The sequence below is a fragment of the Dermacentor andersoni genome, chromosome 1 (assembly GCF_023375885.2).
Source record: "Dermacentor andersoni chromosome 1, qqDerAnde1_hic_scaffold, whole genome shotgun sequence".
Taxonomy (NCBI): domain Eukaryota; kingdom Metazoa; phylum Arthropoda; class Arachnida; order Ixodida; family Ixodidae; genus Dermacentor; species Dermacentor andersoni.
The window spans coordinates 278,936,276-279,080,454 of NC_092814.1; the positions used below are offsets into that span (position 1 = coordinate 278,936,276).

The 144,179-nt window shown below is 47.4% G+C and overlaps 2 protein-coding genes, 1 long non-coding RNA gene and 1 pseudogene across 3 annotated transcripts; 1 reads left to right on the forward strand and 3 right to left on the reverse strand.

Moving 5' to 3' along the window:
• Positions 1-7,080: 7,080 nt before the first annotated feature.
• Positions 7,081-29,425, reverse strand: LOC129380921 (uncharacterized). The gene is made up of 2 exons (XR_008609126.1): positions 28,256-29,425; positions 7,081-7,279 (listed from the first exon to the last, which is right to left on the reverse strand). It is a non-coding gene; the product is annotated as an uncharacterized lncRNA (long non-coding RNA).
• A 1,680-nt stretch (positions 29,426-31,105) lies between these two features.
• LOC126547669 (U3 small nucleolar ribonucleoprotein protein IMP3) lies at positions 31,106-67,815 on the reverse strand. Its single transcript, XM_050195612.2, has 6 exons — positions 67,613-67,815; positions 67,391-67,498; positions 38,629-38,703; positions 33,941-34,020; positions 33,138-33,262; positions 31,106-31,426 (listed from the first exon to the last, which is right to left on the reverse strand). The coding sequence occupies exons 1-6, from the start codon at positions 67,747-67,749 to the stop codon at positions 31,403-31,405; spliced, it is 549 nt and encodes a 182-aa protein (XP_050051569.1). The 5' UTR covers positions 67,750-67,815; the 3' UTR covers positions 31,106-31,402.
• A 28,413-nt stretch (positions 67,816-96,228) lies between these two features.
• Positions 96,229-103,317, forward strand: LOC126548317 (tubulin alpha chain-like; annotated as a pseudogene).
• LOC126547670 (histone H2A-like) lies at positions 97,558-98,597 on the reverse strand. The gene is made up of 2 exons (XM_050195613.2): positions 98,491-98,597; positions 97,558-98,104 (listed from the first exon to the last, which is right to left on the reverse strand). The coding sequence occupies exon 2, from the start codon at positions 98,053-98,055 to the stop codon at positions 97,621-97,623; it is 435 nt and encodes a 144-aa protein (XP_050051570.1). The 5' UTR covers positions 98,056-98,104; positions 98,491-98,597; the 3' UTR covers positions 97,558-97,620.
• Positions 103,318-144,179: the final 40,862 nt, after the last annotated feature.

Sequence of the window (144,179 nt, forward strand, 5' to 3'; positions counted from 1 at the left end):
ACCATGCCAGGCGTCAACTGTACCTGTGAGGCGCGGATTAGCTATAGATAGCGTGTGCGCAGCTGCACCACCTTGCGCGGGTGATAACGGTGAAATGCTTGCATTAGTGCAGCCGCTTTACCACTGCGTTACTTCTCCGGCCGCGATGCCACCTGCGTATGACGCTAAACTGCGCGTTACCGCTTAACGTTACCATTCCCAAAAGGTGTCAGCTAATCCACGTCGCGCATGCGCAGGTGCTATCTGACCAGGGAGGTAACAGTAAGTGCCGAGCGGTAACGACTCTTATTCGACCATGTGTAATGCTATATAGGGTGTCTTTTTTTTTTTTTTTTTTTGCTGCACCAATTTCTTTTAAAATTGCCTATGGCAGATAGCACAATTCTAACCCTTGATCTAAATTACTCGATGAGGCGGTCATTACCTCTACGAGAAATCAAAATGTTCGATTGAATAAATAACGTAATTACGTTAATTACCTTTTAAATAATTACATTACGCCATTTCAATCTGCGAATTTTAGCCGCTGAGTTCGCACGGCGTATCCACTTGGAACGAATTCTCTGGACAGCACCAGTTCCGAGATATTAATTTTCAAACTGTCCGTCGAAATGCATTAACGTTCCAGTTACTTCTTAAAGAAAATGCTGTTTTATGCAGTGAAGCACAAAAGTAACGGCAAGTTATCAACGAAAGGCCTCCGTGCTGGAAGTTATTCGCTCATGTCAGCACCCGCACGCGAGTGCCGTTCTTGGCATTTCACTTTTCTTCCTCAAGAAGCTAAAAATAAAATCAAGACAACCGACAAACACACATACATAATGTGGCCGCAAATAGATAGTGAAGCATTGAGCCGCACCCAGACCACGTGGACCACCGCTTGCGCCCGTGGACATGTAAAAAAAGCGTTGGCAGCAGATTTTCGCACGTTTCAAACAGTGATACTTCGAGGGCCGCCCCTTCCTTTTATGCGCCTTTGGACTCGTCGAAACAGTCGGCAATTCGAAGCTGGCAAATAAGACGACCGGCTCTGCCTTTCCAGCATGTGCAGGGAGCGAAGCGAGTTTTCTAGGCGGTGCCTATTCTACGCCACAGCGCGCCATATGTGATCGAGTAAAAGGCGGAAAGCAAAAAATTCATCGGCCCGCGGTCGCTGCGCGTGAAAATCGAGGGCGAACAAGGGCGTGACCTTCGACCAGAGAGAGGAAGCGCTTCGGCGGCCCGGCGGCTCCAAGCTTTTGTTCTCCCGATCGCGAGAGAATCTCAAACTGCCCCGCGCGCGCTGCGCCAGCTGTAGCGTGACTCACATGGCTGCTAGCCTTGGTCACTCGACTTCCATTACCTGGTGACTAATTCGCAGTGGCAATATAATAGGAGCTATGTGTAGCCCTTTCACTTTCTTTCTGTATTATTTTTTTACGTTTGAGTTGTATACTCGTTGGAATGAGCCCTGGTTGTTTTCCGCGGCTAATGCAATGCGCACAATGGACGAGAACGCAAGCGAAAAGGGAATCGCAGCTGCACGGGCCCGATAGATAGCCGCTCTAAAGCGGTGCGCATGAGACGCACACTTCGCAGAGCATTGCAACAGGCACGCGCGTGCTTATTACGTTGCGACTTGCGCGTACATGCGCGGAGATAGAGATAGGGTGGATTATAGGGTGGTCTGCTGTACCCCGCTTGTTTTGCAATAACAACGACAACAACAACATTTTTTGTCTCAACATTTTCGGTTTTATCTGGAAGAATCAGGGGTGCCCATAAAAAAAAAAAAAAAAAAAAGACATTTAGAGGTTTTGATTACTGGGTTACATTGCCGTATCCATCCATTAAATATATAGCTATACAGGTCTGGCCCGGTCATCTCTACTCTGTGCCGTTACTGTGAGGAAATATAATCTATTGAGCGCCATTTTTAAATCAGTCGACTGATTGCTGTTTAAAGAAAAAAAGGCGCCTTGAAACTCTGCTTCGGAAACTCGGTCTGAATTGAAGTGTTTTAGGTATACAGCTTTCTCTTGAGGTGTCGGCACTAGTTTTTTTTGCGGCAGGGGTGTGGTTGACGCTGTTTGTGAGCTCCTTCAAGCTAAAAGACGTTTGCCGTGTTAATTACAACTTAATTTTTTTATTGTCGCTATTGTATCTTTTTCAGAATATTACCGTTCTCAGGCCCCGTCGGCGAAAGCTCTGCAGGACTATAAATAAAGTTGTTACCAACCGAAGTCGTTCAGTGAATCGTCTTTGTCTTTTAAATGTAATTGTCCATTCATCTGGCATGACTACTCAATTACACTCTGTTCATTTCCCCGTTTTGCCATCCTATCTCTTTGTTTCATCCTTATATAGTTAATTTAGTGATTACTGTTTGTGAACTTCCACAAACCACCCGATTCCTGGCCCATCTGCCATTGTGGGTAAGTGTCATGTTTAAGTATCATGCATCATCATCATCACCATTTGGAGAATTTCCTGTTATTTATTTCGCCACGTCTTATATATTTCTCAAAGTTGTTTTTATGTTCTTGATCCCGATACTACTTGTCCGATTCTTGCCCGATTACCCAGTGTGTGCTGCGCCATTTCTCTGAGGATTAACCGACAACCCTCCGTGGAAATCAGTGGCGAGAAAGTGTGACAATGGAACAGGATTTCAAGGAATCGGGCGCCGAATTCACGAAGCTTTCCGTTTGTAAGAACGGTTTATCATTAACCCCGCTACGACGGCATGACTGCGCCTGCTCTTACGAATCGCACTGTAGCGTACGATCTGCGTAAGCTTGCGAATACGGGCCCCGAAGGTGGATGCGTGGCGGTCCCCAACTTAGTCCGGCTAACACTGCGAGACGGGCGCAACCCAAATGCAAGCACTTTTTCGCAGGTGGTGTATAGCCAGTCTCAGACAGTGAGAAAAAAAAAAAGGCAGCCAGGTGTGTTGTGGAAAGGGGAAAAGTAAAAAAAAAATTATGGAGATCCCACGCACTGTGAGAATCGATGTAAGCAAAGATTTATGTGCTGTTGGCATTCATTGACGATATTTGGCGGTGATGTTGACGGCCTACGAGAGTCGTGATGTGATGTTAAATGTTACCTTGCGTGCACCACGTGTGTTTGTCTACGTAGTACAGAAAACACACACTGAGACAGGTTAGCTCGGGGCGTTGTTGTGCTCCATTGTTCGTAGCCTGCAAGAAAGTCAATACTGCCATTCCCTCACACGGGCGCGTCGCATTGTGGCTGAAATGTTGGTTTGCTGGACAGCCGCTTGCGTGTTGTCTTGACGCTGTGGCGCAATTTAGTGCGGCGTTGCGCTTGCGCGCCCTGCAGTCAGTTGTCCGCATGTACAAACTTGCACGGTGTGTTTATTTTTCAGAAATAGCAGAAGCGTGCCATATAATACCTTGAACTAAAATGTTTACAGTTTGTCCGCAACTGTCGCTATAGTAGTAGCGTTTTTTTCTTTTTTTTTTTGAAGAGACCCCAACCGATGCATGCTTTCGACGGCGCCTTCCCTTTATCCTGCGATCATACATGCATGCATACCATGTATACAAGCTACCACGAGTAAAGAGTGGCTATTATTCACCCGTTTCGCTAGGGCGCTGGCTTTAGGTATTCTCTGTCTGCTCTTTCTACCACATACGTATACGATCTCACGCCTGGGCTGTTGTTGCATGTGAGTACAAAAGTAAGCGCTGCAGCTTCTGCAATGATTTTGTGGGGTGCTAACGCGTAATTCCAGCCGTCCATAGGGCATTGTGTCGATGGCCAGGGAATTCCAGAAGGCATTGTGACAACGACTAGAGAACTCCAGACTCCAGAGGGCATTGTGGCGACGCCCTCGAAGTTATCGCTAGAAACGGCTCACAGACGTCTCTCCCGCGTCCCTACCACGTGTACCCGGCGACAAAATATTGCGGGGCATGAGACCTGAGAAAAAGCTGAATATCTCCGCAACCTCACAACGCAGTCTGGTATTTGCATTTCAGGCCTCTACTAGAATGTGCTAACAACATTGCCGTATACCGTTTTACTGGCTGCTAGGGAATTGAACGTTTTCGGAGATCCCGTGGTCCGTAAAATTTTGCCGCCGGATGTACATTATACAGTTATCAACCACCCTCCGACACGGCGTGCAAGACAGCGACAGCAGCAGCAGCAGCAGCAGTAGTAGAAAAGTATAGGGAAGAGGCAAAGAAAGCGTCGCTTTAAAAAGCTTTGAAAGAAAGACAAGATCAGATGTGCATAATAAGACCGGCGGAGAAAAACAAGCAGTTCCCGTTTTGAAACAGTGGTGGCTCGAAAAGCGCTGTTTCAGACAGCAATAACACAAGTGACGTCTTTATATATAGCTTATGTGCGTCGCACATGTTGCAAAGATGTTCGATGTACATTGTATACGCGTTTGCAACAGCGTCAGCGCGACAGCCTTCAAGCTGCAGGCTCCGAGCGCATTGCAGGCACCTGCTGTTCCCTTCTATGTATTGGAGACCTTTCGAGTCTCGCACGCAGCTGACTTCGCTACGGGCGTCTCAGTGCAGTGCAGGCGCGCGAGCTGCGCTTCTAACGAGGCGGCACCTCAGAGGCGGAAGGCCAAGTGCAACGTCACCGATCTCCAGCCTCGCATGGAAAGGGGGGCGCGTAGTAGCTCCCATCCACCTGCGAGGACTGCACAGCGGCGACAGCGGACGACGTGTTCACCTGCGCGCGCAGAGGCCCATTTCGTTGCAGGTCGTTAGCCTAGCTGAGAAAGCAACGGCGGGGCTGGTCGGCATAAACAACATATGAGCATAAACACCCGTATCGGTAACCTTTAAGCTGAGTGGAACTGAGCGCGGCAGCGTGCTCATTGTATACGAACGACGCAGGACTCAACGCGATATGCACGCGCGTACCCTCGACTGGCATTTATAGTATACACTCTGTGCCAAAAGTACAGAGTCCACTTGGCGTCTGTGAGCAAAACTGTTTTCCAGCCTTGCAGAAGTATTGCAAGTAAGCGGGTTTTGTCACACGTCATTTTATGCCAGGCATCCCTGGTGCGCGGAATTCCTTTCTTTTTTTTTTGGGGGGGGGGGAGGGGGGGGACGTGCCCGCTGTTTCTAACACCGGCCACGCCCTCGGTCATTACACTGTGCATTATGAATCATGGTTGTATTGAAAGCAGAAATGGAGTATTGGGGCAAATAAGCAGTTTCTTCACACATTGAGAACTTTTCGGAACATAGGCGGGCATACATTATATATGACTTTAACAGAGGGGCAGTTAGCATTTGTGTATACCGTCGAGGCTGAATCAGAAAGCGTGTCGTCTGCGGCCGACGGCAGAGCGAAAAAAAAAAAAAAAGTTTTTTTCTTCTCTAATTTGAACGTCCGCGGCCGACGGTACTAATATGCATTGCGACGAAGCGTATTCAGAATTAATCCGAAGGCACAGGTGCAGCGTCCATTAGTAGTACTCAAGCAGTATCTCAGTATCCCTTCTGAATCGTAGTTTACTGTATGGCTCCATGAGTGACGCAGCGCGCTCTCCTGTACGCAACTTCCCGTGGATATTTTGTCCGCAGCGATGAAAGTTGTCGCATTTTTCGCTTAAGTGTTATGTTTGATCATGCACAGATGTATGTCAAAACTATTTAAAAAAATGAATTTGCGAACAGTGACTATAAGGTTGTAGGATCGAATTGAATAGGGCGATATTGGATTCGTTATTCGAAAGTTTCGAATATTTGCACACCCTTATAGCTCTCAGCAATTAAAGGCTGCATATTCAGCTGCGGATGGCACCTGCGAAGGAGATGTTACATAGTTTACTCCCTTATGAGAGTAACTTATACTCCCCTCATGAATGCATGCAGTTCTTAGGGAGTACGAAAGAGGTCAAACGTGGCGATATGGTAACCGCAGACCACACAAGTACCGATAACCACGCTACATAGAACTTATTTTTTACAGTGAAGGAACGCATTGCAGACGGAGGGAGAGAGTAAAAAAGAAAATAAATGGGGGGGAGGCAAATAAATATCGACCACAGCTAAGCAGTAACAATGGCGCTTTGCCAGTTTGGGTGGATGACATTTCACACTATAGTGTACTAGAATAACGTAATTATTCTAGTTCGCTATATTTCACACTATAGCGCATGCCAGCAAGCCCCCGATCACCGCTCGGCATCCCGTGCCGAAGTATGCGCGACAAAAAAACCGGTGGGAGGCGAGACAACGAAACGGGTCAGGGTTGTGCTGCACGGCGAACATGCCGTCGCGGAGTCCTCACCACCTCACCACCGCCGTGCACCCCCCCTCCCCCTTCGGAACTCTTCTTTCGGGCGCGTTCTACGCTGGGCGCCCAGGAGAGCGCATTATAATGGGGGAATAATTTTGGCTCGCTTCCGCAGGAAAGAGGTGAGCGCGCCGGAAGCGGCACCGCGTCGCAGAGGCCGCCGTGTGTCACACACCGGGGGCGGTGCTCCTGCCGGGGAAGCGCGCCAGCGGGCGCAGGATGAGAAGCGTTGCGCGCAACGGGAGGCCCTCGGAACGCGACAAAGCAGCGCGCGCAGTTCACGGTCTCGCGCGACGGTAGCCGAAGGGAGCTGCAGAGCACGAACCGTGTACAGGCTGGCACATGCGAGCGTTTCTAGCCCCTCAAAAGAAAGAAGCAAATCGCGCGACGCGGCGAAAGTGATAACGGCGAAGATTGCATTGTAGCGTGTGAAGTGGGTGTTAGCAGAGCGGCAATCGGGTAGCATGTGATTCTGCACGTCGGTATTTGCAGCGGACACAGTGGCGCCGGCGAGATCTGCCGCAACTCATCGGTCGCAGCTATTTGTACGCCCATTTTATGGTGGTTCTCCCGTATTCTGCTCTGCACAATATTCTATCATTCTGTAAACCAAACGAGTTTCTTAAACATGTACACGCACGTACGTACGTACGCACGTGCACACACACACACACACACACACACACACACACACACACACACACACACACACACACACACACACACACACACACACACACACACACACACACACACACACACACACACACACACACACACACACACGCGCGCGCGCGCACGCACTGATTGATGTGGTTTAATGTATGTAACATCTCAAAATCAACATAGGGGGATATATGATAGACGCCGTGTATAGTCCAGCAGGATCTGTTTTGCCGCAGGAGCGTTACCATCCTAAATGACACTCGATCCATAACTTGACCTCGACCACGCTGATCACTTCCTTGTATTGGTTCCGGGAAGTGAAGATGAGTCAGACCTGCAAGATAAACCAACCAACGCCAGTTACTACTTTGTTGAGGGACTCCAGGACGACTAGAGAGAGGAAAATGTTATTTATTGAGGGGAAAAAGAGAGGAACGGGAAAAAGGAAACTGATACTGACGGCATCGTAGCATCTTCAGGCCGACACTTGCAACCGCGGCCAGCAGTGCGGGAAGGGAACTAGTCTGGACGCGGTGTCCGCACGCAAAAATCGAAATAGCGCTTTTGTGCTCTCGATCACGTGTTTTCGTGCTTTCAACTTTCAACAGGTGCGCCACCTGTTGCATCCCCAGCGGTCCTACCAACTCTCGTCTTTAGTTCACTGCTTCACTTGCTTCACCTTCACTGCTTCGAAGTGTTGCAGGAGGAAAAAGAGAAACGCTTTAGCTCGAATTATATATGCAGATTAAAAAGGCAATTGGGCAAGCGGGGTCGCTATATCACATAGCCATTCCTTTCACTAATTATTAATATTCACCGCTCACGACCAGCCGATCCTGGTGACAACGTAGGCGGAGTGCCGCTCGGACCAATGAAGAGCAGGCGCGGCTCTAAAGCAGTGAGTGAGCGAGCGAGCGAGCGTGCGTGTACGGGAGAGAGAGAGAGATGTAATGCCCTCCTGCGCCCCCGCCAGAACTGGAAAATCATGTCTGCTCCCCAGCAAAAATGATGTGGCGCCACCCCTGCTGAAGAGGCGCGAAAATTAAATAGTTGGAATGGAGTCGTTCCATTATCCCCTGCCTTGATAACCATCCGTAATGGAAACAATCTCTGTTTTGGGAACGCCAATGTATTTCCTCATACATTTACATGTATACTTTGAGACCATAGACCCATAACTTCTGGTAAATGGCCACGTGAACAAGAAGAATAAGGGGATATCCGAGAGGCTCGATTTTATTTTGTTCGTCATAACCATACGAACGAAGTGACAGGCAATGAAGCCAGAGCAAGCATAGGGGAAGTTAATTGTTATGTTTAACTGAAATCTAGAAATAATCGGGCAAAAAGAAATTAAAGTGGACAAAAAGATAGCTTGCCGCAGCAGGAGGATTAAGCTACCGCATCGTCCATCCTCACCGAACTGGACTTGGGAAGCCAGCTGGCGACCCTCGAGCAGGCCCGGCGAGCCGCAGAAGCCAGTGGGGTCCTGGAATAGGGTCACCACCCATATACACCACTCACATTTATGATTAAATAAAGTTGTTGTTCTTCTTCTCCTATCGTCACCCGCCGTGGTTGCTCAGTGGCTATGGTGTTGGGCTGCTGAGCACGAGGTCGCGGGATCGAATCACGGCCACGGCGGCCGCATTTCGATGGGGGCGAAATGCGAGAACACTCGTGTACTTAGATTTAGGTGCACGTTAAAGAACCCCAGGTGGTCGAAATTTCCGGAGTCCTCCACTACGGCGTGCCTCATAATCAGAAAGTGGTTCTGGCACGTACCCCCCCCCCCCCTCCCCCCCCCCCGCTGGGTACGTGCCTGCCACATGTGCTATATAGTGGGAATGATCACGCTTGTAAAGACGTTTAGAGAGTGCCCTGTACAGCTTAAAATATATGTGCCAGTGTTCCTGATTTGTACGCTGTGCCTTCCTGTGAGCACGGTCTTCAAGCTTTAAAGCTGTTTTCTGTTCAACAGAAAACCAGTGGGGAAATTTAAAGCAGTTAAGCACCTTTGGGTGGTATAAATTTCTTCATTTCAAGGTGAAGAATATTCGTGAATGCCATGACTTGGTCATTAACGTCTCTTAGTTTTACTACTGAAATCGAGTCCGCATTATTAAGATAGTGGAAAAGACCACCGTAACCTCCGATTGAGAAATTAAAAGACCGGGGTTGTTGATGTATCCTTTATTATCTTGCTACTGGGTATCGCGAATTGTAATGAAATATCAAACGGGGGATGATATTTATCTTGCTTGACAAGGGGAAAGTCGCCACAGGACACATTCACAGCTTCTGAGTTACTAACGCATAGGTCTAATAAATTGTCACGTGAGTTCAGGATATCGTTCAATTGTCACAGAGATGTAAAAGACATAAAATCAAGTAACGAGTTCGACTTGGCACATAAGTAAAAATAATGGGTTGAAATTTCACCAGTTTGCCAGGAAATTGCAGGAGTATTAAAATCACCAATTATGGGTGTTTTATGGTTAGCATGGGCCGACATAACATTTTCAATAGTGGCTAGAATAGTCATGTACATCTCATGCAATATTCATATCAGGTGCAACAAATAAACTCCCTACTAATAGTCTATTATTCTACCAGCACTAAAAATCTCTGCCCAGACAAATTGCGTTGCACATTCTAAATCAGGGCGCCGAACGGATCCGTATGATTGATTGATCGCAATCAGGACCCCACCGTCCTTTGATTTCGGTGAAGGAGGATCGCGGTCTCGTCAGAAAAATTTATAAGTGGGCGGTAAGTATGAACTAGATAGTATTACAGGGCGCAACTAGGTCTCTATTAAGGCAATGATGGGGAAGCAAGATGCAGTGACGTCGGAGCGAAGTTCGTTCACCTTTGTGCGTAATCCACGAACATTCTGATAGAAAACTCTAACATCACTGATCCTTCTTTTCATCTCACTGAACATTTGTCAGCGAACAACAACAACAACAACAACAACAACAACAACAACAACAACAATTCGCTCAGTATTTCCTCTCCCTAGTCCGTGTCGCCCAGCAACACAGTACTTCAACCTTTGCCTCGAACTCGTGAGCCGCGATGGGCGCTGGACAAGAAACTATGGGACAGCCGACTGATTCGGCTAGCTTGCAGTGTGAAACTAACGCCGGCAAGGCATGGCCACGAGTGCTCATATGCATGTATATCCGAGTGAGCAAGCACGGGCACGTGTTTCCGTTCCTACATTCTTGCGTGTCAACGTATACACTGGTTTCGCAGACGCTGTACTCGCCGCAATATAGACACTATTCCGTGCATGTAGCTGTGCAGTTCCCGGCACTGGCATAGGTAGTCAGTGGGACACTGCCATTAGAGGTTTTTGGGCATTTGGTGCGTGCTTATTCTGTCCTCAGGGAATAGCGGAACGGCTATATCATAGTCGGCTATAATACAGACTGCAGCGCGCGATAACGGGGTTTCATATATATATATATATATATGGTGTCCCAATTATCATGCACCTAGATTTAAAAATATGCAAATGCCACGTACAGAACCAAGGTAACGTTGCTTGCCGTCACTTGGAGATACTCAAGCTGTTGTTTCCATCCCGCCCAATTTCATATTTAGGCTTAATTAATTAACGAACTTCTAAAATATTACAATAAGATGAAAAGTGTATTTTACAAAATTGTAGAGCAACATGAAAAACTCCCGATACAGCTTTCTGGTGCTCAATACGTGCGCTACATAAAGGTGTTTTTCCGAGCGTGACCGAAGCCCGTGTACATACATGCAAAGTGCCTCGAGCGGCCAGTCACACGGCAATTCTGCCTGCATTCGCGGGCTTCATTCACGCTCGAAAAATCACTTTTATGTAACGCACGTATTGAGCAACAGAAAGCTGTATCGGGAGTTTTTCATGTTGCTCTACAATTTTGTAAAATACACTTTTCATCTTATTGTAACATTTCAGAAGTTCGTTAATTAATTAAGCCTAAATATGAAATTTAGGCAGAAATAATCTGAGTATCTCACCTCCAATTAGCGATGGCATATATATAGTGCGCACCCAATCCACTAAGGTCCGACGCGCCGACGCGTTTTTAACTTAACCCGGGGTGCGCGCGCAACAGGCCAAAAAATTATCATTAGTTGAAAAGTGTCCCTTTTCACTCACAGAAACGCACTAAGACTTGTCTCTCTTGCCTACGCACTAAGGAACAATTACACATGCACCTGCGATATAGGAGCGCCAATTCGAAAGCGCACCCTTCAGCAACCTTAAAACTCCCTAGGGGTGCCTTAAGGGTGTCCTCCTGGATGCAACACTCAAACAAGTGCGCACAATAGTGTTTGAGAGGTTTTCAAAGTAATCTTGCAGTAAAGATGACACTTTTGATTTCTTTTTACTTTTCAAGCGCTGGAACATACATGAACGTATTTTTGTTGAGAGTGAAGCATCTTCTCTCCTCGCATGCACGAAACATAAGTGTAAATTCGTTTTAGAATACCTCATATCTTGGAAAGTCTGCTTCAATATATCCCGTAGGAGCTCTTATACGACAACCTCTCCGATTCAATTTCTTATAGGCGCAAATAACATGTATAGTCCAGGTGATTCTTAAAAGTATAATCCCTTGTTTTGTTATTTTTTGCGTGTAAGGGCGTGGTGCATAAACATCTGAAACCATCCCTTCCGGTGTAAATTGTTTCTAAGTTTACTACAACCTTGGTTTCACGGCCGAATTCCCGCGCTTCCGTTGTCGGATTTCGTATATAAGCGCGTTCTTCGTACCAAAAAGTTTCAGTTTTCCGTCGGTGCACATGAATTTCTTTACATTACGCGTGCAGAATAACGGCCGGCCACATACATCCGATATAGTGTCGAGCATTTTCTTGGCTCACCGTCGCGGCGCATGTCATTGTCGTTAGCGCGGTTCCGGCTGGAGAAGAAATAAAGAAAATAAAGAACGCGATTCTGGACAGAAACTTGACTGTATACATACGACAGGCGTCCTCAGAAGGGCGCGTAAGCTTCACGTAGAGCACGTGCAACCATGCGCACTTCCCCGTGCTCAGCGTGTACATGCGCGTCATGCAACAAGTGGGGCGACGCGTGCATGCCAGGACGCGCCACGCGCCAAGTGCATGTAGCGCGATGGCCTCGCACTAACCGCGACGGGAGGCTCACATTGCAATGCTAATGGTTCGCCTGTAGGACCTCCACGACTCGTGGGGACACAGCTACCGCACGGGGCCCCACGTGCACACCGCACGTCCTTGACAGATCTTCGATGCTGGTGCGTGGTTACAAGAAAAAAAGAAGAATTCTACAATTTAAAATAAATACGCGTAATCGTTACGCATTACATGTGTAGCCGACCGACCGACCGACCGACCGACCGACCGACCGACCGACCGAGCGACCGACCGACCGACCGACCGACCAAACAAACAAACAAACAAACAAACAAAAATCCGAGGACACTTCTTATGAGTTGTGAATGCGAAAGCATCAACGTCAAATTGAACGTCACTGAGCGGTCCTTCGAGTTATGAACTCCTTGCGGGCAAGCGAGCGTGTTGAGGCGCTTGTCCAACGCCTCCTGTATAAAGCACAAGGCCGGTGCACTTCTATCCGTGACGTCATGCACGCCCGACTCCCATAGAACCTAATGGGCACGCTCCCGAGTAAGTCGCGGTGATTCTGACGTCACAACTTTTGTCACGCCGGGCTTGGCAATGGTAAGTGCGCAGGCCTATTACCTATAGGAGGCGCTGGGTTTAGCGCAGTGGGTAAGACACTCGGCCTCTGAGTGCGTGGTCGCAAGCTCGAAACTCACTACCGCCAACATTTTTCCTTTAGAATGTATTCCGTTTTATATACATTAATTTATATATAGCGATAACCGAGGCGAAGCTAGCACGCAGGCGAGAGCTTGCGCGGACAAGGAACGCGTGGGTGACACAGGCTCCCGAGAGCGAGAGCGGGGGTGACGTGGATGATGATGAAAAACGTTTATTTGCTCTATTTTGCAGTGATTTTTGCGGCTTCAGATGGAGCCTTTTATCTTCTCTCCAGGGTCGGTCCCCTAGTCCAGGGCTCCGCTGAGGGTAGCTGCCCTGCGTGCACGCCTTACTAGTCCTTGTTGGACTTTCAGGATGTCGCTGGATAGCATCCTCTCCCACTGTTCCGCACTCGGATTTTTTATTATGGCTAGCCCATCTGTTTTCTGGCAAGCCCATGTGGTATGGTATAGGGGTGACGTGGAGTCGCAGCGATGCGCTCTCCCCTCACGAAACACCTGGCGCGCCATCGCGGCAACAGCTGTCCGCTTTCACCTGCTCTGCTCCGTCGAGGCGCGCACGTGACGTGGCGTCGCAGCCAATGGAAATTTACGTGCCGTTTCGCTGCTACGGACGCCAGCTTTTTCGCTCAATGGGCCATGACGCTTTCGAATAAAAAAAGAAAGAAAAGGAGGGAGAGGAACACCATGCGCGTTGATATCGGCGTCCTTGGATGTAAAAGCGAATGATTAGATGTCTCGTCTTCTCGAGGACCTCTGTTTATCCTCGACTTGATAAGCGACAGTTGTTCACATTGAGTGTGTTAAGATGAACGATAACATTATACAGGCCCGCAAATGAAAATTTCTGCCCACCGAGCGAGCTATAGCGTACCAATGCGAGGAGCTACTTGCCAAGGTGAAATATAAAGCACCGCTCAAACTACAACGAAAAGGTAACGGACGGATCCATAAATGTGAGGACATAAGCTTTTTCCAATTTCAGTCATTTCGCTCTCTCTTTCTCTGGGAACGTCCGACAGTGTCTGGACACCATGACATATGGCCAATCATTCGCCATATCTTCGCTTTAAAGTATTGGTCCGTCACACTATACTTCATACCAGACTTGTAACTAACGAACTACATGCAGTCACGTTTTTTTTTTTTTTGTAATTTAACGAATAATTTGTTTACTCGATAACGCTCCTTGTAATTCAATTACTTTTTTCAATGACCGATCACATGTAACCAGTTGCATATATTACGAAACAAAACTCAGACAGGCGATGCAGCGTTAAGGACTTAAATTAAGGTTAAAATGGAGCTGGGCAGGCCAGGTAATGCGTAGGGCAAATAATCGGTGGTCTATTGGAGTTTCAGAATGGGTGCCAAAGAAAGGAAAGCACAGTCGAGTACAGCATAAGTCTAGGTGGCGCGATGGAACTTAAAAATTTCCAGTCAGACCTGGTGTCAGCTGACGCAGGAGAGGTCAGCTGACTGCCGGACAAAGAGGTCTTCGTCCTGCAGTGGAGATAAAATAGGCTGATGATGATCATAGTGCGTTACTTTCATCTCTTTTTGTATGCCCAACTTTTCATTCCCTTCCCAGATGCAGAAGAAAAACCTAAAAGGGCTTATACTGCAAACTACTCGCTCGTCTTATATCTTATACGCGTAGTCTTACTTTTCCGTTTTTCCACTGTCTTGGTCTAAGCCTTTACAGTACCAAAATTTTCACATGACACTGTACAGGGCGACAATTTTCAAGTTTTCCGGAACTTTTAAGATTCGCCTGCCGCAGATAACATCCTTCTAGTCCTTGAGCTGGATTATTCAGAGAGGCGGAAATTACCTGCACATTCAACATATTCAGCTATAGTCGGGTACAAATTCAGAAAAAAGGGGAGGTCCCGCCGTGATGACCGAAGTGCGACAGCCGATTAACCCCGCGACTAGAATAGTCCCGCTCAAAAAACCGTGCTTCTAAAACGCGTAATTCTCGGTATAAATAAACGAGAAGAAAGAGGGTTAACCGAGGGGGCCCGATTTTTATTAATCATATCATAAGAAGCCAACAAACACTGACACCAATGACAACATAGAGGAAATTACTTGTGCTTAATAAATGAAATAAAGAAACTATAAATTAATGGCAATGAAAGTGGATGAAAAAACAACTTGCCGCAGGTGGGGAACGATCCCACAACCTTCGCATGGAGTGGGATCGGTATAAATAAAGACTTTTGTGCTTTGATGGCTCGTTTGGTAGAGCTCTCGTGAATGGAATACTACAGCACGTGCCATATCGCGAGAGAAAAATAACCCCGTGCCTTCTACAAAGCTGCGCTTCGTCTGCTTTTTAGCTTCATTGCAAGGAACAAAAGAAGAAAGAGCAGCTCTGCACGGCTTTTGCGCTGGTTTACATGTACACGGCACATTTACTACTCGTTTTCCGAGCTTAAAATGAATCAGTTGCTATTTAACAAGTACTTAAAAAAACAATGCGTTTATCGAAACGAATACAAACCTGGGGTGAGAAGACAATCGAGGCAGGAAAGGTACAAAAATGCTTCATTCATCCTTTTAAATAAATACTCTTGGTTTTAAATAGCATAAGATTTATATATTGTCTTGCCTGTGTGTTTTCACAAACTTATTTTCAAGAATGTGATAGGCTGGTGTTTTTTTTCGTTCCTTTTCAAGCTTTTTTTGCAAGCCTGCAGTCTCGCCAGTTCGCGTAGCGTAGCGTCAGCGACGCTCGCTGCTACTTTTCGTCGCCGGATCATGGTTCATAATAAACGCACGCTGCAGAAATGGTGCATCGTAAGCTCGAAATAATATTGCCGGCGTGATAGACCACCACAAACAGTTTGGGAATTCGCTCTGACGAGGGGCAGACGCACACGACTGGCGCGAATCGGCCGATTTCGAAGCGCGGGCGGCCATCTTCTTCATCGGCGCGGTCACCGGCCGTCCGGCTCGTGACGTCATTATAGAGTGCGCGCCCATTGGTGGAGGCTCGTGTGCATCCGCCTTGGAGGAGAAAACGCCCCTTTTTTCTAAAGTTGTACCCGACTATAGATAGAACTGTAGAGAGGAGGGAGGAGGAGGGGCAGTTCCCATACAGGGTAGCGGACGTGAAGTGAGAAGGCAAGAAAACCCTACTACTACAGACACGACAGCGGTTGCGGGGAAACTGGATAAACTTATGTTCAAGGTCCCGTACAGTACGTTTCTGCTATTTCTGAAAAATAAGCACCATGCTAATATGTCAAGCAGACAAATTACGCAGGGCGTGCAGAAGCAGAGCTGCATTAATTAAAGCGCACCGCGACACTACAGAAGCGGTCAACCGTCAAATCAACACTTCTGTGCCCACTGCAGTAGCTTTGCGGCTATGGCATTGCTAGAGGTCGCGGATTTTGCCGACTGCGGCAGATGCGTTCCACCATCAAACTCGCCGTAAAAATGATCTGTTACGCTTACTTTCATTGCGATAGCTATTATATGGACACTCCAGGCGCATTTTTGCCGTCACCGTCGCCGTGAGGTTCCGTATAAAGTTCAAGGGCAATAAAATCGTCGCCGCGCGCCGTATGCTGTATGTAAAAGCGTGCGGTCGAGGGTGAGCCGGCGTTCGGGGTTCAATCTCGCGCACGCAAGGGAGGAAAGCCGGAAGGATGCGCGCCGTCTTCCGTCGCGCGCAAAGCTCCGGGGAGAGGGGAGGGAGGGGTGGGGGCGTTCTCCGGGCGGGCCGGGTGGCCGCGCCTGTCGGCCCAGGCCGCTGCATCTTGAGAGCCATCTGCGACGGGGACTGAGTCCGTCGTGCGCTGCATTTTCGCGGCTTGGTTAGCCTTGATGCGAAAGGTAGCGTGAAGGCCAATTCGCTCGCTGCTACTGCCACGCTTCGTCACTCCAGCGTTCTGACAGCGAGTTCCCGCGGTCATCGAGTGAGATGTGTTCATGTTTGCTTGTGCGCGCGTGACACCATGCTGGTTAATTCAGTTAATATGTCTATGTTTACAAGTTTATACGGCCAGTAAAACTACTATGCTTACTTCATGTAGCTGCCCACTAATTTGCTATCGCAATCGATGTTTCGTCTTTCGTGAGAAAGTGCGACTGTTTGACAAAACGCTTTTATGCATTGAAGCACAAAAGTATACCCGGGACGCCTATGAATTTCGTGCCACACTTTGGGAAATATATCGAAAATGGTGCCATCCTGGACATTCATTTCAAGTGGATACGTCTTGCAAGCTCACTGGAGACAATTCGTCAATTGTAATATTTGCCGTAAAGTAATTCGTTAACAAGTTAATTGGTGAATTTTGTGAAAATTGGTGAATATATATATATATATATATATATATATATATATATATATATATATATATATATATATATGCAATGCAGCAGAGTTTATTGCAATAAAGAACTCTTGGAGAGAAAGTTGTAGCGGAAGCTGCTGCTGCTGAATTCAGTCTCCTGGATAGCAAAACGCGTTTTCAAGCCCGTAACAGGCACGAGACCAATTATATATATACGTCACTCAGTATAATATTGTCATGTCGTTTCCAGGCTGCGCAGGCGATTGAGAAGTTGAGCGACTCGAGATCAGACAGAAAACTTTTTTCAATGAACGAACTGGTGCCTTCTAAACGAGACACATAGGCGGAAGCGATAACGAGATATATGCCTTGCCACTCGCGCCGGTAATCGAATGGAGTGGCGCCGCGGTTTACATTCGGTTCCTCTATAGGGACGTTATCGCATCTTCTAGATGGGCTGATGGTTATCGCGACAGTTCTCAAAAGTGCTGCGTGAACCGGAACGGGCTGATAAGATAGGCCAATCTTAATATAGCAGTGCCTATACCACGTACAATAGCTGCGACTGAATAAAACTGATAAAGCCTATCGAGTGGGCGAAACATAGGCGACAATACCCGCTAGGAACATTTATATCCCGCTAAAGATTCAACCATCTGCTACCAATTATTCGGATCTGCTAGGAATTTTTTTTTTACATTGCGCAGTCAGCGTCGCTATCAGTCAAAAATAATTAGAAATCGACGATCACATAGTATATTGGCCTTTTCGCAAGCCTGAAATCCGCTAGATCTAGCTGAATATTCGCTTAAATGGCAATAATGACTGTGACATGTACAGCTCTAAAGCAGCTCAGCACATTTCAAAGTGCGTGGGTCTCTTCGTCCTTCTTCCCTTTTTTTCCTTCCTTTTTAGCGGCTGGCCTTTTGAAGTTTTGTGTAACCACCGCCATCACAGTGCAAACTGCAGAAACAGCCCTCCTTTGGCGAGTGGCTCGAACAGTCATTGACTAAACGGTCTCTCCACGGCCAAAAACTCTAAAGGTTCGTGCCGGGGGCGACACCGGCGGTCAATTTAGCTTCTGCTTTTCAAGTTATGTGCGCGGCACGGCGTTCGCTGAGCTCGAAAAGAAGTGAAACATATAAGCAGGTTACTCCACCGAGGGAGGCTCGGTTATGAAAACGAGTCTCACGGTGAGACTGTGCGCATAAAAAATTGGCTGTCCGCGCTTATACACCCCTGGCACGCGCAGGCCTCGGCGAGCCCCAACCCACGGACCAGTCCTGGTTCTAGCTTTGGTGTCCCCGTTGCGGCTTTGGTGTCCTGGAGGCGCCGCCAATAATGCGAAATAATGACACGTTCGTTCAATTAATAAGAAACACGATTGAATATGTATAATTACGTCCAGCCGCCAACTTGCGACGCCAAGTTCAGCACTACCGCGCCCCGCGACTTCTGCCGGCACGCCTATAGGGACAAACGCATACAACACGCGCTAAGAAACTCCTCCGTAGTGCCTAGGCAGAGTCGTATATTCAAGGAGCAAAAGCCCCCAAATTTCCTCTCTCACACCCACTCTTACTCGCGCATGCGCGCAAACGTCCGGCGTCTCCGCAAGTGCCACGCCCCGTTGTACCTACTAGCAAGAGCAAATGCGCGCCCGGTTCCTTGCAGTAACTCAAGCTGGCGCTCGCCTACGCCGCATCGCGGCCCGCGCAAGAGGCCGTGGTTCCACTACAAAGCTCGCCCTCGTGCACAGCGTTCGCAGCAAGCGTTTCCCGGTAAACATTACGGTTACATACGGTCCAGTTGCCGGGAAACGTGAGAAGCAGTCAGGGATCTTTGAATGCTATCGCGTGTTAAAGGCGAAGAAGCTTAAGCGTCCTCCAAATTTTTTAAAGTTAACTGGATTAAAAAGGAAATGTCTGCGGCATATAGCAGAAATCTGCTCGCTGATTTTATTGCCTAATGAGGTGGACATATATCCCGAGGAAATCAAAATACATAATTTAATAGTTACCAATTTCTTTAATCAGCAATTTAACTAGTTACATTAGCGTACATCACGCAATTTACAAATTGAAGCCAGTGATTTTGCAAGACACATTCACATCTGTAAGAACACATTTTGAAGCTAGCACCAGTTTTGAGATAAGCGTGGTCAAACTTGCGAGAAAAATTCCCAATTGCTACGTTTACTTTTTTTTTTTAACAAGATGCCTTTATATGCATTGAAGCTTCACACCAATTCATTTTATAGTACACTTTGGGAACGCATATCTCGAAACTGGTGTCATACTCAGAATTCGTTCTAATATGACTTGTGAACTCACCAGCTAAACAACTTCAATAGGCGCCGTAAATTAGTTTAAAATTAAAATCACCAATATTTGGGTAATTGGTCTATTAATGCATTTCGATTTCTGGCGCAAATAATGTCCGCCCCTTTTAGAGTAATCCATCTCAAGAAATAGAATTGTTGTGAGATACAGAACAAACATTTATCACGAGCAAGCGCGTTCTGCGCCCTAGGTGGGCGGCCTCCTTATTCCAGGTAGCCGTGGGCCATGACCATTGGCGATCAAAAAAATAAAAAAAAACATCCTACCTGCATACATATGCCGTTATTCAATATTATCCTGAAGCCCGGAACGCGATCACATAGTTCGCAAACGATACACACACCAAGAACGAGACATAAAAAAAAAAGAGTGAGAACAAAGGAAAATAATAATATGCGTCGCAGAGCGGAAAAAAAAAGTAAGACCGCCTCTTCCGTATTCGGAAATAGGTGTGAGCACTTGAGTGTTCCACCATTTTGCCTCAGCCGGACGCAATCCTTAACGCCCGTCATTGCCTTCGTTTGGCGATGTTAAGCGGTGTTGGAATCGGTCTGTAGGGGTACTGCTGCAGGTGCGCCCGCTGCAGGTGCGTCGACGATCCGGGGTGGTGGCGCCCTTCAGAGGGGACAGCGCTAACCAACCGTGAACTTCCTTTGAAGAACTTGACTACGGCGGCGTTCATCCACCAAGCGCCTCGTTCGGAGAACAGGAGAAAGGCAGCTCTGGAATGTAAAGGCACCGGATGGGTTCGGGCGTGACCTACTGACTACGGGGACGCAGGACAATGGATAACACGACGGCCGCGATGCAAAGGTCATCTGCCTTCGGAGGGGGCACTGAAATTTGTGTGTGCGTGTGTAAACCGTCCCGCGGAGAGGCGGCTGGTCCACGGTGACGTCGAACGATGCCGTCGAACGATGACGTCGAACGGAGTGCTTATAAGCAGCGATTGTCTGCTGCTAGCGTGTGCTCGTTGTCGTGCTCGAAATGTACTCGTGAGCGGTGTGCTCGTAAGCTGTGTGCTGTATGTTCGTCTTGCGGGCTCCATTTGGGAGCCACGCATAGAGTGTAAATGTATCTCTTGTTCAAAATGTTAATATGTAAATAAATCCTGCTCGCCTATCTTCTGACGATGATATCAAGTATCCCTTCAACTACGGCCGCCAACTCTAATAGCGGGAACTCTGGTTGTCGTCATCACAAACGCTCTTCTATGTATACTTCTTGGTATCGGCTCGGCGTCCTTCCCTGACGCGCGTTGCGCAAGCATCATGAATGGTCCGACCACATGCTGTCGCCGATGAGCTCATAGCCAATAGTCGGCAGAGCCCGCCTGTCCCTGGATCGAGAGGTCCATTGAATGCCCAAATTGTTTTCCTTCATTACTTGACGAGCGGTGACGGACGGTGTTTGACCATACGAAATTTCAGAGGTCGGCGATGGTCGACCCATTCCGGAAAGAGCACGACTGCACGTGCGCAGCCGTTTGCTGCTGTCACTGAGGGTTTCGCGTATCCGCGTATGATACGTCAACGCCAGTGTGAAAATGTGGAATAACTTACCGGCTCATGTGAAATCTTCACCTACATTATCATCATACCAACGTTCCCTGAGAGCTTATATTGCTACCTTGTAAATTGGATCTGCTCTTCTATGTACGTATATATTTGTTACTTGTTATGTACATTCTTATGTCCTGATATGTTCGCATATATTTTAATGTTCTAACACTGTAGAAATCGTATAAATTGTTCTTTGTTAACTAATAACCGCAATTGTCGCCTTTTTAGTACTATATTATTATGTAACTAAGAACAAGAGGTCCCGCTGCAGTTCATAACTGTGGGACCTCTTTCTGTATAATATCTTCTGTAAATATGCACCTGTAATGAAACAATAAACTTGAACCCACAGTTCCTTCCGGTTTTTTCTTCTCTCTCTCTGTCTCTCTCCGTTTCCTTTGACCAACTGCAGTACTATTACGCAAGAAGAATGCGGAAGCGCTTCTGTGAAGAGGAGACGACTGAAACCGGAGAAACGGTTACAGGTGGTGTCAACTGACAGCTGTGTGGATGGCAACTGGCTGCCTGTGTAGAACACAAAGGGTGCGAGCGCGCATCAGCGAGTAAGCGAGTCGCGCATGCCACGTCACCCCGTCCGACAGCGACCACCGGCCGGTGGATGTCGCGCGAGTTGAACCTCGGCGCGCGTTCGGTGTCGCAAGACAGAAGGGCGACAAGAGGCGGCAGCAGCAGCAGCAGACCCGAGCGCGGCTTGGCAGGGGCGAGGGTATGGTCATGTATAGTGTTTGCTTGCGCCACGCGGTGCCTACACGCACGACATCCGCCTGTCGCGAGAGGGGCGGAAAGCCAAGCTCGGTTCCTATTCTGTACGCTTCGCTCGGTTCACGCGGATCATCGCACTTTTTTTTAAGCGACCACGCGCCTGAGCTCCGTTGGACACGGTCACGAATTATTATGGGGGAAAAAAGTGACATTGCATAGCGACGTAATTTCATTCGAAAGCCCTTCATATATCATTTACGCAGGAAGCGACAGATGACGCTGAACTGTTCCGGGCTCGACCATGGAGGAAATGAAACGGAGCTGTGAAAGCTAGACTTTATTCAACGTAGGTATTCATTGCGAACTTCAGTGCGTCCAACACTATTTGTTCTTGCAAGAACGCTGGTCTGCTGCGGCTATCTCCGCATTATATCACTTTAAACTCCTTTTTCTTTTTCCATTCTTCTTTCGTCTTCAGCAACAGATATAACATTCTTGAGAGCCTTGTGGGTTTGGCATGTAAAACAGTTTTTCTTTTTTGACAGCCTTATAAGCAAGCGGTATCGCGCAACCCGAAAATTAGAAGAGCCTTAGCAAGAGGTTTCACGCTGTTTGTCATGCAGCTACTCACTTAATTTACAATCGCATAAGAAGGCCTAAAGTAGTAATTCTGCCTTCGTTGTCGTAAATAAAAAAAATTGTCAATCATTGCCAAGAGCAATTCTTCACGGCGGCTCAGTGGCTATAGCGTTCTACCGCCGAGGACAATGTGCAAACTTCGTGCATTATTTGTAAAATGCGTCAAATAGATAACGTACGCTGTTTTCAAATTTAAGAATAGCGGTTCGTATGTTCTGACGTGACGTATGAGCAATGTTCGCGCTACTCATGCCAATTCGCATATATTGCGAATATAAACGAAGTGGAAACAGTGGGACATCTTAATTTGTTGAACGTTGCGCGTCATTCTTCTTTCCACGGCCGAACAGCACAATACACGTTCAGCTTTTTTTTTTTTTTTGCTATACCAGTCAAAGTAGTTGCTCACGAAGAATAGTGACTTAGCAGCTTTTATTGGCACCACGATCGACAGTGGAAGCTACGCTTGTCGACTCGCTAATAATAGCGTGACTTTCACGCTATTTTTTTTTTCTTTAACGGCTTACTGTCGCGGCATATCATCTCTTAATACGTTCAAAAGCCTCAGATTGAACCTAAAAGCGAATCAAATATGATCGTCATATATGCTTATCACATTGCGACATCCTTGCTTCCGGTGATAATATGTCACTATGCAACTCGTGCATCTGGCGCGCGACGGGCGTTGGGTCGCACATCCAGCGCCTATACCGGGTGCGGCAGGTATTTGAAAACAGTTACGCCCACACGCAAACAGACACAGGTACTGGATACAGATAATTTATGACTATTTAACGTTGTGTGCAAGTTGTGTGTATTAAGGAGTGTGCAATAGAAGTCGGTGGTAACTCCGCTAGACCGGATACCAGTAAGCTATCGCAGGAGACGAAAGATCTGATCACGAAACGCCAGTGTATGAAAGCCTCTAACCCTACAGCTAGAATAGAACTGGCAGAACTTTCGAAGTTAATCAACAAGCGTAAGACAGCTGACATAAGGAAGTATAATATGGATAGAATTGAACATGCTCTCAGGAACGGAGGAAGCCTAAAAGCAGTGAAGAACAAACTAGGAATTGGCAAGAATCAGATGTATGCGTTAAGAGACAAAGCCGGCAATATCGTTACTAATATGGATGAGATAGTTCAAGTGGCTGAGGAGTTCTATAGAGATTTATACAATACCAGCGGCACCCACGACGATAATGGAAGAGAGAATAGTCTAGAGGAATTCGAAATCCCACAGGTAACGCCGGAAGAAGTAAAGAAAGCCTTGGGAGCTATGCAAAGGGGGAAGGCAGCTGGGGAGGATCAGGTAACAGCAGATTTGTTGAAAGATGGTGGGCAGATTGTTCTAGAAAAACTAGCCACCCTGTATACGCAATGCCTCATGATTTCGAGCGTACCGGAATCTTGGAAAAACGCTAACATAATCCTAATCCATAAGAAAGGGGACGCTAAAGACTTGAATAATTGTAGACCGATCAGCTTACTGTCCGTTGCCTACAAAGTATTTACTAAGGTAATTGCAAATAGAATCAGGAACACCTTAGACTTCCGTCAACCAAAGGACCAGGCAGGATTCCGTAAAGGCTACTCAACAATAGACCATATTCACACTATCAATGAGGTGATAGAAAAATGTGCGGAGTATAACCAACCTTTATATATAGCTTTCATTGATTACGAGAAAGCGTTTGATTCAGTCGAAACCTCAGCAGTCATGGAGGCATTGCGGAATCAGGGTGTAGACGAGCCGTATGTAAAAATACTGAAAGATATCTATAGCGGCTCCTCAGCCACCGTAGTCCTCCATAAAGAAAGCAACAAAATCCCAATAAAGAAAGGCGGCAGACAGGGAGATACGACCTCTCCAATGCTATTCACAGCGTGCTTACAGGAGGTATTCAGAGATCTGGATTGGGAAGAATTGGGGATAAGAGTTAATGGAGAATACCTTAGTAACTTGCGATTCGCTGATGATATTGCCTTGCTTAGTAACTCAGGGGATAAACTGCAATGCATGCTCACTGACCTGGAGAGGCAAAGTCGAAGGGTGGGTCTAAAAATTAATCTGCACAAAACTAAAGTAATGTTTAACAGTCTCGGAAGAGAACAGCAGTTTATGATAGGTAGTGAGGCACTGGAAGTGGTAAGGGAATACAGTTACTTAGGACAGATAGTGACTGCGGATCCGGATCATGAGACTGAAATAATCAGAAGAATAAGAATGGGCTGGGGTGCGTTTGGCAGGCATTCTCAGATCATGAACAGCAGGTTACCATTATCCCTCAAGAGAAAAGTTTATAACAGCTGTGTCTTACCAGTACTCACGTACGGGGCAGAAACCTGGAGGCTTACGAAAAAGGTTCTACTTAAATTGAGGACGACGCAACGAGCTATGGAAAGAAGAATGATAGGTGTAACGTTAAGGGATAAGAAAAGAGCAGATTGGGTGAGGGAACAAACGCGAGTTAATGATATCTTAGTTGAAATCAAGAAAAAGAAATGGGCATGGGCAGGACACGTAATGAGGAGGGAAGATAACCGATGGTCATTAAGAGTTACGGAATGGATTCCAAGGGAAGGGAAGCGTAGCAGAGGGCGGCAAAAAGTTAGGTGGGCGGATGAGATTAAGAAGTTTGCAGGGACAACATGGCCACAATTAGTACATGACCGGGGTAGTTGGAGAAGTATGGGAGAGGCCTTTGCCCTGCAGTGGGCGTAACCGGGCTGATGATGATGATGAACGTTGTGTACAGGTGGCAATGCATGCAATGAATGTCATCATTCAATGAAACCGTCGAGAGCAGTAATCACAGACTCCACACGCTGCCCAAACCGACGGCAGGCTGTTATGAGGTGCGTCTTCGGAACATTCGCCATTGCATCAACAATAGCTTCCCTGAGAGCCTCAAGGGTGCTGTGCTGGTGCCTATTGGACTCTCTCTCAACTACGCCCCATATGTAGTAGTCCATTGGGTTGAGATCTGGGGAGCTGGGAGGCCACATGTTTGGAGCAACGTGGTCATGGAGGTTTTCGGCCATCCATTCTTGCGTGGTATGGGCTGCGTGGGATGGTGCAGAGTCTTGCTGAAAACATATGGCCTCTCACGTGCTACAGCAGCAATCCAGGGCTTCACAACGGTGTTCAATACCTCAGTGTAAGCAACAGCGCTAACTCTTGACACCTCTTGGCATCACGTCTCCTTCACTGCTCACGGCACCCAGGACCATCACTGATGCTGGAAATTGTGTGCGCATGACAGTTGGAACATCGTCGGGGCCTTTGCACAGCCACCGATCATTTTTGCAGTTCAACTTCTGGTCCTGGGCGAAGTTTTTTTCAACGGAGAAAAACCACAACATTCCAGGCTCCTCTGGGTGTTTCAGTTTGGTCAGGAGACGCTTAGCTCTGGTCAAGCGGTTCTCCTTGGTTTTCTCAGACAAGAACTGTCCTCTCCGCATAGCATAAGACATTTAGCGAAGGTCCCCATGAACCACACGTCTGACAGTGGCCTCGTCAACCTCCACCTTCTTGGCGAGGGCTCTTATCGACTAGACAGGGTCTTCATCAATGATACTTTGGACGCGACTAATGAATGCTGGTGTCCTAAGGGTGTCAGAACGCTGACAATGTCGTTTCCTTTGTGAAACAGCGTCCACATCACCCCTGGCAGCCTCCAGTTCTTTCCGAACTTTGAACACGAATGATCGGGCAACCTTCAAGAAAAAATTGTGGGGTTTTACGTGCCAAAACCACTTTCTGATTATGAGGCACGCCGTAGTGGAGGACTCCGGAAATTTCGACCACCAGGGATTCTTTAACGTGCACCTAAATCTAAGTACACGGGTGTTTTCGCATTTCGCCCCCATCGAAATGCGGCCGCCGTGGCCGGGATTCGATCCCGCGACCTCGTGCTCAGCAGCCCAACACCATAGCCACTGAGCAACCACGGCGGGTAACCTTCAAGAATGTTGCGATCTCTGAATCAGGGTATCCTGCAGCCAAGGACACGATAACTGCATGCCTCTTCATTTGCTGAGTTAGCTGAAGTTCTGCCATGGTCACCTGCAGCAAAACAGCATTTGCAGCTATTATGTACCTAGAGGATGGGGGTCACGAAATGTGTGTTCTAAAAAAAATACATGCCGCACCCTGTATATAAACTGCGCTGGCGCCCTAGTTTCTAATTGAAAATGTGAAGTGAAATGGTGAATGTATGACGCCGCTATGGTAGGCACAACGGCACATTGTTATTAAGGAAAGCAGAGTCCATATCGGATACAGTCGTTCCGACTTCACTGTGGCGTCTTGGCAGTGTGATAAAGATGCTGGTATACAGCAGAGTAAGTGCGCTGGGTCGCGTTCTAAAAAGTCACCATTTTACCTTTTATTGAAGAAATGAGAAACTTCTCCGAAAGAAACCCTACATGTATTAGAGCTGATAGCACTGTCGCGCATAGCGTTGAGACGTCAGCGGCATTGAACTCCAAAACGTGCCAGAATTCCTTTCTCTCTTTCTGGCATTTAAGTTCGCTGCCTTGTCATTCACGGTAAAACATCGCAAGAGCAGAGTATGTGCCCTGTCCCTTGCCTGGCGCTGTTTAAACAAAAAAACCACATCTCCGAGCGCAGTGGTGGAACAGCAATTCCACATTATGGCGCAAGTCCTAGCGCATACAAAAAGCCGATTTGGCGCAGCAGCAAGCACTTTTGGCGCACGGTCAAACACACGTATGCTTACTATATACGATGCAAATTTTAACCGATATAGTCGATATGTTGTGCAGACGGGTTTGCGCGAGGCTTACATTGCGAGTGCAGACACGAAAGGACGCGATGTTCCTTCACACCGCGACGCACAAAGGGCGCTGGGGCCGGGTTCGTCGACTCTCCGATAGCGCGCGGAGTAGGCACCACAGACAGATCGTTAACAAACGCGGGTTCATTAACCGAGGATGTAACACAGTGCGACAGTCACGGCTTGTGGGCAAAGGCTCACCGCAAGACCGTTCCAGCTAGCGCGCATGCACTGAACATCATGCAATACACATGTCATGCCATCGACATTAGGGAGTTCTCGAACAAAGAAATAACGTCAGCACAACTGCGCCTGCGCGAGACGGAAAGAGGATTTTGCGTTTGCGTCGGCGACGCTATTTCGTCGACATTGCGCAGCGACTCAAGCTCGACACAATAGTTTTGCGTCAACAAACGTGGCGGCACGCGTTGAAGGGGCGGCTCTCGCCGTGCACCACTTTCGACCTCAGTCCTCGTAAACTTGTGGCTATCCAAAGCAATAAGCGGTGTCACAGACTCTCGCTTTTTTTCATTTGATTCAATAAAGTACGGTACAACATAAAGTTGTGCGAATTTTAGTTTTCCACCTTTGCAATGTTCGCATTAAAAGCGTTCTTTCATCTCTCTCTCTCTCTCTCATAAACATGCGGCCGCCGCAGACGTAACCAAGCCCGCCATCTCGAGCTCAGCAGCGCAACACCATAGCCATTCTGTAGGCTACCCCGACGGGTCACGAATTTCGGGGCGATCAAGTCGCAAGTGCGAAATGACGTTGCTAAAATCGGTGGCAATATCTGGTCATGGGAAATAAACTCGAGAATACATATGAAACGTGACTAGAACGCACATAAGCTATAGTTACGAATACTCGCACGGTTCTTTTTCTGTTTTCTTTCTCAACGGTTCCCATGTGTTGACGCTGAACGCTTATATATAATGCCAAAATTAAAAGCCTGGCCCATATCCATGCGAGTAGTAAAACTGGTGGTACTATTACATATCATAATCTATTCACTAACTCAGACATGCGGAAGCCGACATGTGCTCGCTAATACCAAACTATGCCCCACGTGCGATTCTGATCACAGCGGCTTTTACAAGCCCTGTTATCTCCCATAAACAACGTAAAAACTAACCTTTAATACTAGAATGTGACATCCTCCTTCGGCAAACTCCGCGGTACCACGCCGGATCGATGAACACGAAATTAAGCTCCAGCAAGACGGTACATCGGCATTACATGGTACGTCTGTCAGAAAAAAAAAAGAAGAAAAATGCGGGAATATGACGAACCGGATGACTCGGATTTACTCCGACGGGCCTCTGCTTGCTTCTACGATGGTGACCATGGCGTGCTGTTGGCTTTGATCTCAGTTTTGCTAGCTGCGAAGCATGGAAGCAAGGAGGGTTTCGCTTGTATGCTTGCTTTGGCGCAGACTCGGCGCAATTTTTCGCTAAAATGCCGTTTTCGCGCAGGATGACGCAAGGGGACACTCTCGGCGCAATTTGGCGTAATTGGCGCAGCTGTACACTGCGAGCGGGTCCTTGCCGTGCTCCGGCGGCAGCGTGGACCGTTTTCCCGCCCTTGGTTCAATGACGAAGCGAAATGGGTTCGGCGGTGTTTCGCTCATGGCATCGAAATGGTTTTTGTTTCAGGAGACGCAAGCAGTATGAGAAAGTACCGCCTGTCGCAGAACTGTAAGTGCCACTGCTGCCGCACCCTGACAGCTCTTTCCTGTACGGCGGAGCGACGGTCGCCGGCCTTTGTTGTCGGCGAGGTTAAAGCCCAACCTTTCTTCAGGCGACTGCCGGCGAACGCAGAGCCGGTGCATATGCAGCCGGCGACGCGAGAGCGCAGACCTTTACACCGTTTTCCTTTTTTTTTTCACCGCCAGACTCTGTACTTTTCCCCGCCAAGGCCGACAGCAGCGAAAACTCGGCGCACAAAAGTCGTACTGAAATATGAGAGTTCAGCGGGCATAAAAGTGCGAACAGAGAGCGAACGCGAAAATGACTCACATGGAACTCTGCTTCCCCGAAAACGGCGCATCAATTAAGCGCGTCGGTCGCTCTCATAGTGGATTTAAAAACATAGGAATTAAGGTTCGGGACTCGCGTGTCAGTGGACGTGCCAAAACCACGATTTCATTATGAGGTACGCTGTCGCCGGGGGGAGGGCTTTGGAATAATTTGGACCACCTGGGGTTCATTTAACGGGCACCTAAATCTAAGTACACAGGTGTTTTCGCCCCCATCGAAATGCGGCCGCCGTGGCCGGAATTCGATCCCGCGACCTGGCGCTTAGCCGCCCAACACCACAGCCACTAACCAACCAAGGCGTGTACGCGTACCAGTGGTATATACCTTCTTTCGTGAGGGTGTGGCCACACAGCATCTAAAGAGCGGACGCTAGCAAAATGAAGTTCTGTCAAGGTCACCGCCAACAGCGAGCGAGAGCACCGATTGATACAGGAAGAAACTCGTCGCCATTTCCAGTCGCTTTAAATATCAGCACACGAATCGTGCATGCGTTCTCGTGCAATCGTGCACAGGAGACCCCTTAATTTGTTTTGCCGATTACGCCCATGATCTGTCCATACTCAAGCATTATCGTTCAGCTCTGAGCGACCTCTTCAACTTCGCAGAGTGTGCACTGAAATGAGTGACATGACATGGAAGTATAGTGCTATTATGTGGGCAAATTTGGTCGCAAACAGATGTTGCAGACAATAAAGAGCGCTACAGCAGTTTGTCCCGTCTTTTGCACTGGAAGTATGGCATTACTATCCGATGAACTCGTTCAGCAGTATGTTCTAGCTAATTAAGACTCGGAACGTTTTAACTTATATAGTCCGGAAAGCTCTAAGATCGAAAGATACCACTTGAAAGCTTCAAGAAAAGAATATCTCACCACGCGTCGAAAAAATTATGTAGTTCAATGTGCCAAAGCCTGTGCGCAGCTCAGGAAAATAACCTTGCCTGCACGGTACTAACACGTAGCGCGGCCTCATATCGCATACATTGCATGGTGGCGCTTCAGGCAACCGTAAGCAGAATACTGGAGATAAAACTACTCCACATGCGACACTTACATCGCTTGGCGTTGTGCTACACATAACGATATGTCGGCTTCACAAGAATCAGAACCTTGCTTCTGATGAAAATCGGCTAATTCTGCAGACGAATAAACTTGAATGCACCAAGCGCAACTAGTCCCTCACGACGCTCTTCTGATTGATTCATCGGGTTTGGAGAGAGAGAGAGAGAGAGAGAGAGAGAGAGAAACAGAAGGCAGGGATGTTAACCAGAAAAGCATCTGGTTGGCTACCTTAAGCTGGGGGAAGGGAAAAGGGGAATACAAAGATGGGAGAAAGAGAATGCGGTGAGTGTGTGCATGTGCGCGGACAGCACCACAGTCAAAGGCGTTGGCAACATCCAGTCATTTACAAAAAAGCATAAAGGTGATTTCACTACCTTTTGGGTCGTTGATCGGTGACGGCGGTATTTCATTAGTGTCTGTATGCTCATGGACGATCATCTAGTCTCCTCAATGCGTTTAGACATTCATTGTGTTTGTATGTCGAATCGATGACAGTGGCACAATAGGTGGTCTGCGTTCTCCTCGGAGCCGCAAACTTTATGAACACCTGGGGTTCTTTAACGTGCGCCTAAACGCATACGCACACGACTCTTTCCGCATTTAGACCGCATCGATCGAAATGCGGCTGCCGATGACTGGGAGTCGCACCCGCGACCTCGTGCTCAGTAGCAGAACGCCATTGTGTTGGCGTAAGTACGGCGTGTTCAGACGCTCATTTGGGCCGCATTGCAAGCGTATATACTGACCACACACTACAGCGACTTCAGACGGCTGGGACCAGGTGTCCTCGGATCGCGGAAAATCACCACCTTCAATATACAATCAACAGATCGTATGTGAATCACACATGCGGTGCGATCATGATCACGAGTCTCGGAAGAAAACAGAAAGTGGATGAGTCTTTTTTATTATTATTATGATTTCCCACAACTTAGTAGTGTTTGGCACAAGTAAAGTTTGGTCGATGCGAGGACGCCTCGAAGGCGCAAAAATCCATATGTTCACATACGCTGGCGCTCCAGATACTATAGATAAGAGCAGGTTTAATTGCTGCGCTGGTACCGCTAGCACCGCTAGTGCCGCTAAGAGCACATTACCAGCAAAACTTGCTGCCTTTAATACCAAAGGGGGCTTTGTCTTCGTTCGCATATTTACAGTGGAACCATGCAGGCTCAGCCGGTCACTAAAGGAGGTCGTAGTCGTCCCTCTGAAAAGAAAGATAAAGTAAATTAACTCGAGGTCAATACCCTTCTCAAAATAAGTTGCCGACGCACCGAACAAGGACGGGACACAAGCGCTTGTCTCGTCCTTGTTACTTTGTGGTTGCATGAGTTAGCGCTGTTATAATTTTCAAATCGACATACAGCTCTGCAGCACAACGTCATAGCCACTGGGCTACCGCGGCGGGAGAATTTCGGTATACACAAGCAAAAGCGCAAAGTACCCAATGGTACTACGAAACAGTTTTTTATATATAGCCGATCGATCCAGTGTACTCAAAAGCTGTTCCCAAGTGACGCATATATTCAACACTGTTTTTATGAGACCGACAGAAATGTAAAAAAATAAATAAAAAATGTTACAACCTAGAATTTTTAACTAACTGGACGTGCTAATAGTAGTAGTAGCAACTAAAATAATAAAGCTGCGCCAGCCGTCACACGAAGCGAAACTCATAGCCAAGAGACGGTATACACACTAGCGGCGACAACAGAAAAACGTGCAAAAATATCGCGCGGACAAATACGACGGCTTGGACAGAAATGTGGGTAACGCGTTTCGACCAAGCACTACTGCAAGACACGCGCATCTGTCTGCGGCCAGTCGATGATGGTCGGCTGGACCGCTTCGTCTCTCCGGCCCGAGTGCAATCACGAGCCGTCGGCACCGGCTGCGGAATAGACCTCAGGGTTATTTCGTCAATATTTCTTTTCTCCGAGGCCTTACGAAACGCAATCACGACAATGGCAGCACGACGGCACCGCTAGAATGCATCGGGACGGGGTAAAAGAAAACAAGACGGACTGAAAAAAAGAAAAGAGCGAGTTATGCCTGATAGTGGGACAGATCGATGCCCGCAAGAGGGGAGCGCATGCGCGCCGAGACCACCACTTTGCAGCGAAGCCGCCTGTGCCGACATCTCCGGAAAGAGTCGCCAATAACAGAGTCCACTTGTTGGTGCGGCTGGGCCTCCATTTGCGCCTCGGTCACAGAAAGGGTTGGCTCGGACGAGTACTTCTCTACCCCCCGATTGCGGAGCCTGCAAGCGTGCACAGCTCCTGTACGCGATGGCGGCACCGCAGCGAACGGTTCAAAAAACGAACCGTTTCTGAAACGACACTAGGAGAAACCGGTTTTCCTTCTGGTCCGTGTACACCTTTTGTCAAAAAGTATCCGGGTGACGATGCCTGATCGATCTACAACTTTGTAGCGTTTGTGAGAACGAACACCGCAACGCGACTCCGCCAGTGGTTGCCAATATATCGCTTTCAACGACGGAGGCGGACGTGGATCGCCCTGTCGACAGCTAAGTCTCCACGGCAATCGTGAATGGTGTCATGGTGAAAAGTTCGAAAAGACGACGCGACTAATTAACCTGTAACTGGCTTGGGATGCGGTGGATTCTGGCTTCGCACAACATTTAACACCAGGGTCCGTATTTTGTAAGAAATTTTCTTTTTCCTTTGTCATTTTCTCGCGCGAAGCAGCGTCCTCGCTATCGCCGACATCGGCCACTCAGCCGGACGGATGATTAGAAATTAACGAGATCAGAGGAAAGGAATCCATACTAATACGGGCCGTATTTTTTAGTGATTCCTTTCCTACGATCCCACTTACATCTTGTTATCCGTCCCTCCGAGCGGCCGACGTCGGCGATAGCGGGACGGACGGCATAGTTTGCTTTCAGAGGTACACACCATGTCGTTGTATTCGGCAACGTGCTTCTTGATGGCCGACGAATCGGTCCATGTGACGAAGTCCTCCAGTTGCCTGGACACCAGGAACGCAGGATCAGTGACGACGTCAGGTCCGATGCGAACATCTGACACGTCATCAAGGGAAGCTTCGGCAAAAGAACATCGGCGTGCGGCGATTCAGCTGGCCTTCACTGTATATTATATAAGCAGGGGTTACTTAGACGACGGTGCACATACACCCGTCGCCTCTGCTGCTGCTCGTGCCACCTCTCCTCACAGCGGCACCGCAGCACTAGAAGAACGCCAAACGAACTCAATCAATCGCTGTGTTCGGTTCGCTCTCGCGGATGGGCAGCGTGTGCCACGGTGTGCCTATTAAGCTGAGTTTAACATTCCTCTTGTAGTGGCCCTTTAACGAAAGGGAGATTCGTAACATCGTTAACAGGTTGGCGTTCGCCCATGCTAACACGCGCGTCGGTTAGGGAGCGAAATTCAAAGAAATTTCACCTTTCGCCGCCAATGATCGACGATTTTCAGCAAAATAAATGCAAATCCAATCATAAGAGAAGGAGAAGAAAAAAAATATATATATTACCAGAGTTTAGTGTTGCGCCTCTGTGGCCGTTTAATCAGGCGTTCTGCGTCGCAGTTCAACGTAGTGTTCGCGCCAATTTCACAACAGTTCTCTTGAGGGCCGCTACCGTCCTCATCTCGCCGCGTAAAGCCATCGCTACCTCCTCACCCCGTTACCGCTAGCGCCACGCCGGCACAACAGGCAGGCATAAGTCAGGTGTAAAGGATACGCCCTTGCTCGACGAACTGCGTAGCCATCTTGACGCGCTGCGCCATCTGGTTTCGCACCATGATGACAGGGAGCCTTCTCCTGCAACAGTTGGCACACAGCAGAGATCAAAACAACAGGGTCGTCAACCGTTAAAAAGTTATCATGCTAATGCCGCTCTGGACAGCTTCTCTTCGCGCGCGGGGTGGTTTCGGCCATGCGAGCAAAGTGCGCGAGTACGTTACCCACCACGAAATAGCACTATATGCGTTCCTTCGCTACGAAGCCGTCCATAAGCGCAGTGCTATATGCTGTTTGGTAGACACGTATACTGCCGTGGAAAACAAACAACAAATAGACCTACCGTCTGTAACCAGTTAGGATATATGTCAGGGTGTTTCAGCGAACACTTTCAATTTATTTTTAATTGCCACTTGCAAATAGCACAATTCTAGTCCTCGAGTTGTTCTACTCGAAGAGGCGGACATTACTTCCACAAAAAGTTAGAATGCAAATTCGACTAATTAACAAACAATCACTAATTGCATTATGGCACATATTGCAATTTACAAATTCTAGCGGGTGAGGCTGCAAGGCATATTCACTTGAAAAGACTTGTGTGGATGACATCATTTACGAGATATGCGCCATCAAACTTGCGGTAAAAATGCATTGTCGTTCCACTTACTTTCTTAACAAAACGTCACTTTCAGCATTAAAGCACAAAAGTAACTGGAACGCCAATGCATAACTCCGCAAAATTGGGGAATTAATATCTCAAAACTGGTGTCATCCCGAGAAAGTGGATCCGCCTTGCGAACTCCCCGGCTAGAATTTGTAAATTGCAATATGTGCCACAATGTAATTAGTTAAAACTTAATGATTTTTGTTAATTAGTCGATGATTCATTTCAACTTCTTGTGCAAGTAATGTCCGCTTCTTCGAGTAGACCAGCTCATAGATTAGACTTGTCCTAAATAAAATTTGAAAGTGATCACTCAAACACCCGGTATATATATAGGCTACCTCAACTATCATGCGCCAATATTTAAAAGTATACAAATGCCACGTAGCTGGACAGAACCAAGGCAATGTTGTTTGCCGTCGCTTGGAGAAAGATAATTTTTTTTTTTAAATTCTGGTTAATCACATAATAAGCCTTAATTAATAAACTTAAAACAATTATGGGGTTTAACGTGCCAAAACCACTTTCTGATTATGAGGCAAGCCGTAGTGGAGGACTCCGGAAATTTTGACCACCTGGGGTTCTTTAAATTAATTAATAAACTTCTCGAATATTATAATTAGATGAAAAGCGTCAATGAGAAAATTGCAGAGCAAGATGAAAAGCTCCCGCTAGTTTTCTATTGCTCAATACGTGCTCTACATAAAATTGTTTTTACGAGCGTGAAAGCAGCCAAATTGCCGCGCGACTCGCTGCTCGAGGCACTTTGCGTGTATTCGTGGGCTTTTTTCACGCTCGGAAAAACACTTCTATGTAGCACTTTTTGAGCAACAGAAAGCTGTAGCGGGAGTGTTTTATGTTGCTGTACAACTGTCTCATTAACATTTTTCATCTAATTATATTTCAGTTGATTAATTAAATAAAGCTAATTTTATAATTAGGCGGAATGAAAAAGAAATAGTTTGAGCATCTCTAAGCGACAACAAACAACATTAGAGAGGATTAGCTTGTCCGGTATTCCGGTAACCGCAGCCGGACCGCAGGTTGGGGCGGAGGTAGCGGCCTGCATGGTGCTGCCACCTAGTGGCGCAGAGCTCAAACAGACAAAATCAGCTAATATTGCAGTAACCAAGTGTATTTGACTTAGCTGCGTGTATACACTTTTGGCAGCAACACGATTACGCCAGTGCCGAAAATTTACACCAGCAGCGAGGTAGAATACGCTTTGTTAATGCAATATTAGCAGTTTTTTGTCTCTGAGCTCTGCGCCACCAGGTGGCTGCCCCATGCAGACCGCTCACGTTTACGCCACCGCCCGTTTACCCGAATACCAGACAAGCTAAACATTTCTATTACCTTGGTTCTGTGCAGCTACGCAGCATTTGCATATTTTTAAATCTTGCTGCATGATAGTTGGGGCACCCCGTATATCATCAGCCTATTCTTATGCCCACTGCAACACGAAGGCCTCTTCCCTGCGATCTCCAATTACCTCTGTCTTGCGCTAGCTGATTCCAACTTGCACCTGAATATTTGCTAATTTCGCCACCCCACCAAGTTTTCTGGCGACCTCGACTGCGATTCCCTTCCTTTGGTACCCATTCTGTAACTTTAATGGTCCACCGGTTATCCATCCTACGCATTACACGGCCTGCCCAGCCCCCATTTTTTCATCTTTACCTCAACTATCTATAGAACGTCGGCTATTCCTGTTTGCCACAGTATTCGTGTAGTACTGAATTATACCGCCAGTCATGTTTCCTTGTGCACAGCGCGCAAAATCGTGCGCTGCGAGAACGAGACAACAGCTCGCGCGCGACGCCGTCGGCGTAAGTGCTTAGCGACGAAAAAAAAAAAAAAAAAAAGAAAAAGAACGAAGGCGGGGCCTGTGACGTATGCGTCACGCGATCCTCGAAGTCCGGTATGGGAGAACGCAGGGAAGGAATTTCGCTTGCGAAGGCTGGACGGGGCGAGTGGAGAGGGAGTCTAGATATGCAGTGGAGCCCGCCTGCTGAAATCATGCGTTCGTGGCACTGAAATATTTCCATCTCAGCTATTAATGAGCCGATTTGAAAATTTTTTGGGGCAGAATGCTCCGTAGAGGACATGCGTATAACCTTCCAGCGTATAACTAATATTTGCTATGGGGCCTGGTGAGGGGCCCTTTAACTTGGCCCAGTGTGTGTGTATATAGTCGGATGCAACTTAAGTCTGCAGTGAAGCCCCCCGCCCCCTCATAATCGACAGCCACTGTTCCTCCGCGAGGCTGCAAATAGTTCGTACTTCAAGCTCTCTGTTACCTAAATAAGGCGGTAAACACGAAAAAAAAATATATATATATATATAAGCGCGTAATTTTATACGTTTTCACACGTCTATTAAAGCGAAACTGTGAAAGGCTAATTGTTCATTGAACTGAAATAAAACGTTTGCTCCGCTGCAACTTACTGTAAAGTTTCCCTTCAGTTGGCAGTGAAGTTCACGAGTAAAACGGGCTCAGCAGTGAAATGAACTGTACCGCGGACTTTTGCAGAGTGAAATGCTCAGACTCTATACACTTTGTCTATGTTTACTGCACATCTCATCGTTTCCGCCGATGAAAAGACTCAAGAACAGAAGACGCCCTGGAGGTATCACGTCCGACGCCATTTTGAAAAGGTCGCATGACGACGATTGTGTCTGCTTCTGTGATTGGCTGGTGAAGTAACACAATCCTGCGCGGTCCGTGTGCCTTGGTTGCCAACTGCTGCTTTTTAAGTTGTATCCTGTATATATTGGAGGGGGGGGGGACTACTCTTCGTGCTGCCCTTCAGACAGGTACAGCAAATCAGAACACAAAACAAAACAACAGCATACTGTATACAGAGACGACTAGAAAAAAAAGAAAGTAACAAACCAGACTTACCACTATTCACACAGAAGTATGCTAAGAACAGGTCTGCATTTTAACACCGTGGGAAGACATCTTTTTTTTTTTTTTTTTTTGTGGAAGGTAGCCATCATGAACACGTTCGACCATCAGCGCGCGTCTCTCTTTCCTCTCCAGAATGCACGGTTTGTAGTGTGCACTACGCTCAATGTGGATGTATTATTTATTTATTTACATTCTGGAGTTTTACCTGCCAAAACCACGATCTGATTATGAGGCATGCCGTTGTGGGGAATACCGGATATTTTTGACGACCTGGAGTTCTTTAACGTGCACCCAATGCACGGTACAAAGGGCGTTTTCGCATTTCGCCCACATCAAGATATGGCCACCGTTGCCGGGATTTGATCCCGCAACCTCGTGTTTAGCAACGCAACGCCATGGTCACTAAACACGGCGGGCCTTATTTATTTATTTAATTTGCAATGCGAAAGTCGTGACGGGGCACCTGACAACACCACTAAATTCCGGAGCCAATTGAGGTTTAATATGGCCAATTACCAAACCTCACGATTGCTAAAGCCACTGGCAGAGTGCCAACGTTTTGGAATTACAACTATCCTATCAAAAAAAAAAAAAAAAAGAAAACGAAGTGAGGGAGAGCTTTTGAAGGCTTCCTATACTTCAGCAGCGTTTCGTGGGCGCGAGAGCTCCCGGCGGTGTTTAATTTTGAGGCATCTTAAATGTGATGCAGTGACGTGTAAAAAATAGTTTCACATGTGGAATAGGTGCCTAATAATGGCATGCTCTGACGTCTTCAAAAAAGGTGCACGCACTCGTTCTTTCCTCTCTCTCCGTCAGGGCTCCTACTACTACAGAAGCACGCAGACTCCCTCACCCCGCTGCATCTCAGAACTATCGCCACGGGCCTCACTGCACTGCAGACGTTGAAATGATCACTAGCATATTTTATAGCGCTACCCTTTACTGCTACTGCTTCCTCTTAACTGCGCATGCGCCCTGAGCGCAGGCAGCCAGTGGAGGGCGGTATCGTTAACGGTATGCTATAAATTAATAATATTGTATCAACTGCTCGTGCAAGCGGGGCCGGCACAGCGCCCGCACATGAAAAAAATAGATATATTGCACAACGTACCTGCAGAATGATGAAGCGGTCACTCTGTCGCATATCTCGAGGTTTTCCTTGATGGAAATGACGCCCAGGCTGTGCCTAAAGGAGCACGAAAAAAAGAAACGCAGCTTTAGGACTACTGCGTTTGCATTACTATACTAGCACACACGAGTGAAAAAGAGAATGAAACGCTTAAATAAACAGGCAGCGGAGCAGACAAGTCAATAAATCCGGCCAATGTTGTAGCTCGAGCACTCCGTTCTCTAACCGCTGAAAGACATCGCAACAGCGAGCTTCAGTTTATAGATCACTATGGAGTGAGCCTCGAAAAAACAAATACGCCGGCACGTGCAGCTTCTTAATCGCAGAAACAAGAGGGGAAAAAAAAAACACACGTATCGCAGGCACAGAAAAGAACAGTATAGGATTTCATCATGTTAAAAAAGAAAAAAAAAGACAGAACAAACCACGCTTGAGTAAGGTATTTTTCCATCGTACTCCGATTTTAAGAACCTACAGTGTTCTGTAATTCACAACCTCTGCTTAATCGGAAAGGCACGTATTGTATCAAAGTCTGCTTTGGGCCCTCTCCTGTAGACAACTATAGACTATGCGACTCTTAAACGTCAACCATATGGGCAATTAAGCTTTCCCCAAAATAAGTAAATAAAATTTAAGAGTAAGAGAAAAAAAAAATGCGGCGTTGTAGTCCTAAGTTCGAAGATATGCTTTCGTAGTGAAGTTATGAGACGTGCTGCAACGCAATCGACCTCGCCCACACCTTGTTCCACAAGCTCACGAATAGAAAGAGAGACGGCAGCAAATGCTGCTACTTTTGTCTCTGAAGATTTGCGCTGGCGCTTAATGATTCTGTAGGGACCATAAGGCTCCTAAAACAATAATGCTTTGGCTACTTCCCGTCAGACCTTTCCGAGTTTCGAAAGCAGCGGGAGCTACGCGGTGCACAGAAGCTGGCGTAACTCCGTGAAGACAACAGTTACACTCGACAAGTGTATACAACACCACTAATTACTCTTCTTGGCGAAATAGCGTCTTTGGGCACCTGACTGGGCGTCCATGCAGGTTGGCCTCAGAACGACAGCTCTCGGGTCGGCTTTTCCGCGACCCTCAGTGAAGTGCTGGAAAGCCGACTTTAGGCTACGCGACGTCTTCGCGACACAAGTGAACAATCAAGTTAGCCCGCAAGCACACACGCATAGACAGGCGGAGAACTGCGTGCGGCTCAAGTTTCTTCTCAAATACAAAACAATAATAGCGAACGTACAAAGACCGACCCGCCTAAAGAAAACAATAAAACGAAACGCCACGCAAAGCGCTCGAGCTGTTAACCCGTGATTAAAGCGAAAACTGATCGATGAATCCATCGAGTCGAGACAAACGCCGGCACGGTAATGAGCGCTCGCGCGAGCAGGTGAATCCCAGCGATGATAATCATAAACTATAACTTCTTACAGCGTCGTGCTGCCACATCACGACTCACGTTACTTCGGACACTGTCACGGAACACTCAAGAATACTTAAGTTTCCATATCATCCTCCACACCCTTCGACTGTAGTAGTAGTAACGTAATTTCATGAGCAAGCAAGACCTTGGGTACATGAAACGTCACCTTCGTCATGATCCACAAAACGTCAAATTACTCGCGTACGAATTATTTGTGAGAGTGCAACTTGAATGCGCCGCTGTTATCTGGAACCCTTGCCAAATGTATATAATCAATGTACTCGAATCGGTACACAATCGTGCGACTAGACTCATCCATTCTTCGCTTTCGTATGACATCAGCATTTGATCGTTAATAAACGTTCTTCAATATTCCTAATTTCAGTGTTCGCCTCTGTTAGAATACCATGTAGTTAAGAGGAAGCTTTAGCTCGAGTGCTCCTATCTAAATACATGTAAAAGGAGAATTCGTTTTTCTCGGCAACCACGGCACCAAATTTGACGAGGTTTGTTGCATTTAAAAGACAAACTTAAAATCTAGTGACTGTTGGTTTCGAATTTTTGAGTTACGTCGTCAATTTTGTATTAAAAATTGCCAAAGATCGAAAATTTTCAAAAAACGAAACTATTAAGTTTACAACTCTGTCACTCAACCACTAAAAATGATAATACAATTCTGTGAATTGCATCTAATAGTACATCTAAAGCGGAAAAAATTGATATGTTACACATGAATATAAAAAAAGTTTAATCATAGGGAAATACAACTTTTGCAAAACCGTTGTAACCAACGTAACAAATTCACGTAAGATGTAAAATGACATAGTGAATTTGTCCGCTTTGAATGATTTAATGGATGCCGTTTACAGAACCGTGATATCACTTCTTGATGCAGAGCTATGAATTTATAAACTTCGTGCTTCCATTTTTTTCAAACGGTCAAATATTTGAAAATTGATTTAAGAAAATTGAAGCTCTAAATCGAAATTCCGCTTCCAACAGTCACTAGAATTTAACTTTCTCTTTCGAATGCAACAAATTTCATTAAAATCGGTCCAGGGGTTATCTCATAAAAACGTTTTTGCGTTTTACATGCATTTGAATAGGCCGCGTCGGAGTTGGGCCCGAGCTAAAGCTTCCTCTTAATTCTTAACGATAAAAAGGCCATACAATAGGGGTTGACATCGAACAAGAAAGAATTATGGGGTTTGACGAGCCAAAACCACGATCTGATTATGAGGCACGCCGTAGTGGAGGACTCCGGAAATTTCGACCAGCTGGGGTTCTTTAACATGCACTTAAATCTAAAAGTAAACGGGTGTTTTGCATTTCGCCCTCATCGAAAAGCGGCTGCCGCGACCGGGATCTGATCCCGCGACCTCGTGCTTAGCAGTGCAACATCAAAGCAACTAAGCAACCACGGCGGGTGACATCGAAGGAAGACAAGGTCTTCTGGAGCGCATTAGTGCCCCATGAGGTTTTTTCGTTTAGACCGCACTGCGTTCAGAACTCCGAGATTGGCCCGCATTTTTCGTAAAGCCACACTTCCGGTTTTAGGCGTGCGCAGTTTGAACGAGTGCATGTGGGTTTCATATCGGCCTTTTTGCACTAATTACGTACTACTACTGGTCCATAAATAGCTGTACGATGACTTGGTGCGTCTTTTTCGCTCCAAGCTTCATTTCGACGCCTTTTTTCGTCGTCCTATGCGCACTAGAATACATAAAATCATTTAATTTTACGAGACGAAAGTGGCCAGATAACCAGATCCCACGAAACCTTGATCAATCTGATTTCTCCAAAGACCTTGTCTTCAATAACATAATCCGGCTTGACAACACTTGTTTTTCATCGTCGCATTGCGACGCTCTCCCTTTTAATACAAATTCGTTTACAGCTCGCCCAATTAACCACCTTACATTATGCCGCATTCACGCACATCCCAGAGCAGTGGCCACTGACTAAAGGTTGCTCGCCCTCGCACCCGAACATCCCGAACCGTCACGTTTCAGGCTTGATTTTTTTCCTCGGGCAGCTGAAGACTCGAACAACTTTCTGTACGATGCTGCCGCCATCACATGTCATTCCGAATTTCTGGAGGCTTGACGCTTGTATGTTACCTAACCACTCTTACATAATACTCCGAGCGGGGGTCTCTAAGGTAATAAAGCGAAGTGAAATAAAAGCAAGATAAACTGATAACTGCGTGTGCGTCGCCGATCATAGGCAGCTTTGTCTAAACGCATGCTCAGCCTTTCATGTCGCATACTGCGTCGTTCACTTCGAAATACAGTGAGACATTACGAGTAGAATATGAACGAAAGCAGCACAATGTTACAAAAAGTGTGTGTGTGTGTGTGTGTGGCGGGGGGCGGGGGGGTTAACGGTCAAGCAAGATTACTCAAGAAGTTGCCAGCCGATCACGGCGTTACTAGGCTCAAGAAAGTGATCTACACCGAAAAGTGCGTCGATATGTTGTGCCCAGAATACAGCAAAGACTATATATCGTGGCGGAGTTCGCAGATCCATTACGACCGACCGGCGTTCATCGGTGCGATGAGTATACAGAACACACGCGGCTGGGTCTTCCAAGTTTCCCGCGTGGGAAACGTGTCCGCTGCGGCCAGCAGGATTTAAAGGCGCGACCACAACCTCGGCGGAGCAGCGCGGCTCCACCTCTGCGGTAACCAAACACGGCCATCTGCACAGTGCCCGCCATATGCCCAAAAGCTCGGTAGCGGGACAAACGTCGCTCAACGCAAACGCTCCCGCGCGGCAGCCACAGTTCAACAACTTCGGCGACAGATTTGGGAGACTCTCGAAACCGCACCGCCCACTAATCCCGGAGTCGACGCGCTATATCGCTTACCCCCAACCACGCCGGTCTTGGTACCTAGTGGAAAGGGGTCCGCAGCGCGCTCGAGAGCGTGATTTCAACACACGGTTAGTTAGCGCTGGCTTTATGCAACATTTTCCACGCCCCCCCCCCCCCCCCCCCTTCTTTTTTTTCAGCTTACGTTCCCGGCGCAACCAGCCCCGCGCGCGCGGCCGAAGGATCGAGGGCAGCCCGCAGCAGACAAAAATAAACCCGGGAGCGTGAGAACAGCCTGCACCGGCCGCGAAGCGCGCTGATCAATGAAAGCCGGCCCCGCAGAGGCAACAGGACCAAATGGGGCGCGCGCGCGCTCCGCTGACATATGGCACGGCCCCGTGCACCTGCGCGCCGGGCGCGGACCCTCTCCATATCCCCGGCCGGTGTAATGAAGTGGTGTTGTTCGACCGCCGGCGCCCGTCCAGATGCGCACGCTGCCGGTGGGAAACTGGCGCGCGCTCCGCGAACCGGCGCCAAAAGGTGACGCGAGACAAAACGTCGGCGAAACACCCAACCGGGACCGCAATGTCGTCGCCATGGGCGCGCGCGACGCAAGCTACCGTTTTCGCGAGTGTAATTAATCGAGACGGCACGGCCTCTGCACTTCCAGCGGAGGGGGCGGTGCTGTACTCAAACGGAAGGAACATGACGAAAAGAATAACACGAAAGGTCAAGAGCCACTAAGAAAGTTCAAAAGTTATAGGCACAAAGGAGGTTAAGCCGCCCAAGTCAACACCAGCCCATCTTGGACAATCCGTGTACAACATAGATGTACTACCACTATGTACTAGCACTTTTGCGAATAAATTCGGCAGCTGCATGAGTCAGTTAATAATCAGGGAAGGAAGCGAAAACCGACAGACGGAGTGAAAATTTTTGTTTGCTTCTCTCTCGCTTTCTCACGTATATAAATTGGCAAGCATGTACAAGAATAAACGGCCAATGCACGCGCCCGGACCATGATGTAACAGGACCATCCCTCGATGGTCCTGTTACATTTGTTCTGCCGACTCCGGCTTATGTAACCGCCGCCAGGTAAAGAAATTTATCCACATATCAAGATTCGGCAAAATCCACTCTCAGGTGGTTTCCTGCCTTTTGTCACCTGTGTTCCCCAGGATAATATATGGTGTCCCTAATGATAGTTCGAAGTTTATTTTGCAAAACTATGCTGCCGTATTCCGCCAATCAATTTTTGATTGCACAGGTCTGGTTAGCTTTGGCCCCTCAGTGTTATCTATAGAGGATATTTTTTTCTATCATGCTGCCGATTTTCAAAAAAGTTCCATTTCGCCAACTTGAGGGCTGCAACTAACTTCGCCAGCCATTCTCTCCCTTGGGGCGTCTTCGCTGGAACTCAGCCACAGGGACACCTTTATAACAATTGATAACTTTATTCGAGACACTACTACATTTGCAAAAATTATCTATTGATTCTTTTATATTAATTTCTGATTTTAAGTTATTTTATCCCAAAGTACATAAAAGCTTTCTTCTCATTTTTACATTTTCTTTCTCCCCCCCCCCTCTAATATTTTATTCACCCGTGTGGGCATGAGCCCTTGTTGTGAAACAAACAAACAATCTGCTTTTCACCCGTGGGCGTGAACGAGATGTACTGGGCGGCGAAGTGCTTTAGGTATGCCTTAAAGATCGATTTAAGTGCTTTCAAATATTTCTGTTCCCCTTGCGGGTCTTGGATATCAATGGCTGGTTCCGAACGCGTCCGGTGTGGCCGTCTCTCCATCTTTCTTTTTCTTTTCTTTGAGAGAAATGTTTCTTGCGTGAGCACACTGCTGGCTGTAGCCTCTGTAACAGTCACCAACACCTTTCCTGCCGTCTGTGCCACGCGCGCTACAAACTCCGCACAAACTGCGAAGCGCAGGAGAAGCTCGGCGTTTGGTTGGCGCATCAGGCTGCTTGATTCCAAATGCTGCGATGGACCGAGTTTTACATTTTATAAAGGGGCTTTCTTATGCAATGACAACACGGCGAGCCATCTATCACTCAACTATGTGAGAGGTCACTAGTGATCAGAATCCCCGTAACAGCAATCGTGAGACATGAGACCAGTAATTCATACCCCTAAGACTAACGAGACGCAAATTTGACACCAAATGAATAGAGAGAACCACATCACCCGCTCATCTGCTGTTACTCTGAAAGTGCAACTGTTATTTTGGTGGCTGACGCAGGCAATTACAACATCAGAAGAAATTTAATTTTCATTAATCTGTTGTTTTCCTTGGTGTGTGTTTTCTCTCTCCCCCTTTTCGTTTTCTTCTTGAAGTTCTGTGCTTTCCATGAACTAGTAGCGAGCAGACAACTGCACTGTTCTTTTTTTCCTCCCCTTGTGCGCATGTTTGCTGCGGTTACACACAGTAGTTGCAAATACACGGCAGGTCTAGAACTATAATGCAGAAGCTGACTTAAAAAAGAAAAGAAAAACACGCACAAAACAACGCTGCAATTAGTGGGCAGCAATGACAACCGAAGGCTTAGAAATGCTTTCTTTGCCTTTTCCTTCGACTTTCCTACTGCTGCTGCCCGGGACACTGAGTCGGAGGGTGGTTCAGAGCGCGTATATACATGGAAGGAGCGTGGCAGAGAAGAAAAGAGGCGCGAAGAACTCGTTTGGACCGTACCGCGTCGAATGTGCACAATGCCCTCTCGAGCTCCCGGGTCGTCGCCACATTAGCCTCTTCACAGCTGTAATTACCCATGAGCCCCCGCAAGCGCTTACCTTTCTATAGTCGGACACAACTTAAGTCTGCAGTGAAGCCCCGCCCACGCTCTCATAACCGCCAGCCACTGTTCCTCCGCGAGGCTGCGAATAGTTCGTACTTCAAACTTTTCCTGTTACCTAAATAAGGCGGTAACCAAAAAGACAAAGTTATAAAGCGCATAATTTTATACGTTTTCACTCGTCTATTATAGTGGAACGGTGAAAGCCTGATTGTTTGAACTGAAATAATACGCTTGCTTTGCTGCAACTATTTACTGTCAAGTTTCACTTCAGTTGGCAGTGAAGTTTCACGAGCACAACGGGCTCAGCAATGAACTGAACTGTACCGAGGACTTATGAAGGGTGAAATGCTCAGGCTCCATATTCTTCGTCGATGTCTGTTGCGCACCTAATCGCTTCCGCCAATGAAAAGACTTCAAGAACAGCAGACGCTGCGGAGGTATCAAGCACGATGACATTTTGAAAACGTCGAATGACAACGACTTTGTTTGCTTCTTTGATTGGCTAGCGGAATAACACAACACCGCGCGGTCCGTGTGCCTTGGTTGCCAGCTGCTGCTTTTTTAAGTTGTATCCTACTATACCAACGTGCAAGTCCAGAGGGAAGCTAGACAGAATGGAAGAGAGGAGGGGGAGAGGGGGCAGGGAATGGGTAGAACCGGCGCAGTCACGAAACGAGTGAATAACCGCGTTGCCACTCTTTGCTCGCAGTTCCCATACAAATACAAAGGGGGGAGGGATAAGGAAAAGGTGACGTGAGAAGGCAAGTAAACGCTGGATAAACTTAAGTTCAAGGTATGGTACGGTGCGTTTCTACTATTGCTGAAAAATAAATTCATGCAAATATGTTTGGCGGACAACTTACGCAGGGCGTGCAGAAGCCGAGCCGCAGAAATTAAAGCGCTCTGCAGGGTCTAGGCGACACAACGGAAGCGGTCGCACGTCAAATCAACACTTCTGTGCCCGCCGCGATAGCTTTGCAGCTATGGCATTGCTAGTCGTCGCGAATTTGACCAAGGCAGCCGCATTTCGACGGGGGCAAAATAAAAAACGCTCATGCGCTTTCATTTAGGGACATGTAAAATAACACCACGGTGCCAAAATTAACCTGGAGTGTGCCACTACGGCCTGCCTCATAATCCGATTGTGGTTTTGGCACGTACAGCCCCACAATCCAATTCAAGTTTAATGCTTCTGCCACGATGTGATGTGCCATGTGAGGCAATGACAACGCTCAACCCTATCACAGATTATGAAATATGGCACACAACGACGTCTGAAGCAAACACCTCTCCCTTTGTGTTGTGTGTACTACGCAGACAAACAGCAGTGGTGCACGCAAGGTAACGTTTAACATCAACTCACCACTCTTGTGTTGGACAAAACATTCGCCGTCAACATCACAGCTAATATCGTCAATCAAAGCAAGCAGCACAGAAAGCTTTGCTTACATCGAATCCCACAGTGCGTGGGATCTGCATAATTTTACGCTGCTCCTCGCCGTCGTTGAACAACACAGCCGAAAAGAGAAATAACGCACTCGGTAACCTCGCCATCCCTATAGCAGATGTCACCGTGCTGCAACACCTTGCACTGCATTCACGTGGGGAAGTCCGCCTGCAGAACACCACTTAAAACGTAGGGTTGGTTTCCTTCCATAAGTCTAACGTTTAACTGCCGAGCCCAGCGCAGGGGGTAGGCAGAAACGACATGGCATTTTGTCGAAAACATTTTTTCCCCAATATCATTTCCGTCAAACATGCATGGTAACAGTCTCAATTCTCAGCAAATTGCACATTACGAATCATCTTGAGGTGTGGATATGCGTGAAGCTGATAATTTTTAATAATTTCCTCCCCCACTTTTGCATTACAAATCCTCACAAGCATAAATGCTCACATGAGAAGCATTAGAAAGATACTGGCCATGCAGAAACTCAAGATGCGATACGTAAATTTACCTGCAAAACTGTTATGAAACACGAAGTGCATGACTCAGAGTAATTACAGTCAATTTGCCAACTTGACATGGATTCATGGAAATAGGATGAATATGTGTCTCAGAAAAACAGCTCAAGACATTTTGAACTCGCAAGACTGCAGCAAATCTGTATTTTGCGAATTTTGTCTTTAGCTGCCAGAAGTGCCTTGCAGCAACATTCTAGTAGCAGCAATAGTCCCAATTTCAAGATATATTATTTATAATGTACAAGCGACTAAGTGAACGATGAGAGCACTTGATACCTGCAATGCATTCTGTTAACTGCAGCCCATCGAACAGTATTTTTGCTAGTGTATATTGTGAAAATCCCGCTTGAACATGTGACCAATATCCCTAAGCTCTGCTAATAGATGAAGCCAATCATAGTTTGCAAAACGATGCGACACCACACAAAGGTTACATAGACACCACTTCAAGAGATGTGTCCATTGGGAGCTGAGCAAGAGTCCCTCCTTGTGTACACTGTCACCCACAATTTTAAGAAAGATAGCCGAGTGTGCAAAAGTGTGCATTCCTTTGTTCATTAAAAAGAAACTTTTAAAACTGTGCAAGCTTATGATTCCAAACACTCATACAAATTGTGGCTGTGAGAAAACCTGCAAACAGGTTGGCTGATGGTGTTGAAGGAGTGGTGCACTATTTTCCTCTGTCATTTGGCCACAGTTATATTGGACACACTGGTTGTTGCACAAATTACACACTTGATAACATTATTAAATCGTAAAATGTTGTGGGCCTGTGTGTGTGCATGTTTATTATCTGTATGTGTACAGTGGTTTGTGTAAGACATGAATTTTGCCTTTTCAAAAATAGTTCAGAAAGACCGCGTAGCAGTGTGAAAGAGACATACATGAATAGACATAAAAATAAAGTGATGCGAGCTTTTGTGTATCGCCTGTTTCAGCTCAGATAAAATGAAAGATGAATCCAACCTTATTTTTTGGCAACACATCATAAGCAGCTGATACCAAGGAGAAATTTTTATTCAGAATAGCTTGAACAAAATTCCTAATTGACATTCTAATTATGTAGCAACTTCAGGGCTCATACTGGAATCATACAATTGAAGCCAGTCACTACTGAAAGAATGTCCATAGAGTAGATATCCTGAGACTACATTCCACCTCCCAAGTTGTTTGCACACTGCCAAAGGTAAGAGGCGTACACAGGTAATATCCTTGCGCAGTGGAATATAGTTCCGGGTGTAACTGTCTGATTATTTGCGGTGTGAGAGAGTTCTTTTTTTTTTTTTGTACATACATGATATGTTACCGCAATATGTGACATGTTAGGATCTTTCTGCATGCGTGTCGCATACCACGAATTACAGTAGTGAGTAGATGACGCGGCCTGGATGAACACACCTAGAGAAGCATTCGGATTTCTTATTGGCCGAGTCTTGCAGCTTCCACAGTGTTGCAAACGACTTGTGAGATGGAGTGTAGCACCAGTTTCAAGATGTTCGTTTCAAAACTGCATCACAATATGAACTAGACACCCTAGATATTTTGTCTCTCAGTGCACGAGGAAGGCTTTTAATAAATCGTTGCATGGGACACCAATTCATTTTACTGCATGTTTCATGGATGGATATCTCAAAACAGGCGCTTGTCTCGGGATTTCTGGTTAGTGGAATTAGGTTTCCAAAATTAGGGGATTTATGGCTAGTGGATATCACTCCAGCAATGACCGACTTCAATGCCACAGCTGCAACATGTCCTCCAAACAGAGCAATTAAAAGCCACTTTAGTCTTAAAGGGACTGACAACCAATTTGCATGGCACCTATTTTTTTTAATGCAATGGAAAACTTACCGGTCAGAGTGTCTAATAATAATAATAATAATAATATGCGATCTCAAATTACCCATGACCTGCACCAACTGATTCCAGCTAGCGCCTGTACATTTTTTAATTTCATCACCCCACCTAGTCTCCTGCCATCCTCGACTGCGCTTCCCTTCTCTTAGCACCCATTCTGCAACCCTAAAGGTCCACCGGCAATCTAACCTACACATTACATGACCTACTCAGCCACATTTCTCTTAACGTCAATTAGAATATCGGTTATCCCTGTTTGCTCTCTGATCCACACCACTCTCTTCCTGTCTCTCAACGTTATGCTTAACATTCTTCATTCCATCACTTTTTGTGCGGTCCTTGTCTTGTTTTTGAGCCCTTTGTCAGACTCCATGTTTTTGCCCCATATGTCAGCACCGGTAGAATGCATTGATTGTACACCTTTCTTTTTAATAATAATGGTAAGCTTCCAGTCAGGATCTGACAATGTCCGCCGAATGAGCGCCAGCCCATTTTTATTCTTCTGTAAATTTCCTTCTTATGATCAGGGTCCCCTGTGAGTAATCGACCTAAGTAAACATACTCCTTCACAGACTCTAAAGGCTGACTGGCGATCCTGAACTCTTGTCCCCTTGCCCGGCTATTCATCATTATCTTTGTCTTTTGCATATTAATCTTCAACCCCACTCTTACACTCTCTCTGTTAAGCTGCTCAATCAATTGTTGTAACTCGTCCCCAGTGTTGATGAACAGGACAATGTCATCTGCAAATCGAAGGTTGCCGAGATATTCGCTGTTGATCCTTACTCCTAAGCCTTCCCAGTTTAATAGCTTGAATACTTCTAAGCACGCAGTGAATAGCATTGGAGAGATTGCGTCTCCCTGTCTGACCCCTTTCTTTATAAGTATCTTCGTACTTCTCTTGTGGAGAATTAAGGTAGCTGTGGAATTTTTTACATAAGCGTTCTGTACTCCTTGCTAGTGTAATGTGTCTATGACTGCTGGTATCTTGACTGAATCAAATGCCTTTTCGTAATCTATGAAAGCCAGATAGAAAGGCTGATTGTACTCTGCAGATTTCTCGATTACCTGATTAATGACATGGATGTGATACATTGTAGAGTATCCTGAAGCCAGCCTGTTCCCTTCGTTGACTAAAGTCCACAGTTGCCTTTATTCTATTGGAGATCATTTTGGCAAACATTTTATATAATACTGGGAGTAAGCTAATGGGCCTATAATTTTTCAATTCTTTAACGTCTCTCTTTTTGTGGATTAGCATAATGTTTGCATTCTTCCAGTTTTCTTGGACGCTTGCAGTCGACAGACACTTTGTATAAAGAGCCGCCAGTTTTCCAAGCATTATGTATCCTCAATCTTTGATTAAATCAACTGTTATTCCATCTTCTCCTGCCGCTCTTCCTTGTTTCATGTCTTGCAAAACCCTTCTGACCTCATCGCTAGTTATAGGAAAAGTTTCTGTATCCTGTTCATTACTCTTTCTAATTGAAGTATCCAGACTCCTCTGGGCACTGTACAGGTCAGTATAGAATTATTCCGCTGCTTTTACTATATCTTCGAGATTGCTGACGTTATTACGCTGCTTATCTTTCAGGGCATACATCTTGGTTTGTCCTATGTCAAGTTTCCTTCTCACTGATTTCAGGCTGCGTCCATTTTTTATGGCTTCTTCAGTCTTTCTCACGTTATAGTTTTGAATATCACTTATTTTCGCCTTATTGATCAGTTTTGACAGTTCCACAAATTCTACCTGATCTCTTGAGTTGGACACTTTCATTCTTTGTCGTTTCTTTATTAGGTGCTTTGTTACTTGGGAGAGCTTACCTACTGGTTGCCTTGGTGTCTTAATTCCACTTCAATTGCTGCTTCTGAAGCCAGTCTAGTTACGGTTTCATTCATTGCCTTATGTCATCTTCATCTCTGTGTTCTAAGGCTGCATATTTGTTTACAAGTGCCAACCTGAATTGATCTGCTTTTACCCTTACTGCACATAGGTTGGCCTGTTTCTTGACCAATTTTACTCTTTCTCTCTTCAAATTGAGGTGAATCCTAGACCTCAGCAACCTGTGATCACTGAACTTTACTCTACCTAACACTTAAACATCTTTCACTATGCTGGAATCGGCAAAAAGTATGAAATCTAATTTCTTGTTTCACCATTAGGGCTTTTCCAGGTCCACTTTCTGTTGCTATGCTTCCTGAAGAAGGTGTTCATTATTTGCAGCTTCTTCCTTTCTGCGAATTTTACCAGCATCTCTCCTCTAGCGTTCCTAAGATCAACGCCGTAGTTGTCAATTTCTTGTTCACCAGCCTGCTTTTCCCCCAGTTTTGCACTGAAGTCGCCCATGACTACAGTACACCGAGTTTCCACTTTTCGCATCGCTAATTCAACATCTTCATACAATTGTTCTATTTCTTTATCATCGTGACTGAAAGTTGAAGCATAGGTTTGCACTACCTTTATTCTGTACCTCCTATTCAGCTTTATTACGACTATTGCTACCCTCTCATTAATGCTGTAGAATTAAAATTCTACAGTGTCTAATCATGATGTGGTAACACAGAAAACTCTGTGGAACATTTTTTATTAGAATTTTTTTGTCTGTACAGAGGATGTAGTCGTTGACTGGAAGCATGCCCAAAACGGTCATAGGTGAGTGCGATAGCAATTATATGCCGGCATTAGTGGGAGGCAGACTACAAGTGTGGCCATAACTGTGAGACAATATAATTTTGTTTATCAAGTCGATGTTCCTGCGATTAATGTTTTCCAAATTGTTGAAGTATTTCTGCGATAATAGCTACGTGTTTTCATGGTTTCCTGTCCAACTGCTTTGGTATTTAACCAGTCAAAACGAAACTAATCGGATCGAAAATGAAACAACGCTTTAACATGTGATACGCAGTTCAGCGTGTTGCCATAGCCATGTGTGTGCAAGTGTCAAACAATATAGCAACTGCAATATTAAGCAATGATAATATTGTACTTAATAACAGCTGACTTACATACAGTAATCTCATAGACTACATCCAAAGTACCAAGATTTCACTACCAGGCCTTGCCACTTACTGGTTTTTGAGACTAACACCATTTCCTGCTGCTCCTGTCTATGTGTCGCTTTGTGAGTGTGTGCAAGGAAAGGAGTGAAATAAAGAGTTTGTTCCAAAAAGCTGAGCTCTGTGGACTGCATGGACAAGGGATAGGGGTGAGGAACAATGCGGCAGAGGTTAATAAAAACGCAGTGGCCATGGCCGTCAGTGGAACACAGATGAGATTATCATGCCTAAACTTGTGCTGTAGTCCTTTAGGAAAGAAATTGAAGCAGCAATGTCTTCTGGCTAGGTACAGAAACCTGCTTCATCATCGCATGCACCTGCCATGCTGCAGCCTGCCAGTGCACTCTCACTTCTGCCTGAAGGACGCCAATGAACTATCTCTTGTATCTGCACTACAGGGGTGTGGTGCAATGCAAGTAAAATTCACTGTAAGGCCACCATCACCACTTTAAAGGGACACTAAAGGTTAGTATTAAATCAACGTGGACTGTTGAAATACAATCCCAGAAGCCTCGAAACGCTTGTCTCGTGCGAAGAAGAGACTTATTTTCAGAGAAAATGCGTTCTGAAGCGTCCGCGTACCTCTAGCGCAGTTCAAATCACCCGCCCTCCGATCGAGGAGTATTGATGTCATGGTCTCATAGTGACGTTGCGCCGTCGGTGAGTAAAACGACTCCCGCAGACGGCGCTACGGCTTTTCTGCACAAAACGCAAACGCGCGGCCAGAAACAGAGCCAAGACAGAGCCAAGACAGAGCCGACAGTAGCGCGAAAGCGGAACTGTGGTGGCTAGCGGAAGGGAAAGCGCACGACGATAAGCTGGTTATTTTATGACGCCAACTTCGACGCTCGTTGCAATGGATGACCCTGACAACGACACATTAGCTCGCGACGCTGGGCTCGAGTTCAGCGATTTAAGCACTGATGAACGTGACCTGCTGTTGAGGGCCCCCGCTGCCGGCGTCGTTGCGTACTACTACGACGACGGCCTGCTTTGAAAGGCACTTCACGCGACTTCAGTAAGTCGGCGTTGAACTCGTAATCCTCTGGAGGAAAGTGCAGCGAGCACACTACGTGATTTCTCGGCTCTTTGTCAGCGCGCTGTGGCAGAGGTACTGCACTTAACCACTTCGAACGGAGAGGTTCAGTCGTTGGCACACAGTGATAAGTAACATTGGATTCACCGCTGCAACTGCCCTTGGCCAAGTTCCGCGGACCGTTCGCGCATCCCAGGACATCACATGGACGTGGCATTCTCGCTGCTTGTTCCAAATGCAAGTTTCGTGAGCCAGCAGGACCACCGCAGCACGACGTGATAAAGAAACAACTGAAACTCCAAAGCGCGCGCAGAGTCGAGCGAAAACGAAACCTTTCGATCGCCCACACTATTCAAGGGTAATGTCAAAATGTTATTTTTTTTAAAAATCGAATAGAAGTAGACAAGTAGCATTTTCTTCCGTCTTATAATCTAATGAAATTATCTTTTTAATAAGAGTAGTTGAGTACTAGTGACATAAATTATGATGAGGAGTGCTTTCGTCATCGGGCTAGTACCGGAATGTCGCTGGGGGGTCTCAAATCGTGTCATGCATTTACCTCAATTTCTCGGTTACTAAAGCTCTGTTTGCGATTATATTGACGCCTTAGACGTTCTAGAGCATTGCTTTATCACTTTACCTTAACTTTCTGGTAACCTTTAGTGTCCCTTTAACAAGAAAGAATGCATTGCAAAATAAACATGGCAATATATTCATTCAAACTGACGGAAAGCCGGAGACACCCATGTAACTGTATCATGCTGTGCTTATGGTAGTGGGACAGGGCTGCAGCTGCATGCATATGAGCTGTGGAAGGAAACCATATTGAACCTTTGAAAAAAAAAAAAAAAAAAAAAAAAAAAAAAACTCGAGGACTGGCTATCATACAAGGGGGAGTTCAATTCCCTTTCATTTATGGCCAATGTTTAAGACAAAGGTGCAAGTATTTCCAAGCATCATTGACATAAAGCTGTTCAGTTATCAGTAGCACCAGATAGACAAAAATAGCAAAAATCAGAGTTTCTGAAAGCGTTCTTTCATGGTGCAATGATATTCACAGTGCTTTTTGGCCTTTCTAGCATTATCCACCTTTTTAGTTTTGTATCCACCGCTAAAGCAAACCCATTATGCAAAAAGGAAAAATAAAGAGCAATACAGATTCAAGATTAAGCCTTGTCGTCAGGTGCTTCTTCGTGGCAACGATCCACGCATTATCCCCATCTATCTTGTGATCCGCCTTCTTAGCATGCTCGGCGACAGCATTCATCAGTGCGTGACCTTTGGCTACATCATTTTTGTGCAGCTTGAGACGCCTGCAAAATATTCTGCTCTCACCAATATATATACCAATTTATGTTACACCCCCATCTTCTCTTCCTACCCACCCATATTCATCCTCACCATGGAGCAGTGGGAGATGACTCTTCACGGTGGGACTCCTGAGGCACGGCGGGCAATCATCCACTGGGCCTAGGCCATCCCCGAAGACATCATAGAGGCCCTGGACTAAGGGCTTGTGCCCTTTACTCTCTTCCCCAAAGCTAAATGTTTCCATCATCATCATACTGATTTGCAATCGGTGCAAGAAACCTCACAGATGATGCCGAGGAAACTTGGGATCTTTCATGTTCATCAGGTCACATTTAAGCTTCCTTGCTAGGACATGCACGATCTGTTCACCATGCCGCCTAAAAACAAGGGCAAGGGCTTCACTTGCATGACATATACGAGACCACAGCGCGCTTCTGTCTTCAAGCTGGAGCATTCATCCCTTGCTTGGCTGTTAGCTGATTAGTCTTCCCAAGCTTGGTTGTAGTTCAAATAAAATGCTTGGGGTTCCCATTCTTTGTCAGGTCTGCTTCAATGGTCCTAAGCACAGGTGGTCTGATGTCCAATGGCGCAGGTGTGTTGTGCCCATTCAACTAGTGAACGAACCACTGAGCATTTGTGAGACATCGGGCGAACTGACTCGAAGTCCAAGTACCAACCAGAATGGGATGACTTTCAGTAGGCCTGTGGGAGCATGCATCACAAGTGTGTCAAAGGGGATGCACTTATCCTTCTATTCTTCCCTGGTGAACTTGATGGAAGGTTCAATGCTATTTAGGCAATCAAGGAAACGTATGTCCTTGTCTATGACGTAGAAGCAATTGTCAACGTACCTTAAGAAAACTTTCGGTCGGAGCTTAAATGACTCCAGAGACTTGGCTAAGATAAATGTGACTCGGCAAGTCTCAAGCGGCGACATCAATGTGCTTATCATGCCTGCAGTGAAATAAAAACACATATATAAAGGCAGAATGAGAGTATTTTTAGACTAGTGCACAGAACAAGCTATTCTTTTCTGGCACGCACCGAAAAATTGGTGGATGGCACGACTTGGCCTGGTTCAGCCCATTAATCCTGGAGCCTAGACGAAGCGTGGTCCAGTTCTTTGTCATTGTGTAGGTACCCGCCATACATAGATTATTTGTTAGAGACACATTTTGGCATCAGGCTTTCCACTGCAGTAATTTGACAAATATACAGATAAAAAAGAAATATATATATGCAGATCCCACGCACTGTGGAAATCTATGTAAGCAAAGCTTTCTGTGCTGGTTGCTTTGATTGATGATAAATAGCGGCAATGTTCACAGCAAAGCTTAATTTCTTCAATGCTTAGTCTAACACGAGATTGGCGAGTTGATGTTAAACGTTACCTCGTGTGCACCACTGCTGTTTGTCTGCGTAGCACACAGAACGTACAGGGAGAAGTGTTTGCTGGAGGCATTGTTGTGCGCCATATTTCATAACCTCTGAGAGGGTTGAGCATTGTCATTGCCTCACATGGCACATCACATCGTGGCAGAAGTATTAAACTTGAATTGGATTATGGGGCTATACGTGCCAAAACCCCAATCAGATTATGAGGCGCACCGTAGTGGCGGACTCCGAATTAATTTTGACACTGTGGTGTACATTAACGTGTCCCAAAATCTAAGTCAGCATGCGTTTTCTATTTCACCCCGTCGAAATGCATCTGCCACAGTTGGGAAAAATCCACGACCTCTAGCAATACCATAGCCGCAAAGCTACTGCAGTGGGCACAGAAGTGTTGATTTGACGGTTGACCGCTTCTGTAGTGTCGCGGTGCGCTTTAATTAATGCAGCTCTGCTTCTGCACGCCCTGCGTAATTTGTCTGCTTGACATATTAGCATGGTGCTTATTTTTCAGAAATAGCAGAAACATACTGTACCGGACCTTGAACATAAGTTTATCCAGTTTCCCCGCAACCGCTGTCGTGTCTGTAGTAGTAGGGTTTCCTTGCCTTCTCACTTCACCTCCCCCACCCTGTATGGGAACTGCCCCTTCTCCCTCCTCTCTACAGTTCTCTCTAGGTCTCCCTCTGGACTCCCATGTTAATAGAAAGGGAAGTGTTGCCATTTCTGCAATGCTTTTGAGGGTGTTCACGGATAATTATAGCTGTCAAGAGGCTAAAGTGGTGATGCCCAAGGAGCTCCAGAGGGCATTGTAGAGATTCAAGGTGGTGGGGTCCAAAGGAGCTTCTCTTTCTCGTGTGGCCTTTCCTCTCTGCCTCACTCCTGTCATATATACACACACTCTGAAACCCCCCCCCCCCCCAACATGGTGCTTGCGCCAGATAGCAGCAGCCACAGCAGCAGCAGCAGCAGCAGTGGGAAAGTCAGAGAAAGAGACAAAGATAGCTTCGCTTTAAAATTACATCCTCTGTTCATTATGCTTGTGTCTTCCAGTGCGATACAAACATCTATAGTACATTTGCCAAATAGTGGTACAGCAATTATAGCAAAGGCATAGGTGACAACTCTTGTACACATCACTAGCCATTTCATTTCACTTTTAAAACTCAAAAAGAACCACTGCAATGCACAATGCTAGAACTTGAGCTATTAAATTTGGTAGGAATGGAAATTTAAAGTAGCTATTGGCTTTCACAATTCCTTAAAACATTGCTGCTGGAAGCTCTTCTAGCTCAATTAAATATGAATTGGTGACACACAAGGGTAACACTCATGTGCAATAATAGTGTCACATGAAACAAGCAACTATTATTGCTTCATTTAGCTTCATTTTAATGATGCCAACTGAACAGTTCAAGTATCTGTATTTTGTAGCATAAGTAAATTCAGGCTCTCTCCACTTTTGAGTTACATGTTAGCAACCTACATTTTCAAAGATACATGTTAGCACCTACATGCTAAAACCAACTAGAGATGTAATGGCTGGAAAAAAGAAAGAAAAAATTAAATTATGGGGTTTTACGTGCCAAAACCACTTTCTGATTATGAGGCACGCCATAGTGGAGGACTCTGGAAATTTTGACCACCTGGGGTTCTTTAACGTGCACTCTTAGATCTAGATACACGGGTGTTTTCGCAGTTCGCCCCCACCGAAATGCGGCCACTGTGGCTGGGATTCGATCCCGCAACCTCGTGCTCAGCAGCCCAACACCATAGCCACTGAGCAAGCACGGCGAGTGGGGGAAAGAAAGAAAAAAAAAAAAAAAAATCGATGAAGTATTTAAATGAAGTTAGAAATAAAGTGCAGCACAAGATTCTCAAGCGATGACGATAACGAGAAGGCGGCAGCACAATGATTAAGTGTCTTCATCACATGCTTTCAGTTTAGGTTTCAAAAATGTGCCAATTTGAAACAATTACAGGAACACGGGACTCCCTTTGGATTTTGGTCCAGGACTGGCGTCTGGTACTACGCGAAGCACGTGGAAGCATCCACTTGGTAGCAAGCCCTTTGCATCAGCTGCTGACACCTATAGCTTCTAGGCTGCTGCAGATACTTTTGCCATCTGCCAGTCATGAACGAAACTAGTCTTTGTCAGGAAATGTTCGTAACAAGCTTTGCAACAGACTCACAAGTAAATGTGCTGGAAAACTCGTACATGTACAATATGAGTGTGGAAGCAGCCGCAATCGATTCTAATGCAAGTGTGTCCAGCGAGAGTGACTCGGACACCGAGTGACTTTTCTCCAAGTTAATAGATTAGCAATGTTTCATAGTAGAGAACAAGGTATACATTCCATTTTCTTCGTGTTCTCTACGTAACTATCTCATGTATTTAAAGATAATTATATTTTATTGCTGGAATAATAAACATGAGCTATTTTTACTGAAGTTCCAATTTTTCTCAAGATTTCCTAAAGAACAAAAATAAAAAAAATGTTTTTTTCCCTCCCGCTCAACATTTCCGTAAGTTCTGCATCCCTAATGCCATCTAATGTGCGAAAACTTTATTCAAAAGAAAAATGCACTGATATAGGTCTACAGATTTTTCTGCAGAAACCAAAACATCTTCCAACGACTCCGACTTTAGGCACGTCTTCTGCTCTTAAAGAATTAACCAGCTGCACCAAAATTTCTTTCACTGCTTCTGCTTGTGGCTGCTCTACAAATATGGCTACTGAAGATATTCTAATGGAACTTTTTGCTGAGAGTCTTACACCATTCAAACAAGCTTTCCATCTCTTCAACGCCATCACAATGCAAATATCTGTATAACTTATTTTGTTGCAACTCTGTGACGTCTTTCCACTCTTGAAATTCGTCCTTCTTAAAGAAAAATGAAGAAAAGAAAAAACTTAGCTACATTTGGGTGGATGTCTCATTTCCCATTCATCAATTACCTCTCTCCACCTTGCGGGTTCCCGCAGAACCATTACGTAAGAACACTCCGGTCTTTGCTTCTGAGTTGTTGGTAAATTCGACTTCGCCTGCCATCTGCTAGTCGCCTGGTTAACTCAGATGGTAGAGCAGCTGCTTGGAAAGGCGGTGGTCCCGGGTTCGAGTCCCGGACCAGGAGAAATTTTTCTTCAACTGCGAAGCTTTTCTTTTGAGGAACCCGTATGGGTTTCCTCTGTAGCACTTAGCTACGTTTGGGTGGGTGTCTCATTTTCCCTTTATCAATTACGTCTCTCCACCTCGCGGTTTTCTGCAGAACTATTACGTAAAAAAGTGCATTATCTGTTACAAAATATATCTAAAAACTTATCTTCATTGTTATGCAAACTGGGGGCTGACTTATATTCTAACAGTTTGCCAATGTATATTTTACATCAACGAGTGTGCAGTCTGAACAGCATATTAGGGATAGAGAAGACAACATGTACTATGTACTAACTTATCACTTCTTCTAGGTTCTGGGTGACGTAATGCATGTTCAGCCCAACCCTCGTCACATGCTCTTTTGTATTGGCCCTTCTGTAAGATCTACTCAGAGTACCTTGAGCAAAACAGAGTAAGGGTACGAAATGGATGTCAGCCATGAAATGTGTATGAAATGTCCACTGTGTGGTCGCGCAGACTGGATACAGTGCCACAGTTTGAGATGTCGGCAGTCAGGTGCAGCAATTAGAGCATAAAATCAGGCGGTCTGGCATAATCTACAGTCCTCGCTGTTTATGCAATTACAAATCCATGTTCACAGAACACTACCTGAACCATTTGTTTTGTGAAGTGAAACATGCGCTGGAGGCCATGTCTGATGACACTTCTGAGAAAATACTTTATTCCTCAGAACTACTCTTCTGAAGGATAGCACATAACAAATGCACCTAAAACAGAAACATCAGTCTCCAAATATCTACAGTAGGTGGTGGGGGTCATCAAAAAGCTTCAATATAGTTGTATGGCAGCATGTCAAAAACTGCTGATCAAGTTGACTATTTTTGCAGCGGCACAGCACGAAGAGTTAAAGGTTGTGTGTCTTCAAATGCCTGCAATGTAAAATTTGCAAGAAAGAATGTATGTCATCATACCTTGCTGGTGAAGCAGCGCACTGACACGGACAAGGTGAAGACACACAAGACGACACTCGCTGCACTTGCAACTATATAGCAGCGAGTGTCGTCTTGTGCGTCTTCACCGTGTCCGTGTCAGTGCGCTGTTTAACCAGCAAGGTATGATGATTACTCACCAACTAGCCCAACTTTCCACATTACTGAAGAATGTATGTTTCTGATGACCACCTTCTGGAGAACTGCAATAAGACCCATCCCATCTTCCTCGTCAGTCTTGTACCTACCTGGATGCAATGAAGTTAGCATTTGGGCATACAAAGCACCCAACCCTTTGATAAACACACGTGGTGGTGTTTTCCAAAGATGCGCAAAGTGTGATAAAATGTAGGTATGCAATTTTAAAAGCAAGCAAGAGTGGCTCAAGATCTTACTCCTGTGAAGGGCTTGGTTTCCTACAAAGTCTTTATGCAACAATGAGGTGGACCCTATACATCGAGCTGTTATTCAGGCCATATAAGAAGCCAGGATGCATGGTGAAGCGCATGTGATACTCGTGGGGAAATTGCAGCCTAATGCCTTCTACCTCATTACAGAGACACTGGTACCACTGCAAAGGCAAAACTGATTTTCAGTGTCAAGGACAGCAACAGACACAATGTTCAAACTGTAAGAAGCTCAGGAAAGAGCTACTATAGGCACATAAATAGAGTGCCTCACTGCAAGCAACACTCACCAGGTCTCTAAGTGTTAGTGAAGGCAGTGCTAGCAACTGCTGTTGGCTCTCAGTGATGCTGACAATGCTCTTGAGCATATTGCATAAAGACATTGAGCTGTGAATCATTTTGCCAATCATTCTCTAGTACACTGTGTGCACAGCTCGCAAATAAAAGTCAGCTTTTTTTTTTCCTTTTTGCATGCAGCAAGCTCATCATGTGCAAAAAATCAAAATAAAGCACCGAGGCTGACGCCATGGGTACCTTTAATGACACTACAATCTGAAAGACAATTGTGTGTGTGCAGGATATGACAGCCTTCTTATATTCAACGAGTTGTATGATCTTACAAATCAATTACACAAACATGCTGGACAAAGTGGAAAGTGGCGACACCATGAATAAAGACATTAAGACGAAGAAACCTTAAGTACCCGCCGTGGTGGCGCAGCGGCTATGGTGTTGTGCTGCTAAACACAAGATCGCAGGATCAAATCCCAGGAACGGCGGCTGCATTTCGTTGGGGGCAAAATGCAAAAACGCCAGTGTCCTGTGCATTGCGGGCTCGTTAAATATCCCCTGGTGGCCAAAATTATTGCGGAGTCCCCCACTATGGTATGCATCAAAATCAAATTGTGACTTTGGGACGTAGAACCCAAGAATTCACTCAAACCCAAAGTGGCATGGCATAAATACAACCAAGGTAAAAAAATATTGGTATACACTTGTGTGGTGAATCTATGGTAGATAGCACATATTGAATTGAATTCTGCGGTTTTATGTGCCAAAACCATGATTTTATTATGAGACACGCCATAGTGGGGCACTCCGGATGAATTTTGACCACCAGAGGATACTTAATGTGCCCCCAATGCATGGGACACAGGCGTTTTTGCATTTTGCCCCCATGGAAATGCAAACGCCGCGGCTGCGGATTTGATCTCGCAACCTCGTGCTTAGCAGCACAACATCATATCAAAGTTTGGTCAATTCAACCACTCCTGATTCCTTCTTATCTGCAGTACAGACGTACTTGTGATGTCATGCGTTCATTGTTTCCTTTTGATTGTGTTACATATTCTGATGTCTCTTTTATCACGCCTTACCTATTGGCAGCAAATGTGATGGCGTCATCGTATTTCTTTGTACTCGTGTATTAGAATATGTTTGTCGTGCCTATTAGGCTGTCTTTTTATTATTGTTATTTTTTGTCCCCTTGAGGAAAAAGAGTGAAATCACGTGATGTTTGTACCACTCCTGCCTGGGCTTCCAAATGGAAGCCGGCAATATTGTGGAAAAAAAAAAAAAAATTTGAACAAAAAAAGCCACCGTGATGGGTAATAGCACATATTGCTAGGCTCTGCAGTCCACAAAGGACTTGAGAGAGCAAGGCACTATTGTTGCACAAATAACCCTGCTAATACTAGCCACTTTATGATGTTTCTTTTCTTCAAGACGACTATTCTTGGAGAGTGCCCAAGTCGTGGCCCTATGGATTGGACATCTAGCTTGGCTGCAGGAGGTGCATGGTTCGATCCCCATTGCCGGTCACCCACTGGTTTACAAGACAAGTACAAGCAACCCCCCCGGCCAGGCGTCCGGCTTTCCAGGGGTGCGTTGCTTGGGAGGGAGTCATAAAGACCGCTATCTTCATTGTGTGAGAACCAAGACAAACAAAACACTACACGAATCTCAAAAAGGAGTCTGGCAGTCCTATGCCGCCAACTTGCCATGAGGTGAGTTTACTTCCAAGCGTCTGGAACTCCCGTAGTTGCCGAGCACCATGCCGGGAGCGTGCTTGTACCTATTTTACCGGTAGGTACTATCGTGAGCAATATGAGCAGGAACACGCGAGCGCGTGGGAAATAGCCTCGAAACCGACGTGGGGCGATGCGTTGCGGCCGCTGTAGGAAACAAAGTGGAAAGGGCGCCGCGGTTCCGCCAACTGTCGGCACTCCCGCCTCACTAGCGTTACTGCGTAATGGCAGCTGATTGCGTGTCACCGGGCGCTAGCGATGATAAGGCGGTTATGTCATGCAGAGCGTGGACCGTGCTGTCTGTAGTTGAGCGCAAAATATCTCTAGCTCTCTTTTTATCATACTTGCGGAACGTATCGCAATGATACCGACGTGATACTGTGGCGCCTGTAATAGCGCTCGCACGCAGGAAAAAGCAGGGTTGTTTTGTTATGCGTGTTTTTCTATGTCTCGGTTATTGTGAACAAAGAAAAGTTGTACGCAGCAGTGAATTTAAAGGTTTTATTAGACGATTGCTTAATGGTAACAAAATTTTCATCCACACAAAAAGTATCCCAATACATCAGTGTTACAGCTTGACCTTTCCTTGCAGGCTTCATGCGTTAATAACGGGTCATGGCTCCGCCTGCTTGAATGACGGCCTCCATTCTTTTTGGCAGAGACACGTAGAGAGCCTCGATGAAGGCTTTGTCATCTTGAAGATGTTTCCACTCGCGCTTTATGGCTTCCCACAGTTCATCACTGGTCGTCGAGTCCAAGGAGAGTCTTGAAAGGTTAGCCTTCATACGTGCCCAAACATGTTCTATGATGTTCATGTCTGCACCCTTCGCACACCACTCCAAGCTCCTTACCCCTAGTTCGCCTAAAAAACGTGCCACGACCTTTGCTGTGTGAACGGGAGACAAGTCCTGCTGGAATAGATAATACCCATCCGGGTGTGGACCATTCAGTGCATAGGGGATCATCTCGTGCTCCAGCAATGTGCAATATGCAGAACTCGTAAATCTCCCAGGGATTCTTACAATGGGACTTAGGCCATCCCGCGAAATAGCCGCCCACACGTTTACTGACGTGCGTTCACTTGCGGCCACCTGCTTGACGTTCTGCGGAGAGAAGCGCGTATTCTCCATGCGCCACACTCTTCTCTGCTGGTCCCAGCGGCTTGAGAACGTAGATTCATCAGAGAAGATGACATATTTCCAATCCTCGACCTTCCAGCTGCGGTGATCGACAGCGAACTTTAGGCGAGCAGTCTTGTTGGCAACTGTGAGAAGGGGCTTCTGAGCAGCGATACGACTACGGAGGGCGGCTTCCCTTAGCCTTCGCCGCACCGTGCTGTCGCTTACATGTTCCAGGGCAAGAGTACTGCGCACCTCCTTCGCATTTAGAAATGGCTTCTCGTTGACTGCAGCAACAATTTGTAGGTCTTGATCCGCTGACGTGGCGCGAGGTCGCCTCTCGTGCGGCGCATCCTTAATGCGTCCTTCATCTCGGTACGCCTGCACTATCCTGTTGACTGTGTTCAACCGGCAGCCCGTCAAGGCAGCAATGTTTCGCTGCGAGTAAGCTTTCTTCGACAACTCAACGACTTCTTCCCGCTTATTCAACGGCACTCGAGACATCGCAGGACGCTGAAACGCACTTCTAACCGCGGGCAGTCGTGGTCTCCCTTATAAGCATTTGCCACGAAAAAGAAATTAAAGATGCGCGTCGGCCGTGACGTAGCGTTTTTACTTCTTTTCTTGTTCATCAAAGATTCGAACGTTTCCATGAAAGGTGCGACTGGCCTTATGATAGACCTTTTAAGAAGTCGGCCAGAAAATATTCCCTGTCGCATGCTTGCAAATATCTAAGAGTCGGGTCTGACCGCTCCACATACGCACACTCAGACAAAGAAAAAAGGAACAAAAAAGGTTAACAGCGGTATTTTGCGCTGAACTACAGACAGCGCGGTCCACGCTCTGCATGCCATAACCGCCTTATCATCCCTAGCGCCCGGTGACATGCAATCCGGTGCCGTTACGCAGCAACGCTAGTGAGGCGGGAGTGCCGACAGTTGGCGGAACCGCGGCGCCCTTTCCACTTTGTTTCCTACAGCGGCGGCAACGCATCGCCCCACGTCGGTTTCGAGGCTATTTCCCACGCGCTCGTGTGTTCCTGCTCATATTGCTCACGATAGTACCTGGAAGCAGCACATGTTTTCCTCCCACAGAAGTGGCAGATGCTCGTCTATTTCACAAAAACTGTAGTGGGACAGGGGCACCCAGAGACGTTAGCAAAGGTCTATGGGGCCCTCTTTTGAGATGAAACACCTTTATAAACAATCAATCGACGGGCCATGGTACATCTCTAACAATTTGAACAAAACAGTGGCTTCCTGGCGGCATCGGGATTTGAGCCCAGAGGAGATGAAGGACAAAAAATGGGGACGAAGGACGAAAATGTGACCCTTCTCAAGATGTGACAACCTGAAGTGCGCCTTTCTGCCACAGGAATCAGAAAGAAGACTGACCTGCCTACGCTCTTCTTGAAGCATGCAACTCTAGGTTGTTTACATACTTTACAATTTGAAAAAAAAAAAAAAAAAAAATTATGGGGTTTAACGTGACAAAACCACTTTCTGATTATGAGGCACGCCGTAGTGGAGGACTCCGGAAATTTTGACCACCTGGGGTTCTTTAACGTGCACCTAAATCTAAGTACACGGGTGTTTTCGCATTTCGCCCCCATCGAAATGCGGCCGCCGTGGCCAGGATTCGATCCCGCGACCTACTTTCCAATTTGACCGAGTCCACATATACATGGATGGTTCTTCCACTAAGACAAGCTCCACTAGTGAAGTGGTTATTCTATCACAATCAATCAGCATCAGCCACAAGATTTCTCACTTCACAACATCATCCTGCTCAGAAATTGTTTGCCTCCAAGGTGCTGTTGATTATATTAACCACCAACCGGCTGATCGGTGGGCAATATTCTGCAACTCAAAGGTGGTCCAGAATGTCTTTTGTCAACTCTTCGTTGTTTGTTCTGCGAACAACTCACGTTGCAGATACGACAAATGCACCACCATGTGATCATGAAAGGACACAATGTTGTTTTAGTGGCTGCTGGGTCACTGCAGTACCTACAGCAACGACCTTGCCAACGAAGCTGCTAGGAAAGCACATGAAGGAATGAACCTGGTTTCTATACCTTTATCGAGGAATGATGCAGCCCAGCACTTAAGCAAGCCAGCATACCGTATGGCATTGCAGAAATCGCACACATCTGAATTTACTCACAAACGGTTGCATTCTCTTGGCCCTTCTATGCAACTGCAGCTGTTACTTGGTCTTTCCCGAAGTGACGAAACAGAGCTGTGTTGGTTATGCCTGGGTGTTGCATTCGCCAATGCTTATTTATTTTTTATTGTAACGGCCGATAGCGTCAATGCCTGTGGTGTTGAGACGACTATGAAACACTTGTGCTACTGCACATCCTTTGAAAATGGAAGGCATGACCTCCACATATCTCTAAATTAGCCAGATGGAAAACCTTTCTTACTGTACAAGATCATGGGACCATGGCCTCATATATCACAGCTACAAAAGGCCACAAAAGCGCTGCTGTGATTTCTGAAGGCTACTGGATTGAGTGACCCTCTGTGATATAGAGCAGAGAACTGTCACTACATTGGCGATATCAAAAGTGGACTTTCTCTTCTTATCTTAATCTATTCCTTACCTTTCCCCCTTCCCCCAGTGCAGGGCAGCCAACTGAGCTTAGTCCTTAATAACATCCCTGCATTTCATTTACACTTTTTCCTCTCTCTCCTTAAGATACCAATGACTAGATGGGGATAAAACACCCTTAGCCTAATTTGAACAAAGTACAGTGTAACATCAACAACAGTGGCCTTGTCTGATGTTGCAAGTAGTGGAGAAGATACTGGTGAAACACTATAGAAATTGCCATTATTTTTCAAATTTCAGAACCTAATAAGAAATTCACCATAATTACTTGTAAGCATGACCTGCGACTCTGGTGCTAGTGTTCTTGTTTCTGTGACATGTCTTACTTTTTTTGTCATTTTGTAGTGCATGTCACAATTTTAGAACTCTGCGACTTCTGCAAAATATATATAATTGCGATGCTACAGAAAGTATTATACGGATAGCGGCCCCAGACAACGCAGTCCGTAAATCACTTTGCAGCTAGACTGTTGGAGCTATGCACTTCAATTCGGTATAGCACTGGCTTCACACAACACAGCAGCAGAAACTAACACTACCAGCCTACCATCGGATCGGCGTTGTTAACGAAATACCACTGCTTTCTGAAGCCTTGAAGGCGAGAATAAACGAAAGTGGGGTGTCATATTCAGGGTCACCGTTGCTCAGGCAATCTGTATAGACCAGCAGCAAGGCTATTTGTCTTTAAAGCCTTGAACGTTTCAACGTCACACGAGCACACACACACACACAAGTCCCATAGATAGGCTCAATTGCAGGCATGTGGAACCGGCAATACCAGAGAAACAGGAATATGCTGACAACTTACAGCTTGTTCAGCAAGTCGGTGGTTGCCTTTGCACGAAATGGGTCCTTCGGATCCAGCTCCTTGATCTTCCGCGCCAGATCCCGTATAGCCCGTGACAGCTTATTGTATCTGCACAAATATTACACGAAGAGTAAGTGGCATAGGACCATGTGCAGCGCGCGAATGCACCATGCTTGAACCCGCGGAGGTCGCCGCCACGATTAACAGGCAGGCAAAACTTACTTTGTGTAATCTTCGCGCTTCTGGACATAGTACTTTCTCATTATCTTTACTTCATGGAGGTTGTTGTCGACTTCCCACGATATAAAGTCAACTTTCTTTAAGAGCTTCTGCTCGTGATACTTAAGTTTTCGAACCATGCTGACACTCGTAACAACACAATGCTGCAACCCTGCACACGCTTGCGAATGAATCGTTTTCACAGTTGCCAAGAGATCACCGAAGGACCGAAGTCAAGCCAAGAATGTTCGGTAACTATCAACTTCCTTCATTATGAGCAGCATATAAATAAGATTAAGGTAGGTTACATGAAACAGCAATAATAATAAATTATTTAAAAATCAAATGAATCATAACATACAACGTTCACAAATGGCCGCTATGACGTCATACATTTTTTGTGATCTTTTTTTATGTATTTTTGTTCTGCTCTCGACTAAAAATGTTCTTGCAACCTAACTTTATTTAAGTAGAATGAACTAGACTTTTGCTTCTGGTGTGGCACGCTCGTAAGCTATCAACATTGCAATCTCGGAGGTTATGCAAAACAAACGTTGTGGGAAACCTGGCGCACACTCAGTACCTCAGAACAACTCGGAAGTTTGGGCATCTCCAGCTGAGCCGCTTTGGCACCGAAGCAGAAATGATGCAAAACACTGCCCTAGTTTCACGTTCTGCTCATGTTCTGCTACGTGCATGGACATTTAGCAAGTGGCGACTCTGAAAGGTGCTTTGTCTCTAGCGCCCTCTGCGAGAGACGCGCCGAATTCGCACTTCAGCAGACGTCAATTTACCCCCAGCCAGTTGTCACTTGTATTCGTCGTAATTCGCCGCAACATGAATAAGGTCAAGCTTTTTATTGCTGACCAATGTTTGGAATGCGAATTGACGAATGATTCTTGCCATGAGAATGATCTTTGGGGTACTCGAATGGGGCTGGCGAACTGCGTCCTCATCACATTGTATGCATGCTCCGACTTTAGTATGTAGTGCCTTCGAAACTGAACAGAAACGCAAAAAAAAGAAAGAAAAAACGAAGGTTGCTGTATCAAACGCAACGCTGCTGCTTGGGCAAGGGTAGAATTATTGCATAATTTGTTTCTGTAGATTAATCTTCGCCGCAATACAGTTGTGTTATGCGGTGAAGCATACGAAATGTGTTGCGGTGAAGAACCTCAAAAATGGAAAGGGGTCACTGTTGAGGGACATCGTATGCGTTACTTATTTATACACGAGCGCCCTAGCCGTCTCCTGTCTTAGTGCGAGCACCGATACGTCTAGTAACTGTAGTGGGGCCGTGCCCGTGTCTCTTAGGAGGGCGCGAATAGATAGGAATCACGGTCAGGGAGCATGGCACAAGCCCTGCCGATGCATCACTTGGATGGCTCCGATAGGGTAAAAGAAACGAATTGCAGCAGTGACGCCTACGATTTCTTCATACGGGGTACCTCCGTGAAGTGGCTATAAACAAAATATTACTTTTTTACAGCAAGAACCAGACTTATAGTCCCAAAACGAGGGGCTTAAATCGCCGCAGCAGAAGTCAGAAACAGCTTTGAATGGCTGCCAGTACGACTATTAGACGCGTCGGTGCTCGTACTGTGACAGGAGCCGGCGAGTGCATGCGTGTATAATTAAGGAACGCATACTATGCCCTGTGACAGTGGCTCTTTCAATTTTTAATATGCTTCTCCGCATAACTTGACTGTATTGCGGCAAAACTAACTTTAAAGAACCGAATTATGCATTTTGTCGTTGCCACATGCCTCCTCATCATCGTAGGACGTCACGACATCAGTGACGAACATGCCCAACTTCGGACCGTTCGAAATGCCATTCCGGGCCATAATGTCTGAAAAGGTAAGCTGGCAGTTCAATGTGTCGAGGTGCCTGCAGAAAAACCTTGAGCGCCTAATTGCTGATCCATTCTGATTCGCAAATTTTGATTCGGTTTGCAAGTACTTGGAAAGTAAACTGACGAACATTGACAGTGCCTTCAGTATAAACATAGAAAACCTGCACTATTTTCTACCGCATGCTCAGGTTATGAAGTGTATAAAAGAGTGCATAATTTATTACAATATCGAACAAGCCTTCATAGATGGGCGCGGTATTTCTATAGAAGCTTTTCTGGAACTGTTGTCTTTTTATTTGGGTTCTACGTTTGTTTCATGGCATTGTAATATTTTTGTACAAAAATCAGGTATGTATTTGCATAGGTTCGTGGGTCGCAGTTAGATTGTTCAGCGATTTCTTAACAGACTACTTTACAGCGTCACCTCGGAGAGCTTTCCTGTGGCGTTTTACGTTACGCGTTGATGACTTCTTGGTTCTTCTCTATGGTGATGTTCGTTCCGCGGCTGTGGACAGTTCGTTGAATGTTTTTAAAGGATACGGTATGGGCCTGGCCTTCACGTTCGAAGCTCCAAAAAGTAAGCAACAGCAGTACCTTGACATTCGTCTAACCTTTGGTGAACGTTATCCTTGCTGGTAGTATGAACCTATAGATCTGTGAAACCAATCCTGAGCTATAATTCTGGCCAATATAAAATTATAAAGAGGGCAATAGCAACTACTGCACTGAACGCAGCAATAAAGTAATCGTTGTTCACATATGTCAAAGCCAGCCTTTAATTCAGATTAATCGTTTAATGGACGCTGGATTTCCAAGAACAGTTATTACCTCCGTTTGTGAAAGTATGGTTTCCAGCATTCAGTGTGCCAATTATAAACTTTAGTGTGATCAAATTAAGCGATGCAAAAAAAAAAAATGCGTGGTGATTCCGTGCATGCACAAAATGTCGCATGGCTTAAAGAATGCTGGTTCCAGGTGCGGCGTAGATGCACTGTGTTTTGCAAGAAATAAGGTAGGGCACAACTGCTCTAAAGTTGACGAAGTGCAAAACGATAGGCAGGCAATTAAATGGCAGATATACAGAGAACCATGTTAACAAATACATCGCATACGCAAAAGGAGTTGTGTGTGCCATTACTCTGTCGTGTGGTAATGAATTTCTTGGACAAACGATCATTTATCTCTACAAAGGGATGCACGGCTACATTTTCCTGCCCATTTCAAATCGCGTGGCTGTGTTCCTATCTTTAATGAAACTTATATTATCTTCAAGCACACAGGCTAGATGGCAAGATAAATTGCAGAAGCATATAATATAAAGATTATATAGGGGGGTGGGGACATGCATAAGTGAACCCTGGGTCATTTTTCACAAGAAATAATTTTGTTATTTATGTCAATCCTGACAGAGTACACTTCCTTTTCATTACATCATCGAAGCGTTCATTTTGCCCTGCGTATGTCCAGGTTTTTGGACTTTAGTTTCTATATATGTGTGTGAAATTCATGAATTCAACATTAATTGTGAGTCAGCGGCGTGTTGTCGTGTTCTTCTTCCTTTTGTCCGTGTTGTTTTTGCGCTGTTGCACAACGTATGATGTCCCCGATATGCCCATCACTGTGTGCATAGAAGAAATATCTAAACTATTATACTGTTACGTTTCGCCTACAACGCGCGGTAATGCCGGCGCGGATGCAACGGACGCCGGGGCTTCGTTCAAAGCGGCGGACATTTTGGCCCGTTCGACGCCGCCGCAACGCCTCCCCGCCAAGCGTGTCCAGGCGTGTTTCAGTGCCACGTGTCTTCGTGTGTGCGTGTGTGTGTGTGTGCCCACGCTTGTCAAAGCGCGGCAGCCGGGGAGCGGAGCTCCCCAAGTGAGGAGCCAGGAGGTCTGTCCGTCGGCGGGTTGGCGATGCGTCACTACACTCGTCTCAACATGTCTCTCAGCTCGACCGTGCTCCGCCGTCGCGTGGGCTCATGCTCCGCCGTCGCGTGGGCTCATGCTCCGCCGTCGCGTGGGCTCATCCCGTGACCTTCCTTCTGGCCCGCGACGCCGAGAGTATAAGAGCAGCTGCCCCCGGACGCCAAGAGAGAGGCTCCGATTTGTTCTGTTGAGTTACGTGCTCTCCCGTCTCTCCACTTCGGTCGACCTGACCGGCCGCTCTTTTGCTATGTTAGAATAAACAAGTTGTTCTGTTACCAGTCTACTCTTGCTTTGCCGGGACCTTCGGATGCTTCCAGTGCCCCAGGCCGCCAGGCCAACGCTACCCTTGGGGCTTGCGACCCATTGGCAATAACGGGCGTCAGCACCGAGACCCCAACAGCTGGTGGCAGCGGTGGGATCGCGACAACGGAGGCCAGCAGCGAAGAGATGCGGTTGACTGTATGCTGAGCAGCACAACGACCATCCGGGAGCAGTGCAACGAGCCCTGTGTGATGACTGGTTGCCTGCAGCGGAACGACTGCGCTGAATTCTTGGCTGCGAGGTTTGGTGAGTGCGGGACTTTCTTCTTCTGAGTTTTGCCAGGCTTTTGTTAGTGTCAGAAACAGAGCTGGTAATTGTGGTTGTCGTTGCTGCCGGGTTAGTTTGCGGCAAGACAATAGTAGGCAGTAGAGAAAGCAGCATTCAGAGCAGCCATGGATTTGAAGTCGTTGCGCAAACCGATATTGCTGGAGCTTGCAAGAGAGTTGGGTCTGGATGTCTCAGACAAACTCAGAAAACCAGAACTGCTAAGGGCTATTCTTGAGTTAGAAGCTGAGGATGACGAGCTGTCGGAATGCCTTGAGACCATTGAGGAGAGGGAGCGTGAACTTAAAGAACAGAAAGAGAAAGATGAGCATGAACTTAAAGAACAGAAAGAGAAAGATGAGCGTGAACGAAAAGAACAGAAAGAAAAAGAAGAGCGCGAACACGCTTTGGAAATGAAGCGTCTCGAGGTAGAGATGGAACGCGCTCGTAATGGAAGTCAGGCACACGGTGCAGGAGAACGAGTATTGTTCAAAATGACTGACCTGATGCGGCCGTTTAAGCTTGGAGAGGACATTGGTTTGTTCCTGGTTAACTTTGAGCGAACGTGCGAGAAGCAGGGGTTCTCTCGGGAAACGTGGCCACAGCGCTTGCTCACTTTGCTACCCGGCGAGGCGGCAGACGTAGTCGCTCGCTTGAATAGAGAGGAGGCAGAGGATTTCGACAAAGTGAAATCGAGTCTGCTAAAAAAGTACCGGCTGTCAGCGGAGGCGTTCCGTCGGAAGTTTCGGGAAAATGAGAAAGGCAAGAGTGAGTCATATACAGAGTTTGCCTACAGGCTTATGTCAAACATGCAGGAGTGGCTCAAAGAAGAGAAAGCGTTTGGTGACCACGAGAAAGTTCTGCAGTGTTTCGGGCTAGAACAGTTTTATAGTCGGTTACCTGAGAACGTGCGGTACTGGGTCTTGGATAGGCCAGACGTTAGTACGGTGGCTCGAGCCGCTGAGCTAGCCGAGGAGTTTGTGACGCGTCGGGCTCGTGGAGCTAAGGACGGTCAAAAGGGTGAATTTGGCTCCAAGTTTGAGAGGCCAAAGTTCACGCCCATGAGAGCAAAGGGGGACACACGTAGTTCGGATGCGAGTGAAAGCAGTCCGACCGAACGTAAGGAGACGGCGGCAACCGAAGCCGAACGCAGAAAGCGGTTCGAGACGAGGCAAGCGCGCGTTTGTTATACGTGCCAGAAGCCGGGTCACTTTTCGGCGCAGTGTCCAGAAACAAAAACAAAAGTCGTGTTTTTGTCTTTATGCAGCACTGACGAGAACATGAAGCTTCTCGAGCCTTACATGCGAGACCTCCTCGTGAACGGGAAAGAGTGCCGAGTGCTTCGCGATTCCGCAGCTACAATGGATGTAGTTCACCCCTCTTACGTAGAACCCGATATGTTCACGGGCGAGTGCGCATGGATCAAGCAAGCAGTGGAAGCTCATAGCGTGTGTCTGCCGGTAGCAAAAGTGCTTATTGAAGGACCTTTCGGAGCACTTGAGACGGAGGCCGCAGTGTCATCTATGCTGCCCCCCCAGTACCCGTACCTATTTTCGAACAGGTCCGATCACCTCCTGCGCGAGAAGGGGCTTTTGTTTGGTGAGGCTAGCGTTCAGGCCTTAACCAGATCGAAGGTTCGGGAGCTCGCTGCAAAGGCGGTAGTTGCGGGGCCGACGTTGTTGAACGATGAAAAAGGGTCAGAGGCGCAGCAAGCTGGTATTCAGGGCACGCCCGAACTGAATAAAATTGAGCCTGTAGCGTTAAAGGCACCAGATACTGGAGAGGAAATTCCCGATGCGGGAAAGTTAGAAGAGCTTCCGGTCGAGCTTCCGGGACTAGGCTCAGTGACGAACAGGAAAGACACCGATCAAGTCATTAGTGACTTAATAAGTAAAGCATCGCTGTCGCCTGAGCAGAAAACCGAACTACACCAGCTCTTACAAGAGTTTCAAGGTCTGTTCTCTGAGAGGCCTGGTAGGACTTCTGTCCTTACTCATGACATAGAACTTACCTCCCCAGAGCCAGTACGATCCAAGGCGTACCGGGTGTCACCCCGCCAGAGCGATATTATGGAGGCTGAGGTAACGAAAATGCTGTACAGCTCGGTGTTATTGAAGCGGGTGAGAGTGATTATACCTCCCCTTTGATTTTAGTTGAGGTACCGGGCAAGGAACCTCGTCCTTGCGTCGACTACCGCAGGCTTAATTCCATCACTAAGGATCAAATTTATCCGATCCCTAACATCGAGGAGCGCCTTGAGAGAGTGAGTAGCGCTCAGTTTATTTCCACCCTAGATCTTGTCAGGGGTTATTGGCAGGTTCCACTTACAGAAGAGGCTAGTAGGTATGCGGCGTTCATTTCACCAATGGGGACATTCCGTCCTAAAGTTTTGAGTTTTGGTTTGAAGAACGCGCCATACTGCTTTTCAAGCCTCATGGATAAAGTGTTGCGGGGACAGCAAGAATTCGCTTTACCGTATCTAGACGACGTAGCGATATTCTCCGCATCCTGGCCTGAGCATATGGCGCACTTGCGGGCAGTGCTAACCCGCCTGCGCGATGCGGGCTTGACAGTCAAGGCTCCCAAGTGCCAGTTAGCACAGGCCGAGGTTGTCTACCTCGGACACGTGATTGGTCGGGGTCGTCGCCGCCCCTCTGAAATAAAGGTGGCCGCTGTGCGAGACTTCCCGCAACCGCGCACGAAGACCGATATTCGGTCGTTCTTAGGTGTCGCCGGCTACTATCAGAGGTACATCCCCAGGTACTCTGATATCGCGGCTCCCCTAACGGATGCTCTAAGAAAGACAGAGCCGCAAACAGTCGTCTGGGACGAGACAAAGGAAAGAGCTTTTAGCGCCCTAAAGAGCGCCCTAACAAGCCAGCCTGTGCTACGATCGCCCGACTACACAAAAGGGTTCGTTGTTCAGTGCGATGCTAGTGAGCGAGGCATGGGCGTTGTACTGTGCCAACGGGAAAATGGAGAAGTAGAACACCCCGTCCTGTATGCTAGTCGTAAGCTGACGAGTCGTGAGCAGGCGTATAGCGCCACCGAGAAAGTGTGTGCGTGTATCGTGTGGGCCGTTCAGAAATTGTCATGTTACCTAGCTGGCTCGAGGTTTATCATTGAGACGGATCACTGCCCTCTCCAATGGCTGCAGACCATCTCTCCCAAAAATGGCCGCCTCCTGCGCTGGAGCCTCGCTTTGCAACAATATTCCTTTGAGGTGCGTTACAAAAAGGGGAGTCTCAACGGTAACGCCGATGGCTTAAGTCGAAGCCCTAACGTGGGAATCAGCCTCAAAATTGCTTGTTACGGATGTTTTTCTTCCTGAGGCAGGATTTTTAACCTATTGCTTTTGTGTAGTGTTTCAAAGTGATGATGTGCTTTCTAGTGCAATTTTCCGATTTGTGGACGCGTTCTGAGTGCTGCTAAACTACTGTAAGGAACTAGGCAGCAGTATAAAAGGGGAAAGAGCCTGGCAGGGCTTAGTGAGGGTTGTGCCATGCTTGCTGACTGAGCGGTTGACTTTCGGCGTAGTTCTAACGCTTGCCGGAAACGAGAACAAAAATGTCAACTCTCCCGAAGTCACTTTGCAGTGTCCTGTGTGCACCTGAACGTGAGAACGAGGCCTTCTCTGTGCGCTGCGCTCAAGAAACGCCAAAGGACGCCCGACTTCGGTTATGAGCATCATCGAGCGACATCCCTCCGGACAGCGGATGCAGTCCCCTGACCATCGGGATCTCCTTCCCCCGGCGGGGCGGTCTGTTACGTTTCGCCTACAACGCGCGGTAATGCCGGCGCGGATGCAACGGACGCCGGGGCTTCGTTCAAAGCGGCGGACATTTTGGCCCGTTCGACGCCGCCGCAACGCCTCCCCGCTAAGCGTGTCCAGGCGTGTTTCAGTGCCACGTGTCTTCGTGTGTGCGTGTGTGTGTGTGTGTGCCCACGCTTGTCAAAGCGCGGCAGCCGGGGAGCGGAGCTCCCCAAGTGAGGAGCCAGGAGGTCTGTCCGTCGGCGGGTTGGCGATGCGTCACTACACTCGTCTCAACATGTCTCTCAGCTCGACCGTGCTCCGCCGTCGCGTGGGCTCATGCTCCGCCGTCGCGTGGGCTCATGCTCCGCCGTCGCGTGGGCTCATGCTCCGCCGTCGCGTGGGCTCATCCCGTGACCTTCCTTCTGGCCCGCGACGCCGAGAGTATAAGAGCAGCTGCCCCCGGACGCCAAGAGAGAGGCTCCGATTTGTTCTGTTGAGTTACGTGCTCTCCCGTCTCTCCACTTCGGTCGACCTGACCGGCCGCTCTTTTGCTATGTTAGAATAAACAAGTTGTTCTGTTACCAGTCTACTCTTGCTTTGCCGGGACCTTCGGATGCTTCCAGTGCCCCAGGCCGCCAGGCCAACGCTACCCTTGGGGCTTGCGACCCATTGGCAATAACGGGCGTCAGCACCGAGACCCCAACAATACAGACTGGGAATATCTGGGAGGGAGTATAAACGTTCGGCGAATAATCTCAGCAGCCTGCGGTTTGCAGATGACGTCACCCTGCTCAGAAATGCTGGATAGCAATTGCAACAAATGATTGACGGGCGTAAGCCATGGCGACTGGCCTAGCTCTCAGTCGCTTGTTCTCCCTCTGCTCAAAATCGGCGTGAAGACGCCGCGTAACATTTGCAAGGGACCACTTTAGATGGCCCAGGCGGCGCAAAGCCTAGGATTCTTGTAAGGCTCCGAAGAGCCGGCAGTGTAGCATGCGCAATAGGAAAATGAGCGGAGAAAGCACAAGAAGGTAATAGAGAAACTTTTGGAGTGGCAGTCCTTGCAGTAGCCTGGGCATTGAAGCCTTAGCTAACAAAAAGAAAGATGTGTCAGTGGGACTGCACGCACATGCAGCGCGAATGTTCTTGCCCTTATATAATATATCATTGGTCAATTCAAAAGCAAAATATCAGTTTTGGCAGTTCAATATGTTGGTACGTGAGTTTCGCGATCATTGACGCTTATCCTGATGTGAAAATCTGTAATAAAAAGTTGCATGTCAAGCAAATGCGATGTGGGCAGCTCCAGAAATAAAAACTGTAGAAAGCATAACGTTAACGTTTTCTGTGTTTAGCTTTCGTCTTTTGGTGCCGCTGACAAGATGGCGTCACTCTCTGGCCACGTATTTTAGTAGCACCAATTGAGCTTATATGTTGCATCTGCTGCATATACGGAGAAAAATAAGCTTGCTTCTCAGCGTCGGACATGCCCTGGCAAAGTACCAAGAAACGACGTGCGCTGTGTCGGTTTTGTCGGAGGTGTTTAAGCCCGGGTACAGACACTGTGACGCCTGCAGCCGCAGTAAAAACAAAGCGACGCAGGTTCTTTGTTTCTCGCTTTTGCCAATATTCCGATGCTGCGGCAACTGCTCATAACAATTAGAGGCAGAGAGGTAAGGTGGTAAAATGGAAAAAGTTTACTTCCCGTGCCTTTTATCACAGACTCGAAGTCTCATGCAAATATACCACTTTTCCATGACGTCTTCCTTTTCGCCTGCATGCTCTTATACGTGTCCACCACTGCAATGGCCGCGTCTTGGCTTTCTGTGATAACTATAAGGTGACATATACTTCGGGGCTTGTGGTCGTAACACGAATTTTCGTATCAAGCCTGCTCGTATAACTGCAATCACTTTATATATAGACCCATCTGCCATCGAACGTCTCTCTGAGCGGCAAATCAGCAGCATCGACACGCAGTTAAGGCACTGAGGCATGGGCACCACACCAAGGTGCGCATACTCATAGTTCATAGCAAGCTCTCATTAATTTTTTTTGAATTGCTGGTGATCGGGCTGACCGCGCATATATCGCTCTTTGTCCAAAAAGCCTGACAAAAAAAAAAAAAAAAAAAAACTATGGAAAGCATACCGCAGACGTACGTCACCGCCTTTCCCTATGCTACGTCCAATGCAAACGTCATTGTCAGTCCAGCTGTTCTTGAGTACGAGAGACTGTGATTGCGTGAGTCCAAGTGAGTCCGACTTTAAGTCTCAGTCCGTGAACCCTTGAGTTCGAGTGAGCCCGGTTTGGCCCGATCTGTTGGTTAGTATGAGTCCAAGTAAGTCCGGCTGCATTGGAAAAAAAAAATTGAATTCCAGGTTTTTACGTGCCAAAACCACGTTCTGACTTTGAAGCGCGCTATACCGTTAGCTATTTTGACCACCTGAGGGTCTTTATTGGGCATCCAAAGCAATACACGCAAGCGTTTTTGCATACCGCTGCCGGAAACAGAACCACGACCTCATTCCAGAAGCACAACGCCAAAGTCACTGAGTCACCTCGATGGGCGAGTCTCGCTGGATCTGATTTTTACGAGTTTGAGTCCGAGTGAGGCTTTCTTCGCTTGTCTGCTACTGACTCTGAGTCAGAGTGAGCCTGGCTGGGTCTCATTTTGGTGAGGCTTGAGTGAGCTTCGTGACCTGGGTATGTAAGTGCCGATGTTTCCATCACTGATACGTGGTATCAATAATTAAACAGTTATCTCATAAGCCTACTCGAAAAGAAAAGCAAAAATGTTGAGACAAGTATAATTCACGTCGACTTCGCACGTCATTGAATAAAGTCTCCGCTGGAGGAATCACTGCAGGTTTTTTCAAGAGTAAAAAAGTTTCCAAAGGCAATGTTGCAAACAATGAACCTTCAGCTACACATTTATTATCTAGGTAGAAGATATCAATGCCACTAGAAATAAAGGTCAGTTTGCTACATTCCTCCTTCTTAAATATATATGTAATGAAATAGGATAGATAGGGGGGGGGGGGGGGCTAGTTGGTATTACATTACTGTATCGCTCGTGTTGTGTGTCCCTTTCTTCGTCTATTATCTTTTGCCGCGCTCGTTATAACAATATATAACGAACTTTGCCCTTAATATATGCAGCCCCCCCCCCCCCCCCCAGACATTATCAGAACCAAAAATAGTATTAAACGAAAGTATGAATGATTAAAAAGCTGTCCGTGCAGGTGTTACTTGAAGACCGTCCCCACCACTCGCCGGCCCACAAAGCTGTGAAGGCACTTTTGTCTTTCTTGAGGGCAATTCCATGGCTTATGTGAAGGCCTTTGACTTGCTCAGGCCTTCCGCGCTGTTGTGCCATACTACGAGCACCACGTGGCAACTACGAGGCGACGGGAGCTGCCATACTACATGCACCACGTGGATACCACGCGGCGACGGGAGCTCCCACTTCTCCGCGACGAATCAAGAATTCGACACGGGAGGCGACTTCAAGAAGCGCACAGCGATATCCGCGGCGCCCAGCCATCTCCGCGACGAATCAAGAATTCGACGCGGGCGACGTCATCCCTCTGCCCCGCCTGGTTCCTGCCGACGAGAACTCGCCCAAACTGGTTCCTGCCGACGAGGGGTCGCCGAAGGGATTTAAGGGAGAACCGTCCCATTGTGAGGAGAGAGAGTCGCTTCCAGCCGCCCAGTCGGTCTGACGCGCTCTTGCTGCTACCCGTACGCTATCATCCACTATCTGTAAATATTGTATCAAGTTCGAGGAAGCCGCTTCGAGACAAGGTCTCGGAACCGCGTCCGTGGCGGATGCCCAGACCCACTAAAAAGACGCCGGACTCAAATCTTATTGATTTGAAAATAAAGTTTATGTTCTCTCGTTTCTTCTTCGTCTACGGAACGAGTCCGTCTTTCGTCCTCCACCCCGAAGTCACAACAGCGTGCGTGCGCCAGCTCACCGCGGCTTTCCTCCCCCTCCCTCTCCCTATCTCCTCTTTCTGTTCCCTCTTTGCCGTCCCCTATAGTAGGGTAGCTAACCGGACGCATTTCTCGTCAACATCCCTGCCTTCTCTCTTTATTTCCTCCTCCTTTCTTTGACGTCATATTGGGTATGTGCCACTGGACATGTGTCACTTCGAATGCGTCACTCTTCAGTGAACGTCTCTGACGTCAAGTTGGGTCACTGTTTATGCGCCACAGTATGTCCAGACCAAAGCGCGAGCGATGAGCCCGGCCTGCTGCACACGCCTCATACACGACGCGTTTCAGCTATTCGCGCACTTGGAAATTCGGCTTCGAGGAGTCCTGCCTAAATTTGCGCCCAGAAACGTTACATGCCAGTTTTAACTGTTTTATAAAAAAGCTAGATCACTCACGAAGTCTATATTTTGAGGAAATGTGGGGAATGCTAGCGGCAATAGGCAGGGGAATTTTGAAATGTCTGTGTAAATTAGGCGTTATATACATGGTAATTACTAAACCCTCGTTTCCGGCTCGTTTAGAAGCGTTATATGAAACGGTTAAAAAGTTTCCCTCTTCCCTGGGTGACAGGGGCGTAGCCAGGGGGGAGGGGGGGCTTATGGGGCTTCAGCCCCCCCCCCCCCCCCCCACGAAATTTTTTCGTGCTGTCCATGCATCGCTGACCAAAGCAAGCCCCGGCGCTGGAAATCATTCTGGATTTTGTCTAAAATGTCTTTTTTACGCTCGAAAAAACATTTCACTGGGAACATTGCGAACTCGGGCTGGATTTCACGGCAACGCCCATGCACCGGGAGTCACGGCAACGCCCATGCACCGGGAGTCGCATAACGCAAGCAGCCCCATCCGAGCACAAAGTTTCAAGGGCGTTTTGATGGCGAACTGGGTCGCCGCGGCATCTCGCGGAGTCCGAAGAACCTACGGAGCGCATGGATGTCAATTTCGAAACTTTATGGGTATAAAGTCTTCATAAATTTTTGATGTGAAAGGTGCATTGGCATTTCCAAAGTTGTGCTTTAGATTTTCAATTGCGGAACTTTGGGGGTTTATTGCTGTTATAAACATTTGACGCCAAAGGTGATTGACTTTTCTAAAGTCGTACATCGGAACATACAACGAGACAAGACAAATCAACAAACTATCAGACAAGTTGCCAAAGCAAGCAGCGAGGTCCGATGAGACGAAGCGTTGCGGTGGTTCATTTGCGCCGTCATGTCACACAAAAAATTATCAACATTTTTTTTTACCTACGCCAGAGCATCCATGTGATGACAATAAAGCCAGCAAGGGTAACTATGTTCTCATTTATTTTTTCTACGTTGACTTTTATTCGCGAGGACACATTAAGCCTCCTCAATTTTTTTTGTTCTCGCTACCCTACCCACGGGCTGCCAGAGCCAACCAGAGCGCATGCGTTTTTCTCGTGTTGCCCCGACCACTACACGGCGCACTTTGGTGAGCGTTCGGTTTTCTCTAGCCGAGTGGATTTTCGCCTGGCAGAGTTTCAGACGCTTTCTGGCTAGCAGACGAGAAAAAGAAACAATGGTCGCTCGCCGTCATCACTGTGGGGACTCGACGGATTGCACCGTGTTCGCTGGAGCGCAACCTCTCCGGAAAGTCTTGTCTTGCCGGTGCAGGATACCGAGCAGTATGCGTAAGGTTTTTGGTGGACAAAGCGTCTCACGTTTTCTTCGATATGTCCATGGAATTATCATGCACCGGATACACCCCACCAAATTATAATACCTATGCCGACATTGTGATGTACCAGACACCCTCCAACACATGTTGTTGGTGTGCTCACATCGCGAGAAAAACAGTCAAGATGATGCCTCAGAACCGCTACAAGCGATCGAAGAAACGTGGGAGGCAATGTTAAAGGCACCGAGCCTGGAAGATCAGCGGAGTCTGGTGGACCGGGCACGGGGTGCGGCATTAGCCAACGGGTTTCTCGACTAAGAGAGCCGCCCACCTATAGGGCGAACAAAGTACACTTTCTCGCTGTTTCTCACAATAAACGTTCATTCCTCCTCATTCCTCTTTCGGTAGCCACATTAGGTGCCCAAAGTAGGCATTTGATTGTGGCCAAGATACATATCTTTGTTTTTTTTTTTTATTTCAGTGCCCCCGCCCACAAAAGGAAAAAAAAACAAGGCATGTCGCGGCGCAGCGAATTGTCGCATGGTCAAAGTTCACTTATTTTACTTCTTTTGCGAAAGTAATGGGCCACGGGACACTTCAGTTGCCAGACACTCTTACTATATTATTGCCATAGCAATCACATGGACACTCCAGGCGCATTCCTGTCGTCGCCCTCATGTTCTGTATAAAGTCCAAGGGCGATAACATCGCGACCGCGCGCCGCATGCTGTATGTGCGACTGTCGACAATGGTGACTCAGTCTTGGTGCGCAAAGGAGAGAAGCGGGAAGGAAACGCGCCGCCTTCCGTCGCACGCGATACATCGGGGGGAGTGGATGGAATGGGGGCGGGATCTAGAATTCTGTGAATCTGTGATTGAGCAACATGTTTATTTGCCTTGTTTGGCGCATCTTATACAGTGACTTTTTCTTAGATACGTAGGTTTATTGGCGACTTATACGTATAATTAAATATCTTGTTGCGAGGTTTTGTGTATACGTGCAGTGAACTTTGTTTCCAGTGACACTTTTTTGCCCTTTATCAAGCTGTATCTTCGCATTTGCATATTCCATTGTATCTTCGCATTTACTTATTTATTTTATTTATTTATCTAATACATACTGCTAGCCTTATATATAAGGCTGTAGCAGGGTCGGGACACAAATACAACTGTGAAAGTGGTATCAAACATGGTTAACAGTCTCTGTTAATAACAATTCCAAATATTGTGGACAAAGACTAAAGGCAGCACAGACACTTTCCTGCAAGTCATGTCAATGTATGCAATTCGTATACACAATGCTATTAATAGCACTATAAACAAATTTAAAAGAAAGAAAACTCACCACGAACAATTACTGACTGGCAGAGTTTTCTAATGTACATTCATAAAGTACGAGGGCGAGTAAAATGAAGTGAGCCTACCCACCCCGCGCAATAATGGTTCGGTTCATTATATGCGAGGCCTGCGCGTAGCACACAGGCATATCTCATTTACAAAAGTGACACGCAGGTGTGAGGATAAATGTTCTTTAATGCTCTCATACACTGTGTTTAACATGATTGTGTCACGTAATGCACGTCCCAGAAGTTGAGCAGCGTGGTGCGGTGAAGTTTTTGACAACTGAAAGTGTTTCCTAAAAAGAAATTAGTCGCCGTATGGCTGCCGCGTACGTTGAATATTGCATTTCATTGGCGACTGTGAAGCGTTGGAGCAAACGGTTCAAAGAAGAACGTGAAAGTTGCAAAGACGATCCAAGACCGGGCCAAAGCCACCGTGCAATCACCCCCAACAAAATTGTGAAGGTTGATGAGCTGATGAGACAAGAACGGAGGACAAGAATTGGTGAACTGGCAGAGCATGTGAACATCAGTCACGGTTCGGTTCACGCCACAATTTATGAACATCTTGCTCATTGGCTCTCGTGTGCGCAATGGATGCCTAAGATTTTGAACCACCGCTAGAAGACGGAGAAGTTTGGCGCTGCCTTGACTCATCCGATCCGGTATGAGAATGAGGGTCACGATTTCTTGTCTCCAATTGTGATCGGAGACGAACCATGGTGCCACTTCTACGAGCCTGAATCACGACGGCAATGCTTACAGTGGGAACATTCGAATTCCCCACCCCCCAGAAAGCAAAGGCCGTCATTTCCGCCGGAAAGGTGTTGATGAGAGCAGCATTCCGAGCAAGTTAAGTAATGGAAAGTTGTTGACTTTTTTTTTTGATCGTCAGGGGCCATTACTGATAGAATTTGCTAAATCTTGAGAGACTATCAATTGTTTCCGATATCGTGAAACGCAAGATCGGCTGCATGTCGCAATCAAGAACAAACGACATGGAAAATTGACGAATGGGGTCATCTTGTTTCACGACAATGCCCTTCCCCGTGTCGTTGATGTGGTTAATACAAAACTGGCAAAGTTTTTTGGCAAAGTGGGAAACACTGAAACATCCGCCATACACCTCAGACCTGTCGCCTTGCGACCTTCCACATTTTGGGGCACCTGAAGAAACAGCTCAAGGGAACCAGATTCCTGCCGCACGATGACGTGAAAGAGTCAATTGGAGACTTTTTAAAGCAGCAACCCAAGGAGTTTTGTGAGACGGGAATCGCGCGACTCGTTACTCAGTGGGACAAATGTTTAAATGCTCATGGAGACTACTTTTAAATAAAGTACCCCGTTTGTAATATATTCGCATTGGCTCACTTTCATTTGACTCCTCACCCTCGTATATAATGCAGAACGCCTGCTTTTTATGCGTGCTCTCAGTTGCGACTATAATTTCGGTGAAACGCAACCTCGCGATACTCACGATACACGACTGGTGACAGCTGCTCCTGCGTGATACACTGGAACAAATGACAGCGTCATTGAAATTTTTCACTGGCCGTTGCATGTGTACAAAAATGTAAACAAGGTTATTCAATGACAGTTTCATTTACATATTTACCCGCCGTGGTTGCTCAGTGGCTATGGTGTTAGGCTGCTGAGCACGAGGTCGCGGGATCGAATCCCGGCCATGGCGGCCACATTTCGATGGAGGCGAAATGCGAAAACACCCGTGTACTTAGATTTAGGTGCACGTTAAAGATCCCCAGGTGGTCGAAATTTCCGGAGTCCTCCACTACGGCGTGCCTCATAATCAGAAAGTGGTTTTGGCACGTTAAACCCCATAATTTAATTTTTTAATTTACATATTTGTCCTCAACTTGTTCATTTCATGGGCTTTACATTTTTCGTACCAGCGGCATGCACTGCTTAGCTGGTTTCGAACTGATATAGTTCTAAAGTTCGTGTGATATTTTCTTTAGTTATTAAATAGACAAAAACATGGAAGCATTGATATCAGTTATTTTGGGCACAATTTTTGGCATATATGGGTATATTCCTTTATGAAAAAAATACATATCTTACTTGTTTTGACAGTGTGTAGCGTTAGACGATTCGGTTGCAGCATCTTTGGCAATGGCAATGCAGTTATTATTCATGCATTTGATCCCTCGACAAATTGTTTATGAGGAAGCTTTAGCTCGGGCCCAACTTCGACGCGGCCTATTCAAATACATGTAAAACACAGAAACGCTATTCTGAGATAACCTCTGGATCGCTTTTAATAAAATTTGTTGCATTTGACAGAGAAATTTGAATTCTAGTGTTTGTTGAAAGCGCAGTTTTGATTTAAGGCCTGAATTATTTTGAAAAATTCTAAAGTTCGAAAAAAATAGAACCACGGCGTTTACAAACTAAGAGCTCTGCATCAAGAACACATATCGCGCTTCTGTAAACGCCATCTACTATAACAGTCAACGCGCACAAATTTGGTTTGTCAAATTGTGTCTTACATGAATTGGTTACGTTATGAGCAAGGGTTCTGCAAAAGCCGTGTTTCCAAAATACTAATTTTTTTTTTGAGATTCATGTGTAACATATCAATTTTTTCCGCTTTAGATGTACTATTAGATGCAATTCGCAGAATTGTGATATCATTTTTCATTGTTGAGTCACAATGTTTTAAACTTGATAGTATCGTTTACTGAAGATTGGAGATTTTTGAAATATTTTAATAAAGAATTGACAACCTAAATGCAAAATTCAAAACAAACAGTCCCTAGAATTTCTTTCTTTTTTTAAATGTAACAAACTTCGTCAAATTTGGTGCAGTGCTTGCCAACAAAAACGAATTCTCCTTCTACATCTATTTAGATAGGAACAACCGAGCTAAAGCTGCCCCTTAAGGAGGAGGCCGAGCTGCAACATCAGCCCCCCCCCGAACGAAATTTCTGGCTAAGCCACTGCTGGGTGAACCATAAACGGCAGAGATTTCACATATTTAAGAGAAGTATGGGTGAGGTGTACCGAAACTGAAATGTCTAGGTTAATTATGTGCTTCAAAAAATTAGTCAAGTCTCGTCTTCTCCCAATTTTTATACGGTGTAAACGGAAGGTATATTGCTGTTCTCCAGTCTCCTCGGTGAACTATGCGAGGCAAGGTGTTTGTACTTTGTTGAGGTAGGAAGCATGTTGCGCGTGACGAACGATCGATACTCCTTTTATTCGAAGTATTTCCTAAAGTCCTGAAGCACTTGCTCCAATCACCAACATAAAATTTGGCAAAAATAATGGAAATGTTAAGTGTAATGTCTGACGAAACTTCTGTGGTCCAGGTTCAAATAGAAGCGTTGCAAAGAATTACGGAAGCTATATATAGTTTTTCCTCATTTTCGTGTGTCACACGAGGTTTGTAGTGGGTTTCTCCGGTGTCGTCGGGGAAGTAGACAAGACACTTTGTTTATAATTTGCAAAAGTAAGGGGCAGCTTATGGTTATGGTACGTAAAGTTCGAAACACGTAAGTTAATTGTGACATTTGCAATAAAGTGTGCATGCAAGCGCTCCGAAGCTTTACGAGTGCTTTACGAGCGGGGTAAAATTTAGCCTGCTGCCGCGACATAACTACATATATATGTGCCACCAAGATAAAACTTAGCGAAAATTGGCGTACGTTTGTGGAAAATATGTGTGCAAAGTTAAATGCATGTGGATCAAATACAGTTTTTGCAGAAGATTTCTTAATCAAGTGCTCGCAAGTGTCACGCTGCCGTTATCAGCTACGTTTTCTGATGTCTTGAGATAATTGTGCGTTATCTTTATGTTTAGCGTAAATATAAATTTAGTGCAATGCGTAGCGAAATTTTAACGTTTCTGACTTTATTAGGAGTTCTAGAAATATTTTTTAGTCCTTTTCCTTTTTTCTCTTCTTTCGTTATTTCCACGGTGTTATACGGCGTTCGATCGCCCGATATTCTCGGTGAAATAATTACGGCAATTTGTTTATGTTTAATGAAAGTAAACGACGGGTAAGCGGTGATGTGTACGCAAAGTGTAAAGTGGGCGGGTTTATTGCGGTCTTTACAATAAATTACGTAATAATATATAATAAATAAATTAATATTATAAAAACAAAATTTAGCCCGCTGCCCTCACATAACTAAAGACTCCACCACTATCAAATAAAAAAATAAGAACCTATGGGGGAAAACTGTGGCGAATTTGTGTGTGAAGTTAAATGCCTGTGGATTAAAATAAAAGTGTCTTTAAAAAATTCATTTAACATGTGATCGAAAGCGTTATATTGTGACAATTTTACTATATATGTTTCCCAGCGTCCTGGAGGAACTCTAGCGGACAATGCAAGATAATTACAGTGACTCGCGAATATGCGTGGAGATGCAGGAAGAAAACTATGCCTTAAGTTTCGTTAACACCCTGCACATAGATATGCTTGCTGACACTTACGCAATTACTCATCAATGCCATTCATTTTTTTCTTATATTTCTTTCCTTTCCAGGCTATAGTTTATTCACAAGCGTCTCTTACCACCTTATGCCTGAAATCAACACCAATTTGTATCTCTTGAACCCTGCTGAAAGTGTGATCGTTCTCGTGAAGATCACAGTGGACCTAGGCATACAAAAAGTGACCCTTGTATGCTCCAGTTATTAAATTGTAAAGAAATACGGTCGGGAGCGTCATGAAAGCTAGCTCACATTACTCGTTGTCCAATTCTTATCATTCAAGAATTACGGTAAGATACTCCAAATATAGAACAACTGCGCTTCAAGAACGCGCCAAACACGCACCGTATAGTTTTCTGCGTCGTTGACCGCACTTTTCTGTCATATTCACGTTTTCAGAGCAAAATAAGCAACACCCTTCGCATGTGTGGGGCGGCCAAAGCTTCAAGGCATGTCGAATAAGAATTGTTGCATGGTGGGGGTGCTCAAATACCCGCAAAAACGTGCCCGCGATAAGTTTCTACTCATTCCCCGCAAAGCCTCATCAGCGGGAGCAACGGTAGCAATGGATCGCCGCTGTTGTAATCGCACCGCTGGCACGAGTTGTTGGGGTCTCGGTGCTGACGCCCGTTATTGCCAATGGGTCGCAAGCCCCAAGGGTAGCGTTGGCCTGGCGGCCTGGGGCACTGGAAGCATCCGAAGGTCCCGGCAAAGCATGAGAAGACTGGTAACAGAACAACTTGTTTATTCTAACATAGCAAAAGAGCGGCCGGTCAGTTCGACCGAAGTGGAGAGACGGGAGAGCACGTAACTCAACAGTACAAATCGGAGCCTCTCTCCTGGCGTCCGGGGGCAGCTGCTCTTATACTCTCGGCATCGCGGTCCAAAAGGGAAGGTCACGGGATGAAGGTCACGGGACGGCGCAGCAGGAGCCCACGACGGCGCGAGCGGTTGAGCCGAGAGACCTGCTGAACCGAGTGTAGTGACGCATCGCCAACCGCCCACACGACGGCGCGAACGGTTGAGCCGAGAGACCTCCAGGCTCCTCATTCGGGGAACTCCGCTCCCCGGCTGCCGCGCTTTGACAAGCGAGGGCACACACACACACACGCACACACGAAGACACGTGGCACTGAAACACGCCTGGACACGCTTGGCGGGTAGGCGTCGCGGCGGCGTCGGACGGGCCAAAATGTCCGCCGCTTTGAACAAAGCCCCGGCGTCCGTTGCATCCGCGCCGGCATTACCGCGCGTTGTAGGCGAAACGTAACAGACCGCCCCGCCGGGGGAAGGAGATCCCGAAGGTCAGGGGACTGCATCCGCTGTCCGGAGGGATGTCGCTCGATGATGCTCATAACCGAAGTTGGGCGTCCTTGGGCGTTTCTTGAGCGCAGCGCACAGAGAAGGCCTCGTTCTCACGTTCAGGTGCACACAGGACACTGCAAAGTGACTTCGGGAGAGTTGACATTTTTGTTCTCGTTTCCGGCAAGCGTTAGAACCACGCCTGAAAGTCAACCGCTCAGTCAGCAAGCACGGCACAAACCTCACTAAGCCCTGCCAGGCTCTTTCCCCTTTTATACTGCTGCCTAGTTCCTTACAGTAGTTTAGCAGCACTCAGAACGCGTCCACAAATCGGAAAAATTGCACTAGAAAGCACATCATCACTTTGAAACACTATACAAAAGCAATAGGTTAAAAAAAATCCTGCCTCAGGAAGAAAAACATCAGTAACAAGCAATTTTGAAGCTGATTCCCACGTTAGGGGCTTCGACTTAAGCCATCGGCGTTACCGTTGAGACTCCCCTTTTTGTAACACACCTCAAAGGAATATTGTTGCAAAGCGAGGCTCCAGCGCAGGAGGCGGCCATTTTTGGGAGAGATGGTCTGCAGCCATTGGAGAGGGCAGTGATCCGTTTCAATGATAAACCTCGAGCCGGCTAGGTAACATGACAATTTCTGAACGGCCCACACGATACACGCACACTCTTTCTCGGTGGCGCTATACGCCTGCTCACGACTGGTCAGCTTACGACTAGCATACAGGACGGGGTGTTCTACTTCTCCATTTTCCCGTTGGCACAGTACAACGCCCATGCCTCGCTCATTAGCATCACACTGAACAACGAACCCTTTTGTGTAGTCGGGCGATCGTAGCACAGGATGGCTTGTTAGGGCGCTCTTTAGGGCGCTAAAAGCTCTTTCCTTTGTCTCATCCCAGACGACTGTTTGAGGCTCTGTCTTTCTTAGAGCATCCGTCAAGGGAGCCGCGATATCAGAGTACCTGGGGATGTACCTCTGATAGTAGCCGGCGACACCTAAGAACGACCGAATATCGGTCTTCGTGCGCGGTTGCGGGAAGTCTCGCACAGCGGCCACCTTTATTTCAGAGGGGCGGCGACGACCCCGACCAATCACGTGTCCGAGGTAGACAACCTCGGCTTGTGCTAACTGGCACTTGGGAGCCTTGACTGTCAAGCCCGCATCGCGCAGGCGGGTTAGCACTGCCCGCAAGTGCGCCATATGTTCCGGCCAGGATGCGGAGAATATCGCTACGTCGTCTAGATACGGTAAAGCGAATTCTTGCTGTCCCCGCAACACTTTATCCATGAGGCTTGAAAAGCAGTATGGCGCGTTCTTCAAACCAAAACTCAAAACTTTAGGACGGAATGTCCCCATTGGTGAAATGAATGCCGCATACCTACTAGCCTCTTCTGTAAGTGGAACCTGCCAATAACCCCTGACAAGATCTAGGGTGGAAATAAACTGAGCGCTACTCACTCTCTCAAGGCGCTCCTCGATGTTAGGGATCGGATAAATTTGATCCTTAGTGATGGAATTAAGCCTGCGGTAGTCGACGCAAGGACGAGGTTCCTTGCCCGGTACCTCAACTAAAATCAAAGGGGAGGTATAATCACTCTCACCCGCTTCAATAACACCGAGCTGTAGCATTTTCGTTACCTCAGCCTCCATAATATCGCTCTGGCGGGGTGACACCCGGTACGCCTTGGATCGTACTGGCTCTGGGGAGGTAAGTTCTATGTCATGAGTAAGGACAGAAGTCCTACCAGGCCCCTCAGAGAACAGACCTTGAAACTCTTGTAAGAGCTGGTGTAGTTCGGTTTTCTGCTCAGGCGACAGCGATGCTTTACTTATTAAGTCACTAATGACTTGATCGGTGTCTTTCCTGTTCGTCACTGAGCCTAGTCCCGGAAGCTCGACCGGAAGCTCTTCTAACTTTCCCGCATCGGGAATTTCCTCTCCAGTATCTGGTGCCTTTAACGCTACAGGCTCAATTTTATCCCGTTCGGGCGTGCTCTGAATACCAGCTTGCTGCGCCTCTGACCCTTTCTCATCGTTCAACAACGTCGGCCCCGCAACTACCGCCTTTGCAGCGAGCTCCCGAACCTTCGATCGGGTTAAGGCCTGAACGCTAGCCTCACCAAACAAAAGCCCCTTCTCGCGCAGGAGGTGATCGGACCTGTTTGAAAATAAGTACGGGTACTGGGGGGGCAGCATAGATGACACTGCGGCCTCCGTCTCAAGTGCTCCGAAAGGTCCTTCAATAAGCACTTTTGCTACCGGCAGACACACGCTATGAGCTTCCACTGCTTGCTTGATCCATGCGCACTCGCCCGTGAACATATCGGGTTCTACGTAAGAGGGGTGAACGACATCCATCGTAGCTGCGGTATCGCGAAGCACTCGGCACTCTTTCCCGTTCACGAGGAGGTCTCGCATGTAAGGCTCGAGAAGCTTCATGTTCTCGTCAGTGCTGCCTAATGAAAAAAACACGACTTTTGGTTTTGTTTCTGGGCACTGCGCCGAAAAGTGACCCGGCTTCTGGCACGTATAACAAACGCGCGCTTGCCTCGTCTCGAACCGCTTTCTGCGTTCGGCTTCGGTTGCCGCCGTCTCCTTACGTTCGGTCGGACTGCTTTCACTCGCATCCGAACTACGTGTGTCCCCCTTTGCTCTCATGGGCGTGAACTTTGGCCTCTCAAACTTGGAGCCAAATTCACCCTTTTGACCGTCCTTAGCTCCGCGAGCCCGACGCGTCACAAACTCCTCGGCTAACTCAGCGGCTCTAGCCACCGTACTAACGTCTGGCCTATCCAAGACCCAGTACCGCACGTTCTCAGGTAACCGACTATAAAACTGTTCTAGCCCGAAACACTGCAGAACTTTCTCGTGGTCACCAAACGCTTTCTCTTCTTTGAGCCACTCCTGCATGTTTGACATAAGCCTGTACGCAAACTCTGTATATGACTCACTTCTGCCTTTCTCGTTTTCCCGAAACTTCCGACGGAACGCCTCCGCTGACAGCCGGTACTTTTTTAGCAGACTCGATTTCACTTTGTCGAAATCCTCTGCCTCCTCTCTCTCCAAGCGAGCGACTACGTCGGCCGCCTCGCCGGGTAGCAAAGTGAGCAAGCGCTGTGGCCACGTTTCCCGAGAGAACCCCTGCTTCTCGCACGTTCGCTCAAAGTTAACCAGGAACAAACCAATGTCCTCTCCAAGCTTAAACGGCCGCATCAGGTCAGTCATTTTGAACAATACTCGTTCTCCTGCACCGTGTGCCTGACTTCCATTACGAGCGCGTTCCATCTCTAACTCGAGACGCTTCATTTCCAAAGCGTGTTGACGGTCGCGCTCTCTTTCTTTCTCTTGTTGCTCTTTACGTTCGCGCTCATCTTTCTCTTTCTGTTCTTTAAGTTCGCGCTCCTGTTTCTCTTTTTGTTCCTCCCTCTCCTCAATGGTCTCAAGGCATTCCGACAGCTCGTCATCCTCAGCTTCTAACTCAAGAATAGCCCTTAGCAGTTCTGGTTTTCTGAGTTTGTCTGAGACATCCAGACCCAACTCTCTCGCAAGCTCCAGCAATTTCGGTTTGCGCAACGACTTCAAATCCATGGCTGCTCTGAATGCTGCTTTCTCTACTGCCTACTATTGTCTTGCCGCAACTAACCCGGCAGCAACGACAACCCCAATTACCAGCTCTGTTTCTAACACTAACAAAAGCCTGGCAAAACTCAGAAGAAGAAAGTCCCGCACTCACCAAACCTCGCAGCCAAGACTTCAGCGCAGTCGTTCCGCTGCAGGCAACCAGTCATCACACAGGGCTCGTTGCGCTGCTCCCGGATGGTCGTTGAGCTGCTCAGCATACAGTCAACCGCATCTCTTCGCTGCTGGCCTCCGTTGTCGCGATCTCACCGCTGGCAACCAGATGTTGTAATCGCACCGCTGGCACGAGTTGTTGGGGTCTCGGTGCTGACGCCCGTTATTGCCAATGGGTCGCAAGCCCCAAGGGTAGCGTTGGCCTGGCGGCCTGGGGCACTGGAAGCATCCGAAGGTCCCGGCAAAGCATGAGAAGACTGGTAACAGAACAACTTGTTTATTCTAACATAGCAAAAGAGCGGCCGGTCAGTTCGACCGAAGTGGAGAGACGGGAGAGCACGTAACTCAACAGTACAAATCGGAGCCTCTCTCCTGGCGTCCGGGGGCAGCTGCTCTTATACTCTCGGCATCGCGGTCCAAAAGGGAAGGTCACGGGATGAAGGTCACGGGACGGCGCAGCAGGAGCCCACGACGGCGCGAGCGGTTGAGCCGAGAGACCTGCTGAACCGAGTGTAGTGACGCATCGCCAACCGCCCACACGACGGCGCGAACGGTTGAGCCGAGAGACCTCCAGGCTCCTCATTCGGGGAACTCCGCTCCCCGGCTGCCGCGCTTTGACAAGCGAGGGCACACACACACACACGCACACACGAAGACACGTGGCACTGAAACACGCCTGGACACGCTTGGCGGGTAGGCGTCGCGGCGGCGTCGGACGGGCCAAAATGTCCGCCGCTTTGAACAAAGCCCCGGCGTCCGTTGCATCCGCGCCGGCATTACCGCGCGTTGTAGGCGAAACGTAACACCGCCCTTCGGTGTGAAAAATTTGTTCTCATCCTTTCTTTTGTCGTGTCGGTGTTTTTTCCACTCGATCATATTTGGGAGGGTAAGCGACGAAGTTCTTCCGCAGTGCAGCATGCGATTTAAAGGCATTTCGCTAAAGTTCTGAATGCCGTTTGCCGCTTCTCTACCGCGTTGCACTAGCTAGGCAGCACGACTGCACGAGTGTATCGTGTTGTATATTAAAGCTACTGAATCTCGCAAGAACTGGAATTGTTGGTTTTATGCGGCCCGGTAAATCCTCGCACCAGCTGTCACGCACTTCATGTTTTTGCATCTATTTTATGCGTGGCTTCGCGTATGTTTAACTGTTGCAGTTGCTCCATGTATAACTTTTTTTTTTTTTTTGAGGTGCCATGCAGGTTTTCACCCTGCCTCGTTTATTAAAAGGTCTAAATCACGCTGTCTCTTATCGGAATGATGCAAGTGCTTCTTTAACAGCTTTATTCTTTTCACCCGAGGTCATCATAGATATCGTGGCTTCTTGGGAAATGTGTTAATAGGTATAGTTCAGGGCGAGAATAGGTAATAGTTGCTGCATATGGCAATTCTGTTCCATTTTCGCTGAAAGGTTCCCGTCACGTTTGGGAAGTCATCACACCTCGATGCTGTCTGAGCAGACTTACCACGCCGAGTGATTTCTTTGTTTCACAACGTAGTCCCTTTTTGCATGTGAATTTTGTACTCAACTGAATTCTTTCTTATTATGCTTACACCGCAGAGGACTAAGCCCAGCCTTGTCGCCAGCGCCAGTCTACTTTGGCTGGCGCTGCTCTGCCATGTGGCATCTCTCTCTAGTAACATTCGAGCAAAAAAAAAAAAAAAAAAAACCACGGAAAGTTGGTCAGACTTTAGCTCTGTACATTTCCAAACAGCTCCCATAGATAATTTAAAATTGCAAAAACTGCAGCGGGAACGGCGGTTCATCGGCGTATGCAGCAGAATTGCATCGACGATACAGCGCTAACTCGCGCTCTTATTAACCCGTGTGTTTGGCGACTTCGTCGACTAGTGTACGCGTTTCCATCGATATAAAGTCACACTTCCTCTTGAGGCGACATTAACGGCACTTATTCGGCGATGTCACATGTATTCATCGGCAGGAAGATCACAACGACATGTGCAGACATTGCACCGTGCGGATTCACTTGAGATTCTTGAGATACTCGAGTCTGCACTAACGACGTGTGTCTATTATTGAGGTACAGAAGCAGTATTGTGGCAAGGGCAGAATAAAAAAATTACCGACGATTACGTTACTTCCTAATGCGAAATTTGAGCGCAGCAAATAAGCTGTTTCACCTTTTCGATAGATTGAGGCAAAGAAATCGAGCAACACATGTATGCGCTATCACAGAATTTTTTTTTTTATTTTTCACACGTATTCCTTTAACAAAGACTCCACTAACAGTTCTTGACAGTCATGAAGGAAGCTTTGTGGTCGGAGAAATAGACTGATATATGTTCGACTTGGTACACCAATGCTTGATTCTCAAAGACGAGATCTATACAAGTGCCTCGCGAGGTTGTCACAGCCGTGGGACGCGTTACGAGCGAGAGGAACGGGATGTTCTCCCGCATAAGTGTTAGGAAATTGCTGTTTGTCTTTATGTCAACATTAAAGTCCCATCGGTCGTCTCGCTCATGGCTCAGAAAGAACTGGCAGATAATTTCGCAGTGGCGAACGGCAGCGGCAATTTCGGCTCGGGCGGTGCACATATACAGATCCGCCGCCACCGATCTGGCTCTCTGATTGCCACCGCACAGGGCGAACGGCAGCGGCAATTTCGGCTCGGGCGGTGCACATATACAGATCCGCCGCCACCGATCTGGCTCTCTGATTGCCACCGCACAGGGGTTGCATTGGAGGAGGAGCGAAGAAAGGAATTAAGTTCGAGCCGGCGCTTTGACAACCGGAGACTCGCAGGAAGAGGGGGGAGGGGGGCGGCGTGTACACCCAGCGGCAAACGATGGGGGCAGAAGCGCGCGCAGCAAGCGGACAACACGATAAAGGGAGGAGGGAAGAGATAGCAGCGACTGACTGATGCCGCTGACGCCGATATGCCGCTGACGCCGATAGTGAGTCAACCCCAGCTGCGGAGTTGGTTTCAGGGACAACGCCGCCGATGCCGACACAAACAATATGATACCCTCGCTTCCGCAGCGCTAAGAACCAGGTCTAGCCGTGGGAAGGTGGTCACGTATTCGTCGACGTGCCGGGGCCCACGTGAAATAACCGGCGCGTCGGCAACTGAAGAGCACCCTATCCGCCACACAAGAACAGGGGGGGGGGACCCTTTCCTCCTCTTTCTGCATGGCGGCGACGGTGTTCTATGCAGTCACGTTATCTTGACTCTCTAGCGGCGCCAGCGGCATCCAGCGGTATCAGTCGGTCGCTGCTAGCGCTGGGGGGATGAAAGGGGGGCGGAGCTGGTTACGAGGCCGACGACAACGCCGACGACGACGCGAAACCCAGGAACGGACGCCAAAGAGCTGCGCTCTAAAAAAAAAAAAAAAACGGTCGAGGCATCTCATTACTCAACGAAACTTAGCGGCTAGTTAACATGAGCTCCACTTCGTCTAAATGGGTTTCATTGCGTTTGTCTGCGGGACGCACCTGGCACGTATGTGGACCGGGTTGTCCCAAACGCCGGTAACATCGTGTTCATGCCCGCTCCCACAGAGGCCAGTGTCTTCCCCGCAGCTGTAACCACAGAAGCAGCAGACTGGTACCCGAACAAAGGAAAAATCGATGCCGCGAACTTCAGCCATCCTTGCTGCAAAGCTGTAGATTATCGCACTGAGAACGAGCGGCCGTACTCTTTCCCAGACGCGCCGTAGCTTTCGGCGCATATCCAGGCGCATCCTCGGTGCTTATCAAACAAGAAGCCCTGGTCATCTGGCTTACAATGGGCGTAAGGTGCACATAGCGTTCTAGATGAAGAGGATTAAGTTCGAGACCGCTTTGTTTGCTACTGTGCAGACGCGTTGTGACGTAGTGTTCTCTCTCTTTGTTTTTCGCGGGCTTCCCCCCCCTTTCTTTTGACGAAATAAAAAGACGACGCAAGCATTCTTATAGTTTGAATTGTGTGTATGTAAAAACCCCAGGTGGCCTAAATGATCCGGAGTCTCCTATTACGGCGTGCCGCATAAATATATCTTCGTTCTGGCCCGTAAAGTTCCAGAATTAATGCTTTTAGTTCCATGCGCTTTGTCGAGCCGTCACGCGCATAAGCAGCTATTTTGTTATCCGCAAGCGCCGGGATTTCCAGCGAACGTTCGTGTCCTCGCCGATCGCTATCTGCAGACGGCAAGGTCAGAACCGTTATGTCAGGGTTTTTTTTTCTGGGGGGGGGGGGGGGGTATTTGCGTTTCTGTTAAGCAGAGTTTTGCACCATGGATGTGCGCCGCTTGTGTGTACAGCAATGTGAAGGCACACGTCCACTCGTCGAAAAGTTGGCTCCTGCTTTCATCTTCACGTTTTGGTCTCAACCAGACACTACTCAGTTGTGCATGTGCCAGAATGCATACCTCAACATATCTGTCGTAGCGTTTACCTGGGATAGCGTACTGCCAACCACATCTCTACAGTTTTTATTAGTCGTTCACGCGAAAGCGAGGACTGCGCCATGTATCAACCAGTATGCATCGACTGATCGCTAGCGAACGGAAGCCTACCTTCCGACATTTTATCGTCCAGAACTATCACAGCACGAACCTGGAAGAGTTGAACCAAGAAACTGCCTCTAAAGAAAAGTGCGCGTAAAGAAGCAGTGGCTGCACATAACTGGCTGCACCGAGGCGGCGGCCGTACCAGTTCAGAAAACTAATGCACGGGAGCGCGTCACAAGGGCGCAAATGCTCGAATTTACCGTTCTTGTTGCAGAGTCCGAGTGTTATGGCGGCAGAACACGTGTATATGTACTTATTGTGATCCAACAACTGATATTCGTGCATGCAGCCAACACGTCTATAAACCACACTAAGTGCAACGAGAAAAAAAAAAAAAAAAGAACCATCAACCATAGTTCATAGTGAAATGCGCGTCTGGCATGCATGCTTTGGGAAGTGGTTATTTGTGGCACTATGTATAAGTTATGCATGGCGTTCTCGTTACCACCGTGCCTCAACCGTACGAGTAAGCGAACCGGGACTCCGAGCGCCACTTTCCCCAAGGACAAGTTCGAAACCTCACGCCACATCTAGTAGCAGACGCTGCGACCAGAGGTACGCACCATGCGTTTTGTACAGCCTTGTTAGACTGCACCATCTTCGGAATGGGCCCACGAAAACGGCTACACAAGAAATCAGGGTTAGTTTTCAAAGAAGGCCAAATGCATTAGGGCACTTCATGGAAGGGAAACCTCGACCGCTCGCGAATGTTCATTTCTTCGTATGTTAAATCAGATACAACAGAAACTTAGCGAAGACGAAAAGCTTGTAGCATAACTAATTTATTCCGATTGACGGTACCGTTCGACGGCGAGTGTGACGAGACCCGTCAGTAAGTCTGGCTTCCACCGCCCGCATCGGCCCCTTTGTGGCCATGCTGCTGCAGCTGACTTCCGCCGGACTTCTTCGGGAGAAGCTCCTGTGGAATGTTCGGCAACACGCCGCCCTCAGATATAGTGACGCCTGACAGCAACTTGCTAAGCTCCTCGTCGTTACGAACGGCCAGCTGCAAATGGCGGGGCGTGATGCGTGTCTTGTGATTGTCGCGAGCCGCGTTACCAGCCAGCTCGAGCACTTCAGCCGTCAAGTACTCCAACACTGCTGCCATGTAGACCGGGGCGCCGGCGCCTATGCGATCTGCGTAGTTGCCTTTGCTCATCAGGCGGTGGATGCGACCCACCGGGAACTGAAGTCCAGCCCGCGACGATCGAGACTTCCCCTTCGTAGTCTTGGACGCCTTGCCTGCTGGTGCCCGGCCAGACATAGCGGACCGCACGGCTAGAAACGCAGTGCCCGGGTACAAAGTGGATGGCCTGAAACGACCGGAAAACAGCAAAACTGTCCGAAAACGTATAGCGTGTTGGAAGCGCCGTGTAAATCTGTTCTTTCTTTACGCGGTGAGGACCCGACATGACTTTATTACAAGTTAACGCTATCCATCGTTGCCATGCGTGCTTAGCGTGCCAGAAATGTGGGGCCAGAGGAAAAGTTGAAATTAAGTAGCGGCGGTCGTATGTGATCCGCCTAAGCATTTCTGGTCAAAGTCTGGTACAATATTTCGATTTCGGAAAAGGAAGGGCACATTGATTCACAAGCACGTTAAAGCTTATCGTGTATTTTACGTTTATTCCTTTAGCAATGGCAAACTGTAACAGACAGATTGAGCGACGCACAATTCGTACTAGCAACAAATACTTACGAAACGCTGCCCACGCTGCCTCGGAAGCTTTCCTGGAATGGGTAGCGGTGTGGTTTCTTCGACCACTATATACCGGCGGGCGGCTTATGGGCGCGCCCTTGTAGCCACAGTTTTATCTTCGGAGCAGCTTGTCGCAAAACCGTCTGGTTGCATTCACATCGAGCTGAATCACGCTGATTACGCGCGGACCTACAATATATGATAGGCAGTAGCCGTTCTGCTGCCGCTTTCACCGTGAGGGCATGCGATACCAGCGCTCAGTTCGATCGGCTGTCGGCCGTTGGCGTTTGAAAGGTTTGAAACACCAAATGTCAAGTGAACGCTGTCACATATAAAAAGAAGACTAAAATAAAATTATAAACGAAGAAAGGTTTCAAGAAGACGACGAGGATGGCGTTAAGGATGACGTGGATTAACCGAAGACCAAAGAATATAAAGAAGTGCTCAGTGAGGTGACAAGAGATGATTGGTGGAGAAGAGAAGAAGTATCCGGTGAGGTGGAAAGCGATGAGTGGAGAAGAAGACGAAGAGAAGGATTACGTGGACTAACGTCAAGGCTTCATTTAATATCTCATTTTCAGTAAAAAAAAAATCCTATTTAGGTATTTATTCTTTTTCCACCCACTGCCGCCCGATTCATGGCCAATCCCCCGTATAGTGGGTTGTGCTATAACTACAGGCACCAAACCAAACCAGACCAAATAAAAGGGCGAGGAAGGGCGAAGCACGGGGGGAAGAACAAAGCAGCGGTGGCTCGGCGGGTCAGGAACGGTTCGGCCGGAAGAGAGCGACGCCGGCTACTGCTCCGGTGAGCTCGCGTTCTACGGCTTGGCACCGCAGCTTTCCTGCCGTTCCTGAGCCCGTTCCGGGGAGTCAACGGAGGACGCTACCACCTGCTACGGCCAGGGGGGTCTCCAGCGCTGTTGCCACTCATCCGGGTGGTGCCCCAACGCCAACATCATCGGCAACACCTCCACGGGCGTTTGGACCGGGAGCATGTACGACGCCACCAGCGACGTCAGCTATAGAACGTCGAACGCCACTTCGACGCCGGCTACGGGACCCATACCACGCCACATCCGCACCGAACCAAACGTGAGCACGAACGCCAACCACTAACAGGAGAACGCTAGTAGCAGTGTTACCGGGTGGTGTGCACTGATAGCCTTTGTATTTTGTGTTAGTTTTGTTTGGTTTGTGTGCTAGTGTTTGTGTCGCGTAGGTTGTATTAAATGTGCGTCTGTGTGGGGTACACCTGTCGCCTAGTCCATTCTTTCGGTCAGAGTGTTCTCCGGAAAAGATCTGTGACAAACGCAAACAAAGAAATATTATGCAGATCCCACGCACTGTGGGAATCGATGTAAGCGAAGCTTTCTGTGCTGGTTGCTTTGAATGACGATGACTAGCGGTGATGTCGACGGCGGCAGCTTAATTTTTGAGCGTCTAGCCTAACACGAGAGTGGTGGGTTTATGTTAAACGTTAGCTTGCATGCACCACTGCTATTTGTCTGCTAGTACAAGGAACACACAGCGAGAGGTCTTTGCTTGATGCGTTGTTGTGCGCCATATTTCATAACCTCTGAGAGGGTTGAGCATTGTCATTGCCTCACATGACACATCGCGTCGTTGCAGAAGTATTAAACTTGAATTGGATTATGGGGCTGTATGTGCCATAACCACAATCGGATTATGAGGCACGCCGTACTGGCGGACTCGGGATTAATTTTGACACCGTGATGTTGTTTAACGTATCACAAAATCTAAGAGCACGTGCGTTTTCTATTTCGCCCCCGTCGAAATGCGGCTGCTGCGGTCGGGATCAAATCCGCGACCTCTAGCAATGCCATAGCCGCAAAGCTACCGCGCCGGGCGCAGAAGTTGATTAGACGGTCGACCGCTTCCGCAATGTCGCTTGGACCCTGCGATGCGCTTTAATTAATGCGGCTATGCTTCTGCACGCCCTGCGTAATTTGTCGCCTTGACATATTTGCATGGTGTTTATTTTTCAGAAACAGCAGAAACGTACTGTACCGCACCTTGAACTTAAGCTTATCCAGTTTCGGCAACCGTTGTTGTGTCTACAGTAGTAGGGTTTCCTTGCCTTCCCACGTCATCTTGCACCCCCCGCCCCCCCTTTGTATGGGAACTGCCTCTTCTCCTCCCTCCTCTCTATAGGTCGGTGTGTCGTCATGTGTACGTCATCGCCTGTGTATTCTTGCAGTGCAGTGAGAATGTGCACATTTATTTTCACAAAATTCGGCAAAAGTAGCGGGGACCGACCTCTCGTTCTAATTTGCGGAGTTCATTATGAACTTCGTTCAACGCTAAATCACAATACTCGGACCACATAACTTTGGCAACGCTATCATCGCGATTGCATCCATTGATCGGGTCGGTATTGGGGGCGAGCACCACCACTGGAAAAGCTGGCGCCACCGTCGGCGTGACGTGGCATGAGGGATCACGTGGACACAGCGGCCGCGTCGGCTGCTTCGGAAGCGCCGAAGCGAGCTGAAAATGAAACTTTAAAGTCCCACCTGCGCCGCGGTTCTGATTAAGTGGTGAGGCTTTACCGCCTTGGGTGTCTGCTTGACAACATTTGAAAGTACTACTACAATAGGTAGTGGCTGCCTTTGGAGGCGTCCAGCATGGTAGGCTACTGCTCGATGCCACAGCGCCAGACGTACGCAACGGAGCCCGGTGTCAGCCTTATTCACACGTAGCTGCAAGCAAGGAGCTGCGTGAAGCTTGGCTGGCGAAACTTAGAACCAGCAGACAGCCATCAGCCACAACTCGGGTATGCAGCAAGCCCAGACGCGAGGAACATTTCTGCTACGGCGCCGGGACTGCGCGATGTTCGGTGAGTAGCAGAAAACGCGCACTGAGACGCTTGCCCGCGCCCGCTGCCCGGCTAATGTCATGACGGTTTGGTCTATGAACTTGTTGATGCTAGATACTGGCAACTTCACTGGAACGGAAAGGGAGCAGTAAGACGCACATTATAAAAAGGCACGGCACATGGTCATGTTTGTGTTATGAATTAATGTACTGGATTACGAAAAAGAAGCAGTGGGAAATCGCCCGCTGAGAAGACCGATAAACATACAGTGCGACGCAACTTGAGAAATAATATTGCAACGTCCAAGGATTTAGAAGACAAAAAAAAAAAGATTGAATCGTTGCGACGGCACATCACAGTCGCCGTAGGCGTCGAAGTCTCTATAACGAAATTATTTTTGAACAGTTCTGGTAGCGTGCACGCAACAATGGTTGCTAGTGTGCTGTCAAATGCTCATATGCTTCGGCCTAAAGCTCACGGCACGGTGCGAAAACGCGCTCACAGCTAAAGCAAAACATTGGGTGCGGACATGCATGCAGACGCGCAGTCGGTCGTTGCGAACCCGTGCGATCACTACATTGGGGCTTCATTCTGTCATGCTCTATTTGGTTATACAGACAGCCCACTATAAGAGCATATTTCACATAGTTTACTCTCATCGTTTGCCTACCTTTCACGCAAGAAGCCGGTTCGGGAGACTCCATCGCGGTGGCGTTCACTGTGCGTATTCGGTGAAGAGATAGCGTCTGCAAACGATTTCGTGCTTTCAGTTCGCCCAAGATTATTATATCGACAATCAAAAACTTCCCTCGTTTTGAGAGTACCTACAAAAATGTCCAGGAGGGCTGCCGCGTGGTGTTTTTATTGAGCGCCGTAAGCGAAACCTATGAGGAGCGCGCCGCGTGATCCCTCATACTACGCAAGGGAGGCGCTTCCTACAGATGGCGACTCCGTAACTCCTCGCCCCCAATAGCACTTTACGTGTAATGCTATTACCTCTACAATACGATGCCATTAGTTTGCATCACCATCTTGATGTCTGATATAAAGCTTGCAATAAGTTTAGCCACAATCCATACTAGCCTGCCCCCCATGCCCATTTCTTTAAACATATAGCAGCATATTGGTGCAATTCGCTTACCTTTCCTGGACGCAGGATCCACTTCCCGCTGGTGACGTACGCTCCCGTAATCTCCACCGAGAAGGCATACCATGAGCAGTTCAGCGTCGCCGACAACACCAACGCTTGTTTCGAGGCGGCAAACCAAATGGTGAAGTGCGATCCGCACCACGGCAAGTACATGGCCTGCTGTATGCTGTACCGCGGCGACGTGGTGCCCAAGGATGTCAATGCTGCGATTGCAGACATCAAGAACAAACGCACCATCCAGTTTGTGGACTCGTGTCCCACACGTTTCAAGGTCGGCATCAACTACCAGCCGCCCACCGTGGTGCCCGGCGGAGACCAGGCCAAGGTTCCGCGTGCCGTATGCATGTTGTCCAACACGACAGCCATCGCAGAGGCCTGGGGCCGAGTGGACCACAAGTTCGACCTCATGTACGCCAAGCGCGCCTTCGTCTATACTGGTACGTGGGCGAAGGCATGGAAGAGGGCGAGTTCTCCAAGGCCCGTGAGGACATGGCCGCCCACGAGAAGAACTACGAGGAGACTGGCATGAACTAGAACGAGGAAGTAGACGAGCACGAGGAGTACTAGGCCGAGCACTACGTTCCCTCGGCTAGAACCATGGACTTCACTCTAACTTACCGGTTGTGATCAAAATATTGTAATAAAAGTTGATTGCTCCACTCCATCTTCAGTTCTTCGAACGTTCGGTTCCAAACCCTAACCTTACTCTGCTTCTCAGAAAGGAGATCCAAACACGCTCTCGCGCTCTCCCTCGAAGCCCTTCCTTTAAACGCACCGTAAGTGCCGAGCTGTAAACATCTGACACATTTTTGCTTCATATTAATTTTCCATGTCCTTTTCTGCTTTGCGATATATACTTTGCCCCATCGGCATCCTGTAAGTAAACAAAGAAAGCGTGCAATGCCTGGACCAAATTAAACACTTTAAGTTTTAATATTTTCTATACTTCCGTTGTACCCTATAGCGGTGCGGCACTTGCCATTACACCAAAAGCGCACCGCACGTTACGGAAACGTACAAATATGCAGCGGCAAGCATTGAGCCGCAAGCAAGTAACTTTGAGTGGTTTAAAATAGGTTTGATGCCGCGTAAACTGTATTGTGCAGTCGCAAAACGTCAAAACGTAGTAGAACATGCAGTCGAATTTTTAGGCAGTGAATCAAACAAATTTTGGACGTTTCCCTTTCGGCACTTTGTGGAATTTCCCGGCAAATGCAGCGGCTTAACTGAATGGGCACAATATTTAGGAAATGAAATTTGTTGAAAGTCGGCCGATGTATTCAAATTTAAACAGCACCGAGAAGGTACTCCCTTCTAACAACATATGCATTTACGATACGTGGTCGCTACTTTCGAGCTGACCTATAAAGCAGTGTTCTGGTCAGGGATGAGCGGTGTAGTCGCACGACAGAAGCAAATCGGTACACCCTTTTGGCAGAGAGCACATTGACTCGAAAAAATTAAACCGTAAAGCGATTTATTACAGCTGGCGTTGGAATGGTAATGATAGAGCCAGTGTCATTCAGTCTGTTTGCAAGTGCGGATTTTTAAGAGGCGGAAGAGAGGGAGAGTGATTACGCGTGTGCACGTCTTTTCAGCGTGCGTGTGTATGCTTGTGTGCGCGTACAGTGCCGTCCACTTCAGTATAGAGCGCGTGAGCAGCCGGCTTTTCTCTGCGGGGCGACACCTCGCGGCGGTTGCGGGCTCTCAGCTAGTGTGCCCAGGGGCATGCGCGGCCTACTAGACATGCAGGTCTGCTTTGCACGAGTGTCGGCGTTAAAAAGTGCCCCTCTTTAACCGAATATGCACTCAGCCTCGGGGCGCTTGCGGCATCGCGATGGCAAAGAATGACGCGTTTCGGCTGATAACACAGTCCCGGCTCTTTCACAACAAACGATGCACGCTTTCTGGCTTTGCCGAGGGACGCGGGGACATGGAAAAATGATAACACGAAGAGCTGAGTAAAAAGAAATCCCATACGTTAATTTGTTGATACCGTGTTTTGCCTACCTGAGGCGGTTATTGCTATTGCGTTCTTTTGTATTTTGGCTGTATCTTTTTAACAGAACACGGCGTGATCAGCAATTTCCGAACAAGAGAAGATTCAGCTTACGGGAGACGGTTCAACAAGGAGACTTGTTTGTGTCATTGCCTGACATTGAAAGGCCCTGTTGCTGTAACGTTGGCTCCTTCCTAAGGTTTTCCTGGTTAGGTCAAAGCGGACGACTTGAAATTACGTCTTTCTGTGGCCCCGTTGTGGCGCTTTGTAACAAACAGCATTACGTTGAATACCATGGCCATTCGGCAGCCGTGACCGCGTGTTTGGATCAGTAGTGTGCCACGACGACTTATAGCGTTTAGAAAAAACATGGAAGCACGAAAAAAGAAAAACTACTTTTATTTATGCGAAAATCAGGAGCGGGCTATAGCGTCTATTGCCTAATAGAAGGTGGGTCCCCCAAGATTCCGTTTCGCACTTGCAATCCTCGTGGGAACCGAGTCATAGAGCTCATTCACGAGGTCTGGCAGCTGTCGGAGACAGCCCCACTCCTCTTGAATGGCTAACCAAAGCTGGTCAGCGTTAGCTGTGGCTAGATCTGCCTTTAAAAATTAAATTATGGGGTTTTACGTGCCAAAACCACTTTCTGATTATGAGGCACGCCGTAGTGGAGGACTCCGGAAATTTCGACCACCTGGGGTTCTTTAACGTGCACCTAAATCTAAGTACACGGGTGTTTTCGCATTTCGCCCCCATCGAAATGCGGCCGCCGTGGCCGGGATTCGATCCCGCGACCTTGTGCTCAGCAGCCCAACACCATAGCCACTGAGCAACCACGGTTGGTCTAGATCTGCCTTTCTGGCTAGGTTTAATTTCATTATTTCCCATACATCTTCTATGACATTTAAATCGGGACTTCTTGCAGGCCAGTTCAGTCTTGTCACGCCTAAGTTGCCCAGCATCTGCTGCACTTCCTTTGATCTGTGAATTGGTGCGTTGGGCCATCAAGGACGTGCGGAATGAGCACTGTTTGCAAAACGTCCATATACGTTTTAGAGCTCATTCTCTCTAGAAATCGATGTAATGGTCCCAAACCTGTGTGGCTGACCGCGCGCGCCCCACACAAGGACAGTGGTGCGCACGCTTGAAGAGTACCCCAGACACAGCACTCCTCGTACCTGCAGGAGATGTGTCATAGACACATTCATTAAACTGATAGCTGTTACGTACACATATTTGACAGATGTAAGCGAAATTTTGGTGAATCACGCATGGACAATGTTGAAAAAAAAAAAAGAAAGAAGTGGTTGATACTAATCAAAACTTCGCCGAGTAAGGCATCTTCCGAGACCATGCACCAAGAAAAGAAAGTATTAGTCGCAATGTTGAAGTAAAATCTTTATTACACGTCATAAGTGCTTACAAGAATGAGAGATTACACAAAAGACGCTTTCATTTACAGGCAGTGCTGTTCCTGAAGAAAATAGGGAACAACTACACAGCGTTCACAGTCAATGACAACGGTAGGGATATATGACACACTGGCAGTTGTGCGGACGCCACACCCTTCTCTGCTGGTCCCAGCGTGTGCAGAATGAGGCCTCATCCGTAAACACAACCGCGCGCCAGTTGTTCGGGCACCAAGACTCCACCGCATGCAGACGCAAATTCAAGACGCTCATTGCGATGTCTTTCCTCCAGCATAGTTTTCTGCGCCGATATTCTGCTCTCTATACCGGTTTCGTGAAGCCTTCTCTTGATTGTCGTCAGACTGATATTTTCGAATCCAACTTCTTCCTTAATTTACCTGGCGCTGATGAATGGATCGGCCACAGCTGCTGCCGCGATTAAACGGTCCTAATCTTCTGATGTCACAAGCTGTCGGCGGGCACGGGAATCGTCACTAATTCGTCTTTCATTATAATCTGCCTGAAGGACCCTGTTAACTGTGCGCATATTGGGCGCCGCGTAGCTGCGCATATCGCTCTTTTAGACATGGTGTGCCCCAAAATAGCAATTGCACGTCGCTCTTCTGCTGTGAGTCGGGGAGCCATGGCGAAATGTAATTATGCGAAAACTTTTGATGTTCATAGTTTTATTATTGACGGCAGGCGCATGATCTTGTCATTTCATTGGCCGATTACATTATTTGGGATGGGTGAAGACATGCTTCTTTCGTTTTATACCAAGTGCCGTGACGAACCGCACGCGTTGTCGCTCACGTGCGTGATTCCGTTGCCACCGGGCGTAGTAAGACGGCTCCCTCGGGTAAAGCGCACAGCCTGCAGAACTAAGGCGCTTACCAACATCATTTCTAGTTTAAAGCAACGTGCGCAGATCTGCATGTCTATTAGGCCGAGCATGCTCCTGGACACGATACCTCAGAACCCGCAGTCGCCGCAAGGTGTCGCCCCGCAGAGCAAAGCCGGCGTTTGGCGTGAGATTTTGTGGCGAATTGACGTGCTTTTCAGGGCTCCGTGGCGGCGACGAAGTCATAAGTTTTTTGTGCATGCTTTGAGCTTGCTTCTGTTTTCGATTTGCTGATTCTTTTTAGCCTTTAAATAATAATTGGGTAGTTTTCTTTTTTTGTCTCATTTTTCGTGTGCGCGGGTGTGTTTCGTGTACATTTGCATGGTTTTGCTGGATAGTCAGAGCGTCCTTTCGCGCCGCGTGCTTCAACACGTGCAACCGGGTGGGACGTGTTGAAGTCCTTATAGCCTTTAAATAGTAGCTTGGAAGTGGCAAGACTAATAGCTATTATAGTGGTTTTACTGTGTGTGCTCTGGTATCGGAAATACTGCTTTGGTAGGAAAGTGAGAGCGTGGCCGCATGGTTGAACACGTGCGAAAACATGTCATACCTTAAGTCTGCGGCATTGATTGCTTTTAAAGCATTGGGGAGAGTTACTTTGCGACATTTTAAGGATTTAGATCTTGTGCGTAACGGTTTTTGCTTGAAGGCACGTGCTCTGCATTATTATAGTATTATAGCATTTGCATTAGAAAAAGCCGTGCAATGCATGGCAAGAAAGCCGGGAAAGCGTGCAGTGTGCGGGGGGTCCCTCAAGGCAGATGAGTGGACGGATGAGAATGGAGAGGGAATCGAGTCAACCGGCACACACTGTGATGTCGATGCTAAGCTGAAGAAAATGGAGGCTTTCCAGGAAGACCTTGTCACACAGGTTGAAGAGCTCAAAAATGAGCTAAATAGGGAGCGTGATACATGGAAGGTAGTGGAAGAAAGACTACAAGCAGCCGAGGAAAAGCTGAACAGGGCCGCCATTGTGAACGAGCATGGTAGTGACAATGGAACGCAGTCCCCCGACATTACAGGAGAGGGAGTGTCAGCAAAGCACGTGGAATGCGTGCAACGTGGGAAGGAGGTAGCTGGAAAGAGCGGAACCTACCTTGAGGCCACCACACACAAAAAGCAGTAGCGCAGGGGGTCAGTGCCCCTTGTCGAGTCCGAATCACGCGGAAAAGGACAAAGGGAAGCAGAGGGACGTAGGAGAGAGTGAAATTGTAATTATCACCGGCGACTCAAACCTGGCTAATTGCTCCGAAGCAATTGTGGAGAGGGTGAAAGGCGATAAAAGAGTGGTGGTAGGGACATTTCCAGGGTGGACACTGGGTTCGGCCATGGAGCGAGCCAAAGCAAAGCTCGCGGAAAATGCCCACGTGCGCAACCTTGTCATAGTACCAGGTGGGCTAAATGACATCCTAAACAGGAAAGGGACAGCACTAGCCCAGCGCTTGGCGAAGGGGGTGGACGACTTGCGCGATCTGTCCCCTCAAGTGCAGATCGTGGTCTGCACGCTGCCGGAGGCGCCTGTACGTGACAGTCACGTACGAAGAGCCGTAGTGGCTGCTAATGAGGCGATATGGAAAATGATCCGAGAGAAAGGTTTCGAGGTTGTCGACGTAAACGAGGAAGTGAGAAGGTGTGGTGGTTTTGAATGAGATGGGATCCACTTCAATTACAGGCTTAGATGAGAAGTGGGCTGGCGACTTGCAGGTCACACTGTTGCTTCTTTAGGGGGCCCACGGGCGCTCAGGAGGCCAGAGTAGGTAGTAATGAAGAAGGTCGCGTAAGGGAACCTCAGAATAGCATCGCCGTCAATAACAGACAAAAGGTGGAAAGCAAGAAAGAGAGCTCGCCATGCAATAGGCTACATAAACATGCAGGGCGGCAGAAGAAAGGAAAAGTGGGCAAAGATTGAGGAGCAGTTAAATAGAGAACAAATGGGGGTGTATGCGGTTACAGAAACATACCTTAGAGACTCGGAAGAGCCGCCAGCGATTGAGAATTATGTTTGGGAAGGGTGCCACAGAACTAAGTTGGAAAGAAAGGGAGGGGGAGTCGGAATGCTCATCCATCAGGGAGCCAAATGGAAAACAGTAAATTCAAAATATCAAGAGCATCTTTGGTTATCAGGTACAATGAGTAGGGAAAAAAAAACTTGGCTGGGCGTTACGTATCTGTGGACCGGAAATAATTGCACAGATAAGAATAAAGAGTTAGTGAAATGCGTAAGTGCTGATATTAAGGGTTTCGGGAATGGTGCCGAAATTATTCTATTTGGTGACATGAATGCCCACATACAGGATTTAGATGGCTATACCGACAACAACAACGAGAAGTCAATGCTAGACCTTTGTGAGCAACATAACCTCGTTATCGTGAATACAGGGCCTAAGTGTGAAGGGCAGGTCACGTGGGAGGTGGGAGACCTGCAATCGACCATTGATTACTCTCTGATGACAGAAGGAATTCATGATAAATTGAGAGAAATGGTCATTGACGAGGAAAGGTATAGCAGCATAGGGAGTGACCATAAACGCATGATATTGAAAATGGGATATGTAGTTGGGAAAGAGAGCAAGGAGTGCGAAATGGCCAGTCCAAATTTGAACGCTGAACAAATGACAAATATAGTCACTAGAGTAGAGGAAGAACTTTGCGAATGGCCAAGTAAAGAGTGGGAATATAGTGAATTTCTAAGTGTAATAACGACGCGGAAATACGGAAAGAGAAACAACATGTTCGTTGGAAAGGAAAAAGAAACCGAAAAGCTGGTGGAACAGGGAGATACGAGAAGCGATCACCGAACGACAGAAAGACCACAGGCAGGCAAAGAAGGCGCAATTGCCGCAGGATGAAGTGGCCAGTAAATGGGAAATATACCGGCAGAAAAAGTCTATGGTTCAAATACTGGTGCAAGCAAAGATAAAAAGTGAAAGCGAACGTTGGTTGTCAGAAAGACGTGAGAAAAAGAAGGCCGCACCTAGAATATTTTAGAACCGCATAAAATTATTAGGCAGGAAGTCAACAACAATACAACAACATATCCTGCACGAAGATGAAAATAAACTGGAAGGGGAAGCGGCATTAAATTACATAAGAAAAATAACGGCGGAATCTTTCCAAGGCAATGACGAGGCTGTACTTGAAGAAAAAAAGAGCATGAAAGAGAACAAGATGGAAAAGGAACTGGTGCTGACAAATTTCAACTGGAAGAAAGCCGAAGAGAAAGGTCCCAAGCGCGCAGCCACATGGCTAGACGAGGTTCCCGTTAGGCTGATTAATGAACTAGGACCAAAAAGTAAGGAAGCTCTGGTGAAAGCAGTGGAAAAAACTTTAAAAGGCAGACGAATAAAAGACAGTACACGACAAAGTAGAATGAATTTAATCGTCCACATCCACATTTACAAGCGCCCATGCACGAAACACACAGCCTGCGCACGCACGCACGCACGCACGCACGCACGCACACAAACACTAACACGCACGTACACACGCAGGTACTACATGAATGCACACATGTACAAACGCGCAAATGCACCAATGCATACGCGGTGTTACGGTTGGCGCCTAGCACCCCGTGCAAAAAGGATTCTCGACCACCAGGCCTCATCGAAACGATGTGTGACTTCCTAATTCGCCATGGTTGTCTCGAGTGGATGCCGGTCTGGCGGACGCCCCGCAGTGTTTACAAGCCCCTTTTGTGTGTGTGCGAATTAGTGGGACCCTTTCCTTGAACTGTCAAGCGCTACAGGAGAACTTTCGCCAACCGACGTCGCCTAGAAGGAAGGATCAAGCCACGACGAGCACTTACACCGTCAGCTGGGACAATGGATCAGCTTCCTTTCCTCAACCAGACACCCTTTCCGCGAACCAGCAATGCGCGAAAGAGACGGAAAGGCTCTACTACCCCGGACCTGCGGCTTGGTATCTACGGAGGCGGGACGCCCTTTCCTTGCTGCGGCTTGGTATCTACGGAGGCGGGACGCCCATCCACAAACCGGACTCTGTGCCTGTCACGTGACGTCGACGTATGCAAGATGCCGCCCACGATTTTAGAGAGCCTATATAAAGGGGCTCCAAAATGTATTTTTGAACACTTCATTCTCTTCTTATCATCTTTCACCAACCTTTGAATAAACCGTGCAAGTTTCGCACTAGAAATCGTCTCGTCCTTGCCTGGTCGCCATGGTCTACCGGATGCCTGCAGCCCGCCTACAACGCCACGCTACCGAATAGTAACGTTGGTCGAGCTTAGATAAACAGGCGTCGCAACAACTCGGCAACGGTGGAGTACGCTATCCTGGAGTACGCAACAAACTGGCTGGCAGCGATTGGGATACGCAACCCTGGACACACCAACTTGGACGACATTTATGAGATCGTAGCCTCGATCTTCGTCCTGGTGACAACGTTCGGAAGGAAGGTGTCTGGATTCATGACTGCATAAGGTGAGTGCACGGCTTTTCTTCACTAAGATATCACTTGGCTTTACGTATATTTTGGAAAGTACAGTGCAGTGATTTTTCTTTAACCGTTGACGGAAGTTTTGAGTACGTCAAGGTTGTTATAGAGTGAAGAGTTAGCAGCACTAAGGGCAGCCATGAACTTGAAAGCACTAAAGAAGCCGGAATTGTTTAGCTTGGCCAGAGAGTTGGGCCTCCAAAGTGCCGAATCAAAAAGAAAGCCAGATCTCATTGAGGCGATCGAAGCTAGCGGGGCAGACGACGATGATCTGAAGGAATGCCTAGAGAGCATTTATTTATTTATTTATTTATTTATTTTTAGTACCCTCAGGGCTTACAATGAAGCATTACAGAGGGGAGGGGCTAACAAATACAGATAAATATGCAAAAAAGGAGAAAGAAAGACACGAATACTAATCAGATGACAATGCATGGTGCAATGTAAAAATAACGCGAGAGCGACACAAAAAAAAAAGCATATTACGGTAAAAAAATAATTATACAAAGAAAAACGGAAAACTTCGGTAATACAGATTAAATATACATACATGGTATATAGGACAAGTTAGAGTGAGACAATAAGCACAGAATGATAGAAAATAAAGCATAATACAAAATACACCGTTTGTAGATTAGGTAGATAATAAAAAAGAAAACTTATGAACAATACTGATCAGGAGAAAACGGAATTGCTTCGTTATACATTCACATCAAGGCACGCTAGATAATATTAGTAAGTGCCTTACGGAAGTTATCTGTGTTTGTTATATAAACTAGTGGATCTGGTAGGTAATTCCATTCCTGGCATGACTTTGGAAGAAATGAATTACCATAGGTAGACGTTTTGTGGAATGGGATGTTCACCTTATGACGATGGTCCAAGCGTGCAGAAGTAAAAGAGGCTGGTTCGATAAAGCGTGACTTGAGTGTAGGAATTAAGTGGTAAATTTTATGGAACAGACAAAGGCGAGCGATTTTTCTGCGTTTGGAAAGGACAGATATGTTGAGGGCAAGTCTGATGCTAGTTACGCTTGCTGTGCGCTGGTAATTGTTAAGAATAAAACGAACGGACCGATTCTGCACAGCTTCGAAGCTGTTAATTAATGTTAATTGATGAGGGTCCCATATTGAGGATGCTCTAATTGCAGAGAAAAAGGAAGAGCGTAAGCGCCTAGAGGAAAAGGAAGAGCGCGAGCGTGTTGCACGCGACGCACTCGAAATGAAGCGCTTAGAGATTGAGTTTCTGAAAGCTCAAACTACTGAAAGACCTAGCACAGAGGCATGTGAAAGCGAGCGCAGAATGACAGACTTGATGACACCCTACGCAGTAGGAGGGGACATAGGTCTTTTTCTGGTACAGTTTGAGCGCACGTGTGAGAAGGCAAAATTCGCGAGAAACACGTGGCCGCAACACTTGCTTACGTTACGGCCACGTGCGGTAGCTGATATCATCGCCCGCATGGGGAAAGAAGCAGAGGACTTCGATGAAGTCAAAGCGAATCTGCTTAAAAAGTATAGATTATCAGCAGAAGCATTCAGACGAAAATTCAGGGAAGTCGGGAAGACCAAAAGTGAGTCATACATAGATTTTGCGTACACCTTGGAGGTAAACCTGAATGAATGGCTCAGAGAAGAAGGTGCACTCGGCTACGCCGAAAAGACAATGCAGTGCGTTGCTAAATTTAGAACAATTCTACCGCCGGCTGCCAGAAAACATCAAGTATTGGGTTCAGGATAGGCCAGGCGTAGACACTATGACGAGAGCGGCCAATCTCGCTGAGGAGTACGTAACTCGCCGTGCGTTCGAAGGCAACGAAGCTCCTAAGAAGGAGATGAATAAATACAGACCCGGCAAGCCAGAGCGACGGTCAAAATCGAGTCGGTATAAATCCAAGGAAAGGTCAGATTCGGTGAAAATTAGTGACGACAACAGGAATGGAAAGGAGGAGTCACCCGAACAGAGGGCAGAAAGGCAAAAGAATAAAGCTTTCGAGGCAAGGAAACCCGTAGTTTGCTACAACTGCCAGCAAACGGGGCATATCTCCGTATGATGCAAAAATCCCAAAATAGTGTTGATGTCACTAACTAGTAACGAGGAAAATCAGGAATTGTTAGAACCGTACATTCGAGACCTTGTGGTAAATGATAAACCGTGTCGGGTGCTTCGCGACTCGGCAGCCACAATGGACGTGGTGCATACGTCGTACGTAGAGGAATGCCAATTCACGGGAGAATGTGCTTGGATAAGGCAAGCCGTGGAGACCGCCAGTGTTTGTCTCCCTGTGGCCAAGATTCGTATCGAAGGCCCTTTTGGAGTACTGGACACTGAAGCCGCCGTCTCGGCACATCTCCCGCCACAGTATCCATATTTGTTTTCTAACAAATCTGAGGATTTGCTGCGACGCAAGGGAATCGGGTTTAATGAAGGAATAATGCAAGCCCTAACACGTTCCAAGGCAAGGGAGCTCGCGGCCAAGGCAGTGTACGAATGTCCAGTGGTGGAGAAAACAGGTTTGACGGAGGATTGGTCAACCAGCACCAAACAAGACAGCCCTATATAGGGGATAATGCGGAAAGTAGACCAGCTAAAGAAGCGGTCAGGAAAGCACCGGAGCCTGAAATGTATCGAGAGGCAGAATGCAGAAGAAAGTTTTTAAACGCAAGCTCCGCCACATTGATTGCTGAGCAGGAAAAAGATTTTTCCCTGCCTAACTTAAGGCCAGACGCGAAAGAAGGTGTGGCCAAACAGAACGTAAAGTTCCTCACGAGGGCAGGCGTCCTCTATAGAAAGTACGCCAGTCGAAAGGAAGTGCAATTCGACCAACTCGTGGTGCCGTATCCCTATCGTGAGCAGCTCCTGCAAATGGTTCACGAGGGCTTTTGGACAGGGCATCTTGGCATTCTTAAAACAAAGGACCGTTTACTGCAGGAATTTTACTGGCCCGGCAGCTTTCGAGAAGCAGAAGCATTTGTAAGAAGCTGCGACACATGTCAACGCATAGGCAAGCCCGGAGATAAGGCTAAAGCGACAATGAGACTTCTCCCCATTATCACAGAGCCATTTCGCAGGCTCTTAATAGACACAATGGGACCACTTCCTGCAGCGCAGTCTGGCTATCGACATATTCTTATTGCACTATGCCCCGACACGAAATTTCCAGTGGCAGTGCCCTTCAAAGAACTAAGCTCGGTGGAGATCGTTAACGCGATTTTGTCTATCTTCGCGCGAGTCGGGTTTCCCGCAGAAATCCAGCCAGATCAAGGATCCGTCTTTACTAGCGCACTGACCTCGACGTTTCTGGAAAGGTGCGGTATTAAAATGATTCATAGCTCAGTGTACCATCCGCAGTCAAACGCGATAGAGAAAGTCCACTCAGTCATGAAACGGCTTATGCGAGCCCTTTGTTATGAGCACAAAGCCGATTGGGAGGTTTGCTTGCCTGCAGCAATGTTCGCGCTTCGAACTGCACCACACGAGTCAACAGGTTTTTCACCTTCAGAGCTCGTTCACGGACGCTGCCTTCGCTCCCCTCTTCGCACTGTTAGAGAAACCTGGGAAAGCTGGGCAGACGATCCTTTGGTTGTGGCATACGTGCTAGAGCTGTTAGACCATCTGCACACTTATCAAGAATTAGCAGGGCAGGAAATGCGTAAGGCACAAAGCAATGCTAAGCATCACTATGACAGCACGGCTCGGACGCGACGCTTTGAAGTTGGGGAAAAGGTAATGATCCTGAAACCCTCATTGAAAAACAAACTAGAGGTTCAATGGGAAGGACCGGTTAACATCGTTAAGAAATTATCTGAAATAAACTACGTAATCACGGTACCGGGAAAGAGAAGGATACCAGAAGTGTACCACAGCAATCTACTTAAACCCTACCGGCAGAGGGAGGCCATTGTGAACATGTCCCTTAACCAACCCTGTCGAATTTCCGGAGTTAACATCAATAACGGAGGCAAAAAACATTCACGGGACCATCGACAAGCTAGTAGAGCAGGCGGAGTTGAATCCCAATAAAAGGGCCGAACTGAGGGAACTCGTGTTTGAATTTAAAGACATATTTTCAGACACACCTGGCAGGACCACTGCGATCGTTCACGACATCGAGTTAACCTCGTCGGACCCAGTTCGTTCGAAAGCTTATCGTGTTTCACCTCGTCAACGTCAAGTCATGACCGCTGAAATAAACAAGATGTTAGAGCTAGGTGCAATCGAGCCAGGAGAGAGTGATTATACCTCGCCTCTTATCTTGGTTGAGGTCCCAGGAAAGAAGCCGCGACCATGTATCGACTACAGCAGGCTCAATTTAATCACGAAGGACCAGACTTATCCAATACCGCATATTGAGGAAAGGCTTGAGAAAGTGAGCAGTGCTAAATTTATTTCTACGCTCGATTTAATCAGATGGTACTGGCAGGTTCCGTTGACCGAGAGAGCAAGCAGACTTGCGGCGTTTATTTTCATGATGGCAACCCTTCGACCGAAAGTCCTGAGCTTTGGATTGAAGAATGCGCCCTATTGCTTCTCAAGCCTTATGTACCATGTGCTACGAGGAATGGAGGACTTTGCACTTCCGTATCTCGATGACACAGCAATCTCTTCTTCATCATGGGCGGACCATATGCAACACCTGCGAACGGTGTTGTGCCGTCTACGAGAGGCGAACTTAACTATCAAGGCTCCCAAATGTCAATTGGGGCGCGCGGAGGTAGCTTATCTAGGTCACGTAATAGGGCAAGGCCATCGTCGGCCTTCCGAGGTTAAACTGTCCGCAATAGAGAACTTCCCGCAACCACGCACTAAGTGGGACATCAGGTCATTCCTTGGCTTGGCAGGTTATTACCAAAGATATATCCCCCGTTATTCCGAGATTGCAAGTTTTTTAACAGATGCTCTCAGAAAAACAGAAGCACAAACTGTAAAGTGGGATGACGCAAAAGGAAAGGCTTCTGGTATGCTGAAGAAAGCTCTAACGAGTCAGCCAGTGTTGAACGCGCCCTCTAAGACATTCATTCTTCAGTGTGATGCCAGCGACAGGGGTATGGGGGTGGTGCTTTGTCAAAAGAGAGATGACGAGAGCGAACACCCGGTACTCTACGCCAGTAGAAAGCTTTCAGTTCGTGAGGAAGCATACAGTGCATCAGAAAAGAAATGCGCCTGCGTAGTATGGGCGGTGCAGAAGCTAGCTTGCTATATCGCTGGTTCAAGGTTTACCATAGAGACTGACCACTGTCCCCTCACATGGCTGCAGTCCATGTCTTCGAAAAACGGTCGTCTCTTGCGCTGGAGCTTGGCTCTTCAACAGTACACCTTCGATATTCGCTACAAGAAGGGTAAGCTTAACGGCAATGCCGACGGTCTGAGTCGTTGCCCCTAGAGTAACGAAAGCGTCATGCTCACTCGGGTTTCCGTGGCATTTTCACGTTTGCTCATACGTTTTTTTTTCTCACGAAGTTGCAGTCGATTGTTAGCTGATTTTAATAACCATGTCTTAACACTCTCAAGAAATGGCCGTTTTTAGTGTTCAGGGGGGGAGGACGCGAGAAAGGAATGGGAAAGGAGTAGCGGGTTTTCTTTTTGTTTTAAAGCCTGGTGTATCTTGCAGGAGGGTGGCCTTGTGCTCGCTGCTTTGTGGTTGTGGGTCCGGCACTGTTCTGGGGTGATTGCTTGCCCAAACAGGAGACGAAAAGTTGCGAGACCTGCTTGCAAGACCGATTTCACCCGACCGGACCAGGGAGAAAAGTCACAAGAGTGCCACGAGAACTGATGAACGACTCCCAGGAATCTATCAGCTACGAACCAAGGGTTCGTCACCTCTGAGGGTAATTCTGCTACTGAACCGCCGATCCCTCGCACAGTGGCTGCTGGCCCCTATGCGTCGGGATCTTCCTCCCCCGCTGGAGATGCTGTTACGGTTGGCGCCTGCACCCCGTGCAAAAAGGTTTCTCGACCACCAGGCCACATCGAAACGAAGTGTGACTTCCTAATTCGCCATGGTTGTCTCGAGTGGATGTCGGTCTGGCGGACGCTCCGCAGTGTTTACAGGCCCCTTTTGTTTGTGTGCGAATTAGTGGGACCCTTTTCTCGAACTGTCAAGCGCTACAGGAGAACTTTCGCCAACCGATGTCGCCTAGAAGAAAGGATCAAGCCACGACGAGCACTTACACCGTCAGCTGGGACAATGGATCAGCCGCCTTTCCTCAACCAGACGCCCTTTCCGCGAACCAGCAACGCGCGAAAGAGAAGGATAAGCCTCTACTACCCCGGACCTGCGGCTTGGTATCTACGGAGGCGGGACGCCCTCTCCTTGCTGCGGCTTGGTATCTACGGAGGCGGGACATCCTTTCCTTGCTGCGGCTTGGTATCTAGGGAGGCGGACGCCCATCCACAAACCAGACTATGTGCCTGTCACGTGACGTCGACGTAAGCAAGATCCCACCCACTATTTTAGAAAGCCTATTTAAAGGGGCTCCGAAATGTATTTTGAACACTTCATTCTCTTCTTATCATCTTTCACCAACCTTTGAATAAACCGTGCAAGTTTCGCACTAGAAATTGTCTCGTCCGTGCCTGGTCGCCATGGTCTGCAGCCCGCCGACAACGCCACGCTACCGAATAGTAACGTCGGTCGAGCTTCGATAAACAGGCGTCGCTACCTAGACGCTACCTAAACAGGAGTACGCTATCCTAGAGTACGCAACAGCGCGCAGGCTAACAAGCGCATACACGCACTTGCGCGCACGCAGCGGCAAGTACGCCTGTTGCGGCGCTAGATTATGTCTCGAACCCGGGTCCATATGGTAGCAAGGCGGAGACTTGGGTTGAAGAAATCAGAAGCTCGGAAGTTGGGAAAACGAAAACTTACAGGTTTACTGGCACTTGGACAAAACTTTTGACATCGTTGCATAGGAAAGAAAAAAAAAAGAAAATCAAGCGTTTAGCAACGAGTGTTTGGATGAGCCTCGTTTCCATGGCCCAGAGCAGCTTGTTTTCACTCCGCAACGGCATTATAACACCTCTCTTCAACCCTTCTTCCTGGCGGCAGCCAATCACACACAGGTCACAACCGACCAGGAGGACAGCCAATCATCAAAGACAAACAGCACTGTCACAGAAGGAATACCGGACCGGCTGCCCCTCCAAGTTCCGGCGGCCGCAAAGGTGGAGGGAGGGTCCGGCCGTGGGTATGGGAGAGGAGATTTTTTACTCCCAACTGGTCTTTTCCGCTGCTTCTCAATATAGGGCAGGCAGCAGTTCGTGGCGGCTTGCAAATGCCCACGAGCCCTTCGCATCGTCTCGGGCTCCCCTGGAGTGGCAACTCTTTCTTCCTTTCGTGGCGCTTCTTCTCTGACGAGGGGCGCTCGTCACGGGAAGATTAGCAGCGCCCGGCATCGCGTGGGAACGGTCCTCTGACTATCTTGCCAGCGTAGTTCTCGCTTTCTACTCTTGCGCATTACAAACAGCATGTTGTGTACTGCAGTCGTAACAGCGCTCACAAGCATACGCACGCACGCTCAAGACATACACATGCATAATCACTCTTCCTCTCCTCTGCCTCTCAAAAATCTGCATGTGCATAAGACTGAATGGCACTCGCTCTGTCATTATTCTTCCAACGTCAGCTCTAATAAATCGCTTTACGGTTAAAAATTTTCAAGCCAATGTGCCCTCTGCCGAGAGGGCGCGAAACGATTTGCACCTGTCCATGGACTCCGAGATTGCGCGTCTCTGAAGGTCTTACTCTGGCCATCCCATTCGGCACGCTCCTCAGAAAAAAAAAAAAGTAATGCGGTGCGCGCGCCCGTCGACCCCTCAGTGGCACTGTTAGCCGATCGAGGGCTCTGGATATCTACCCAGCTTTTGGTTTAGGCTCCGCTGGCTTGTCTGAAGATCTTGGGTTCATGGATAGCAGGGGGAATGTAAACATGCACGCAATCGAGATAAGTAAAAAAAAAAAAAAAAATGGAGGATGCGTAAGCTTCGGCTATGAGAGGAAGCTTTAGCTCGGGCACTACTACAACGCGGCCTATTCAAATACATGTAAAACGCAAAAACGTTTTTCTGAGACAACCCCTCGACCGATTTTAATGAAATTTGTTGAATTTGAAAGAGAAAGTTGAATTCTAGTGACTATTGGAAGCGGAATTTTTACTGATGGCCTGAATTTACTGAAAACGATTTTCAAAAATTCGAACGTTCGAAAAAAATAAATGTTTATAAATAATAGCTCTGCATCAAGAACAGATATCGTGGTTCTGTAAACGGCATCCATTATATCATTAAAAGCGGACAAATTCGATATGTCAACTTATATCTTACGTGAATTTGTTACATTGTGTACAAGGCTTCTGAAAAAGCTGATTTCCGTATTACTGAATTTTTTTAGATTCATGTGTAACATATCAATTTTGTCCGCTTTATACGTACTGTCAGATGCAATTCACGGAATTGTGATATCGATTTTCCTTGCTGTGTTACGGAGTTGTAACCTTGATAGTTTCCTTTTCCGAAAATTTTCAATATCCGTCAATTTTTAATAAAGATTGGCAATCTAAATAAAGAATTACACACCAGCATTAACTAGATTTTAAGATTTTCTTTTAAATGCAACAAACCTCGTCAAATTTGGTGCAGCGGTTGCCGAGAAAAAGGAATTCTCCTTTTACATGTACTTAGATAGGAGCACCCGAGCTAAAGCTTCCTCATAAGAGTGAAACGCGATAGCATTCAAATATCCGTGGCTACTTCTCACGCTTCCCGGCAACTGCAGCTTATGTACCCTTAATGTTTAACGGGAAACGCTGGCGGCGAACGCTATGCACGAAGACGAGCTTTCTGGTAGAAACGCGGCCTCTTGCGTGGGCCGATCCCGGAGGTAGTGCACATCCGCGGCAAAAAAAAAAAAAAGTATAATTTTCAGGTTTCTCTTACTGTTTCACACTTTTAATATTTCAGTCTCAGAATATTTACCATAAAAGGCGTGCGCTGTCGGTGTATTCTTTCATGAGCTTTGTTTGTGGGCTGTCATTCTCAAAATTCCGAGGAATAACTTTTTCAAGAATGTAAGACAAGGTATGAGCAACTTTAGCGATAGAATAGTGTGGCAATATAACCCGCATATACCGCACGTCATATAGCAAGGCGTGGCACATACATATACCTACATATATACGGGAATTTTCGATCACGGGGACGCCGGTGCCGGACGCCTACGCCGACACCGGATTTTCTTCGACACGGGGCCCTTAACACTATCGCGTTAAAAGGCAGTTCGAGCTTTGGTGGCAGAAAAGTAGGGAGACCACAAACAACGGAGGCGTATAAAACCAAAGTTGGCAATAGTGGTTCAGAAATTTTGATGCTGAGAATTCTGCGAGTGTTTTTGTATTAAAAAGATAGGTAGGACATTAGGCAAACTAAGAACAAGAGCTTGATGGCTCAACCCACCACCCTGTTTCAAACGAAACGCTCATAGCATCCATCCGTCCATGAGGCGAACGCAGAGGGGGCCGCAGAATGCAGACCGCGCGAGATCTAAACGTGTGCATTGCCTCTGTTTTCACCTGTTGAGGAGAGAGAGAGAACCGTATTGAGGAAAAATAGGGTTATGAGGGCCGGAGGGTGGGTCCATGGAGGAAGGAAAATACTAGGAGGGAGCGCCACGTGACAATTTTGAAGCCTAGTGATAAAAAATTTAGAGGAATGGGATGATGGGAAATAGGCCTTCACATGATAGACAAGCGGTAGCTTTAGTCAGCCGGCTTTGGTTGCGTCTTCTGCGGGGGTTTTGGAATATGCGCACACAGTCGGCGTGGCAAACACACGTCGAGGCTGAGTGAAGGAATTCAAGTATGTGAAGCAGTCGAGTCTGTCTTAGGGCAAGCTGCGCTTCCGACGGTGATTCGTCGCGTTTGGGGGCATCTTCTCGGAAACAATATGTATTTCGCCCCTGAAAACATGTGCAGGCGCTCATGAGAGCGTCCAGGGTCCGCAGCGACTGCTTTTCCGTGTGAAAGAAATTGCCACATCTCGTGACCAACGATGGAATGGCGAGCCGGGCCCGACCATTTTGAGGCACACTGTTATAGCAGAGGGTCACAGTCGACGCTGTCGTCCTGCTCAATGCCTTCTGCCTTTCAACAGACCGGCGAGAACTCAATAGGCACGTCTCAACAGCGTAAGGACGTCGCACCACACAATCTTACAAACTAGTGCACGTAAATCTCAAGGAAAGGCGACGACTTCGGTGTTTAGCGTGCAGGGTAATGCTAGTTATTTATTTGAAAACGAAAGACGCACAACCGAACCTTTTACTAAGCAAACACGCGACAAATAGCTATTATTGTCGCGTGTTTTTAGCTATTATTGTCGGTCGTTATTACTGGGCAGACGTCTCGCCTTTTTCAGGCAATCTCTGCATTCGCGAGCGCCGGTGGGGTGCACTTCCCCGCATAGCGCACACTTGGGCACACAAGTATGTCTGGTTTCAGGGTTGCCCAGTCTGCACTGTCGCCACGCACGCAATTCCGGTGTTGGGCAAACGTCCAAACGGTGCCCCGAGCTGGGGGCAGACGTAGCATGGTTCCTCGCCTCCGTAGTCAGTCACGAACCACGGGACCACCTTTTCGTCGAACGTGATCACCGCAGTCTTCGATTCTCCTAACATTCTGGCTTGACGCCTTGCGTGCGGACCCTGAGGTATGCCATAAGTTCCTCGGGTGGAGTACCCGCCTCGATGCCGTGAACGATGCCGTGAACGACTCCACGAACCCCTCCGTCCGGAGCTGCCACGTACGCGTTCACCTCGTACAACTTGCCGCCAAGGGTCAGCTTGGTGATTCTTCTCAAGAGGTTAGCGGCTTCCTCCGTGAGTGTGCTAGCAGTGATGAAGTTCGAGCTGTTGCGAAGCCTTATAAGCAGGTCTTCGTCCTTGCACACTTCGTAGTCGCCACGCGCAGCTGCGACAGCTCGCGCCACTTGATGGTTGGTGAAATTCCGAACAATCAGTCCTTTCTTAGACCTAATTTTCACTTTTATGTCATTCTTCGGTAGCGGAGGCAGTCTTCTACGGAAGGTCCGCTTCGCTACACCTTTGTTTTCTATATAGTGCGTTCCTTCCCACGTTGAAATTGACGTCACTATGACTCACGTTTCGCTGTTCTCCGGAAATCTCCGCAATCTCCGGAAAGTCACAGGATACGCATCTTTCTTTCTGCTCTACGCTCGCCATCCTCAAAGTTTTCTCGACACCATACTTCCTTTTTTCACCTAACGACGATGCTTCTGTCACGCAGATATTGTGTCAGGCCGAAGAAGCACGTCGACTTGCCCCGCTCTGAACCCTATCGTCGCACGTTTATGCTAAGGCTCGCTACGACGCACAACATCTGCCCGTCAGATTCGCCACCGGTGACTTCGTGTGGCTGTGGATACCGGTTCGGAAAAGGAGACTTTGCCAAAAGCTTCTCTCCAAGTATTGGGGCCCGTTCGTCATTCCCAAATGCTTGAGTGCAGTGACCCTATCTCATGGCTAAAGTGACGGCTGATAACCGCCATTCATGCAAGACGCAAGTTGTGCGCCTTGCACGATTGAAACCGTACCATCAAAGCCCACTCAGACTCGCTCGGTGAGCTTCATCTGCCCCGGAGGAAAATGTAACGCCGCATCGGAGGAGCATGGAAGAGAAAGAAGAAGCGGCGCGAGGTTTTCGGAGTGATCGGCTGTTTCGGACCGTCCCATGTCTTCTCTACCCCTTTCACCGTAAATAAATCTATTCTACATCCGTAGCAATATTTACTAAATTGTGGTAAAGAAGAAAAAAAAACTTTAGGCAGGTTATATCTTACACCGGCAGAGTTGCGACACGGGCTTGCATACGGAGCGCAGTAACGTTCTCTTGCCTGGCATACTTTGCATAAATAAATCTAAGTGCCCTGCTCTGGATTTTTTCTAAGATGTCGGTCGAGTGCTTTTGGTGCGGGTTCCAAACTATTGCTGCATATTGTAAGATGGATCTAATTAGTGTTTTGTACGCTGTTAGTTTCACCTGGGAGGACGTACTAACTAGTTTGCGCCTTAAAAAAATTACCGACGATTACGTTACTTCCTAATGCGAAATTTGAGCGCAGCAAATAAGCTGTTTCACCGTTTGCGAGCCTTTGTTTGCGTTTGGCCTCGGCCTCGGCCGCGCGAACGGTAGAGTCTTCTCTGCGACGGCGATGAGCTTCTGCTTCAGCCTCGCTTACTGCTGGTTGCTCTCGACGGCGGCGATGAGCCTCCGCTTCGGCGGTGCGAACGGCAGGGTCTTCTCGGCGGCGGCGCTTAGCCTCTGCTTCGGCGACGCGTACTCCTGGATCATCTCGACGGCGGCGACGGTAAGCTTCTGCTTCGGCGGCACGCACCTCTGGATTCTGACGGCGACGGCGCTGACGGCGACGGCGACATCGCCACTCAACTGCAGTAACAAGACAATTACACGAACAGACTGTAGATAGCAAGACAATATGCACTGGAGGCTTGGCAGCACAGCTAGACCAACATGACTAGTCTTAGTACATTTAACGAAGGACCATTTGTCACCAACCTCTAGAAGCAAGATCACGTAGTTTTGCATCGATCGTGCTCCTAACGGTGCTGCCAAGCCCAATGAAGTGCGCGCGATCTTGGGCCTTTTATGCTGATGCCGCTGCCGTGCCAGGTGTCGCTGGTGCGCCGAAAGCATCCTCCGGACACGACGTTTATTAATTTATAATTCTTTAATTTCAATTATAACTACAACTAATTTCCTCTATGTGAGTCCTTGGTGTCATTATTTGTTCTTATAATATGATCAATAAAAGTCGGGCCCCTCGGTTAAATCCGTTCTCGTTTATAACTGTGTAGCTGTATCTAAGCTCTATCCCCCTCACCCCTCCCTCCGCCCACGTAATACCCTCATCTGAGGACTTTTAGGAGTATTCCTTAATAATTCTTTTTTTAAATCATCCTTGCATGCACTGAACGCAACTGCGTTAAAACCCAGGGGCTACATGCATGACACTCGCGCAGGTTGTTTATTCTTCCGCAGCTGACGGCACTTCATTAGTGTTCTTAGAACTGTGCTAATCTTAGAGACAGGGGCCGCTGGGAATGGCGAGCTTGCACTGCGGTGCCAAGGTATGGACGAGCGTATATGTGGCACTATGGACGAGGGTATATGTAACGGAACGCCAAGAAGCCGCCTCACCGGACGCAGGTTGCTCAGCGGCATATGGGCACGTAGGTGCGCGCTAACACGAACACAGACACCGTGAGGGCAGGCCCATTCACGTTGCGGTGTGGGAGATATACGTATATACACAGTTTACGCAGTCGAGCAAGCATACGTATGTAGACGTATGGAGCGGGAGATCTGGAAGCAAATTCACGAGCGAGTAAGATTCTGCGGCATGGCTGAGGTTAGTGACTCGCGGGGCGATTTATGGGTTCGCACAGCGTGCCATTCCGCCGGGCCAGCTGCACCGAGACGTACAAGCTTCAAGCAAGAGAGCCAAGGGCTGCGTGTCACAACAACCGGACCTGCAAAACGGGTGGTCACAGTGTGGATTGATGATGGTCCCGCCTACTTAGAAAATACATGTTATGTTTAAGAACTGATTGGTAGAAATTGAGCGAGGAGGGTTATCAGTACTGTCCCAATTCGTGGGGGTATTAACGAGTGTGAAGAGGAGAAGGGGAAGTGAGCGAGCTGATTGTCGGGCCGCCGCTAGGCAGCACCAGTGGAAAAGTCGAAAGAAGAGGCAAAGAAAGCTTCGCTTTAAAAAGCGGGACACGAGCGCGCACACGCCATATACCGCGCCACGGACGAAAGACGATCCGGGAGCATTGTTACAGTCTTCGGCGGATTCATGCTAGCGTGCCATAATACACTGAAACCGCGGTGCTTAAGAATATACGATAAACGTCTTGCAGGTCAGTGACAGTTGTGCAGTGTTCCTGTTTTTAACAGTTTTGATTCCTGTTTTGATGCAGAAGGATGAGAAAGAAGCGGTTGCTGCGAGTAATAAAGGGATGAGCCCTGCTTACTGCAGACATCTTATCTGTCCCTCGTAGGAGGCCGCTCTCCGGCCCACTTGCTCGGATGACCAGCTCGGGCTGGTGCACCGTGCTTGCCTAGAGATGTCGGCGAGGGAGCTCCCGAATGTCAAGGGGCCCAACCACATTTAAATAGACCCAATAAAGCTTTAGCATAGTGTGGCATATTGTGGATGGATTATCCATCCGTCCGTCCGTCCGTCCGTCCGTCCGTCCGTCCGTCCGTCCGTCCGTCCGTCCGTCCGTCCATCCATCCATCCATCCATCCATCCATCCATCCATCCATCCATCCATCCATCCATCCATCCATCCATCCATCCATCCATCCATCCATCCATTGCGTCAGCATGAGAAGCCGCACTCGGGTCTCTAAACGTGTTCTCTTTTGCTGGACTTCTCGTCGGCGCGCTGTGGCTCGTCACATCGGCGCGATGCGCGGGCGCCTGCGATACATGTTCAATAAAGCGAAACGATGCCTCAAGCCACGAGTGGCATTCGTGTTTGTTTTCGTGAACTGCAGATGGGCTGCACCATATAGGTCGGTGTGTCGTCATGTGTGCGTCATCGCCGGTGTGTTCTTGCAGTACAGCGAACATGCATGTACACATTTATTTTCACAAAAGCCGGCAGAAGTCGCGGGGACCGACCTCTCGGTCTAATTTGCGGAGATCACTATGAACTTCGTTCAACGTAAAATCACAATACTCGGACCACATAACTTTGGCAACGCTATCATCGCGATTGCATCCGTTGATCGAGTCGGTATTGGGGGCGAGCTCCACCACTGGAAAAACTGGCGCCACCGTCGGCGTGACGTGGCATGAGGGATCGCGTGGACACAGCGGCCGCGTCGGCTGCTTTGGAAGCGCCGAAGCGAGCTGAAAACGAAAGTTTAAAGTCCCACCTGCGCCGCGGTTCTGATTAAGTGGTGAGGATTTACCGCCTTGGGTGTCTGCTTGACAACACTTGAAAGCACTATAATAGGTATTAGCTGCCTTTGGAGGCGTGCAGCATTGTAGGCTACTGCTTGGTGCCGCAGTTCCGGACGTGCGCAACGGAGCCCGGCGTCAGCCTTATTCACACGTAGCCGCAGGGCAAGGAGCTGCGTCAAGCCTGGCTGGCGAAACTTAGAACTGCCACACAGCCATCGGCTACAACTCGAGTGTGAAGCAAGCACAGGCGGGAGGAAGATTTCTGCTACGGCACCGGGACAGTGCGATGTTCGGAGAGTAGCAGAAAACGCGCACTGAGACGCTCGCCCGCGCCCGCTGCCCGGCTAATGCCATGACGCTTTATTTGGACTATGAACTTGTTGATGCTAGATTCTGGCAAGTTCACTGGAATGTAAAGGGAGCGGTAAGAAGCACATTAAAGAAAGTCTTAGCACATGGTCATGTCTGTGCTATGAATTAATGTACTTGATTACGAAAAAGAAGCAGCGGGAACTCGCCCGCTGAGAAGACCGATAAACATACAGTGCGACGCACCTTGAGAAATAATATTGAAGCGTCCAAGAATTTAGAAGAAAAAGAAAGACTGAATCGTCGCAACGGCACATCACAGTCGCCGTAGGCGTCGAAGTCTATATAACGAAATTATTTTTGAACAGCTCTGATAGCGTCCACGCAACAATGGTTGCTTGTGTACTGTGAAATGCTCATATTCTGCGGTCTAAAGCTCACGGCAGGGTGCGAAAACGCGCTCGCAGCGAAAGCAAAGCATTGTGCGCTGACAAGCATGCAGACGGGCAGTCGGTCGCTGCGAACCCGTATGATCGCTTTATTGAGGCTTCACTCTGTTATGATCCATTCGGTTACACAGACAGCCCACTATAAGAACATATTTCACACAGTTTGCTCTCAGCGTTTGCCTACCTTTCACGCAAGAAGCCGGTTCGGGAGACTCCATCGCGGCGACTGCGCGCAGTGGCATTCACTGTACATATCCGGTAAAGAGATAGCGCCTGTAAACGATCCGGTGCTTTCACTTTCCCCAAGATTATTATTTCGACAGTCAAAAACTTCCCTCGTTTTGAGAGCACCTACATAAATGTCCAGGAAGGCTGCCGCGTGGTGTTTTTACTGAACGCCGTAAGCCAAACCTATGGGGAGCGCGCCGCGTGATCCCTCATACGCAAAGGCGGCGCTTCCTGCAGATGGCGACTCCGTAAGTCCTCGCCCGTAAGCCCTCGTCATAACATCCAGCCATCCGTCCATCCAGCCCGAGTGCATGCGCGCAGCCCCTCGGACATAGAGTTAGAATAACCAACTCTAGAGGAAAAGCTGACCTGAAAAAGTGGGAACCGCTAGGGCGCCGCCCTGTTGCTACTGGTCAATGTGGCCAGCGCAGTTATTAATGAAATAGCTGAAAACAAGTACAGGTCACCTTATGCTTTGTCATTTAAAACGCATACCTGATGGCTTTATGAAGGTGATGCGTGAATATTAAGTTTACAGAAAGCGCTTGCTAAGTGCGGGACTTATGTAGGTCACGATGTACGCATTCATGCAATAAATTATGACGCGAATTTCGGTTTCCAATCTCTGTTTTTTGGACTGCGTAGTAGTTTCGTACAGTTTAGGTCTGACATGCGATCGCGCGTCAACATCAGACGCTATGGCACATTCGTGCCTTTTGTGCCACCCAAGGCCCGAAGTGCTCTGGCATATACCTTCACATGTAAGTAAATGAACGTATCTTCTTGTTTAGAACATCACGCGAGTAGACAGCTCTTGTGATGCATCACAATCGTTTGAGAAGCGTCACAGTAGAGCATTTTTTTTTCACATGCGGAGCGGTGTTTTTATTTGCAGGTTTCCCTTCAGTAGAAAATTGCTGGACAGGCGGACCTGCGCACCGGAATTGTACTGGCGAATCCATAAGCAAGTCATAGAATCTGTACTTGTTGCAGTTTGAACGATCATGCGTCTACAAAGACCACAGCAGAAAAACAGCCCGATGCCGAGTATTTCTGTGCCACAAAGCAATCAAGAGGCGAGTGCCTAATACAGACGAAATCGAGTGCATGAACCCACATATTAATAGCGTAGGCGTTTTATTAACTGTGCAATATTTTCAGCACTTCCTTGCATGCAATTTCAGGTGGCATATCTTTTCTGGTGACAAATTTGTGCAGCCAATCTATTTGCATGATCGACTCCGGGCCTGTGGGACCGTTCCCTTGCACTTGATGCTGAGTCTTTTACATGTATTCATAAACTGCAGATATGCATGTCAGATCACTACGAGCATTTTCAAAATTCAATTATTTTAGGCAACACGCACATATGCAATACTGACATAATCTCAAATACCACTAAGCAGCTGGCACACATATTTGTTGAGTATACTCGCAGGTAAAATAAGTAGATCATGTGGACAGCTCCAGCTCATTTTCCTTAAATCAGTGTGTGCAAGGGGTATGCAAAAATAACTTTTTTCTAGCGCACCGATTATTTTGCTGTATAAGCAAGAGAACCCACCACGTTAGTGTAACATATGTTGCACATCACACTAATATGGGCTTTAATTTACCAAGTGAGATGAGTTACTTTTATGGTTCATTCAGTCAAATCGCACTGCAAGCGTCATTCATCAATCTTCTATTGGATATTGCAAATATTTAATGGAACATGTTTCCTTGTTATGCAGATATGCAATGGCAAGCCCTTCTGTGTGTTCCAAAGGTAAAATTTAAACTCTAAATTAGAGAAGACATTTCTAATCAGAAACAACAAGCAAAAATGGTGAACGCATAGTATCAGAAGCCCAAGGTACAGAAATTATGAGAAGTGCCGAATGATGTTAAGGAAAGAATGGTATTTGAAAATGCAAGACTCTTTAGTGGAGGTCAAGCAAGTCAATATATGAAGAATATTCTGCAAAATTGTGGGAGTGATGGGATGGCAAACAATGGGTCAGAAAATGCGTTGTTTTTCTGCAAAACAAAAGCTGATGATTGTAATTATATAAGTCACTTTAGCATCATGAGGCTGCTGCTTGATAATTTCAGAAACCCAGAAACAAGAGACGCAAAAAAAAAACAATTTAATGATGCTCTCTCCACACTGGGATAAATAAAAATAAACGGATAACATCTAATGTGGACATATCAGACGCCTTGTGAAACACTAAAGGAAAAATTCAGTTTCGAGCTATGGCACTTGCCGCATAGGTGTGGGGGGCCTTGCACCAATAGTGATAGTTACCACTGTATTTAGAAATTGAAAGCATTCATTCAGGCAAGGATGATTCTTTATATTTTTGGCTACCACTTCAAATGCCTCCACCAAGTGTTACAATGCTGCACGCAGCCATATTAAGGATCTCACAGCAACACCTGCAGGTAAAAAGCAAAAGCAGTCAAAGTGCTGGTGTATTCTGGACATTAGCTTTGAAAACTTTTAGGCAAGAACAGTGCAAGAAGCAGACATAAGAACTGCATTTATTTCCATAATTCCCCATTTGAATGGCCTTTTCTTTTTGCTTAGACAATGCCTACGCCTAGCCACAGCAGCTCCCTCATGCAGACTTCGCAAGCCAAGGGGCCGTGGAGGCAAATGCAGGTAAGCGGCAAGAAGCACTAGCACCGGTATTGACATTCATCTAATTTCTTTCTTTTTCTTACATTTAGGCAGCCAGCACACCTCGAATAGCCACCTTGACTGTCGTTGTGTCACTCTAGTCGCCAAGGAAGCATTTGAGGGAAAGCGACAGGCAATCTGAACAGCCACTTCTCCATGTAAACGATACTCTTTCTCTCAGATGACTCCTACGCCTCGCCACGCCAGCTCATCTGTGCAGACTCCACCAACAAAGATGCCGCGGAGGCACGTGCAGGTCAGAGGCAAGAAGTAGTGGCAATGGTGTCGACATTCACCCAATTTCTTTCTTTTTCTTACACTGCGGCAGCCAGCACACCTCGAACAGCCACCTTGACTGCGGGTGTGTCAGCGGATTCCTGTTGTACATATGCTCATAATAAACTTCAGTAAACTTCAACTTGATAATAAACTTGAAGGCAAATGGGACATTGATGCATTGCTTTTTTGAACATTTAGTGTACACGTACAATATATGTTATACTTTCCAGTGCTACCGAGCGTATTTTGAAGCTACCCTCTATACTTTGCACCTTTAATTACACATGTGTCGTGTGGCCCTCAATGCAGTTCATGTTGTAGCAGCTGCTTTGTCTGTGTATTGGACATTGGATTAAGCTTGTGATATTCACATGTGCAAATGGCCTTTACTTCTCTCACATATACATATACATATACTTCTCTCACATGTAGTTCTCAGTGTTACAATAACAAATAAAAGTAAACAATCCGATCATGGAATTGTGTTTATTACAGTAATTCCTATGACAGTTATTGACAAGTTCACAACTTGCACTGGTCAATCCGTGATTTGAAGGAATTGTATGTATACATATAGGGAGAAAAGGGGGCTATGGTGTGCGTGTTTGTACGGGGTGGTGGTATAAGATTAGGGGGGTACGAAAAAACGTACCTACACCGTCCATTAGACCCATTCCTTTAAGGTACCGTAACAAAGCGTATTATGCATAAAGTTTGATATTACTACACACGCCAGGCGACGCGGGCTACATTTGCCATGACTCGCATTCGCGACTGCACCTGATGCCCTACATATTATTCTGGGTAATCTTGCCCACTCCAGCGATGCAAAAGAAAGATCATGGGCTCAGGTGCTTTTAAAGTATCTCGACCTTGCGAGGCACCGCTGCGCGTGCCAGGGGAGCTGTCCGTGCGACTCTCCCTGGCACACCTACGTACCCAACCTACGTACCGTTCTGCTTCGAGCTTTGATCCTCCCACTGTCCCTCGGGTGCCCTGGAGTTTCTGCGCCGCCTGCTTTATTATAATCTCAGGTGCTTTCCTGAGACTTCCGTTTGTCGGTTATATGTGCCCTGCGGCTGGATCAGTACTTGTAATAATAATAAAAAACCGATGTATCATCGCGACGATAGATCGCGACAGCAGCTTCTGCAACATACCGCGCCCGCGCGAAGAGAATTACGGAACGCCAACGAGGAATCTGACTACAGCTTCAAGCTCCTAACTCGTAACCTCGTCGAGTGACACTCCTGCAACAGGCGTGACCGCTGAAAACCGCATACCGCCGGAAACTTCAACAGGACCATCCTTCGGTTGCATAACTGCCACCTGCACGGCCAACATCGACCACACCCACACCATCCCGCAACATAGAATAAACAGCCCAAACACACGGCTGCACGCACACATCACCACACTACAAGCGAGACGCCATGCTGCTATGCTGCTATGGTTGCCAGATTAAAACATACTACTGTCACCAAGTCTAGCAAGCGTCTCAAAAGCTGGCAACCTCGGTGCGTAGCATCATGGCGGCGCTCTTGAGGTTCTCGATTTGAATAAATGGGCCCTATGGGCAGCTTGTCCTCTAGAGTCAGTATAGTAACTCTATGCCGTCGCAGGCCCGAAATGTAAACGAGGGAGGAGAATCGACAATTTGGCGGAGTAAAGCCAACTTTCGGCTTCACGCAGGCTTCTCAAGAAGTGAGGTCAGGGCTTCTCCTCAGTTCTTCCTTCTTCCATGGGTTAGTGCTGTATTTTATTCGCGTGTTTTGCTTGCGCGCTGTACATTCGAGTGTGCGTGTTGAATCTGCAACTATCGGCAACGTCCAGAGTGTTATCGTGTCCCATTGACGAGTACGAGTGCTTGTAGCGGCGCGCAGAAATATTTGTAATACAGACCAAAATTATTATTATTATTATTATTATTATTATTATTTGCCAAAACATATCTACACTTGAAAGACCAGGCTGTCAACTGCCAACGAATGGGGCCCAACGCCTGGCTATACTCTTCAGACAGGCGAAAGGAAAACTAGCGAGACGTGACACTGCACCCTTTGCCTCACACAGTTCATGCTTCTGGAGTAATAGTTCGACATTTCTTGTTTCATTCACGTGTAGGATCCAATTGCGTTGTCACTAAAATATTTAAAGTCTGTGCTTTTACGGGCTAAAAGCACGATCTCATTATGAGGCACGCCGTAGTGGGAGACACCAGATGAATTTCTACCACTTGGGGTTCTTTAACGCGCACCTAAATCTAAGTGCACGAGCGAGCGTTCTCGCACTTTGCCCTCGTTGCGTGAATATACAGGTTGTCCCACATAACTTGAGCCAAAGTTTCGAAAATGAAAGGCACTCCGGACGCGAGTTGAACCGAATGCATACTGTTGGCACTGGCCTAGAGTTACTCAGCCTAGTCTTTATTTTACCATTAACTAAAGGATTAGTTATGTTTAATTAATTTATAACTTTTTAAGTATTGGCTGTAGACCCCAAGTGTGATACGCAAAGTTGTAGAGCACCTCGAGAAACCTCTCAATAAATTGTTTCCAATAAGATATATCTCACGTGATTCTTTTTTCCGCGTTCCAAAGAAAGCCCGGGAAATATGAAAAAAATTCCCACGTGATGGGGCGATTGCGCACTGTTATTGTGCTGCTCTCAAGCATGTGATGGATGAACAAGGTCGGCTGCAGTGAGGCTGGCCCGCGACAGGGCGTTATGCTTGGTGTAGCTATCTGGGCATGACGGTGCAAAGGTATCGCATGACGGTGCAAATAATGCATGCTGCTTGCCGAGCGTTGCCGAAGCGATAAAGCGTGTAAGGCCAGGAAAAAGAAAAAACGAAAGCAGCATTTTGATTCTGCTTGAAAGAAGGAAAGGGCGAAGCGTGTGGGAACGATGGAAGGCGATGACGGCTGCTACAATTTTGCCTTTGTACACAAATTACCTTGTAGTAGTTTTCGAATTGAACGATGATCCTACAACTTTAAACCTTAGGGTTCGAATAACAGCGGATAAATCACACGGGGACAAAAGTAATTAACGGTAAAAAAAAACCTAGGCTATATTCAAGGAAGATCACGCAAGTCTTCTTCAGACGATGACTTTTTTCGCACTGGCCCCGTCTGGTCTCCTTCTCACACTTACTCTCTACCAGAAGTTCTTTTTTGATTTCGCACCCCACACGTGCGCATCGCTTCGTGGTCGCAGTATCGGGTGGCGACGTCTGGCTTCACTCTTGTGCACCGTGACCGGCGCCTCAGTCCCTGAGAGACTGCGCCCGCAGGCTGTTCCAGTTTACCGGATGTAGACCATACCTTATGTACCTCGTTTGAACCGATCCCAGCGAACTGCAATATATCCAGTGCTCCTCAGGTGACCGTATCCCTGCGTGTTCTCCACAGCAACGCTATTTGGCTGGGAACAACGTGTAGCAGCAGATATGGCTTACTTCAATGAGGAAAGAGCGGATATGGTTTTCGCTCCAGGTGTGTCAAGGGGACATAGAAGGCGCGCAGTTCAGATATTTCAACGTTGGCCTCCAGGTACGCGTCCGAGCTCAATAACGATTGTGCGTGCATATTAAACGCTAAGACAGACTGGGACTTTTACGGAGAAACGACATAAATCTTCAATCCTGGGCGAGCACGTGGAGACAGATATTGTGTCAAAGTTTTCTTCAGACCCACATGTTCCTAGTGTGGGTGCTGAAGCTGGAGGGTCAAAGTCTTCAGTGTGCAGAGTACTTAAGAAGAGGTAACTTCATCCCTGCCGCATGCAGCTGCACCAGATGTTGGATTGGATTGGAAAAACTTGAATAAAAGTCCTGCAGGACGCAAGTCAGCGCGCGGTGGGCGTCTCCCAAGCAGGGACCGACAGGGAGTACCTGGCGGCCGCTGCGCGAGCCTGCTAGACGGCCCATTGCTGGTCATCTATGAGCGGGCTTCGTATGGTCTTCTCCCACTTGTCGGAGGTAGAGTCGGGCAGAGCGTTTCTGCACTCCCAGAGCACGTGTGCGAGTGTCGCCGTGACCCCGCACGAGGGGCACGCATCGTCGTGGTAGACGTCCGGATAGATGATGTGTAAGGTGGCGGGGTTTGGATAAGTATCTGTCTGTAGCAAGCGTAGCGTTAGCGCCTGCGGCCTGTTTAGTTTGGGGCGCGGGGGCGGATGTTGGAGCCCCGGGATTTGCAAAATCGAAAGGACTTCGCAAACTCGATTATAATCAAGTCGGAAGGGGACCCAGGCTTTGTCAACAAAATATTGTGGACCGATGAAGCTACCTTCTCACGTAATGCCCAAGTGAACATCCACAACGCTCACTATTGGGGAGACGAAAACCCCCACTGGGTTTTGTAGACACATTACCAATATCAGTGGTCGGTTAATGTGTGTTCAGGAATTCACGGTGGCACTATCATTCGCCCCATGTTTTTGATAGCATGCTTACAGGCGAAAGATACGTCCACATCCTTGATGGGGCTTTGCGAAGTTCCGTTGGCTAGGATCAAGGATATTTGGTATCAGCACGATGGTGCTCCCGCGCACGGCAGCAGCAAAGCTTGGAAATGGCTGCATGAAGTATTCCCGCAGCAGTGGAAAACGGCATGGGCCCATTGCATGGCCGGCACAGTCGTCAGATTTAACTCCCCTCGATTTCTTTTTCTGGGGCTACCTCAAGGATCAAGTACACCGGACACCAACCACAACATCAGAGAACCTAAAAAAAAAAACAGACAAGTCTGCAACTGGATCCATCCCTGATACTATGATCAAGAACGCCTCTGAAAATGTGCTATGAGATGCCAAATATGCATTGCAGGAGATGGTGACCTCTTCGAACACGCGTTATCATCAAAGGGTGCTTTTTGGATTGAAGGTCACTGGAAAATCATTCCAGCACTAACGCCGCCTCCCCAGCTAACCCCATTACACTCCGTAGGAAAGGCAGCCAGCTCTTGCCCATTTCAAGCATCAAAAAATAAAGCTATGTTCTTGTTCTCTTTCGTCTCGTTAGACGCTTTATTGCTTCGGCACCGCTCGGCCAGCAGCACGCATTTGCGTCGTCAAGCGATAAAAGCCGCATGCCCAGATACCTACACCAGACATAACGCCCTGTCGCGGGCCAGTCTCACTGCAGCCGACCTTGTTTATCCATCGCATGCTTCAGAGCAGCACAATAACAGTGCGCAATCGCCCCATCACGTGGTAATTTTTTCATATTTCGTGTGCTTCCTTTGGAACGCGGAAAAAAGGACCACGTGAGATATATCTTGTTGGAAACAATTTATTGAGAGGTTTCTCAAGGTACTCTACAATGTTGCGTATAACACTTGGGGTCTACAGCCAATACTGAAAAAGTTGATTAATTAAACAGAACTAATCCGTTAGTTGACGGGAAAATAAAAGAAAGCCTGAGTAACTCTAGGCCAGTGCCAACATCATGCATGCGGTTCAACTTTGGCTCAAGTTATGTAGGAAAACCTGTGTATAGTTTTAAAGTGACACTTTTCTTTTCACGTATAGCAAGCGGTTGCTGACATTGATAAATCTGCAGTGTTTACAAAGCGCTGAAGCCGAACGTGACGTCTTGTAAGATATGCATCCGAGGCGGCTATTAAAATTAATTAAATTAATTTCTGGGTCTTTACGAGCAAAACCACGATCTGATACGAGGTAGGCCTAGCTGGGTGGCTCCGGATTAATTTTGTATTCGTCTGAATGCAGCCGGGGGCAAAGACCGGGATCGAGCCCCCGACCTTGTGCTCAGCTGCGCGATGACACAGTCGCTGAAATATATGCCCCGACGTGTCTAGGCAGCTTTATATTTACAGCAGTGAATTGCTCTCGCGAGCAAATAGAAGGCTGTGAATCACGCATTGCGTCACATCCCGTCGTTCAGCATAGACAAATCCCAGGGGGCTGGCAAGGAAAGAAGCTTTTGTATAGCTGAGCGTATAGCATCTTTCTGTGTCTCTTTTCTATATAGCTTAGCGGGCCGAAACATTACATTGAAAGCCGGTGCACACCTTCTTGCTTCTGTGGCTGTATTTTGTAACAAACCATTTCATTTCCCCAATCTTCTTTTCTCATTCGTCGCGCTGAGTGTCCCATAACATAACAGCGAGACGCTATAACAGTGAGACGCCATCGTGCAAGTCCATAACCAGCAGCGAAATTAATAGCATGTGAAGTGTATTCTTAAAAGATGTGCACCACTGGACTACACACCTTCGTAAAAACTATCAAGCTTACTAGGGTGGTTGCTTGGGCTAGTTGGTAATTCATGATAAAAAATGACGTACAGCGCGAAGGACAAGAACTGTGAGAGACGACATACACAGCTCTGTGTATGTCGTCTCTCGCAGTCCTTGTCTTTCGCGCTGTACGTCATTTTTTATCAAGCTTAATTATGTTACCACCCGTTTGAAAAATGTCGCGGTAGGCGATTCCGTGCGCGGCTGCTGTCGCTATTTCCAGTGTGTTGATTCGTCACACGGGTATACACAGCAAGCTCATTGGGGTAAATAAATAATGCAAGCAAGTGAGCGCTGGGCAACTGCAAGATATATGAAGTGACGCATATCATTCATAGCCGGGCACTGTCATGATTCTCTGCAGGGAAGTGCTCGTATATATGCGGTCTGGACTATGCATTTAAAATCCCAGACACATCGGAAACATCTCCACTGTCGTAGAGAGAGTTTCTTTTTGTGGGCATTGCCATCACTGAAATATTAACGCGGTGCGAGAAGGAGTGTATCTGTTTGGTCGCTGTCTTTTTGCGGTGCCCTGAGTTTTCTGGTTTTTTGGGCATTTACGGCCAGCATTGATGACGATTGACTAACAAGACGTCGGGTGAAGATTCAGCGGGCCGAGCGCCTTACAGGTACGACGGTTCTTTTTTGAGGACCTGACTATTACCCTGCCACTGCAGTGGTTGGAAGCCGAGAACATCGTCACGAGCCTTATGCTCGTCCAAGTGTAGCAAGCCATATGAATGATACTACAGGCCGTAATGAAAAGCCTGGGGCCTTGCAGGCGTCACCAGGCTTCATAAAGCCGGCACGTTTGGCTCTCCACAACTCGGAATACACTGCGGTGACAGTCGCAATCTCAGCGGATATATATATATATATATATATGAAAGTACCGGCAAAGTGACTTATACCAGGTGTCCCACGTAACTTGAGCCAAATTTTCCAAATATGCAAATGTCACGTAACTGCACAGAATTAAGGTAATGTTTGCCGTCACTTGGAGGTACTCAGATAATTTTTTTGAGTTTTTTGAATTCCGACTAATTGCATAAGTATTCTCAATTAATTATTCAACTTCTCAAATAATATAACTAGATGAAAAGTGCCAATAAGAAAATTGTAAAGCAACATGAAAAGCTACCACTACAGCTTTCTCTGGCTCAATACGTGCAACATAAAAGTGCTTTCCCCAGCGGGATGGAAGCCCGCGAATACACGCAATGTGTCTCGAGCGGCCGTCGCGCAGCAATTTTCCGCTTATCCGCGGGCTTCTTTCGTATTTGGAAAAACACTATGTAGCACGCATTGAGCAACAAAAAGCTGTTTCGAGAGTTATTTTCATGTGACTCTGCAATTTTCTCATCGACACTTTTAATCTAATTATAATATTTGAGAAGTTGATTATCTAAATACGGATAATTATGTAATTAGGCGGTATGCAAAAACTAACCTGGGTATCTCCAAGCGATGGCAAGCAACATTACCTTGGTTATGTTCAGCTACGTGGCATTTGCATATTTATAAATCTTGGTGCATGATAGTTGGGACACCCCATATAACCCTTGCGTGTTGACCAAGCATGCGCACCTCTGTTCTGTGAAACAACACCACCAACAACAACAACAACAAAAAAAACTTCCGGCATAAAACCTGGACATATAATGTGAGCTCACAGCTAAAGGACACCTACCTGTTAACAGAATGGTGAAATATATTTGACGGATTCCTTCACTTACCTTATAATCTTTGATTTAGCCATTTATTATGTGCCATCTATTGATGTGCCGCTTTTTGGGCTATCCTCCGGAATGGGGCATGTCCCACTGTGACAGGAGAGGTACAGTATCCCTAAATGTTGTTTGACGGGTGTCGTACTTTTACTGTACACACGCCTGTCACAACTACATCGCCTCTGTCCTTGTGACAGCGCTGCCACATGCGTCTCACGGACACCACGCACTCGCCTCCATTTGTGTTTGCTTTTCGGCATAGCTTGTGAACGATGCAGTGCATAAACCCAAAAATTGCATGACATAAGGTTGCGACATTTGCGGTGAATAAACATGAACATCCAATGAGAACACGCACTGCATGGATTGAAAGTAAACAAAATTACGCTCATCGCCGTTATTTCTAAAGCATTTAATTAACCGCTTTACTAAAGCTTTGCCTCCATGTGTGTTAGATCCGCAGATTTTTTTTTGTCCAGGTGTGATTTAATACAACAGTTCCTGCAAAGAAAGATTAGCAGTAGCGGAACAAGGAATGTAAGCGACATTCCTTGTTCGATCAGTGCTCATCACTTCAAGTTTCTCCCTTCATTTGAACTTCTGCCTTGTTTGAGTTCTGCAAAGAGCAATTAAAAGTCTGGCACACACAGTATATGCGCACTACTGCAATCATCACGAGTACTTCCGCACAATACCCATTTTGATGTGGTTTTTAATACATTGTCTATTTTAAAACATTAAACTCTTGAACATGTATGAAAACAACATATAACAAACTTAACCCACTACAGCTCAATATATTGAAAATCTGTCTACAACTTGTACAGAGCACAAAGGGTTAATAGAATACAGCATACAAGTAACCCTACGGAGTATTGCACATACATGAGCTAGGTCAGCTTTGCAGCGCATACAAGCATCAAAGAGTATGCCAATAATATTTAACAGAATGCGTATTTTGAATAAGAGAACAATTACAGCTATTGGAGGTTGTTGAATGAAAATAAAAAGGAATTACAGGCCAAAACAGGACGTCCGTATGTGTTCTTAGGACGCACAGATCTTTTTTTTCAGTGTCCATTTTCTGAAGTGTAGACAAAAAAAAAAACGAGATTTCTTTTGTATGAATATAATTTTTTTTTTCAGCTGTAAGCTGTTTCAACCATCTCTGGGTTCTACAAACACAATCATTACTGCGTGCTACTTGCAGGAAGAAAAATGAGCGTAGTCTCCACGTAGCCGCAGTGTGAACTAGTCAAGTAGTCTACGAGCCCGTTTCAAGAGATGCGCCGCGTGAGTTCCACGGAAAAACCGTCACTTGCTTCATCACAGTGCGAGACAGTCGCTCTGATGTGACGCTCACCGAGCTTTCTTCAATTCGGGACACGTTCGTTTCAGTGGTCGCAGCACTCGTTCGCGCACTCTTCGTTGGCAAGAGACGGATTTCGAAACCAAGTGTAGCGCAGTTGTTGGACAGTTGTGAAGAGTAAAAGCGCGACGTTCGAGTCGGCTGTACGGACAGGTTTTTGTGTTGTTTGACTTTGGAGCCACAGCGTCGTGGCGCACAAGGTCATGGTCGTTGTGAGCCATTTGTACCGCAGAAGGTGAGCACAAGATTTTACTTTACGCTGTTATTGCTTATGGGTATTGTGGCCTCGTATCGGAAAGTTTCGAGCGTTCTTTAGACGCATGTCCGCTACACATGACGCATTGATGAGAACAATATCAACTCGGGTGTGACTACAGTAACGTTGCAATAGTTACTCTAACATATGCGTTCTTTGCTTCATTCTTGATTAGGCTGTAATCCAATTCTTGTTCGTGGCAATGATATTACAAGGTTAAAATCTTTCTAAAAAAGGAATTAGGCATGATGCAATGCACATTTTGGAATCTATGCGAAGCTGTCGTAAACGGTTAATGAGTTGCTATAAGTTCGCCCATTTCGTTCCTGCGCCTTTGGCCCGAGGGAAACCGGCGCGCATGACAACTGGTACCCCAGGCAAGCTGTTGGGATCACAGGAGCGTGTAGAAAGGGTGGCCGCCAACATTGCTTCAATTTCGTGCCGAACAATTCGTGTCAGATCTTCTGAAGTCGATGGTGGCTGCATTTTGCTGCACTCGCATGAGGATGTCGCAGCAGTGTTCGGTCGAAGATGATGCAACGCGGCGGCTCTTTGACTACTCAAAGCGTTGACACTACTTAATAATATCGCTTAATGTCGCAGAATTCTTACACAACAGCAGGTTGAAAGCGTCGTCAACAATGGCTTTCAAATTATGCCCAACCTCGTCCAAATCAGACATGTCACTGTCAGCACTGTGGCAAAGTAAGTAAGTCCTGAATGTAAGCGGCGTATGATTCCGTGGATGTCTGGGAGCGGGTTGCTAGGTCTTTCTTAGTGGCGTTCTTCCATACGAAAGGATGGCCAAACAAATTTTTCGGCTTAGGGCGGTATAACGTAAAGTTGTTCCAAACGTTTCTATTTCAATTCTTCAATCAGCCATCCATGATTGGTCAAAAAATGTTCAGCCCCCCCCCCCCCCCCCCCCCCCCCCCCCCCACTATACGCCTGTCTATCACGCGACGTCACGAAAACAGCGAAAACGCACCATCTGATATGTGTGCACACTGATTATAATTAGACCGAACGAAAGAAAAATAATTATTTCTCATTCGAGAGTACTCTGCCATTGGTCCAGCGTTCTCGGGCTGCGCCTACTTCACCTGTCTGTCACGCGGCGTCACAAAACCACGAAACCTCATGGCGTGAGAATGACGTGTACGCGTAAAACACGCTGTAATATGCCGAGGAAAACTGAATTCTTTTCTGAATAGTCGGAGCCTGCCTCGTTCCAAAAGGTATAGAAGATGGCTGCCCACCGATTGGTCTGGCACTAGATACTGGGAGCGGCCGCGGAGCATGGGTATATATTGAGAGACGAGGTTTAGGCAGCCACTCTCTTCTGTATTCTCTCGAGTGAGAGCCCCACCACCAGGCCCCAAAACGGTGATGATGAGTATGTACAGGTGAGAATATGAAGCGTATGAATAATGCTCACACTAATTTCCCCGCGCGCGTGAGCGGCCAGCCGGGCCGCGACTTAGCCAGGAGGGAAACGCCGAACGAATCGTTTGAGGCGCGAAACGTGAACGATCTCTGAACCACGATAACGATGGTCCGAAGAAACGTCTACGGAAGTAACGCGATAGTTCACGGGGGATGTTTGTTCATTAATAATGTAGGGTCCAAGGAAGCGGGACTCACACTTCTCACACAAACCGGGTGTACGAATGGGCGTCCAACGGAGCACTTCCTCTCCAGGACGAAAGGAGACGTCGCGACGAGAGATGTCGTAACGTTGCTTACGATCTAGCTGACTGACTTCTGTGTTGAAGCGAGCACGTTGACGGCATTCCTCAAGTCTCGAGACGAACTGTTCGGGTATACTGCCTGAGGTGCAAGTTGTGGCATTGAAGAAAGCGGCGCCCATGGTGAATGTCGGTGAACGGCCGTAAACTAGGTAGAAAGGTGAGTACCCCGTAGTTCGTTGGATAGCAGTGTTGTGAGCAAAGGTCACAAAAGGTAAAAGTTTGTCCCAGTTGTCGTGGTTTGGTCCGATATACATTGATATCAAATCTATTAGTGTGCGATGAAATCGCTCCGTTAAGCCATTTGCTTGAGGGTGATATGCGGATATCGTCTTATGAACTGTGCCACAAGCTCCGAGTACTTCTGCGATCATTGTTGACATGAAAGTCTTGCCGCGGACACTTAACAGTACACGAGGTGCACCATGACGCAGCACAATGGCATCCAGAAAGAAGGTGGCAACGTCGGAGGCCGAACTAGAGCGCACAGGAGCGGTCTCTGCGTAACGTGTGAGCTGGTCAACAGCTGTCACGATCCATGCCGGTGTTGAGGGCAGAGGGCCGACTAGGTCTATCCCAACGATGGCGAACGGTGTCTCGGGAGATGGGATGGGCTGTAAAAGCCCAACAGGAGGCGAAGTCGGTCGTTTCCGCCGTTGACACTGGACGCATGAAGCGACGTACTTGGCCACAAAGGTAGACATGCCTGGCCAAAAGAAACGGCTCCTAACGCGGTGGTATGTTTTGTGGTAACCCAAATGGCCAGCAGATGGGTCGTCGTGAAAGGCTTCCAGGACTTGTGTGCGCATCGAACGTGGAAGAACAGGTACCCAGCGGTGTCCGTCGGACTTGTATATGTAGCGGTGCAGCACGTCGTTGTCGAGCTTAAATAGTCGCAATTGTCGACGTAATCTGGCATTTGGTGCAGAAGTAGTTCCGCAGAGGCGTTGGATAATGTTGTTGCAGTAGGGGTCAAAACGTTGACACAAGGCGAGCTGAGTGACGCGATTGGAAGATAACGTGTCAGTAAACGCTAGAGGTAATAACGGGAGTGGCGACTTAGTCTCATCATCAAGTGGCGAGCAATATGGAGAGATGTACTCGAATATAATAGTGGCAGCGGGCAGCGAGAGAAAGCGTCGGCATCTTGATGCTTTTTTCTCAGACTTGTAGACAACGTCAAAATCGTACTCTTGTAAGCGGACCACCCAGCGACCAAGGCGTCCAGACAAATTTTTGATTGACGACAACCAGCATAAGGCGTGGTGGTCGGTTATGACCGTGAAGTGGCGTCCGGAAAGATATGGTCGAAATTTCTGTAGCGCCCAAACTACTGCGAGGCATTCCTGCTCTGCGATGGAGTAGTTCATTTCGGCAGCCGTTAATGCGCGGCTGGCATAGGCAACAACTCTCTCTCGTGAGGTGGTATCACGCTGCAGAAGGACAGCACCGATCCCATGGCCACTAGCGTCGGTGTGCAAACAAGTTGGTGCGTTCTCATCGAAGTGACAGAGGACAGGGTCGGTGGTTAATGCTTGCTTGAGGGCTTGAAAAGAAAGTTCGCATTCGTCTGTCCAAGGGAAGGCAGTGCCCGACGTGAGCAACTTGTGCAGCGGCGACGCCATGGCAGCAAAATGACTGATAAAGCGGTGGAAGTATATGATGCCAGGCATAAGAAACCTCTTAATTGTGTTTGATTTTCAGGGCGAGGAAAGCGAAGCACGGCAGCAACCTTGTCGGGATTTGGTCGAACGCCATCTTTGCTGATAAGGTGGCCCAACACTTTTATGTTCTTTCTGGCAAAATGGCATTTCTTTGTGTTGAGTTGGAGTCCAGCGTTGGAAATGCATCTGAAAACTTCGTCCAAACGCTCAAGGTGCTGACGAAAAGTTGTAGAAAAAATAACGATGTGATCTAAATAGCACAGACAGGTCTTCCACTTAAGGCCACGTAAAACTGTGTCGATCATGCGTTCAAATGTCGCAGGAGCATTACATAAACCGAAGGGCATGACGTTGAACTCGTAAAGTCCGTCTGGTGTTGCAAAAGCTGTCTTGTCTTTGTCCACTTCGTGCATGAGGATTTACCAGTACCCGGATCGGAGGTCTAGACTAGAAAAATATTCTGCACCCTGGAGGGAGTCAATGGCATCGTCGATTCTTGGCATCGGATATGCGTCTTTGCCCGTGATCTTATTAAGGGCTCGATAATCGACGCAAAATCGTACAGAGCCGTCTTTCTTGCGAACCAGCACAACAGGAGACGACCAAGAACTGGACGATGGCCGAATGATGCCTCTTTTGAGCATGTCATCAACGTTATCCACAATGATTTTCCGTTCTGCGGAAGACACGCGATACGGGCGGCGGCGTACAATCGAACTGCCTTCGGTTTCGATGCGATGTACTGCGACGGAAGTGCGCCCCAGAAGCTTGGAGTGAACGTCAATTAAGGCGCTGTGTTCTTGCAGGAGTGCCAAAAGGTCTTTTTCCTGCGCAGCGGTCAGATCGGGATTTATCGCGGCCGTTAAAGCAGCGGCAGCAGTATGATAATCAGTTGTGGTAGACAACGGTGGTGATTCGGTGTGAAGCGGTACCAGCGAAAGAGGTTCGGTGTCAGTAA

What these genes read in the sequence shown, in the direction of transcription:
- LOC126547669 (XM_050195612.2), bottom strand. Translation starts at nt 67,749, where the DNA reads ATGGTTCGAAAACTTAAGTATCACGAGCAGAAGCTCTTAAAGAAAGTT. An exon ending in AAGCGCGAAGATTACACAAA is followed by an intron (nt 67,499 to 67,612) that starts GTAAGTTTTGCC and finishes ATATTTGTGCAG; the next exon opens with ATACAATAAGCTGTCACGGG. An exon ending in ACCGCTTCATCATTCTGCAG is followed by an intron (nt 34,021 to 38,628) that starts GTACGTTGTGCA and finishes CAACTGTTGCAG; the next exon opens with GAGAAGGCTCCCTGTCATCA.
- LOC126547670 (XM_050195613.2), bottom strand. Translation starts at nt 98,055, where the DNA reads ATGTCTGGCCGGGCACCAGCAGGCAAGGCGTCCAAGACTACGAAGGGG.